The sequence below is a fragment of the Ovis aries genome, chromosome 2, assembly GCF_016772045.2.
Source record: "Ovis aries strain OAR_USU_Benz2616 breed Rambouillet chromosome 2, ARS-UI_Ramb_v3.0, whole genome shotgun sequence".
Lineage (NCBI taxonomy): Eukaryota > Metazoa > Chordata > Mammalia > Artiodactyla > Bovidae > Ovis > Ovis aries.
This window is the reverse complement of record NC_056055.1, coordinates 206,184,977-206,329,155: the sequence shown is the minus strand read 5'-3', so window position 1 is coordinate 206,329,155 and position 144,179 is coordinate 206,184,977. Positions and strand designations below refer to the sequence as shown.

The 144,179-nt window shown below is 41.8% G+C and overlaps 1 long non-coding RNA gene and 1 other non-coding gene across 2 annotated transcripts; one reads left to right on the top strand and one right to left on the bottom strand.

The window, feature by feature from the left end:
• Positions 1–30,839: 30,839 nt before the first annotated feature.
• On the top strand, positions 30,840–111,173 carry LOC132659329 (uncharacterized). Its single transcript, XR_009599637.1, has 3 exons — positions 30,840–31,034; positions 42,383–42,472; positions 110,782–111,173. It is a non-coding gene; the product is annotated as an uncharacterized LOC132659329 (long non-coding RNA).
• On the bottom strand, positions 88,435–88,507 carry TRNAS-GGA (transfer RNA serine (anticodon GGA)). Its single transcript has one exon. It is a non-coding gene; the product is annotated as a tRNA-Ser (tRNA).
• Positions 111,174–144,179: the final 33,006 nt, after the last annotated feature.

Sequence of the window (144,179 nt, the reverse complement as noted above, 5' to 3'; positions counted from 1 at the left end):
TTCGTATCATCAGGCCCTTTGTTTTAAATACGTTTGCTCACTTTATCCCCACGACAATCCCATGAACTCCCCCTTATGCTGATGGAAACCAAGCCCCAGAGAGTTCAAGAACTTCATCAAGTTCACAGTCGGCCAGTGGCAGAGATATGGTCCAAACCCAGTTGCAGCTGACACACCCGACATCCTTTGTCAACACCAGTCTCCCTGAGTGCTCAGTGGTGGCCACTGCAACTCCCCAGCAGAGAGCCATTTATTGCTTATATTGCAGGATGTCAGGGCACGGTGAGGCCTTAGAGGCTTGGGGACGTAGTGGGGTGGTGGGGGGAGAGTGACTTACCCAAGGAAATATGTCAAATCCTAAGGTGTCCTGGTGGCTCAGATGGTAAAGAATTGGCCTTCAGTGTGGGAGACCTGGGTTCGATCCCTGGGTTGGGAAGATACCCTGGAGAGGGGAACGGTTATCCACTCCAGTATTCTTGCCTGGAGAATTCCATGGACAGAGGAGCCTGGCGGGGTATGGTCCATGGGGCCACAAAGAGTCAGACACAACTGAGCAACTTTCACTTTCAAGGTGTTCCTAGATTTTCCATCTTTCCCAGTTTCTTACTTTTCTGTCTCTGGACTCCTTTAGATCTTGACTGGCTCATACCTATGGCATTTTAATATCTGCCCTGCATTCTGGGGAGGCTCCAGTTAGCTTGATAGTTCTTGAGGGAAGCTGAGTGTGTAGGCAACCGAGTCCAGCACTAGCACACTCATGCTCATGCTTGCTTACTCGGTCATTTCCAACTCTTTGACCCAGTGGACTACAGCCTGCCGGACTCCTCTGTCCATGGGATTCTCCAGGCAAGACTACTAAAGTGGGTAGTCATTCCCTTCTTCAGGGATCTTCCCAACCCAAGGATCAGACCTGGGTCTCCGGTGCTACAGGCAGATTCCTTACTGTCTGCACCACCAAGGAAGTCCTGCTAGCACACTAGCGACCATCAACAAAAACAGAAAAAGCCAACAGGCAACTAGAACTCAACTGTCTGCAGGTGGGAAAGGGGCACACCCTCTCCCACTCCTAAGATCTTTAACTGGTTATCCTAGGACAGCGAAGTCGCTCACCCACCAGCGTAGTCAGCTGACTCTCAGATGGTTTCCCATGTGAGGACACATATGCTCAGCTTTACCAATGTTCATTCTTATGACTTCACTTTACAGCTGAGAAGACTGAGCATTTGGGAAATTAAATGACTTGCCCCCAAGCTGGGAATGAATAGTTAGCAGGTCACCCTGTCCACACTGACAGCATCATCGGCTAGCATTAGAGCCCAGTCCCAAGTCCTCGCCTGTTTTGTTAGCACGCTGCTGATCAAGTGAATGTCACATCCCTTCTTTTCCTTTTCCACTGTGTCTCTTGGGGGCAGGCCTCCGTGTCTCCTATTCACGATTTCCATACTGCCATGAGGATTTGCCCATAACGGAAAATGAGCCTGAACAAAAGCCCTGTCAGTTACGACCGCTTTCTCCAGGTTTCTGTTGTCATGGAGGATACAGTGATCAGTCTCTGCTGTGATTCCAGACACATTTCGTAAACCTGCTAACTGAAGTGTGTGTGTGGCTGGCCCAGTGACCACCCGTACAAAAAGCTACAAATTATCTCTATAGACCATTCACTGAAGGTCTCTGTGCTATAGAATCCTCCTCTCAATTAGAGAGCTGTCTCAGGAGTAATGTTCTCTCTAAAAATCATGATATACACAGCTCTATAAATCGATGAAAGACTTGTGACCATTAAACTTAATTGATACTGAATTTAGAGAAATGCATTTCAATCATGTTGCCATTTTATTGGAAAATGAGTTTCTGGCACTCCCTCTTTTCTTCTCTCAGCGTGCGGGATCACGTAGCACCCTGAAGTGAGAGGGCTCGGAACTAGGGAGCAGTCGCTCTGAGTGGAAGAACCTCAGAACAGGGCAGACAAGTGGAAGATGGTGCAAGGTGCTGTAAGTAAGCAGACATAAAATGGGAAATAAAAACTGATTTTAAGTAAAATCAGCAACAACTTGGTTTTATATAGTACCCCATATGTTCCACAGGAATAATACCCTATGGCACTTTATAGTGAAACAAGGTAAAAAAAAAAAAAAAAAAAAAGGCTGCTCCAAGAACCACGCGAGGAAAATAATTAACTTCTTGAATATGTTCTCAGGCTTGAGTAGGTGCAATTCTTTCTTTGAGATTATTGTCGGCAGTAGGGCTAGGGAGCTGTTGTTTTCTGTAATTGGCTCTGGATGGAAGCCATAGTGAAGGGAAAGAGCAAAGACAGACGCTTGTAGTTAGAGTGCTGGGGTTGGGCGGGGGGTACGGGGGGAATGAGAGAATTGTAGGAACTGGTCTCACTATACAGAAATCTTCTCCAAATGTGATCAGACTGTCTAATCTAGAACTGTCATCGATGCATTGTGATGAAATAACATTAATGGAAGAAATTCTCTAGAACCCTTTCTGTCTGGAGCGTCCCAATACACTTATCCTTCAACCATTTTCTAAATGCATTCACGTAGGGAAATAGCTAGGAGAAAAATACCTTTCTTTTTTCAAAGAAAACAAAATCCCCACAAGAAGTAAGTTTTTCACCAAACCTTCCAGAAATGCATTATATGCACAGTAATTTTTTCCACATAGGCCTTGTGTATCCATCTTGTTGAAGCCTTTCTGGACTCCTGGTTCTTTTTCTATCTCCTCTTTGCTACTGACTGACTCTATCTTATCCATATTAATTATTAATGGCATACAACTATGCTTTTTTCAAACATCTTTCCTCTGAGAAATAAAATATATAAACATAGTTCATTGACTTTCTCCCCTAAATTTGTCTTAAGTTCCTTTATTCCTATCTCTGAAACTCTGTACAACAAAGAATACATAAATAATACTGGCTAGGAACAAGCTTATAATGGCAAATGTTTGCCATGAGAACCATACTTGTTCATTGATATACAATGTCTGCCTGAAAACCCTCCCTGTTGTTGCTAACTATACATACATAAATGTTGGAAATACCTAAAAATCCAGTTAAGTAAGTCAAAATAAATATAGTTAAGTTACTCATTCACCTCCTAAATGCTTAGTGGTTAAACTTTTTACTTTTTAAAATATTATTTCCATGTTTAGGTGGAAATCATAGAATATAATTTTAAATACAATGTGTTAGCTTTCTTTTAAGTTAGTCAATGGGTAGCGGCCCTACTTCTGCTTTATTGACTATGCCAAAGCCTTTTGCTGTAGAGATCACAACAAACTGAGGAAAAGTCTTTAAGAGATAGGAATATCAGACCACCTGACCTGCCTCTTGAGAAATCTGTATGCAGGTCAGGAAGCAACAGTTAGAACTGAACATGGAACAACAGACTGGCTCCAAATCAGGAAAGGAGTACATCAAGGCTGTGTATTGTTACCCTGCTTATTTAACATATATGCAGGATACATCATGAGAAATGCTGGGCTGGATGAAGCACAAGCTGGGATCAAGATTGCCAGGAGAAATATCAGTAACCTCAGATATGCAGATAACACCACCCTTATGGCAGAAAGTGAAGAAGAACTAAACAGCCTCTTAGTGAAAGTGAGAGAGGAGAGTGAAAAAGTTGGCTTAAAGCTCAACATTCAGAAACTAAGACCATGGCATCTAGTCCCATCCCTTCATGGCAAATAGATGGGGAAACAGGGGAAACAGTGACAGACTTTATCTCTGGGGGCTCCAAAATCACTGCAGATGGTGACTGCAGCCATGAAATTAAAAGACACTTGCTCCTTGGAAGAAAAGTTATCACCAACCTAGGCAGCATATTACAAAACAGAGACATTACTTTGCCAACAAAGGTCTGTCTAGTCAAAGCTATGGTTTTTCTAGTAGTCATGTATGGATGTGAGAGTTGGACTATAAAGAAAGCTGAGCACTGACGAATTGATGCTTTTGAACTGTGGTGTTGGAGAAGACTCTTGAGAGTCCCTTGGACTGCAAGGAGATCCAACCAGTCCATCCTAAAGGAAATCAGTCCTGAATATTCATTGGAAGGATTGATGCTGAAGCTGAAACTCCAATACTTTGGCCACCTGATGTGAAGAACTGACTCATTTGAAAAGACCTTGATGCTGAGAAAGATTGAAGGCAGGAGAACGGGATGACAGAGGATGAGATGGTTAGATGGCATCACTGACTCAATGGGCATGAGTTTGAGTAAACTCTGGGAGTTAGTGATGGACAGGGGGGCCTGGCGTGCTGCAGTCCACGGGGTCACAAAGAGTCACACATGACTGAGTGACTCAACTGAACTGAATTGAATGGGTGGTGGAATTTTAGAGACATCAGAAGTTGCATATTTGAAGAGTTGTAATAATAATCTCCATCTGAGTAAGAAAAATGTGCGCATATCCATTTGGTTTTTCAACCGTCATTTTTGAATCATGAGATTTCTAACAGAAAATGTACAGATAAAAAAACAAATAAGATATATCTTCCAGGACATTAGTAAGAGCTTACGATCTAGGAGATTCTGAATACAAAATAAATGACTATTTTTTCCAAAGCAGAATGTGATATTTGACATAAGATGGATGTAAAATGCTGTAAGAGATCAAGGAAGATGGAGGCCACATCTGTTTTCCATGGGTTGGGAGCAGTCAGAGAAATCTTGATAGGGGAACTAGAATCTGGAAGAATCTGAAACCTCCAGTGTGTGTGCTCAGTTCCTTCAGTCGTGTCCGACTCTTTTGCAATCCCATGGACTGTACCTAGCCAGGCTCTTCTGTCCATGGGATTTCCCAGGCAAGAATGCTGGAGCGGTTGCCATTTCCTCTTCCAGGGGAATCTTTCCCACTCAGGGATCAAACCCACGTCTCCTATATCACCTGTGTTGCAGGCAGATTCTTTACTTGCTGAGCCATCAGGGAAGCCTGAAACCTCCAATACGTATAGCTACAGAAAATATTAAACATTGTCTAATTTCTAGCCAAATTAATATGAATCTGAATGATATGTGAGCTGCTAATAAGCAGGGATATTGATGCAGATGGAGGCACCTGATTGAACAAAGTATGGTCAGCGTATTGACTGGACAGTAGAAAATGTGAAGAATGGAGATGGAAGCTAAATTGAGAAAGCTGTCCAAGCCTCCTAAATCACTAGGATAAAGAGGGCTTTATTTTAGTACATGATCCAAGGCATGACTTTGTGAAAGTTGTCGTTGTTGTTCAGTCACCCAGTCATGTCCGACTCTTTGCAACCCCAAGGACTACAGCATGCCAGGCCTGTCTGTCCCTCATCATCTCCTGAAATTTCCCCAAGTTCATGTCCCCTGTATTGGTGATACCATTCAGCCATCTCTGTGAAGGGGAGTGCATCAAATAATAAGCACTGCAACTTATTGTTTGCAAACAAACCAAGAAATTGGTTAACTTAAGCGTAAAAGAGCTTGACTGGAAGTGTACTTGGTAGCCCAGGGAATCCACAAGAAGGCTGAGAAGGAGACTTGGGATATGGGCAATGGACGATGCTGTGACATAGCTGACTGTGCTGCAGGACTCACTGGGTTAGAACCCCCTACGCCCACTTATAATATTGCTGGTGGGCACTCTTGGACTCCTGACTCCATGCTACCATTGCTCAGGACACAGGTTGTAAACCCACTGCTGCCATCACAGTGGATGGCAAACTGTTCTTGCTTCTTTGCATCCTTTCGTCCAGGCTCAGAGTTCTAGATGGGTCATCTGATTGACTAAGCTTAGGTCATGTGCCCTCACCTGCTAAGGTTCCCAAAGAACAATTGTGTGGTCCTCTCTATGTCTGCAGTGAGTGTCTCCAAACAAGAAAGAGAATTCAGATGTTAGGTGGTCAGAAAGTCCAACAAGTGCCCATCATAGAATCCTAGATGAAGCCACGTTTATGCAAGGCCACTAAAAGTGGACAGAATTTCTAACAGAAGGGCATCAAATGTTGCTGTGACATAAAGGAAGTGGGGAAAGAAGTCATTGGGCATTACAGTTGGGAGGTCATCCATGCCCTGAAAATTTGAAATGAATTTCATTTGCATATACACTCCAAGCATATAAATGCACATTTGAATTATGTGACATATGCAAATATGCAGCTTTAATTATTTTCTAGGCAAATTTACATTTTGAGAATTCAGTATATCACTTGGAAAAGACTATTAACTCTTTCAAGACAACATAGAGCCAAACATTCACTACTTTTATGTGTGGCTAGGTCTGAATTTTGAATGAGAATAATAAGTTGAATAAGACATCCAAATAGGACTGGAAGTGTATATGTGACACCCTGTTCTGTCTTCATGCTACGTGTCACATGAAGCACCTAGGAAGGAAATTTTTTTTGTACTTGTAGTTGATTTACAATGCTGTGATATCTTCTGGTGTACAGCAAAGTGATTCAGTTATACATATGTGTGTATATATATATATATGAATATATGACTATATATATTCATTTCCAGAATATAGTTCCTTGTGCTATACAATAGGACGTTGTTGTTTATCTATTCTATAAGAGACCCTTGTTTTAAAATATCCTTCAGTGCACATGTCACAATCTCTCTTCATAATCAGACAACCATTTTAGTAGAATTAAGCACCCTTGTGACTACAAATGTGAATCTTAAGAGAGACAAGCAAAACTTTGTTAATACCTTGTAATGTGAAGAGAGAGTGAAGCTGATGGTGAGAGAAAACCCACAAATATGCTCAGGAAATCTGCAACTCGAAACATCTGGGCTATTGCTAGCATTTAAAGGTTATGGCCGTCATGTTGGAAAGTGGCATAAAGTTTTCACTCTTTTCAAATAACTGGGTATCATACTGATGGATAAAATGATGCATGTCAGTGATTCCCTCGCTGATGTAGATAAATTGACAGACATTGTTTAAAGGGAAAGTTTTTGTGTATCATCGTGTCATGCTAGGAATAATTACACAACTGTTTTCTTACCCTCAGCATTGTGCCATGTATTATAACACGCACTGAGTCTTGCACAGTTCCTTTGTTTGTTTTGCATAGTAGAGCAGTTCTGGGAAACATATTTGTAAAATGGTTGATGCTAGTACACTTTATAAATGTAGACCAAAATTTAGTAATCCTGATAAGCATTGTCATTACTGTGAAGGGTGCTTTCGGATATGGTCTTCACTCTGTACTCATTAAAGTTAGCATCATCAACATGAAATTATAGGCTTCAAGAGGTCAGCTGGTTTTTGCTGCAACCATCAGATAAGCTTGCACTCAAGTTTTCCATTGCCATGTGAATTGTCATTGATAAATCCTATAGTACCCATTGTGAGTATGAGTATAAGTGTGTGTGTGTGTGTGTGTGTGTGTGTGACTGTTCCAAGTGCTGAGCAAAGTCAGGAAGGGCCAGTTGGCTCAAGATCTCTTCAGTAATATCTCCTCAAGCACCTTGCTACTATTTACATTTCACTTCGTATTTGCAGAGGGATTCCCGGCACTTATGGAGCCTCAGAACATTAGTATAAGAAAGGGCAGTTTCAGTTCTTTCACACAAAGGCATAGCAATTAAGAGGCTTGGAGAAGTCTGTAAACTATTGACTGAGTAAGGATTAGAATTTACAGTCCTTGACCCTGAATTCTTTTCAAATCCACTGCCTTTTTTAAAAAAATTGACCTTTCACTTTGGGTATTATCTTAATCCATTAGGTCCTGACAAATCCAGTAGGACTGGGGGTCTGGGCAGGAGGGAACTAAAATTAGATTTCTCAAGCTCTGGGCATGTGTTCACCAAGTGACTTGAGTTCCAGAAGATTCATATCCGTTGGAGGGGCTTGTACCACTTTGCACCATTGCTGGATTAGTCCGCTCTCGGCCCAGGGGACGGAAAGCCTGGGAACAGGTCTGGGGGGCAGCACTCAAGGTGAAAGGTGTATATATTTGAGGATAATTTGACAGACTGGAGCGAGGAAAACAAAATATGTCCCCTGTTAAAAAGAGAACATATTGCAATAAATAAAGACCTCTCTGACTTTTGTCATCGACGTTAATTAATACTGCAGGTTGGTTGTATTTATTGAGCCTGCCCAGGTGCATTGCAGGGCTGGGAATGTTAGTCCATATTGCAATAATTATGGCCAGGCAAACAGGTTGGAATGAGAACCGGATACTTCTTATTCTTAAAACTTGCTTCAGATGTCCCTTTGGAACTGACAAATTGCTCAGGTGAAAGTCATCCCCTGCCAGGTTTCTGCAATTTTCCCAGCTTCGTGCAACTTTTCATTTTCTTGTTTCTTGTCATGAACATAGAAAAAGAGCCACCTAATACCTTTGGGATGGCATTTATGGTTTGGCTGCAAAGTGGATGTGCTGGACAAGTCAGGAGAGGGTTGTCTTTCACAACAGGATTTTGGGATTTGTCAGCTGTATTGCAACTAGCTGACAAATAACCACATGGGTGATTTCAACCACGAACAGGAAGTACTTTTGTTCTGAGGGGGACAGTGAGGCAGCAGTGATTTAATTCTGTGCCAGCTGTGCATACTTTACCCAGGAGGTAACCACCACATGGGCAAAATCCTGATGATGCCACACCACTGGGGCTAGAGGAAAAACTTACAATCAACAATTACAAGTTTTAGGCTGAAAAGAGAAATAATCTCAATACAGATAAATCAATGATCTCAGGTTATTCATTGCTACTTCGAGGTTGACATTTTCCACCTTTGTAAATGAACTCAATATATTTGTAAATACATGTAACTGTGGGGGAGAAAAGCCATTTGCACAGGCATGTGACACCTTGGTGGGGGTGGAGGGAACCATCAAGCATTTGTGTCTGGACATGGCAGACCCAGGGAAACTGCCGCAGCCAGCCCCCTGTAACATCTAATTATACAATAAAGCAAACTTTAAAGCATCTTACTGATAAGAGTACTAGAGACTCTCGTTGGACATTAGTGAGCCCTTTTGGGAAGGGACCTGTGTTACTGAACAATGTATTTGGTACAAATACTAGAAAGCCTAATCAAGAGTGGTTTCACCAAATAGGATTCTGATTCCCTTGTATAACAAGGGGTGTGGTGGCAGCAGAGGATCGGGCCAGGGACTCCTGGATGTCATTGCAACAGACTCTGCTGCCTCCACTCCTCTTGAGCATATTGAGTCCTGTCCTTGCTTGGTGATGCAGAACAGCTGCTTATCTTCAACCTCCCCTTCTACGTCATCTCTCCTCCATGCTCCATTTCTGCCACTTCTCTGACTCCCTCTTCTCCTTTTAAGGATTCCCATGATTACATTGCCTACCTCCACCCTAATAATTCCAGGAGAGTTGTCTCTCTTAAGGTCAACTGATTAATAACCTTAATTCTATCTGCAAATGAGGCACTCTGTACTTGGGGAAAAACTTGCAGGACAGGTCTTCAGATAGCTAGATATTTTCAGGAGCCGATTTTATGAGCCCAATTCTTGTATCTCTCCATACCTAGAAAAGCATTAAAATCCTTCATGGGGGCTACTGTTCCTGGTGACTAGCAAAAGCTTCACAAGACTAGTAGAAAGTGTCTAGAAAAATATGTGCTTAACTGCATGCATTCCCCCTTCACCAAAATCACATGATTACTGACCTTTCCCCCCTTGCCTCTTTGGAGCAGTTTCTCAGGGCTATCTGAGCTGTTGTCTCCTGGGCTGCAGTCATTGTTTTGCCCCCAAATAAAACTCAACTCTCACACACAAAAATAACCTCAATTTTATCTGCAAAGTCCCTTCGCAGTTTATAATTTAGTGTTTGACTGACTAACCAAGGGACAGGATTTAGGAGATGTATTCAGAATGCTGTCTACCACATCAAGAAGCCTACAGTCCATAATTTCAGCTACCTGGAAAAATCCTTTCCAAGAAACCAAGCTGTAACCAAATGGCTAGTAAATAGTAAATTACCACGTACTCAGATTATACAAAGCCAAACAGAACAAAATGCTTATGAAGTCCATTGTCACTGAGTGTGCCTAAAACACACAGAAGCAAACTGTACCAGGGAACCCTAGGATCTATTGGTTTTTTCAGTGTCACTGGACAATTTTACTCAGTGGTATAACACAGATTTTAACTATAGCCATAGGAAGAGAGAGTAGTGTCTGAACATAAATACCTCAATATCTTTTATTAGAATGTTCCTAAACTATGGGGTACCAGGAGGTATGTGAGTTAGTTTTAGGTACTACACTAATTATTTTTAGTTTTGACACTTATGCATTTATTTTTATATGTAATTTCATACATGAAATGGTTGAGGAAAATCCTAAGTATGGATTTCCCCTGAAAGTTACAGCAAAGCATGTTCACTTGGAAAGGTATACTGCCTTGGAAGCAGATGTGAGTCTAGGGGAGAAAACAGTGATAGAGGAAACCCAAGAGATGGATGCATGATTGATTTGACCACTGCTGTGCTTTACTAGTACTTGATCTCCAGGACTTTCTGAGGCACCCACGGCATGAATCTCAGGGGATGAAAGGAGAAAATATCTACCCATTGGTATCTATCACCCATTGATCAAAGATGGCCCCATGAGCATTCACACCCCACACTTGCAGGTTGTGTGGGTATGAGTGGCCAGCAGTTCAGCCAGGTATTCTGATGCACTAAACAAGCTGTAACTGTGCAAAGATGGTTAAAACCTACTTGAACCTGATTGCTTCAGCAGTATGTCTGGAGTAAGAAGTGGGACCAAGAGTAACAGAATCATGATCTGGAGGTGTCCCCATGACATGGAAAGTCTGTTATAAATACATACATGTTATATACATAATGGTATGTAATTATATATAAGAATATAATTGTACATAATTGTGTATAATCACATACAAAATGCGGGTGATATTACCTCCATGTGTTAATTTTATCCTTCTGAGATGCAGACACAAAATGATGCTGATTATACAGGAAACTTGATAGGAGAAAGATTTATAAGAGCAAGGGGAGAGGGAGCCAGGAAAGCCTGAGAACCATCAGGGTGAGATCAGGGCTCACCCTGAGTGAAGGAGAGAGAGAAGGACGGAAGGACAATCAGGTAGCTGAGTCTCAGACCACAGAGCAGTTCTATGGAGAGTTTGGCAAGACTATCTTTGGAGGCCTCCATCACACATCCTTGTATTGGTGTCCCTTCTTTTCTGTTTCAAATTCTCAGACCCACTTCTGCTTCCTGGGATACTTTTCCAAGTGAACTCCCAACCAAGCCTTTGTCTCATGTGTTCTCACTTCAGAAACATCTCCCAGGACTGGACCCCCCTTAATACCCCTGGTGCATTCCGACATTGGCTGGGAGGAGCCATGGGAAGCCCAGCTCATTGCAAATGTGGCTACAGGTTTCAGAGGCAGCAGCTGGAACCCTCCTCCCTAAAGTTAGAGGCTTGAGCAGTCTGTTCTCATGGCCACCGCTGTGCACATACAATAAAATGATGAAGGCAATAAACACATGGCTGAAGTTTTGGAAATCCAGCCCTGTCACAATTGCTGAGAAACATATTGCGCATGGACATTGTTCCAAGATGCTAGTCCTTAAAATTCAGCCTCCAAACAAGGATGACACTTTTGGCTTTGCAGATGAAGGAACAAATGGGTTTTGAGCTGGTTTCTTTACAAAGCTGCTCCAGACTTAGTGAATGGATATTTCTTTTCCTTGAAAGTGAAAGAGGAGAGTGAAAAAGTTGGCTTAAAACTCAACATCCAGAAAACTAAGATCATGGCTCTGATCCCAACACTTCATGGCAAATAGATGGGGAATCAGTGGAAACAGTGGCAGACTTTATTTTGGGGGGCTCCAAAATCACTGCAGATGGTGACTGCAGCCATGAAATTAAAAGACACTTGCTCCTTGGAAGAAAAGTTATGACCAACCTAGACAGCATATTAAAAAGCAGAGACATTACTTTACCAACAAAGGTCTGTCTAGTCAAAGCTATGGCTTTTCAGTAGTCATGTATGGATGTGAGAGTTGGACTATAAAGAAAGCTGAGCACCGAAGAATTGATGCTTTTGAACTGTGGTATTATTAGAGAAGACTCTTGAGAGTCCCTTGGACTGTAAGGAGATCCAACCAGTCTATCCTAAAGGAAATCAGTCCTGAATATTCATTGGAAGGACTAATGCTAAAGCAGAAACTCCAATACTTTGGCCACCTGCTGCAAAGAACTGACTCATCTGAAAAGACTGGGAAAATGCTGGGAAAGATTGAAGGCAGGAGGAGAAGGGGATGACAGAGGATGGTTAGATGACATCACTGACTCGATGGACATGAGCTTGAGCAAGCTCTGAGAGTTGGTGATGGACAGGGAGGCCTGGCGTGCTGCAGTCCACAGGGTCACAAAGAGTGGGACAGGACTGAGCCACTGAACTGACTGACTCACTTTCCTTGTTCTGTGCGGTTTCCTTTCTCACCTTCCCCACTCAAGTTCATATGTGTCTCTCTCTTTGGCTTTCTAATTTGTTCTTTCTCAGTCAGCAGAGGAGCTCTCCTAATGTAAGCATGGACAAAGGAAAAAAAAAATGCTGTTATCTGAATAATAAGAGCTTCCTCCAAGAGATAAGTGTTCTGAAGACTATTTGACTGTGGGGGTAGTAATAACAGGTTTAATGAATACCTATTTAGTTAATTATTTCTCCTTTGAAGCAGGTATGTTGGTATTCATTTAACAGTGGATAAATCCATTTTACCCAATCTCTCTCTCCTTTTGTAGTTGCTGAAGTGACATCCCAGACCTGTCATTATATCCTTTAATCCCAGTTAAAATAAAAACTACAAACGTGAAATAAATCATAAGAATGGTTCTAAAAGATGTGTGGATGCGTTTGAGTTTTCCATACTGAAGATGTTGAATTAGAAAACATTTTAAAATGATCTAGCAAGTCCCTGAATGCTTCTGGTGATGTGAACATATTGTGAAAAACGTGCCCCGGGAGGCACCGGCCAGACACATATTGAGAAGGACAGAAAATGGGTTTCAGCAGCCTGAAGCCTTGATGAAAGGTAAAGGAGGGTTCGATTCCACCTGTTTTTGGCTACCTTCCCAGAGCTATCACCTTATTGCTGCTTCTAGTGCATTACACGGACAGGCAGAAGATGAGGATATGATTTTCATATTTTTAATCCCTTTCCTGTCACACTAAATAAATAACTCACCATGAAATACTTTCAGGGGAAGACTCTAAACTGCAGTAGGAAATGGAGCAATGGAAAAATTTTCAGATGTGAAAATTAATAAACCAAGTCAAGGAACACAGCTTCATAGGTTGTCTTGGTACCAGAAATACAGGCGCCATTGAATGCAAGTTCTATCTTCATGCTTGCTTGTCTCTTAAACTGCAAACGCATGAATCCCCTGGAAGCAACTGACTAGAAGCAACTGGCACAACAAAATTCATCTTTCCCTGCCCTGAAAGAATTGTCCACTTTCAGCAAAGCCCAGGATGGTAGACGTGGACCTGTTCTAGTTCACATCTCCTCCCGGATAATAGAACAGTTTTCCACTTTGCAGTAGCAAGATGTGAATCCTACAAAGGTAAAGATATTTGTTCAAGATGACCCCGTGGGACTAGTTAAGAATAATAAACCAGAGGTAGGACTCAAGCTTCCTACCTTTTCTTTGAATATTTCAGTATTTAAGTCTCCCCCTTGGACATTACTTATGTCTGGAACTCACATACACACAGAGATTTCTCAAATACCTGTATTTAAGGATACTTAGCTGTAGTCCAGCTATTCAGGTCTCTCCACTAATGCTACTGGAGCAAAGAATAAAAACAAGGGGAGAATTTAATGCCTATTGAAAGCTGACATCAAGTGTGTAAAGGTCAAAAAGTGTGGTTGGAAGACTTAGCTGCCTGTTGAGTTCTTTTATTCAATAACTCAAGTAGCCTGTTGTGAGCTGCTTTCACACTATTAACACATCTGGAGCGAGTGGTCATACATTTGGGACTTTTTGGAATGTAAAAGTAGCTTTGTAGGCAAGCTTGTGTTAGAAAGAAATACTTCTGAAGAATAAAGGCTAACTTTACAGAGTACACCCCTCCCCCTCTCCTTGCCTCAATCCCACTGGGCTTTGGGTTGAAAGTGTGTTAAACCTATATACTTATCCGGAGTAATAAACATTGTCCTTCTGTTCTGGATTGTTTTTGCTTTTAAGATAGCCCTTTGGATCTCGGATCAGATCCCCAAATCAAACAAACAAAATAGCCAGCAGAGTGTGTGCTGTATACTGATACTGTCTATCTGCTCCTCTGGTCCTGTCCCCGCCCAGCTGCATGCCCCAAGGGGCTGGCCTATTTGTGGGCTGCCTCGCCCTTTGGTTACTGGTTGACTTTGGCTAGTGGAAGGCATTGGTGGGAGGTCAGAGGGTAAGAAGATTGGGAGGCCAGGTATTTATCCTATATGTCTGGTTTCATCATCACTAACACCTCCTTTCATCTTTTACCTCTCTAGATTTCTTTGGATTAAATCCCAGAATAAGAGTCTGTCCTCCTGTTCGGGTCAGTCTGGGGACAGCTGCATTCCTATATAGAGTCCTGGCTCCTTTCAGGCAGCTCTTTCTCTAAATACAGTTTCTTCTGGTTCTGGTAATTGACCATAAGGGCCAGGACTAAAAGAGGAAGAAAGCTGAAGCCTGAAGAATCACAATGGTTCAGGAGAAATGAAGTGAAAAAGTAAAGCGACAAGTGTCTCCCACTTTCTTTATTGTTGGTCTGTGCATGGCACCTAGCTGGGCTACTGTGAACAAAAGTGGGGGATATGACATCTTGGAGCTACCACCCACTATTTCTTCCCCTTCCACCAGGCCTCTCCTTCCTCCTCACTCCTCTCTGAAGACTGAGTGACAGTCAAGGGCAAGGATATTTATTGAACCACAATGCCAATGGTTGCTGTTTTCCTTGAAAGGGAAAAAGGGATTAAAAGTCAGTCCATGAGGATGGACTCTTACCTGGAATTTACTTGCAGAAATCGCAGAGATACAGGATTAAAGCAGATGATGAAGCCAGACATATCACAGGCGTTCATTAAGTGAAGCAGCAGTTAACAGATAGCTCCCTTACTATATTTCCTTCTCAAAGACGGCCTTGATTTTCCTGCTTGCTTTCATGCGACCATTCCAGTGTGAAGGCTTGGGGGCAAAGACGCAGGCGTGGTCTGCTTCTAGATCTTCTCTAGCCCTCCATTTACTGAGGTTCTCGCTGAGTTTAAGGGCCAGAGCCACGGCTGTCTGCACTAGAGAGCTCCTTGTCCATCGAGAGAAGATGGCTCTTGCAGGCAGACACAGCAAACTATCATTGTAGCTACCTAGCCATTTAATGGGATTTGCAAGATCCATAGTCAGTCTCAGCAAGCTTCTGTCACATTTAAGTGACTAAAACACACCTAGAACTCCTGGGTTTCAATCGTTTCCTAAGCCAGGATAGAAAGATTTGTTTGCCAGAGACAATCCTCTAAATGCTGAATCTTTTTAAAACTTTATTTTATTGAAGAATAGTTGATTTACAGTGTTGTGTTAATTTCTGCTGTACAACGAAGTGTTTCAGATATATATGAAAGTGAGAGTGAAAGTCACTTAGTTTTGTCCAGCTCTTTGCAATCCCATGGATTGCAGGCCAGAATTCTCCAGGCCAGAATACTGGAGTGGTAGCCGTTCCCTTCTCCAGGGGATCTTCCCAATTCAGGGGATCTTCCCAAGTCAGGGATTAAACCCAGGTCTCCCACACTGCAGGCAGATTCTTTACCAGCTGACCTACATAGACACATATATACACATATGTATTTGTTGTTCAGTCACTAAGTTGTGTCTGACTCTCTGCGACTTCATGGACTGCAGCACGCCAGGCTCCCCTGTCCTTCACCCCCAGAGTCTGCTCAAACTAATGTCACTGAGTCAATGATGCCATCCAACCATCTCATCCTCTGTCATCCCTTTCTCCTCTTGCCTTCAATCTTGCCCAGCATCAGGGTCTTTTCTAATGAGTCGGCTCTTTGCATCAGGTGGCCAAAGTATGTATGCTTTTTCATATTCTTTTCCACATGGGTTATCGCAGGAAATTGAGTATAGTTCCCTGTGCTCTACAGTAAGACCTTGTTGTTTATCCATTCTGTGTATATTAGTTCGCATCTGCTAATCCTAAACTCCCAATCCATCCCTCCCTCATCCAAATACTGAATCCTGATGGTTGTTTCCACTCTCCTAACATCCAAGGAGGCTGGAGTTTCTCTCAGTTGACTGCAAATCCTCTCTGATTTATGAAAGAGGCTTTGCCTTCAGGAATCTCTAGATTGAGGTATCAGAATATTGACAGCGAAACACATCACCTGCATTTATACCATGCCAAAATTTTGGATGTTGCCTTATTCTTTTCTGCGAAGCCCACAAAGCAGCACACACCTGGCCAGGAGCATAAGGCTTCAGCTTACACCTCACAGTAGTACAAGCCATAGAGACAAAGTAATTGCTGACCCCCAGCCCAACCCTGCTTAACTGCTGAGATCTGATGGAATCAAAGCAGAAGGTGAGATGGCTGGGAGCTTAATTAAAGAAACGGTTTTGTTCAATCCATTCTCATCCTTTCCCCCTTCTCCCAGTGATGCTCACACATGCCAAGAACATCACACTGAGGATGAGATTATGACCTGGTGATCTCATTCGGGATGCGACACTATCTCATTTCAGCAGCCTGGGAAGAGCGATGTCATTTTCAGCTCTGGGAGAAATGTGACCAGCGACAGAGCAAAACTTAGTCCAGACTTTTCACTTTCCTGTTGCTCTCCAAGGCAAGGGGTCTCCAGCCAGCTGTGTCAGGGAGTCCAAACTCTTTCCTAACCTCTAATAAACAGTTTCCTGGCCATGGAGCCATCCCCATTCACCTTCTTTCCACAAGTTAGTGGAACCCACATATGTCCTGGAAGTGAGATACATACATTCAGGGAAGAGAAAATTATCTAGTCTTCTCATTCCAAATCTTTGATTCCTCCCCAGCCCCCAAACCAGGAAAAGATTTCTGCCTTCTTCACAAAAAGGTAGAGATTTCAACCTTTTAAACCTATGCCTCAACATTAAGAGGATCTGGCTACTGAATAACCTCCTTAAAAATACCTTCCTTGGCTTTCTCTTCCATTGTGCTTCTGGTCAGTTTCATTCATCTGCTCATGGCTGGCTGCCTGGATTAATTTTCTGGACTGAATACATTTCCTTGCATTACCAACATATGTGACAAATAACTAATCTGACTCATCAAAATGCATTAGAATGCAACGTTCCAGTTACTGAAGGACGTTTGAAATTCAGCAAGTTGTCTCCTCACTCTTACTGCCAGAGACAGTAAAAAATTATGAAGAGGCAGAGATGGCGCGAGAGCCCGCTTTGTGCCCAGAATTTGTATCAGATTCTGTCACTGCTGCTTCAGCAATCCCAGAAAACTTGGACCCACCTCTGTTTGTTTTATACTCCCTAAAACATTTTTCAAATTAAAATTTGAAATATAACCAGAATAACTTCTAAGAAGCATAGCATAGCCCAGGCTATAAATCATCCAAAACGGAATTAAGTGGATGTACTAAATATACCTAACACTGTTTAAAGTATCCTAAATATATTATTCCTATTCTAGGGCCATTTTCATATTCTACATTTGCACGCAGACCTGCTAAATCAGGCAATAGTTGGGCCATATTGGTAATAACTCTAAATGAGATGCAAAAGACACGTCACATAGAACATGGTATAAATACCAGTGCTGCTTAATTGGGTGTAATGGACATCTTTCAAGACTCTCTCGATATTTCCAAGAAGAGACTAGAAAACAAATTACGCAGACTGATTTTTACAACTCTGTCTTAAATTATAATTTAGAAACTGTTTTAGCACAAAGAGCTGATATGGAGTCTGAATCCCAAGAATATTAAACATGATTGCTATACATAGACAAATACATTAAAATATTTTTACCAGTACACTAGTGAATGACTGTAATTTCTCCTCCAGCATAGTTGTATCTTGTCCCTTTTTTTCCCTCATGGTTTTATCTTGTGTCTTTTTTGGAGTCTCCTAACCCTGTGTTTTCACCATTACAGGTCTGCGGGGGCGGGGGGGGGGGGGGGGGGGGGGGGGGAGGCGCGCTTTTTGAGGGAAAAACAAACTTGGATTAAGAGTCGGCAAGAATTCGAGGACTGCAGAGGCAAACCTTGGCTTTCCTTGACTTTCTTCCTAATCTCAGGTGATCCACTCTTCTTTCTCTGCATTTATTTATCAGTAAAGGGAAGATTTTAAGTGAGTTGCCTCCTTGGATGATTCTGAACGAAAAAAACATATCTCATAAAAACAGCATCAAGTGCATCTCCAGTAGAATAAGTGAAGCTGATGTAGCCAGGCGTTCAGCACCGGGAGGCTGCAGATGTTCATTATCTCATCATGGGATCACTGTGGATGCCTCTCAGTGTTCTTAGGAGAAGTGTTCTCCTTATGCAAGCAAACGCCGTGTGCCTGTGGCATTTTGGGGTCAGCCTCCCCAGAGAGCAGTGCAGGACACGGCGGTGTAGTGCGCCAACACGTGGGTTCTGGTCTGACTGCATGGGTTCAAATCCTAGATACTCCACTTTTTGCTTTATGCCCTAGGAAAATATTTGCTCTAATTTTTATTTTAAATTGGAGTTCAGTTGATTCCTGATGGCTCAGCAGGTAAAGAATCCACCTACCAATGCAGGAGACAGAGGAGATGCAGGTTTGATTCCTGGGTTAGAAGACCCCCTGGAGGAGGATATGGCAACCCACTCCAGTTTTCATGCCTGAAAAATCCCATGGACAGAGGGGCCTGGCAGGCTACAGCCCAAAGAGTCACAAAGAGTCGGACACGACTGAGTGACTAAGCACACACAGTTGATTACAATGTTGTGTGAGTTTCAGGTATATAGCAAAGTGATAGACATGTATCTATTCTTTTTCAAATTCTTTTTCCATTTAAGGTATTACAGAATATTAAGCAGAGTTCCCTGTGCTATACAGTATATCCTTGTTGGTTATCTATTTTAAATATACCAGTGTGTACATGTCAATTAATTTAACCTTTCCAAGGACATGGAAAATCTCCAAGGTAATTGTAAGGAACAAAAGCAGTAATGATTGTAAACCATTCAGCACTGTGCCTGGTAAAGAGTAAATATTTATTTGTAATATTATTACTGAAAAATATATGCTAAGATTTTGGGGGTATTTAGAAAGAAGAGAGCATCCAAAGGAATAAAAAGATACACACCCCCACCTCAGGGACCTGCAATCTGATTAGAGAAAAGGCACATACATCCAATATACAGAAATCCCTGTAAGACTGCAATGGGCAGAAAAGCAGTTTTCTGCTCGTGATTAAACTTCTGGAATTGTCTTATTCAGGGATTTAACAGGATGAGAACATTGGCCACATCATGGATAGAACTAAATTGGATTTGGATTAGCCAAGACTAATGGTAGGGTGGGTCAAATTTCTTATTGTGTGGGGTCAGGTTTTAGAAATTCTTGAAAGCGGAAAGTCCCTTTAGGGGAAATTTATTTAAGACTGTATCAATTTGTGTGCTTTTCCATGGACAAACTATCTTTCATGTATACTGTGTTAGACTCTTAAAAAGTTTTTTTCTCCACAATTAAGATTATGTCTTCCAGAAGAAGAGAAGAAAATCTCTCACTGGAAATGGCTTTCAACCCACTTGCAAACTCCCTGAGGGCCAAGCCACTTCTAACTTTCTCTTTGTGTCTAATTATACCTAGGACAGTTTGAGCTGGAATTTAATGCAATTGAATCAAACTAGATTACATAATTGAAGAATTTGGTTCTTGTTGCTATTGTTTTGAGATGGCCTTGATAAAAAGCAAACTAGGCTTGCTGTCTCTGAGCCCTTCTGTCTTACCTTATCGTCTTCATCCTGGGGATATAGTCTCCTGAGCAAAGAAAACAACTGATTAGAGTTTAAAACTCCCTCTGATAACCTAGAGCTACCTAAGCTAAGCTTAGCTTCCCACAGACTTAATTCACAGTCTTTGCATTTTATTCATCTATTCATGCATGCTAAGTTGCTTTAGTTGTGCCGACTCTGTGCGACCCTACAGACTGTCGCCTATGAGTCTCTACTGTCCATAGGATTCTCCAGGCGAGGATACTGGAGTGGGTTGCCATGTCCTCTTCCAGGGGATTTTCCCAATCTAGAGATCCAACCCATGTCTCTTTTTTCTCCTGCATTGCCAGGTGGGTTCTTTACCACTAGTGCCACCTGGGAAGCCCTTATTCATCTATAAAGGGCTTTCAATTTAGAGAGGAATGTACCTGAATTGAGGTGCATAAGAGCCTTTGGTAGCCATAGAGAGTTGTAAAAGTCCCGCAGGTGATTCCCCACTATCTCTTCCACCTACAGCCCCCGAAACACAGACCAATTGGAAATAACTGCCCCAAAATAACATCCTTATCTCAAGTCTGAAAGTTGACTTCTTTCTCAAAACCCCTGCCACTGTGTGACTGGAAACAGTGAGATCATCTTTACTTTTATTGAGGAAACATCACTATCCAAAGTCCTTGTGGTTGTTAGTAGCTAAACCATGTCCGATTCTTTTGCAACCTCATGGACTGTAGCCCACCAGGCTCCTCTGTCCATGGGATTTCTTGGGCAAGAATACTGGAGAGGTTGCCATTTCCTCCTCTAGGGGAATCTTCCTGATCCAAGGATCAAACCCACATCTCCTGCATTGGCAGGTGGGTTCATTACCACTGAGCCAAGAGGGAAGCCTATCTAAAGTCCTTACTGCCCCTAAAACACTTGGTAGAAAAATCACTTCTGAGGATAGGATGAAAGACAGCCCAATGGAGGATGTAATACATGACGTTACAGATTAGAATTTATATTGCTTTGTTTGTTAAACTGAGACACATTTTAGGAATCTTTGAGATAATAGGATGGAGAAAATGTGCCTGGTGTAGAACATAGGGAAAGCCAAGAGTTGGATTTTAAAAGTATGATCCAGAGAGTGCTCTTGGCTACCCATTTCCTTCCCTCATCATTAAATCACAGTCTCCCTTTCACAGGACTGTAGTTGAATCCCAGAAATGCCTACTGAGGCAGTGTCCTGGGGAAAGCAGCTCTTGACAAACCACCTTCCCTCCTCCTCTAGCAGAGTGTTCACCTCCATGACTAATCTGACATAGTGAAAACTTGGGCTGTTCTCTACACCTGCATCTCTATTCCTGCCCTGCAAATAGGATCATCTGTACCACTTTTCTAGATTCCACAAACATGCATTAATACACATTTGTTTTTCTCTTTCTGACTTACTTCACTCTGTATGACAGTCTCTAGGCCCATCCATGTCTCTACAAATGACCCAATCGCATTCCTTTTGATGACGGTGTAATATTCCATTGTATACACATACCATATCTTAGAAAACAGACTTGTGGACACAGCAGGGGAAGGAGAGGGTGGGACAAATTAAGAGAGTAGCACTGACATATAGACAGTATCAGGTGTAAAACAGACACTAGTGGGAAGCTGCTGTATGGCACTGGGAGCTCAGCTCAGTGCTCTGCGTTGACCTAGGGGGTGGGATGGGGGCTGGGAGGGAGTTCCAAGAGAGAGGGGATATATGTATACACAGCTGATTCATTTTGTTGTACAGCAGAAACTAACATAATACTATAGACCAACTACACCTGAATTTTTAAAAAAAGATATAAGAGAAAGAAAATAATAATAATAACTTAGACTGGGTGTGCTTTCTTCTAGGAAGGCTCTCAGGTTAGGAGGGCAAAGCAGATCAGAGAGGCCACAGGGAAAAGAAAACATTTGTCGGTTGCTCAGTAGGGATACAAACTTAAGAGAGAAAGACAGCAAAGGCCATGGGGGTTTTGTCTCCAAGCAGGAAAGCAGACAGGAAGTCAGAAATCAAAGCAGAACAAACAAGGAGCCCAAGGCTGGTGTTCATATGCCCTAGAGCCCCTAACTATGGCTGCTGCTGCTGCTGCTAAGTCGCTTCAGTCGTGTCTGACTCTGTGCGACCCCGTAGACGGCAGCCCACCAGGCTCCCCCATCTCTGGGATTTCTCCAGGCAAGAACACTGGAGTGGGTTGCCATTAACATGGCTGAGCAATGGCCAATCCATACAACACACACAATGAGCTCCCTGCTCATGTCCTCAAGAAGCACATGCCCAAGCTCTGGGTAATGGAATAGGGACATGACCTCAACAGAGGTGAGGAGACTGAAAGCCTGACTTGATCATGGTGAGCACACTCCATCAAAGCCAGAAAATTCAGGTTGAGAGCATAGTTTTGATCTAGAGAGAAAGGATAGCACTTAAACTTATTACAAGAAGAATGTTCAACACATTCTTATAGGAGTGCGGTGGGAGAAGAAGAGAAAACGCACACACACACACACACACACACACACACACACGTCAACTTGCGGCAAGAAATGAAACTAGGGAACCAAACAGGAAAGGACAAAGGTTCAGGATGGAACAGAAGCCTGACAATGATAATATTAGCTGCTCATATTTATGTAGTATTTACTGTGCATTCAGGTCTCACAAACAGGATTGGCAAACTTTTCCTGGAAAGAACGAGGTAGTCTTATGGACCATATGGTCTCCGTCACAGCTACTCAGCTCTGCCCAAGAAAGCAGCCATACACAATAAATAAAGGAATTGGCAGGGCTGTATTTGCTCCCCAGGCCTTAGTTCTTTACCTGATGCAGAGAGACGGTGGTATGATTATCCCCATGGTAGACGTGAAGACTGAGGCTCAGAAGGATTGAGGGAGAGTGAGTGGTCTGGTTCTCCCTTGGCTGGAACAAGCACAGAGCTTGAGTTCATCTGGAAGAGACCTGTGGAATGCCAGGTATGCTAGGCAACATGGCACTGGGCATAGGTGCCTGGCAGGTACCTGGCATTCTTCAAGTAGCCCTCACATTAGGACTAAAAAAACCCAACCACAAACTCAAACTGTACCATTCCACAGTCACCACAAATGTGATGATTCAAAAGCACGTTGGGGATGAGGACGTGGGATATAAGGAACAAAGCCTGTGTAATCCTTGGTTGCATTCTTTGGGGGCATGCTCAGTCACTTCAGTCATGTCCGACTGTTTGTGGCCCCATGGACTGTAGCCCGCCAGGCTCCTCTGCCCATGGGATTCTCCAGGCAAAGGTACTGGAATGGGTTGCCATTTCCTCCTGCAGGGGATCTTCCCAACCCTGGGATCGAACCCAAGTCTCTTATGTCTCCTGCATTGGCAGGCAGGTTCTTTACCATTAGCCCATCTGGAAAGCCCACAGCCTCTCAATTCTTTGCCCTTCCTCGTGCTGCCGATAATCACCCAGGGGAGATGTGATTGGCTGGTGTTGGGAAAGCGTGATGTCTTCAGAGCCAGACAGCCCTGTCTTCAGGCTCCTGCTCACCTACCAGTGGGTGTACCATCTTGGGCAGTGGACAGATGGGCCCCTGCCTTTTAAGAGCTTGAAATCTAGAACAGAAGGCATATAACAGATTTCACATTATCGCGGCTCTTCCTGAAGGGGTTTCGCTATTGTATCTTTAAGACTAACATATTGGAGTGTACGTTTGCCATTGAAGTCTCGTGTTTGGCACTCCTCGAAGGTTAGGATTTTCTGCTGCACCACTTAGGGTATTTACAACACTGATAAAAATAAATACCACAGTGACAGTAATGGGGGTCTGTATTTTAATTGCCAAAGGACTGCAAAACTTCACTAACAGAAAAAGAAAACATGAAAGAAAGCAGAATCATGACATAATACACATTTCTGTTTCAGTGGAAACCCTAAAATCACAAAGATGTCACCCTCTTTAGCAATTTTTTAAAGCTGTGGGAATTCACAGCCAAGGTCTGAGATCCAGGCAGGCTTCTTCTTACCTTCTTACATTTTCCTCTTCAGGACAAAACAGGAAGAAACTTGCAAATGAAGACCATACCGGAAAGCCTGCTAATTTTCCTGGGAGCTCTGCTCTGTGTGGGGGAAAGGCTAGCACTTAAGACTGGCCCTGGGTGAGCAGAGAGACCCATGCTCCAGGCTGCACCAGACGGAAGGGCTTCACTCAAGAACAAAAGGAGCCTGAAGCTCATTAAGTGTCTTTTAATTAGACTTTTCTGACCTGACCCTTCAGTGCTGCTTCATCCCGAGAGGGCTATGGTTAGTGTGTATTCAACTCTAAGCTGTGGCTTCCACTTGTGTAATTTGTCATGTCAACCTTGTGTGGTCCAATACAGTGACTACTAGCCACCTGTGGCTATTTAGATTTAAATCTGCCATAATTGATTGAAACGAAAACTTCATTTCCTCAGTGACACTAGCTGCATTTCAAATGTCCACCAGCCACATGTGGTGAGGGGCTAGCATGTTGGACAGTGCAGACGCAGAACATTTCTATCACTGCCAAAAATCTTCTCGAATGGTACTGTCCCTGAAGAAAGACAGCCATAGAGCAAGGGTTGTCCAAGGGCCTATCTTGATGAAGCTGATGCAAACACACTCATGTCCTCATTGCATTTTCCATTGTGCAATGGCTGGCTTGGCTTAAAATTTACATGTGAACAATGTAAAAAGGGGGAAAAAAAAGAGAGAGAGACAGGAAGAAACTGTGTTAAAATATCAAGCATGATTGTTTTGAGGGGTTGGAATATGGGCTATTATTTTGTTTCTGGCTGTCTGTAGTGAACCATGAAGCTAGCAGTTTTGTTTTGTTTTGTTTTTATTTTATCTTCATGAAATGTTAATTCATGATTCAGCTCACTTCTTTCTGGTCATTTTCCCCTACTGTATTGGTTTTCTGGCAGCTCATAATTGGCTCCAGTGATCCTGTCATCAGACTGATTCAAATGAGTTCTAAACAACATTTACATCTTATTGCTCATTTTGGAATCTGTTGTAGTTTTGCATTTTGTTAGCAAAGATTTTTGGATTTTCTGAACCTCATTGAATTTTCAATACAATGTCTATTTTAGTTCTATTTTGATATTTTTCTGGAGTTGAGCTGCACTGCCACAGCATATTTCCTGGAACTGCCTGAAGCTATCCACTCCAGTTGAATTTCCTCCAGCTGAGCCAGTTCAGCTGATTTGAGCTGGGTTTTTGTTACTACCAAACAAACAATGACTAATTTTGAGCTTTCATGAATTTTTATTACTTCTAAAATGTGTATATATTTCTCCTAAAAGTGGAGGAAAAAAGACTTTTGAAAAATAAGTATGATAAATGATATTCTATTCTGTTTTTCTTGCTTGTGTTGATATTTTAATCCGTACGAAGCAGTTTATCCAAATAAGCTAGAAATGATTTCCAAAAATCCACAAGGAACACATAAACACACCCAAATAACTTTGCTTATTAAGAGGAAATTTGAGACAACTGTTATTGCTCAACTGTTTGGAGTCTTGGCAGAAAAACTCCCCCAAATATGATTGGAACATCTTCAGTGATTCCTGTCATCAGACTTGGTTGTGAAATACAGAGTAACATCTCACTTGACCAGTGAAACCCAAATTAGCACAATTTATCATTAGAAAGCATTCTCATTTGTTAATCTGGCTAGTTGCAGGGATAGTAAATCACAATTTTCCATTTTAACAAACAAGCCTATTTGCAAGTCCTCTGACACCCAGTTTGGCTGATCAAACGCCTCTACCAGAATTGGCTTGAAACAGACTGGAGGGAATTTGCCCTGGGATGAGATCTGAGTTGGTGATGTTGTTGAAGAGATTTCGAATTATCCCGTTCTCCTTGACTAGGACTCTTGAGGCTGGCATGGCGGCTTCCTTTTGAGCCATTGTCTGTGTTTTCTCGGCTCTTTTTGCTTCCCAGGTGGTGCTAGTGGTAAAGACCCGCTTGCCAACACAGGAGATGTAAGAGACGCGGGTTCTGTCCCTGGGTCGGAAGGATCTCCTGGAGGAGGGCATGGCAACCCACTCCAGTATTCTTGCCTGGAGGATCCCAAGGACAGAGGAGTCTGGTGAGCTATAGTTCATAGCGTCACAAAGAGTCAGACACAATTGAAGCAGTTTAACATAGCATTTAAACACATGAATCCTTTCTTCGAAGACACACATTCCACAGTTTGTTTAGAGGTGGCTCCAGAGGCTGGATAGGAATGTGCTGCCTGCTGACCTTTTGCCCTGCCCACCGCCACCACCACCAAGACTTGTCCCTCATTTGCTCCTGGTCTTGGTCTCTTCCTTCAAGAGGGAAGGCTGAGCTACAGGGCAGAGGCTAACTAAGGGCGGAGTTGTCTGCAGCTGTGCAGGAGGAAGTGTCTGACATCAGCACGGTGGATGTTCTGGTACTGGCTCCCTACACAGAAACCTCTCTTCCTGCAATTGTTATCCTGTGGATTTTCCCTTTTGGCCTCCCCCAAAGCAAACCTTCTCTTCTTTCCTTCCCCAAACTGGCTCCCTTTTCTCAACAGCCTCTCGTTTTGTGTCTGAGCTTCCCAGCATGGCCCTTATGCCCAACAGCATCTGTGACTTGTATAAATCTGGGATTTCTCCAGGCCATCATCTCACATGAATGATATCGCTGTGGTCAGGGGGCATACTTTTCAAAGGTTTTTCATATTTGCTATCTCATTTGAGCTTCATGCCCTCTCTGAGAACTAGATAAGGTGGCCTTATCATCTGTATTTTGGAGATGAAGAGGCTATTACATTTTTTCCTACTTAAAATCTAATAGGACATCATTTCTTTTCACTTGACTTTTTGGCTTTGAGGCTTGTCAGTAATGAACATTCTAAAGGGTAACGGAGATGGTTGCAATGGTTCCCATTCATAGGAAGAGCAGAAAACACTATAGTTTATCGATATTTCTACTTATCAAAAATATGTTTTATTTATTAGCTTTCGCTGGGCACTCTTGTACAACTGCATTAAGGAAGATAAAAATGTATTCTTCTCTTTCTGTTTCCCACTGGGAAAAATTTCTACAGCCTGAATATTATTACAGCTAATAATAATAGTAACTTAAATTTATGGTGGTGTTTTCCTGGGTGTCAGGTACTATGCTATATTCACATAGAGTATACTATGTAATCCTAATAAATATGAAGCATTTATTTTAAAAATAATTAAAAATAACAATATATACAGACTATATAAGAGGCAATATAGCATCTTAATTGTTGTTCAGTCCCTAAGTCATGTCCAACTCTTTGTGACCGCATGGACTGCAGCACGCCAGGCTTTCCTGTCCTTCACTGTCTCCCAGAGTTTGCTCAAACTCATGTCCATTGAGTCAGTGATGCCATCCAACCATCTCATCCTCAGTCAACCCCACATTCTCCTGCCTTCAACCTTTCCCAGCATCAGGGTCTTTTCCAAGAGTCAGCTGTTCGCATCAGGTGGCTAAAGTATTGGAGTGTCAGCTTTAGCATCAGTCCTTCCAATGAATATTCAGGGTTGATTTCCTTTAGGATTGACTAGTTTGATCTCCTTGTTGTCCAAAGGACTCTCAAGAGTCTTCTCCAGCACCACAACTTGAAAGCATCAGTTCTTCAGCACTCAGCTTTCTTATACTGATTAAGAGAATAGAATTTGGAACCAGACAGTCTAGGTTCAAATCCCTGTCCTCACACTAGCTGTGCTAGCATGGGCATGTGACAACTTCTCTGTACCTCAATTTTCAGATATATAAAGTGTGATAAGAAGAGAAGCTACTTCCAGGATTGTTCTGAGAGTGAATGAGCCAACATGTTTGTACATGGTAATTGCTTTGTAGCACTTAGGACAGGGCTCAGCCCAGAGTAAATTCTCTATGAATATTGCTATGATTACTATACAGCTATATAACTAACTAGTAACTTAGTTAATCTCTCTGTGCCCTTATTTCTTATTTTTCATTTGTAAAATAGGGATAACAACTTTGTCTGCCTAATAAGGTTGTTATGAGTATGACGGAGCTCTTGGTATCTGGCGTGTTGTCAATGCTCAAATGAGGTTAGTTATCATGGTCTTAGATCCTAACTGGATGGATCTGGGGGCTGGTAACTATATTAAAATTGCTGGGTCCATCTAATTTTAGATATTGTTGCGCCCATACTAAATTTTAGGGCTTCCCATGTAGTGTGGTGGTAAAGAATCCACCTGCCAGTACGGGAGACACAAGAGATGTAGGTTTGACCCACTTGAGATGTGGGAAGAGCCATTTGAGTAGCAGATGGCAACCCACTCCAGTATTCTTGCCTGAAAAATTCCACAGAGGAGCCTGGTGGGCTATGGTCCACGAGGTCGCAAAGAGTTGGACATACACGACTGAGTGTCCACACACACAGCACACACATTCTCAATTTTAGAAAAAGTGAGCAAAACCGTTTATAAAACTTACTTGTGAGTGAAAAGAAGTGAAAATAACCCAGAATAGGATCACTGTCAATTAAGTCAGTCCCACCGTTCTTTCCCATGGGCAACTCAGCCAGCCTAGTTTATCTTCTAAGTCAGAAACTTTTCCTCATAAGGAAGGTGGTCCTGAAAGCCACTGCTTCCTGGTGGAGGCATCTGGCTCTTTGCAAGGTCGCAGCTTCTGCAGAGGGGCAGGACAGCACAAGGAGCAAGCATCTCAAGGATTTTGAGGACTTAAGTACCAAATGAAAGCCCAGGTGGCGCATTCCTCCTGGCCCATTCCTCTTCTGGACGAGACCGCAGCATGGGTAAGGAGGATGGGAGTTAAGAACTGAGAGGAGAACCTGAACATACCCAGAACTCTGAACTACTGCTGGAGTCAGAGGCTCAGAGAGTGTTGAGAAAGGGTTGTGTACGAGCTACCGATCATACCAGCAGAAGCCTGTGTTGGAGCCGAGGGAGCAGGTGTCTGGCGCCTCTCAGATCTGGAGCCGGTTCCTACCTCAGCTGACATTTAGAAGGCATAATGGCAGTACGTATCTCTGCCAAGGATTGCAAGTATGGGTTTCTGCAGCCTGTGCCACCTACTCGCTCCATGTGAAACTGTGCTCTCCCGCCCACCCAATTAAGAAAATAGGATATAGAAACCAGAGGAGGAATTGTTACTGAATTGTGGTTGGTTTGGGTCACAAAGTTTATCCCTGAGCAGAATTCCAAATTGGCACCTTCCTGGAAAACTGAAAACCAGACCAAAACCAAAATCCACCTCCATACAAATCTTTACCCCCTCGTCTCCTCCAAAACTTCACGATTAGAAATCTTCCCTGACCACCATCTGCAAAATCACCCCAGTGACCTCTGGCTGGCCAGAAATTCAATACTGTGACAGCTCTGACAAAGGAGATGAGTCTGTCCCCTTTCTTGAGATATGCTGTGAGTGAATAAAAGTCAGAGCTAGAGACTTGCTCTTCTTTGTTTAAAGCCATGTCAAAGCATGCCTTGAAAGTGCCCAACTTCACGCCTGACAAAGTCCGTTCTGAACCCAGACTCCAGAATGGATTGGTACTCACAGGCCTTTCAAGACTCCTGCATGGAATTTCATTACTGGAATTCTTCAGGTCATTTCCCACGGAAGTCATCACCCTAATGACCGTGCACCATTCACACTCTGTAGGGTGGACTCAGTGCACCATCTTCCCACCCAGGGCTGTGCACAGCATCTTCCAAACTCTGCAGTAGTGACAGATCTGTTGTTGCAAGAGAGGAGGAGCTATTTTCCCTGAAATAGAATTTGTCCCCCTGGAGATACGAGTGCAAGTAGCCTGCAAGGGTCCCAAGAGTGGAACAAAATTTCCATTCACAAAGATGCCATGGGACATAGTGGGGAGAACCAAATGTATCCCTTAAGCCAAGGTTTAGATGAGCCCCTGGTTCCCCCTTCCCCTGCTTATCAAGTTCTGTGGAGCTTTTATTACTGCTATGCTGCTGCTGCTGCTAAGTCGCTTCAGTCATGTCCAACTCTGTGCGACCCCAGGCTGCTCTGTGCAGCCCACCAGTCTCCCCCGTTCCTGGGATTCTCCAGGCAAGAACACTGGAGTGGGTTGCCATTTCCTTCTCCAATGCATGACAGTGAAAAGTGAAAGTGAGGTCGCTCAGTCGTGTTCGACCCTTAACGACCCCATGGACTGCAGCCTACCAGGCTCCTCCGCCCATGGGATTCTGCAGACAAGAGTACTGGAGTGGGTTCCCATATTACTGCTATAGGAAACAGTGAAACACCAGCCGAAGCGCTTCCTTAAAAGATCACCAAATCACAGTGCACCAAAATCTTTAAGTACACGCCAAGACTCTTCTGTGCTTCAGAAACACAGACACAGAAGTCACTTTTGTCCAGAAGCTCTGCATGTCTAAGTGCCAGGACACCACAAAGCTTCCCAATGAATATGGCCCAGACTGCAGTATATGGCGTTCAACTGCCAGACACAGAATTTGCTTAACATCAGTTTTTCTTGATACAGTGAAATCTGTAGCTTTTACATTCATCAAACTAGTTATAAGTTGGGCTTTGAAGGCCTGAACATCTGATGCAAAGGCTTCTGTCTGAGACAATGTCACTGAGTAAGCTGGGCTCCCCTCACTTCCTCCTCCCTCATCCCCTCTCCCCACCTCAGGAACTCCCCATTTGTTTTTCCACCCACTTTGAAAAGACTGACTTGGGATTTGGTGCTGGTGGCTGAATTTTTCAAACCCATTTAGCTTTCAGGAGTAACTGTGACTTTTTAGAAACAGAAATGCATCCTGCCAGAGCTGGTATTTGGGCTTGAGCTGTAACTTCAAAGTTTCTTTGATCCAAGCCTTCACCAGCATCTGCCATCTCTGATTGGTGTGCTGAGTGATCAGTGGTGCTGTTTGTCCACAGAAGACACGGTGTAATGGAAGCACCCAGACAGTCCCCATTGTGATAGAAAACATCCCAGGTTTTAAAAGTCTGCCTCAGTTAATGTGGTTGCAATTAAGGAATTGTGTGATGGATTTTGCAAGTCTTAATGGTGAAAAATTAAAAGCAGCAAAGCTTCAAATGGATCCACAATGAAAGCATGTTTTAAAGCCTCTGGTAAGTAATTTTTGTGTCAGTTCTTATAAAATTATTCAGGAGACTCAGCTCCTTGAGAAAAGGAGAGGTGGCAACTTCCTTTACCGTATGATCATGCAGACACCTGATCTGTGTCCATGATCTGTTTGCTGGATGAAGAATTTGTGCTTTAAAAATACAATGCTGGGGGTGGGGCAGTCCTAAGATGGTGGAGGAATAGGACGGGAGACCACTTTCTCCCCCACAAATTCATTGAAAGATCATTTGAACACTGAGCAAATTCCACAAAAATACAATGCTGTAAAATCCTAAGCCCTAGGATCTTTTGTATACAATATTTAAGACGTCTGGATGTCTTGCTGGCAATCTGTTCTAGTTACTGAATAAATCTCAACATAGTAAAGCAACATCTTGCTAATATAGATCTCTGATTCCTTTTCTGAAACCCTTGAGGGCATATGTGTTGATATTCAAGATTTTTTAGATTTTAGAAAGGGCATAGATACCGTGAGCATACCACCTATTACCCAACACTCCAGGGACATCTGGAACTCCCTATAATCAAACATTAACATTTCTGCAGAAGTGTGTGAATAGCCCCTCTTGGTAGGATAAATGCAAACAAAAGCTCCAAATAGCTATGTATCAGTCCAAGCCAGGTTCCTCCTAGATATCTTATGAAAAGCTTCTGTTTATTAAAACTCTCTGGATTCTGGAATTACGGATAAGGAATTGGGGCCTGTATTCTGTAAGGGATCTGTCTTCTCCAAAAGCAGGATTATCAAAATTAGGAATGCTTCGCTGTGCTATTTGTGCTTATTTTCTCCATCTCAAAATATGAGTTAAATCAAAGTGTCCTTTATGTATTAGCTCCTTGAAAAAGTTAGCTGGCACTTTAGGAAGTTATGTTTTAGGCTGCTTTCTTCCATCTGCAGTTAGGTTAAAACAAACTGCTGTCTTCCAATGCAGAACAACCTTTTGATTCCTCTATCTATCCAACCATTCATTCACAGCAAAACACTTAAGGTTTGATATGTGCAAAACACCATGCTAGGCTCTGACAGTCTCTGAGTGGTGTGGAAGTGGTAGTGAGTAAAAACAGCAGAATGCATGAATTTAAATTATCAAGACTGATACGAAAAAACAGTACTTATAAGGTAGACATTTTCAACCAAGGCAGCTAATGTAATTGACACAAGAACCAGGGGTCTGACCCCTGGAATTCTTTAGCCATAATAAGCTAGAGGGTGCTTTTTGTGCTAGACTCTGTCAGGAAGCAGTGGTAATACTTGGCAGTAAACTTTGCTGTTCTAAAGAAGAAAGCAGGAGAGAAACAGACACTTAAGACAGATGTCACCTTGACATGGAGACTTGGTGCTGGAAGAGGTCATGCCAGAATATACCAGAAGCTGTTATTTGGGGATAGAAAGGGATAAACACACACACACACAAACAGCAGGAAAAGAATTGCTCATCTCTAATACCTGGTAAGCTTTAAGAGAGTCACTCAGATTAGCCAGAGACCTCAGGTCACTGTCTTTGAGAAGATAAAATCCTCTCAGCCCTTTATTCTTATCTAATTTTGCCTAGAGTATGTTATAATGAATATCTGTCTTCTTAAAAATTCATTGAGAGGGAGAGAGAGATTGCATGATTCTTTTCCCTGAGGTTAAAAAAATGCAATGAAACAAAGATTTCCAGAGATATTATGTGAAACAAAGAAGGCTCTAGAAAGCTCAGGGGGAAGATGTAAGAAAAGATTGCTGGAGTGAGAAGAAATGGCAGAGACCTTAAGTAGACACACCCTTCTCTGTGATGTTGCAGAATCTTCCCTAGTTCTTTCAGGAATGCTCAGATCCCCAAAACTGTTGCCACAGGATGGGTGATCACCAAGTGGCTTGTTCCCAGCCCCCGGATGTCCCGTGGACGCAAGCAGATGAAGCTGGCAGTGTGTCCCTTGCTGCCACGTGGTGGCCTGGCTCCATGAAGAGCTCTTTGTGTTTTCTCAGTGGCCACCACAGTGCCTCTGTGTTTTATTTTCAATTAAATTTCCCTTAATCCTAAACTGCAGGAAAACATAGCTGCTGGCGCTCCCATTTCCCTTCCCAAAGCAATACAGTCTGCAGAGAAACCTTTTATGGCAGGAGCCCCGCCTCATACATGCTGTAAAAGCCCCATATGCCACTGGTTTGCCCACAAGTGCTTTCAAAAAGGTGCTTCATGGGCGCCGGACCCCAGGCAGCAAGGCAGCCTGTGAATAGTGCCCCTTGTTAGAGTGGTTGCTATAGCGAGTCCTTGTTTTTAATTCAGTTGCACAGTAAATAATACTTTATCCACAGTCGGGGGTGGTGGACAGTCCCTTTAGATTGCCTCCTCCTCATCCATCATAAAGGAGCACATGAGGCTTTGAGTAGCAGAGCAGGGCACCTGCTTCTCCAGCTTCCTTGGACTTTGATGCTTTCCTTCCTTGCAGTGGTGTAGAGGTTTGTAACGCCAATATCAACATGAACATCAAGACTGTATTAACATTTAACAAGAATAACTTTTTTTCTGGTTGGGTTTATTGGCATAAAGTGGTTCATAGTATTATTATCTTAATAGTATTCTAATGTCTCTCAATCTATAAGTGTTAGCTTCCTTTTCATGTATAGTAGTGGTAATTTATATTACTTTTTCCAAATCTAAAAATATTGTATAAATGAACTGACTTACAAAACAGAAACAGACTCACAAACATAGATATAAACTTATGGTTACCAAAGGGGGAGGGGAGCGGAGGGGAGGGATAAATTAGGAGTTTGGGATTAACAGATGTGTGTGCCTTAGTTGCTCAGTCCTGTCCAACTCTTTGCAACTCCATGGACTGTAGCCCACCAGGCTCCTTGGTCCATGGAATTCTCCAGGCAAGGATACTGAAGTGTGTTGCCATTCTCTTCTTCAAGGGGAATCAAACCCAGGTTTCCTGCATTGCAGGCAGATTCTTTTACCATCTGTGCCACCAGGGAAGCCTGGGGTTAACAGGTACCCACTTCTATATATAAGATAAACAAGGACCTACTGTATAGCACAGGGGATTATACTCAATATCTTATAATAATTTATAAGGGAAAAGCATCTGAAAAAGAATAAATTATACATGTTTATGTAACTGAATCACTTTGCTGTACACCTGAAACCCACACAACACTGTAAACCAACTGGACGTCAACAAAAAAGAAAAATACATTTAATTTTTAAAAAGTTTAAAGAAACACTTCCCCTATTTGTTTGGGATGAAATCTAAGTGGGAAGTCGCACAGCTACTCCCCAGCAGACCCTCTAAACTCTACCTGCCGGGTCATTGAAGAGATGTTTGGTCACATTTATGGGACCTTGGGGAGAAAAACGCAGCACCGAGAAACAGAAAGTGTGGTCTAGCCGAGCCTCTACATCACACGATAAATAGCTGACAGCTCTGGGAATATCTGACTGTCCTGGAAACACAGGAAAATGGGAATGAACAGAAAGAACTCAAGGGGGGGGAGAAAAGGGACCCTGGTAACACACAGCTGGGGTCAGGAGCCGTACACTTGGGAAACAAAAATAAAAGGAGCACCGAGTTTAATAAAATGGGGACATAGCCCTCTCTCCAGACACAGTCGGGCGAAAATTACTCATCACCTGCTGGAGTGGATGTCAGAAGCGGCCCGTGAGCAAGTGTGTGGCAGGGAGTATTTTGTGACGAAGAGGCAATCTCCGCACAGCGCCCTGCAACAGGCTTCCTCAGGCCCCCTCGCGGAGCAGACTCCGAGGCTCTGTCTCCTCATTAGAGGACAACAGCTGTTTCTCCCTATAATTAGCTCACAGCTCAATAGTTAGCCCCCAGTCCCTTACACCTGTACCACACGCAACATGGAAATTACAGAAGCACATGTTGTTTTTTTCTTAAATTACCTCCACTTACACACGTTGTTAAGCATCTAATAGAAAACAACCGTACCTTCCCTGCTCCCTTCCTCCTCAGAAGGCTTTTTAAAAGGCAAGCAGGGGAAAGTCTTTGTTTTTATGGGCTCCAGTTTCTATTCCCCACCTCACCTCCATGCTCCACGCACCCCCTCCCCCCGAATTAGAGAAGTTCTCCAGGGCTGTCAACCACCCCACCAGGCGTCAGGCCATAAAATCTTATTTTCAGCCACCTGCGGGATGATGGAGAGATAGGAAACTAGACTGAGGGAAGGGTGGGGGTGGGGTGGGTAGCGCTCCAGCTGGCGGCTGAAGATGGTTTCAACAGAATTCACTGGGGGGGTGGAAGGGTGCAGACTCTCGGGTCATTTCCTGCCAGGTCTGTGCTGCGTGGGGGGAAGGATCCATAATCACACTGTCTCACAGTTCCATTAGTGTCAAAGCTCATTAGGAGCCCCATCCACTCGGCAGCAGTGGGCACACAAAAGAGAGACCCAGCCAAAGTCTGCAGAGCGGCAGGGTCGTGGTTACAATGTGGGGGCGGGCGGGAAGGAGGGATTGTAAAATTCCCGGCTGGGTAATTAGAGTCAGCAGGGAAGCAACCGGGCCCTAGCGGGCCTCTCATTTCTCTCCTGGTTGTTGTGGAGGATTGGCAGGGCCTCTTCCTTCCAGGGGCGAGGCATGTGCCTGGGTCGTAACTCAAAAAGGAAAATGATCGTCAATTTGCTCCCTGCTCCCGGGATAAACTGGGGAGGTGGACCGAGGTTACTAGAGTCATCAGGGTACACGGAGAGCGGGGAGAGGATGGTGCGGGCCCCGTTGCCTTGGGTGCAGTTAATGGAACAAACTTAGATTGTTGCCTAATCGACTTCTACTAAGTTAATTTGAATAGATTCACATTCCTTACGCACCGGGTAAGGAAACTTGCAAACGCTGCGGAGCCATGACAAAATACGGTGGCATTATTACGGATCCCAACTTGCTTTCTCATTACAGTATATCATTCTGATTTTCTTCAACTCCAGCTGCAACGTGAAAGCTCATGTGCTGTAGGCAAAGCCCATAAGATGGCTCACTCTAGCTATTGTGCTTGCCTTTTATGACAGTTTTATAAATTATGAAAATGTATCCATCCAAAATCGATTTTAAAAACTGTGTTGTGATTGAAATGTAGTCTATACACGATACAATTTGGCGAGTTTTGACAAGTGTAGACCTTCGTGTAATTATCACTACAGTAATGTTCAGAATGTTTCAGTCTACCCAGAAGTTTCCTCTTGCCCCTTTGGAGTCAGTCTCCTTCCTGACTTCTCACCCCCACCTCCGAATGGATGACCAATGGCCTGATTTCAGTTATTTTGACTTTGCCAGTTTCTAGTTTCTAGTATTTTATCTGAGCGGAACGGTAGAGTGCAGCCTTTTGAGTCTGGCCTCTTTCAGTTCTACACTGCTGCATGTTCCAGCAATCTGTTCCTTTGAACTGTTGGGTAGTATCTTGTAGGAATGTCATCACAATCTATTTACCCGTTTGCAGGTTGATGGATATTTGGGCTACTTCCGATTCAGGGTTGTGATGAATAAGGCCTGAATATTGAAGTATAAGTCTTTGTGGAGACATGTTTTCATTTCTTTTGGTGGTCTTCCCCTCTGTTGTCAAATAGGGAAATAAATAAAATCAGATCCCTTTGACTGATCATCCAGCCAAAGAGGGAGGAGGTGGCTCTTGGCCTAATTAAGATGCAGGAACAAGCAGAATTCTGTATGTTTCAAAATGTGACAATAGAGGAAAGAGCAGGCAACCACACAGGTTCTGTCTCTTGCACAGGCACTGGACAGGCACCCTGAGGTCCAGGTAGTAGTTCAGTATTTGTGTGACTGTGTGACGTGGTCACGTTTGAGGTCAGTGAAAGCAAGCTCACATCAGTTATAAAATATGCATGCTAAGTCACTTCAGTCATGTCCGACTCTGTGCGACCCTATGGACTGTAGCCCTCCAGGTTCCTCTATCCATGGGATTCTCCAGGCAAGAATACTTGAGTGCATTCCCATTTTCTCCTCCAGGGGATCTTCCCAACCTGGGAATCGAACCCGTGTCTCTTATGTCTCCTGCATTGGCAGGCGGGTTCTTTACCACTCACACCACCTGGGAATATGATGACTCTATTAAGCACAAAACTCTAAAACCAGACTTCCTTTTGGTAGCTTATCACCTAAAAATGCTAGCAGTTATAAAACTGAACACACAGTGTTTGATGGAAATGACAAATATATGAAAAATGATGAAATCTGATAGGAAACAGAAGACGACTCTGAGAACTTGTCTTTTATACACTGATGACAAAGCACTGAGCTGAGGACTAATATCAAAGTATGGAATGGCCCATGTTTGGATTCTGAAAGTACCATTCCTATATCAGATCCATTGGATTTATGAATCAAAACACAACAGCAAACAGCCATGCTTTGCTGAACTTGACTCAGAAAGTTTAACTGCATTCTTTGGGCTTCATCCAGCAGCAAGATGGGAGACTCCATGGTAGCGATGCCACATGGGTTGCTGTGCTTTGGAAGAGAGTGCAGGACAGCTCACCCTCCTCCTGCTCTGTGCTGGCCCACTCGGCCATCATAATAACTGCCCTGTGACCAACAGGAAATAATTTCTTTCATTCTCAGAAACGTTGCACAAGTACAGAAATAAGAAACCATTTAAGCATCCATTTATAAGCTAAGGCTTCATTTTTCAAGAACACCTGAAACATCAGTGATTCTCATTGCATTCTGTTTGCCTAGCTCCTTTGTTCGGGGTCTGACCTTAACTTTGCTATTATGCATTTTGGAATTTCTGGAGCCCAGCTTTACCCTGAGGGAAAATAAGGAAAGAAATAAGCTTAAAAAAATTTTTTTTTGACCTAACCCTGCACCCTAAGGTCACCATTGAAATACATCAGATTTAAAATCTGCAAGGTCTTCAGGCCAAACTCACAGGAAAGTCAGGAAAACTAGAAGCTGTGAAGGACACGGATCTGCTGAATATATTAACCTCGCATATGTGTGTGGATGTGTGTTTTCTAATCCTCTAAGGTAAATTTATACCAATCCATACAGATGTACTCCTTTCTGTTTATTATTCCCAATTGTGTAATGGCAGTTAATGTCGTGCAAAGGAAAAAAAAAAAAAACTCTAGAGTTTGACAGCACTCCACCTATGTTCATTTAAGGCAAAACAAAGAAAAGGAAAGCTTGTTCTTTCAGCCAGTATTGCTCACTCCCTAATTCTACCCAGACTGGATCGTCTTAAATCTGATTTGGGATTTGAGTATTATTTGGATTAGCTCATTAGTGGGGCACCAGTTCTGACAAGCCACTAATCTGGGGCACTGGTGCACAGCGCCATGACAGTATTATGCTGAAAATGAGAAATCTAATGAGATTAGACAGATCCTGGTGCACATGGTCTGAAGGCACTTTGTATGGAGACCCACGAGCTAGGGAATGCAGGAGGTGGCAGATTGAGGCATCAGCTCAGCTGAGCTAGAACACAGCCGCTTGAATGCCCAGAAGTGGTCTCATTCAGATAGGCAGGGGTGCACCGTTCCTAAGCAGGTTCTGTGGAATCTCAAGCAATTGCCTAGATTGAAAAGCAAGAGTAATAAAAGGTGATTATTTTAGGGTCCAGGTGTCAGCAGGAGGGGCTGTGAGCAGAGATGAGGTTTTAAGGTAAAACACTCTGATGTGGTTTTGCATCTTAGAAGCAGAACAGTTACAGGTGAGCATTCATTGGCATCTGGAACCAGCAACCTGTTAGGGTCTCGTTTCTTGCTCAGGACTGCTGTCTAAGTCAACTCCACGGATTTTTTCCCCTCTCTGTGAAAATGACTTTCTTCCTTCTCTTTACTTGTGATTTTAGTTGGTTTTAAGCTGAACAGAACATACTGGTTCTTTTCTGCTCAGAACGGTGCTGTTGCTAAAATCAGAAAATGCTAGGCTTCCACAATGCTGCTGCTGCTAAGTCACTTCAGTCGTGTCCGACTCTGTGCGACCCCATAGACGGCAGCCCACCAGGCTCCCCCGTCCCTGGGATTCTCCAGGCAAGAACACTGGAGTGGGTTGCCATTTCCTTCTCCAATGCATGAAAGTGAAAAGTGAAAGTACAATGGGTGACTTATATGTCCAGATGTAGCTTAGGGGCAACGTACAACACACAGTGGAAGGGGGCTTGGTGCCTCCCCCATCCCTCGCTCTCCTCCTTCACTCCAAGAGGAAAACAAAAGTTTCCATGGCATTTTCTTGCTTGTAAGTGGAAAATCAAGCCATTAGCAGAGACTAGGGGTTGGCCCCCTGGGACTTAATTCCTTTCTTTCTATTGTGTTGGTCTGCCACCTTGTGGTGACTTTTAGAAGTCCATGAAAGACCTGCTGCTTGCTCCTAGAGCTGCCCCTAATTTTAGTATCCTTTCTAAACCCTAGAAAGAATTTCATTGTCAATCTGTTCTGTGAATCATCTTTAGAATGAGTATGTGTGCAAGACAAAAGTAAATGTACTTTCAGCACATGTGAGCAATACGAAATCAAGCATGTGACTTCTTTCGTGTTCTTCCTTGCCAGGCAAAATGAGTGACCCTTTTGACATAAAAGTCAAGAATTATCCTGTGAGTATTTAGAAATGAATACACGGCAGAACTGACTCCACTTTCTTATTTTAACATTTTCAAATTTTTAGGGATTTAGAGGAAAAAGTCAGAAACTAAGGGATGACACATTTTAATGGAGTCCCTCCGTTTGTTTTAAACACCTTAGTCAAATGTAGACAAGGACCTTAGGTATATATTAGAACAGGTCAAGAATTCTAGCCCCAACACAAAACGGAGAAGAGGAGGAACAGACAAATTCCTGGTGTCACGAAATTCTAGGAACTTTCAGAGGCTGAGGAAAGGAGTCCAAAGGAAGAGAGAGAAAAAATCTCTACCTGTGAAAACACATTTTAACCTTTCCTGCCAGAAAACAAAAAGCACAGTCCAAAGTATTTGTCAGAATCTCAAAAAGAATCGGAAGAATCACTGGGAGGTGACTGGACACTGTGCTGTGCTGCTCTTGTGAGCCAAGCATGGATTGTATTTGCAGAGCTTTAAGTGTTTGAAGCAGAAGAAAAAGCTGAAAAGAGTCAACCATTCTAAAGCTTTGGTGAGGTAGGGGGAATGGTTCATGATTCAAAAGATCATTGTTCTAAACATAATTGTTTACAAGAATCCAGGCAACAGGAGAAAGAGAGGTTTTTAAGTTTTTCCCTTTCAAAAAAAGAAATCCGTTGTAGACTATTTTGTATTGCCTTTTCTTCATGAGAGTCATCAAAACCTCTGCCATTCAACTGGTTGAGCAGCAATCTATTATTTCACTTAAACACGCACTAAAAGAGCTAATGTTGATTAATCAAAAGTGGGAGAAGCAGACATGCTTTGGAAACAAAAACTCTGTTAGTGCTTCTAAAGAACCTCCACTGGCCACCGGGACCTCTGTTGCTAGGGAGATGGTTACCAGGCACAGGTGCTATAGTGCCTGCCCCTACCCCCACCCCTTCGCTTGTTTGATACCCTTTGGACTGATGTCATGAATGAAAGGTTTTCAAATATTTAATTTTTCCTGTGTGTCCTCGAAAGAAGGGACACAGTGCTTGTGTGACTGATTTTCAAAGGCAAAATTAGGAAGAGAGGAAAGGAAGAGTGGGCACCTGGGAGAGCATGTGCAGAGAGCCCTGCTGAGAACCGGCAGCTTGGGGGAGGCTTGGGCAATGAAATAAAGCCAGAGACAACACCCCACCTAGTAATACTTGAACAAAGTCCTGAGTCAGTGGCGAGTGTGACCCATGAGGACCAAAACACCAAGGCAATGTGACTTCTACTAGCCATATTTTATTAAGGGCTGACCATGTGCCAGCCACCCTGCCTGCTTCTTACGCACCCCATCCTATTCATGCTTACACTCACCCAACACAAGGCCTTATTATCACTGTTTAACATAAGAATACCAAGCATCAGGGTGGTTACAGAACTTGCCAAATGCTAATGCCCTTGTTTGGGGTTTTTTTTTTTTTTTTTTTTTTGGTCTGATTTCAAACTCTTGTCTGCCTCTAAATAGCTTCTTCCAGGGCCTCTCAGAGGACTTGAAATTGCTAAGATGTATTAGCAAAAATTTACAAAACACCAACTCTGTGCAATGACATATTTTTGGATGAGAGTGTGTGTTCGTATAATTGCAGACATGTGTCTTGCCTCTAGTGGAACTCAGAAACCTGTAAAAAATAAGCTGATGAGGAAATAGTAAAACACTTATATGTCTGAAAAATTGAAGAGTGAAGAAATGTTGCAGGTAGGTGCTGAGGGAGTAACTTACCCAAACTAGAACACTGGAGGTAGGTGCTGGGTGTATTTCAGGAAGTTGGAGAGAGAGTCTTTCCTGATCTAAGGTTAGAAGGCAGATACAACCAAACTGATGATTGAGTTGACTCTGGATGGGTGGAAGGAATTTTGAATGGTCTGGCTTTCTGAGGTGTCCTAGGAAAGTGGGCAGACTTTAAGTGAGGCAATAACATCGACCAATTTATGAAAGGGTACCTGTATACTCAGTCACTCAGTCATGTTTGACTCTTACAACCCCCTGGACTATAGCCCCCCAGGCTCCTCTGTCCATGGGATTTCCCAGGGAAGAATACTGGATTGGGTTGCCATTTCCTCCTCCAGGGGATCTTCCTGACCCAGAGATCAAACCTTCATTTCCTGTCTCCTGTATTGGCAGGCGGATTCTTACCCTTATGAAAGGGTAGTGGGTGATTTGAATGGGGGGCAGGGGTGTATGTGAACTGAGATTTTGGCCATGTGAGCGTGTGGGTCTATGTCTGTGCTCAATGCTGAGCCTGGTATGGGGGCAGGGAGGTGGCCAAATGGAAGGTGAGAAAGAGAGGAGAAAGCAACTGATAATCAAGGTGGTACAGTGGTAAAGAATCTGCCTGCCAATGCAGGAGACTCAAGAGATACAGGTTCAATCCCTGGAAGATCCCCAGGAGTAGGAAATGGCAACTCCAGTATTCTTGTCTGGAGAATAATTCCATGGACAGAGGAGCCTGGCAGGCTACAGTCTATGGGGTCTCAAAGAGTTGGACACAACTAAAGCGACTGAGCAATAGCTTTTCTCAAAATTTTGCCAAGAACCAGTTCAGGTTAGCAATATACACATTCATTCATGGAAGTTTCTGTCCTTTAACTAAGAAAGGGAAAAAAACAAAACAAAACAAAACTATAGTATATTTGCATTTTGTTATTAATTCATGAGTAAAAAAAAAAAGTCCCTATAGAAAGAAATATATTTCTTTTTTCAATACCCGGGAGGAGACAAGTGCTATTCAGAGCATCTTAAGCCCTTCATCTTTCACCACAGACACCAGCAGACCTGAAGGGACTCTGCAGAGGCAGCAGCTGCAGTGGGCAGACATGAAAGCACCAGGCCATGAAGCCCCATTAGGAAAAGGTGAGGCCGTGAATTATTTTTATAGCCTGGAAATGACATATCTCATTCATTCAGTGAGTTATTTACCCTCTGGATTGAGTTCACAGACCTATGAGTCATATAAACACATCTATTGCTTTATCTTGGGGGACAGGAAGAGGGGAGAAGGTTATGCTGTGGGAGCTGGGGGGAAGAGGGAGGATGAGCTGATAAATGTTTCAAGACCTCATCGAGCAGGTCTGGGTCATGGCAGAACCTACCCTGTCTTGGTAGATTCTAGGCCCTGCAAGGATTTAGAAGCCAGGCCTGCTTCCTCTCTGGTATGAAAGCTTGCAAGCCAGTCCCTACAACCCTGGCTGAGATGCATTTCAAAAGGGAAAGGCTTCCCTCTTCTGCAGTTTGACCATTTTTTCAACTGAGGAGGGTGTGTATGTGTGTGTATGAAGGAGAGAAAGAGGAAGAGAGGAAGAGACCATCTGCTGGCCATGAAATTACTTTTGTACTTTTATCCAAATCACACCAAATTGGACAGGTAATTTATGGGCCACCTTGCAGTGCCTGCCTTACTAATAACTATCCACTGGCCCTTCTTGCTGTATAATACTACCATCTGGGCCAGGTTGGTGGGTAACAACCTCAATGCAAATACTTCTCTGCTCTGTTTTGGTATCTTAGTGCAAAATCAAACCTCCCTGTCTTTGGTCCCATTTAAATAAAAACATCACTTGCCTCCAACCAGTAAAATACATTTTCCCAGCTGATGGATGCTTTTCCATTTATTTTATAATGTATTTTTTTCCTCAGCAAGGGATTGTTCTTCAGAATGTCAAGGAGGAAATATTTTCCAAATCATCCGCTGTGATTGGCTGGCTTGGGCCTAATCAGATGGTGAACGGGGGAGGGGGAGAGGCAGTCATTTGTCACGCTGGAGCTCCAGCCCTGGATAAAGAGGTGCTTTGTAATGCCAGCCTGCCTAATCTCTAGGCCACAATCAAATTACCCTCCCCTCCCCCCAACCCTTCTTCCCCATCCCTCCCTCACCCCCATCTCTCTCTCTCACACACACACACATGCACACTCACACCCTACCTCTTCAGATCTATCACTGACAATACAGTTATTAAACAAGATCTTAGCTGAGGGAATTAATAACATCAAGGATTCATTTCTTTATCAAATGTTGTGGCCTGAAGGAAGAGGACTTCTTGCTTGCAGAAAGATTCAAGTACATTCATCCCCTGAGGGCAAGGGGTGGGTTTGTGATTTTTAATACTCATCAAATGAGAAGCAGAGGAGAGAGTGGGAGGGAGATCCCCATAATTGTTTGCAAATACTAACAGGTTGCAAACCTGCTTTTTGAAGGATTCCTGGTCCCATGGGGGCTAACGAGATTTGGGGGGAGGTGGGGCCGTGAGATGGGCAGTGAGCAAGCTGACCAACAGTGGCCAGAGCCTGGGAGTGTCATTGGGTGATCTTTAAATCCAGGAATGTGATGGTTCTGCTGTCTTTGCAATCAGACAGCTATGGGGGCAGGGGAGGGCAGGGAGGTTACAGGAGACAGGAAAGAACAGAGCTACAGATGTGAGTGAGAGGATGCTCGGCCATGTTACAGGTTGAGTCTGTCTGAGAGCTCAGCCCCTGCTCGCCCTCAGTTTGGCAGTAGCTGTCAGCCACCAGCGTGCGATCGCGCATGAAGGATATGAAGTTTGGGCAGGAAATAGCTTCTCTTTATTCCTCTTGACCTTATTCACCGGGACGCTTGTGACTTGTCACTGCCATTGATACAGGAGGAGAAGGAAGTCAAGAGGCTCGTGGGAGAACTAAAATCAATGCATGGTGGCGAGACATGCTGGGCAGCCTGCTCTGTAGCCATCAGCGCTGCCAACTTAAATTGTCGATTTGAGCACAGCCGCAATCATCGTCACAGGGAGAGTGTCTTAATCTAGCATCTTCATTTCCTATTCTGCGTGTCTGTTGTATGAAGGGTGCTGCGCTAGAAGGTTTCTTCCTGGTGGCTGGGTTGCAATCACAAATCAGAGCCACTTGTTCACTGCTACCCCCAGGACCATCATGGAACGCCCATGGGCGGCACTCGGGTTGCCATCTGACAAGCTGTGTAGACTGGAATTGCAGAGGAGCTGATGTCCATGGGATTGCTCTTAATCACAGGAGGATGGGAGCCTACAGATGAATTCCCTAATGGATTGCCATTTCCTTCTCCAGGGGATCTTCCCAACCCAGGGCTTGAACCCGGGTCTCCCACATTGTAGACAGACGCTTTACCGTCTGAGCCACCAGGGAAATCCAGATATTTCTAGAAAGCATTTTTTTATACTTCTCAGAAATCCCAGCCAAATGGAGTCCCGTTGCCAACAGCAGCAACCTTGATAACGCGTCTTTATATAGGCTTTTTCTTCCTTCCCATCCACTTTCTCTGCCCCCTTGCTCCTACTTCTGTGTTTATTTCCCAAATAAACTACATTCACCTTCAGTCCTTATCTTGGGCTCTGCTTCCTGGGCAAAACAAATGCAGACAGCACCAACTGAGCAAGTCTATTTTTTCCGAAGCACTCAGACATCAATGAGTCCTGTTCCAATGCCTCCTTTCTCAAATCTAAGACCCACACTGCTACAGCTGGTCATTGTCTGGTCACCTCCACCATGGCCTGAGGAGTGAGAGGAAGCTGGCAAGAGAGGTGGTACAGTATCCAGCCAACATCCAGGGGTGTGGGAGCATCTGCAGATGCCTTCTCCAGTTATCAAGGGAGGGGAGCAAGTGTAGAAATGGGTTGTTAAGATGATGAGTCAGAATTCAACCACGGTGGTAGTCTAGCTGCGGCTGTGGTACCTTGATCAGACTGTTTCTGCTACTGAGGTTCCAAAGTTTTCTCCACCCTTCCAACTATTCTAGAAGTCTCTGTATCACAGACTGTGTGTGTGTGTGTGTGTGTGTGTGTGTGTGTGTGTGTGTGTGTGTGTGTGTGTGTGCTCTGCTCAGTCATGTCCAGCTCTGTGTGACCCCATGGACTGTAGCCCTCCAGGCTCCTCTGTCCATGGAATTTTCCAGGCAGGAATACTGAAGTGGGTTGCCATTTCCTAGTCCAGTATCAGAGATTATTAAACTACAAATCTGGCCCATTATCTTGTTTTCCAAATAATGTTTTATTGGCACACACACAAAAGAAATGTGTTGTTAACCCTGCTACAGCCAGGCTGGCATCACAAAAAGAGAACAAATTCATTCAACCCTGAATTCATTAAGTATTTACTGAAACTCTACCAAATGTTCCAGTATGGTGCTAGTGTCTGAAGACACAGTAGTAAACAAAACAGAGGGCTCTTGCCTGGTGGAACCTAGTGTCTGATAAGAAAGATATTCATCAAATAAAGACCCATGTCCATATCAAAGTATAATTATAATCTCTGCTAAGTGAAAGGAGCCATCACAGAGATTGGATCTCTGCTGCTGTGACTAGGAAGGCTTTCCTGGAAAAGTGATGTCGGAGGGATAAAGAAGAGTTGGGGTTAAGTATGGATATGGGGGAGAAAAATACCCAGAAGGAAGAGAGCATGTAAAAATCCTTAATCAGGGAGTGGGTGGAAAAATCACCTGTTGAAGGAACAGGAAACCAGTGTGTTTGAAAAGCAGAGTAAGAAAACTTGGAGGTTTCAGGGAAACAAGAAAGGCAATCAGGGGCCAGATCAAGAATGTTTGTCTTTATCCTAAGAGCAACAGGAATCAACTGAAGGTTGGGTTTTTTTTTGTGTGTTTTTTTTTTTTGGAGTTTTCTTTAATTCTATGAGTAATAATGAATATACCCTTATTTTTAAAAGATCTAAATAATATATGTAACTCCACAGTTTGCCTGTATCAGCTTCCCCAGTCCAGTTATTCTCACAGATGCTACTCCTGTGTCAAAAGAAACTGAATTTGGTGGTAGAACAAATGGATGGTCTGATACTGTCAAATCTACACATTAAAAAAAATCAGAAGACATATATTCAGTTACATTGCTTGCATATATTCAGTACTAGTTTTGGGAGTGCTAAAAGAATATTTTGGCCGCTAAAAAAATAAAATTTTATTTTCAAATAGAATTTATTTAAAAGTATTGTTTATCTTTTCCTTTAAACATTTCTGTCTTTTATTATTTAAAAATTATTTGAACATTATATATACATATATATAGGGTGTTTCCATATATATATATATCCTACATATATATTTATAGGGTGTTTCCATATATATATATATATATATACATATATATATATATGGGATGACTGCTCAAACTTTTTTACTCAACCTATGAATATAAAGCTTGCAGACCACCATCACAGTAGTTAAGAGCATAATGTATTATATTATATATTGATGTTTTAATATTATGTTATATATTGATTTCCTTGAGTTCAAATCTCAAACTCATCATGTACAAGCCAGATGCTCTTGGAAATGTACTCAGTCTTGCAGTATCTTACCTCTTAACTAGGGAAAACAACAGTACTTTCTCCAAAGGGTTGTTGTGAGTACTGGATTAAATAAAACCTGCAAAGCTCTCAGAATGGTGCCCAGCACATTAAAAACCTTCAATAAAGGTTAACAAATACACCTAATGTTGTTACTACTGTGTTGAGCTTGCATTCAATAACCTTACTGAACTTTCTTTTTGGTTATAACAGTATATAAATGGATTCTTTCGGATTTTCCTAATCAACAGTCATTTCCTGTCAAACATGACAATTCCAATATGAATTTCTTATTTTTTGTCTCATCATACTGCCCTGCTTTCACACTTAAATAGTGAGGGCAGGTGATTTTATTTCCATCTTTAAAAAAGATGCCACCACTGTATCACCACGAAGTATGATATTTGCTAAAGATCTAGCACGTTTCTTTCATCAAGCTAAGAAAGATTACTTTTGATCTTAGGTTACTAAGAGCTGTTATTTTGTATTGTGGATGGAAGGTATCAGTATTCAATAACTGAAATGAAAAGCTGAATTCATTACTTAAGTAAGAAAGAGTTAACTGGTTAGATATAATCTCTCTTTGCAGAGAAGTCTGCTGATCTTAGATGGAGTTTGGGGCCAAGGATTATTTTGATCTTAGATGGGGTTTGGAGTCAAGGCTTGTTTTGATGCGGTAGTTGTTATTATTCAATCACTCAGTGGGATCTGACTCTTCGCAGTTCCCTGGACTGCAGCATGCCAGGCTTCTCGGTCCTTCACAATCTCCCAGAGCTTGCTCAAACTCATTTCCATTGAGTCAGTGATGCCACCCAACCAACTCAACCTCTGTCGTCCCCTTCTCCTCCTGCCTTCAATCTTTCCCAGCATCAGAGTCTGTTCCAGTGAGCAGGCTCTTCGCATCAGGTGGCCAAAGTAGTGTAGCTTTAGCCTCAGCATCAGTCCCTCCAATGAATATTCAGAATTGATTTCCTTTAGGATTGACTGGTTTGATCTCCTTGCAGTCCAAGGGACTCTCCAACACCACAGTTCAAAACCATCAATTCTTCGGCACTCAGCCTTCTTTAGGGTCCAACTCTCACATCCATACATGACTACTGGAAAAAACTATAGCTTTGACTAGATGGACCTTTATCAGTAAAGTAATGTTTCTGCTTTTTAATATGCTTTCTAGGTTTGTCATAGCTTTTCTTCCAAGGAACAAGCGTCTTTTAATTTCATGGCTGCAATCACCATCTGCAGTGATTTTGGAGTCCAGGAAAATAATGTCAGTCATTGTTTCCATTGTTTCCCCATCTATTTGCTATGATTTGCAACTTCGCCTTCAAGAACACCAAAATCACAACTACTTACTTAACAACCATTGACAGAAGAATGTTGGATCCCACCAAAAAAGATAGCCCGTGTCCAGGGGCCCCAACAACACAGTGGGAGGGGAGCATCGACATTTAAAATCAAACCTCAGACCTGCCAGAGATGCTCAGAGGTTGAAAAACCAAACCTTGTGCACACCAGGATCGAGGGAAAGGAGCAGTGACCACAAGAGTCTGAACCAGTCCTGCCTTTGAGTGCTGAGCATCTCCTGTGGGGGCTCGGGTCAGCAGTGATCTGCTGCAGAAACGGGCTCTGGCTGCAGCAGACCTGGGAGGTGCAGCATGTGGCATAAGACCTCTCAGAGGAGGTCATCATTCAGTTCAGTCACTCAGGCGTGTCTGACTCTTTGCGACCTCGTGGACTGCAGCCTGCCAGGCCTCCCTGTCCATAACCAACTCCTGGAGCTTACTCAAACTCATGCCCATGCATCGGTGATGCCATCTAACCATCTCATCCATCCTTTGTCGTCCCCTTCTCCTCGTGCCTTCAATCTTTCCCAGCATCAGGGTCCTTTCAAATGAATCAGTTCTTTGCATCAGGTGACCAAAGTATCGGAGTTTCAGCTTCAGCATCAGTCCTTCCAATGAATAAGCAGGACTGATCTCCTTTAGGATGGACTGGTTGGATCTCCTTGCAGTCCAAGGGACTCTCAAGAGTCTTCTCCAACACCACAGTTCAAAAGCATCAATTTTTCAGCTCTCAGTTTTCTTTATAGTCCAACTCTCACATCCGCACATGATTACTGGGAAAACATAGCAGTAGTTAGTTGACATCAAATTTGAAAGTGTGTTTGGGAAAGAAAAGCTTATTAATTGGTTTGGTTTCAAAACTGTCATTGCAATGACAGTTCCAATGACAGTTCCTCTACTAATTGATTGACCCTCAGAAGTGTGAGAGGGTCGCTCACTTGGCACTCAGATGTGGGTTCAGCGAAGCGGGTGGCCATTGATCATTTAGATCGTGGTGAGTTGTCACTGACTGATCAAGCATCAGGTAGAATACGGTGTGTGAGTGCCAAATTGCTTCAGTTGTGTCCGACTCGTTGGGACCCAGTGGACCATGGGGTCCCAAAGATGGCTACATATGAGTCCCAAAAATGTGACAGTGTTGTGCATTCTAAGGATTCACCAATTGATTCCTTTAAGATATATATCTTCTCTAAATAGTATGTGTGTGTGAATTCACTTTAGTCGTGTCTGACTCTGTGCAACCCTATGGACTGTGACCTGCCAGTTTCCTCTGTCCATGGGATTCTCCAGGCAAGAATACTGGAGTAGTTTGCCCTTTCCTCCTCCAGGGGATCTTCCTGACCCAGGGATCAAACCCATGTCTCTTACATATATTGCATTGGCAGGCAGGTTCTTTACCACTAGCACCACCTGGGAAGTCCCATAATATGGTACCTGGGGGGAAAAGTGGGTGGTTTTCCTGGCAAGCAGCTGCCTTTAGAGATGTACAGAAGAATGTGAGCCAAATGGCACATGCAGGGAGATCCCTGGTCTTAGGAGGTAGATCTAGGGCTGGAAGTCCAGGGAAGCAGACAGAACGTACCACCTGGAGAGCGTAGTAAACCAACCAGATGGTTGTCCTGGTTGAACTGGCCATTGTCTTTACAGATATAAAATCACTGGTCATAAAACACAGCAGCAAGGAAACAAAAAGCAGGTACTATTTAGATATCTAAATACTGAGAAGGGGAGCATACTGAAAAGAAAAGTTTTTTAGTAGGAATTCAGGTGCCAGGATTTGGGGCAGAAGAGTTATCAAGATGAAAGTACAGCTCAAGATCTAGAAATTCTGGGGTAACAGACAGGGTGTCCAGGCCAGGAACCAGGATGAAGACCAAACGACACACATCTAGTTAGTGGAATGAGGCCACAGCATGATCAGAGGAATGTGGAAAGGCTGTATTAGGGCAAAAATCCAAGGACTGACCAGACCCATACCAAGACTGTCTTGATACAGAGTTCTGAGTATTGCAGCCAGAGTTCTGAATAGGAATGGACCTTTCAACCCAGATAGGTGGTTCTTTCTGCATCTGGGGGAAGCAACTCATACAGAGCTTCAAACAAAGAGCCCTTAATGGAGGGACTATTTGCATAGCTGTGGACAGAATTAAGGGACAATTAAAGGATAATGAGGCAGCCACAGATTAGAGAGGAGGCACACCCAGGGCTGAAGGGGCGAGGAGGGAAAATACTGGTAAATATGAGATAGAGCCTAGGAGGAAGGAATTTCCTAGTGTGTATTTTTTGTTGTTGTTGTTGAAATATTGTTGATTTACAATGTGTTAGTTTTTACTATTCAGTAAAGGGACTCCGTTATACATATATATACAATTCTTTTTCATATCCTTTTCCATTATGGTTTATCACAGGGTACTGAATACATTTCCCTGTGCTATACAGTAGAACCTTGTTGTTTATCCATTCTCTATATAATAGTTTGCATTTGCTAATCCCAAACTCCTAGTCCATCCCTCCCCTTCCCTTGGCAACTAGAAACCTGTTCTATAAGTCTGTTAGTCTGCTTTTGTTTTGTAGATAAGTTCATTTGGGTCATAGTTTAGATTCCACATATAAGTGGTATCTTATGGTATTTGTCTTCCTCTTTCTGACTTACCTCACTCAGTCTGATGATCTCTAGACCCATCTGTGTTGCTGCAGATAGCATTATTTCATTCTTTCTTATGGCTGAGTAATATTCCATTGTGTATATATGTACATCATGTCTTCTTTATCCATTCATCTGTCAGTGAGCATTTAGGTTGTTTCCAATTATTGGCTATTATAAACAATGCTGCAATGAACATTGGGGTCTATGTATCTTTTTGAATGACAGTTTTGTCTGTATGTATGTCCAGGAGTAGAATTGCTGAATCCTATCAGAACACTATTTTTAGTTTTGAGGGACTTCCATACTGTTTTCCATAGTGGTTGCACTAACTTGCATTCCCGCCGACAAGCCTTCAGTTCAGTTCAGTTCAGTTGCTCAGTCGTGTCCGACTCTTTGCAACCCCATGAATCGCCGCACGCCAGGCCTCCCTGTCCAGCACCACCTCCCAGAGTTCACTCAGACTCACGTCCCCCTCTGTTAAGTAGTTAGAATAGAAAACAGGAGTGCAAAATGGCGGTGGCTAAAAGACAAAGGAAAAGCCTGCAAAAACGGAACAAAAGGAAATCCATAAACCAGAGTGAGAGCTTGCAGTGAAACAGCCACGCCCCCTTCCTGGCTAGCCCAGTCTTCCTAGGGCAGGCTCAAGGTGGGGGAGGAGACAAACGGGTAAAAGGCGGAAGCCAAGACAGACTGAGGCCTCTCCTCTGAGATCAGCCCGCCCTCACGCCTCGAGGGTGTACTTTCCCTTGCTTGCCGAGTAAAACTTTGAGCTCTAATCGAGCTGTAACACTGGTCCACTGTTTCAAATCTCTGCTGCGGCGAGACAGAACTGAGGAAATTACACACTCCCCCGACACCTCTATGTAGGAGGGTTCCCTTTTCTCCACATCTTGGTGTGTATTTTCAATCCTGGAGATCACAGATACTCCAAGAGACCCAACACTGAAGCTGGGAGCAAAGAAAGAACTACCCTGATCTCACTCTCTCCCAACCTCTGACCTCCTACCAGGATTTCCCTAAAGCAGAAGCCAATGTGTGAGGAGCCTAGCTGATACCATCCACAAGGGAGGATAGACAACAGTGGAGGATGAATGGAGGGAGGTAATTAACAGACAACAACCACCAGACTCCCCCAAGTAGCTAGAAGAGGATCCAGTCGTGTCCAGTCAATGGTGTTTCTGAAATGCACTTTGGGGACAGAGGCACATGACAGACTCCCAAAGAAGAGAGCACTGGCTCCTGGTTGAGCAGGGGCATTTATGCTGGTCTGTGAGCAGAGCTTTCCTGAAGCTTCTGTAACATGGAGACGTGGTGCAGAGCCAAAATCACAGTGGAGATGCCATGCTTCTGTCACTGTGTCAAATTACAGTACTCCGGGGAGATAAGAAAGCCAGCCAGTTAAGGATGCTTTGTGATATGGTGTCTGAGGCCCAGAACCCCACCGTGCGTGAGTCAGGAGGAGCCCTCATGAAGAGACACAGGGTGCGAGTGCCGACATTTTCCCCTTTATGCAGAATCGGCTCGAGTCTCTGCAGCCAACGATAGCCAGCATTTTGTGAGTTAATGGTGTGTGACGCAGAAAAGGAGCTGTGAAAGGAGCAAATCTCTCTTTAAAGTGAACATTTTATAGAAATCCCATTTTCTCTGGGGCTCAAAGCCAGACCGACTTAGTGGATTAAGCTCTGAGGTTTCACTCCGGGGATGGATTTCAGGTCAAGGCCAGCCTACAAATCTACATGGGGGATGGGGAGAGACCTCAAATGAGACTAACTGGTGGTATCCAAAAGGCACTACCTCGGACGTCCAGTAGCTATGGCGCAGAGCCCTGGGTAATGAACTGGGGAGGAACAGAGAAGGGGAGGTGCTGTGGAGATGATGCTAATGTTCACTGCCATAGCTGTGGAATTTTTCACCTGGGGCGATTGCCCTGTGCCAGCTCGGATGAGGGCAGCCTTAATTGCTTTGTGCCATCAAATGCATTTTTTGTCAGTTTTAGACAAACTGACATAATTATTTCTGTCACCTCAGGATGATTTTTCCCTCCAAGTCCCTTCAGATGAGGCAAGAAGCAGGTGCTTCCTCCCCTAGCCGCACCAGCTTCAAGCACCCAAAGCCTCCACACAGCCAGCTGCCACGGTCCAGATGTACATGTATTTGCACTTTCTCTGTGAGAGTACATTAAAGATAGTGCCTGGGGGTTCTTGAAATTGGTAAGATTCAAGTTAAATCTGTACAATATGCCTGATGTGATGGAAACAACCTCACACACTTCTCTTCCCCAATCCCTCACCTCTTAGCTAAGATGTTTCTGGGTCTGACAATGGGGAGATGTTATCAGGAATACACACACACACACACACATGGGCTTCCTCAGTGGCGCAGCGGTAAAGAATCCACCTGCAATGCAGGAGACTCAGTTTTGACCCGTGGGTCAGGAAGATCCCCTGGAGGAAGGAAAGGCTACCCACTCCAGTATTCTTGCCTGGAGAATCCCATGGACAGAGGAGCCTGGTGGGCTACAGTCCATGGGGTCGCAAACAGTCAAACACGAATGAGCAGTTGAACATGCTCTCACACATACATGATTTTTAAAATTTGCTTTTTTTGGTCATGCTGCACAGCATGTGGAATAGTAGTTCCCTGAACAAGGATTCAACCCATGTCCCCCTATGGTGGGAGCGCAGAGTCCTAACCACTGGACGGTTAGCGAAGTCCTACAATCCACTTGCCACTAGTTCAAAGAGGGCAGCAGAAGCTTTTGAACTGCCTTTTTAATTGACAGTGCTCCTATTTTTCTGTCTGGGATCTTTAATACCCCCAACCTATGGGTACACACATTAGAGAAAAGTTTCCAGATTCATTTCTCTCTGATGTGCTCAGGGTCAGGATTGGGTTGTGGAGGACTTCTTAAGTTATTACTTTTGTGTTTATGGTTGAAATACTAGGCATTTGGGTTGTTTTCTTACACATCCTTTGGAGCCTAGAAGCTCCATGTACTTGACTAGAGTAGTAGCTCACAGGTTTAGTTTAGTTCAGCTCAGTGGCTCAGTTGTGTCCGACTCTTTGCGACCCCATGAATTGCAGCACACCAGGCCTCACTGTCCATCACCATCTCCCGGAGTTCACTGAGACTCACGTCCATTGAGTCATGATGACATCCAGCCATCGGTCGTCCCCTTCTTCTCCTGCCCCCAATCCCTCCCCAAATCAAAGTCTTTTCCAATGAGTCAACTCTTTACATGAGGTGGCCAAAGTAGTGGAGTTTCAGCTTTAGCATCATTCCTTCCAAAGTAATCCCAGGGTTGATCTCCTTCAGAATGGACTGATTGGATCTCCTTGCAGTCCAAGGGACTCTCAAGAGTCTTCTCCAGCATCACAGTTCAAAAGCATCAATTCTTTGGCGCTCAGCCTTCTTCACAGTCCAACTGTCACATCCATACATGACTACTGGAAAAACCACAGCCTTGACTAGATGGATCTTAGTTGGCAAAGTAATGTCTCTGCTTTTGAATATGCTGTCTAGGTTGGTCATAACTTTTCTTCCAAGGAGTAAGCATCTTTTAATTTCGTGGCTGCAGTCACCATCTCCAGTGATTTTGGAGCCCCCTGAAATAAAGTCTGACACTGTTTCCACTGTTTCTCCATCTATTTCCCATGGAGTGATGGGACCAGATGCCATGATCTTCATTTTTTGAATGTTGAGCTTTAAGCCAACTTTTTCACTCTCCTTTTTCACTTTCATCAAGAGGCTTTTTAGTTCCTCTTCACTTTCTGCCATAAGGGTGGTGTCATCTGCATATCTGAGGTTATTGATATTTCTCCCACCAATCTTGATTCCAGCTTGTGTTTCTTCCAGTCCAGCATTTCTCATGATGTACCCTGCATAGAAGTTAAGTAAGCAGGGTAACAATATACAGCCTTGACGTACTCCTTTTCCTATTTGGAACCAGTCTGTTGTTCCATGTCCAGTTCTAACTGTTGCTTCCGGCCTGCATACAGATTTCTCAAGAGGCAGGTCAGGTGGTCTGGTATTCCCATCTCTTGAAGAATTTTCCACAGTTTCTTGTGATCCACACAGTCAAAGGCTTTGGCATAGTCAATAAAGCAGAAATAGATGTTTTTCTGGAACTCTCTTGCTTTTACCATGATCCAGCGGATGTTGGCAATTTGATCTCTGGTTCCTTTGCCTTTTCTAAAACCAGCTTGAACATCAGGGAGTTCACGGTTCACGTATTGCTGAAGCCTAGCTTGGAGAATTTTGAGCATTACTTTACTAGCATGTGAGATGAGTGCAATTGTGCAGTAGTTTGAGCATTCTTTGGCATTGCCTTTCTTTGGGATTGGAATGAAAACTGACCTTTTCCAGTCCTGTGGCCACTGCTGAGTTTTCCAAATTTGCTGGCATATTGAGTGCAGCACTTTCACAGCATCATCTTTCAGGATTTGAAATAGCTCTCCTGGATTTCCATCACTTCCACTAGCTTTGTTCGTAGTGATGCTTTCTAAGGCCCACTTGACTTCACATTCCAAGATGTCTGGCTCTAGATGAGTGATCACACCATCGTGATTATCTAGGTCGTGAAGATCCTTTTTGTACAGTTCTTCTGTGTATTCTTGCCACCTCTTCTTAATATCTTCTGCTTCTGTTAGGTCCATACCATTTCTGTCCTTTATGGAGCCCATCTTTGCATGAAATGTTCCCTTAATATCTCTAATTTTCTTGGAGATCTCTAGTCTTTCCCATTCTGTTGTTCTCCTCTATTTCTTTGCACTGATTGCTGAAGAAGGCTTTCTTATCTCTTCTTGCTATTCTTTGGAACCCTGGATAGGTGGCGGCGGCGGCGGGCGCACTAAGCGCAGGCGGCGGAGGCGGTGGCCTGACACACTAAGCGTGGCCGAGAGCTACCCCAGGTCCGAAGTCAGGGACAGTGGCGTAGAGTGCCAGGCTGTGATAGCGCAGGAACCGCCGAGAGGAGCTATCCCGCGTCCGAGGTCAGGGTAACGGCCTGGAGGAGATACCCCGCGCCCGCGGCCAGGGGAGGTGCCCGAGGCCAGGAGAGGAGGCCAGAAGGAGCAACCCCATGCCCGAGGCCAGGGCGGTGACCGGGAGGAGCAACCCCACATCCAGGGAGTGGTGGCTGCCTGGGCGCAGGAGGGCCTAGAGGAGCCATCCCAAGCTGAAGGTCAGGAAGGGCGGCGGGAGGAGATAACCCTCATCCAAGGTAAGGAGCAGCGGCTGTGCTTTACTGGAGCAGCTGTGAAGAGATACCCCACACCCAAAGTAAGAGAAACCCAAGTAAGATGGTAGGTGTTGCAAGAGGGCAACAGAGGGCAGACACACTGAAACCATAATCACAGAAAACTAGTCAATCTCATCACACTAGGACCACAGCCTTGTTTAACTCAATGAAACTAAGCCATGCCCGTGGGGCAACCCAAGACAGGTGGGTCATGGTGGAGAGGTCTGACAGAATGTGGTCCAGTGGAGAAGGGAATGGCAAACCACTTCAGTATTCTTGCTTTGAGAATCCCACGAACAGTATGAAAAGGCAAACTGATAGAATACTGAAAGAGGTACTTCCCAGGTCAGTAGGTGCCCAATATGCTACTGGAGGTCAGTGGAGAAATAACTCCAGAAAGAATGAAGGGATGGAGCCAAAGCAAAAACAATACCTAGCTGTGGATGTGACTGGTGATAGAAGCAAGGTCCGATGCTGTAAAGATCAATATTTCATAGGAACCTGGAATGTCAGGTCCATGAATCAAGGCAAATTGGAAGTGGTCAAACAGGAGATGGCAAGAGTGAATGTTGACATTCTAGGAATCAGAGAACTAAAATGGACTGGAATGGGTGAATTTAACTCAGATGACCATTATATCTACTACTGCGGGCAGGAATCCCTCAGAAGAAATGGAGTAGCCATCATGGTCAACAGAAGAGTCCAAAATGCATTACTTGGATGCAATCTCAAAAATGATCTCTGTTCATTTCCAAGGCAAACCATTCAATATCACAGTTATCCAAGACTATACCCCAACCAGTGACGCTGAAGAAGCTGAAGCTGAACTGTTCTATGAAGACCTACAAGACCTTTTAGAACTAACTCCCAAAAAAGATGTCCTTTTCATTATAGGGGACTGGAATGCAAAAGTAGGAAGTCAAGAAACACCTGGAGTAACAGGCAAATTTGGCCTTGGAATACGGAATGGAGCAGGGCAAAGACTAATAGAGTTTTGCCAAGATAATGCACTGGTCATATCAAACACCCTCTTCCAACAACACAAGAGAAGACTCTACACATGGACATCACCAGATGGTCAATACCTAAATCAGATTGATTATATTCTTTGCAGCCAAAGATGGAGAAGCTCTATACAGTCAACAAAAACAAGACCAGGAGCTGACTGTGGCTCAGATCATGAACTCCTTATTACCAAATTCAGACTTAAATTGAAGAAAGCTGGGAAAACAGCTAGACCATTCAAGTATGACCTAAATCAAATCCCTTATGATTATACAGTGGAAGTGAGAAATAGATTTAAGGGACTAGATCTGGTAGATAGAGTGCCTGATGAACTATGGAATAAGGTTTGTGACACTGTACAGGAGACAGGGATCAAGACCATCGCCGTGGAAAAGAAATGCAAAAAAGCAAAATGGCTGTCTGGGGAAGCCTTACAAATAGCTCACAGGTAGACAAATGAAATACTTTCTAGTCCCCATGCTGTGCTGTGCCTGGGCTTGAATAAAATGTGTCATATTCTATCACTCAAGCAGCAAAAGCTGGTGACATTGTTGGATGTTCTTTCATGGTTTGGAAAAAAAAAAAAACCTAAGTAATCTTCCTGCAGGGTCTGGATTTCCATCTCTTTTAGATATTAGTATTATTCCCACAATGATATGCTTATTTATTTTATAACAAATATTTATTGTGTTCTGGGCTAGAGTTGAGGCAGGAAGACCATTTGGGAGGTTATTGCATTAGTTCTTCCTCCAAGGAAAGAGAATGGTGACTTGGACTAGGATGGTAACAGTGGAGGCAGGGAAGAAATTTAAGATATATTTTGGAGGTAGAATTGTCAGCTAAAGCTGCATGCTAGGCATTGGGCTTTGCCCTGAGGCTACAGTGGCAAATAAAACAAATGAGATTACCTAGCTCACAGAGGTTATACTGCAATAGGGACTAAAGACAGTAAATAGCTATATACATTTACGATATGCATAGAGATTGTGATAATCTCTAGGGAAGAAATATACAGTGATGTAGCAGAGAATAATCAGGGGGATGTAGGTGGCTACTTAAATTGGGTTGTCATGGAGCAGCTTCCCATGAGAATGAAACAAGGAGTCAGACAGGCAAGGAGCTGGGGATGCATAATCCAGGCATATGGAAGGCCGTGTGCTGGTCTTGAGGTAGGAGACGCTTGGCACATTCTAAGAATTGTCAGAAGACTGATGTGCCTGGGGTTGTCAATGATGGGGAGAGAGAATGATCTTGGTAGACTTGCCAAGATCACGCAAGGCCTGAGCTCAAAGTTTCAATTTTACTCTGAATGAAACTAGAAACCAGTGAAGAAAAGGTGGTGGTCCGGGGAACAAGATATAATTTTTGCATAAAAAGATTACTCTGGTCAGTCTGTGAAGTATGGACTTTAGGTGGGCTAGTGTTGAAGCAAGGGCACCAATTTTAAAGCTTTTGCAATAGTCCTGTTGTTATTCAGTCTCTCAGTCGTGTCCAACCCTTTGTGACCCCATGGACTGCAGCACACCAGGCTTCCCTGTCCTTCACCATCGCCCAGAGCTTGCTCAAACTCATGTCCATTGACTCGGTGATGCCATCCAACCATTTCATCCTCTGTCATCCCCTTCTCCTCCTGCCTTCAATCTTTCCCAGCATCAGGGTTTTTTCCAGTGAGTTGACTCTTCACATCAGGTGGCCAAAGTATTGGAGCTTCAGCCTCAGTATCAGTCCCTCCAATGAATATTCAGGATTAATTTCCTATAGGATTGATCTCCTTGCAGTTCAAAGGAATACAGGGAAGAAAGAATGTATTCAAGGTATATTTTGGACATAGAGACAGGACTTAGTGATTTATTAGATATTGTTACTAGGCAGATGGAAGCAAAGGGAAATGCTTCTGGCTTAAATAATTGAGTGGAGAGTGGTCCATTTAATAGAACAAAGACTGTAGTGGGTCAGAAGTTAAAATATTTCTTTCCTTCCACTCTTCTTGTTCCATCTTCTGATGCCACATTACTTATTCAATAGTGAAATACTGGGAAGAGTACTTACTCTGCTGAGAGTTAGGAGATATGGATTTTTGTCCAGCGGATGTGCGTAAGCAGTGGAATGACTTCAACTCATTCAACTAACTCACAGTGCCTCAGTTTTTCTCATGGCTACTTCAGATTTCAGAAGACCCACTATGCTTTGAATTGGATTGATTCGTTCTGCCAGGACCTGAGATTTCTTCCCACTTCCAACACCACCTCTAGGGTATCACATTCAGAGGAAGGGACATGGGTCTTTACAGCCTAATTTCAATTTCTATGGTAACAATGGCTCTTGGAGAGGCAAATTCCTTGGCTTCCAAATTAATGATAGCTATTGCTCAACTGCAGAAGAGTCCTTAACAGTAAAGAACCAAGGAGGTTGACAGATTTTATCATTTTAAGTACCACAACAGACAGTGTGTTATAGAGCATTGTTTAGACATTGTCATCACATAATTTTTTATTAATTCATTTGCATGAAATAAGGCTATAAAGTATCTGCATTTGTAGAATACATTTATACATGCCCTTCTGTCTCTGGAACTCCTTTAGAATAATATTTTACAGAAGCATTTGAAAAGTTTAAAGTGCTATGCAAATACAAGGTGTGATTAATATTGACCTATGTACTAATTAGATATTGGCATAAAGAGAACTTATCTTCCCTTGCAGGTACTATTTAAAATTCCAGGAGTCAGCTAGAGTTTGAATCCTTACATTTTGAACCAGCATGTTACTGTGGACATAGTCCACTAGACATGGCACTTTTGGTGCTGGCCTCATGCCACTTCCTGCTGGAAGGGCAGCCATACACTAATGCTGGGCACCAGTGCCATCTATTAAAGGCAGTTGGATCAGAAGAGGTGACTGACTCAGGGGTACTCCTCCATGGTTTGGCCAGCTACTCGTGGCCACATTCTGAGGAAATAAGGAAGCAGGTCTCTGACGGAGTTGGAAAATTGCATAGAGAGAAACCAGGAGATTGAATCAAAGCCATTACAAACTCCAGTTTTGACATATCAGAGATAATGAATAAACATGGACAGTGAGGTAAGGAAAACACCCCATCCTCTTGCAGCTCTCATAAAAGCCCCCTGCTGCTGCTGCTGCTGCTGCTAAGTTGCTTCAGACGTGTCCGACTCTGTGCGACCCCATAGACGGCAGCCCAGCAGGCTCCCCCGTCCCTGGGATTCTCCAGGCAAGAACACTGGAGTGGGTTGGTGGTTACTAATTACCAATTCCAGTAACATCTCTGTCCTCATCCTCTTCGTCTTCCTTTGAGCTTTGCGTATGTTGTGTTTCCTTTGAAAGCTCTCCTCCTCTAGTGCTTTAATCCTTCCTCCTTTCTGCTTCTATCCTCATTTATTTATTTATTTATTTTGGTTTTGTAGGATCTCATCCACTGTCTTGTCAGTTCATTGTATGGAGATGATCTGAGCTAAATTCCCTCTGAGGGTGAGCTCAAGACACCATTCTTCCAATTTCATGAGTATCAGTATCTGTACCTGAATTGATTTCCTAGCACCTCAAACTTTCCCCTTCCAAAGCAAAACTTACTATTTTACAGCTACCTTTGCCTCACTTTCCTGGTGGCATTCCATTTTCTCACAAATACAGACTTTAAACCATGACATCACCTGTGATTTATCTTTCTCCCTCATTCTCTGTGGATATTCTAATATATGTCTTTTGCCTCTCCAATCAGTCCTGAATATCTTCGCCTCTTTCCATTCTAACTGATGGCCAGCATTCTCCACATCCAGATGACCCACTTCTCACTTAAATAACTTAAATAGCTATCAAAGAACTTCTATCTTTATCTGAATTCTTTATTTTTAAATTATGTTTTCACTTTTATACATTTTACTTTTAGTATATTTTACTTGTAAAATTTCCATGACATTGTGTTTTGTGTTTAATTTTTCCTAATTTTTTAATTGGAGTGTAACTGTTTTACAATGTTGTATTAGTTTCTGCTGTACAATGAAGTGAGACACAAACAGATGGAGAAATATACCATGTTGTTGGATTGTAAGAATCAATACTGTGAAAAGAACCTCTATCTTAAATAACTTGGTACTGTGTTACAGTTCACTGACTAATCCTTCTGGTGACATGGTCATTTTCTTGGAAAAGGAAATTGTCTTACTTATCCTTATATTTGCATCCCCACCTTCCCCCATAACTGAGTTCAGCGTAATTTTCTTTCACATAGGAGGTTGTGGATAAGTATTAGATGACTTGTCTTAAGGAACTTTATTCAATGCCTTTCTAAAATAATGGCATCTGAATCTAACTCCATTGTTAGTTTTGAGTTAGTGAACTCTTATTCCTCTGCCAAATACCTTTGTACTTGGCTCATTTTGGAGGCCTGCCCTATTAACACCTATTTGCAATCCTCACTCCTCTAGTAAAACTTTTAATGCGTGCAAGTTTATTCAAGCAGGGAGAATCGCCAAATGCAGTGCAGTAAAAACAGATCTTGTGAGAACTATGCTATCTTGGGCATGTCAGATGGCTAAGAAATAAATAGGTTTAAGGGGAAAAAAACTTACCCTCAAATTAGAAGAAAGACATTTGGTAAACAAAACAAAACAAAAAACTCTTGAAGAGGGATGGAGGGAAGGAGACAAGGATATTCTTCAGGAAGTAGCTTGATGAGATGAGGTTATTAGTATAAAGCAGAGCCTGACCTGACATTTACCCTTCCTTCACAGACCTTAATTGGGCTGTAAGCATTCTCAAAAATGGTAAGATGTCAATACTCACGAAAATAGAACCATTCATCCTGTAAACTTCTATATTAGATATTTTTAAATGGTGTTCTTGCCAAGGTTCACAGAGAGACGAAGTTACATTTTCCTGTTGAAAGGAACAGTTGAACTTCAGTTAAGTTATCACTGAATATTCCCAGAACTGATAAAAAAAGACAGAATTGGACTGGATGTTACCTGAAGTCTCTCACAGTGTAACTATTACTATTTGGCAATTCCACTGTTTAAGTAGTAAAGCTAACTGATGCAAGCCCAGTCTGAGTCAGACTCTCCTTGGACAAGATCTTGAACTTCTCTGGGCCAGAAGGCTGCTTCTGTCCTCTGTACCTTCAACTTTGTTGTTGTTGTTTAGTTGCTAAGTCGTGTCCAACTCTTGTGACCTCATGGACTGTAGCCGAATATTGGAGTATGTTGCCATTTCTTCCTCCAGCGTATCTTCCTGGCCCAGGGATCGAACCTGTGTCTCCTGCATCACAAATGCTCATGCAGCTGCTCAGAAATTGTTGCTTAGAAGTGCTCAGGAGCTACCAGAGGAGGGGACTGCTGGCGAGAGACCCCAGGGGATGGGGAAGCAGACTGGGAGGAGGGGTGCATTTTTTTTGTCCCCATCCCCCACCTTAACTCTGGCAGCTCCACTTGTATCTATTTGATATAAACTTTTGTTTGAGGAAAGAGCTCTGCTGCTTTTTAAAAAAAGAAAGACAAAGATAAAGGGGGAAAATGAACTTTAAAAATCACAGCTCTAGCAGCATGTGAAGTAACTTGTGCTTTTTCACTCCCCCAGCCAGCCTTCCCGGATAGGGTGGAACTGTTGAGCGTTGCCCTGGAAATGTGAACTAGAGGCTTGACTTCTGAGCAATGTCTGATCCCACCAATAAATGAAAATCTTCTAACATGTTTTTTAGAACCTTGGGATACATATAAACACTCTACCACCAAGGTATTGAAGAGCCTGAAGAGGCTCGGCATATTTCTCAGTGACTATTGTATTCAGTCCTGTGGCCATTTCAGGCATCATTCATGAAAAAAAAAATTGGGGTTTACTGGAATTGAGGTTTTGTTTAAAGATTTATTTATGGGGGATTAGGAGAAGAAAATGGCAACCCACTCCAGTACTCTTGCCTGGAAAACCCCATGGGCAGAGGAGCCTGGTAGGCTGCAGTCCATGGGGTCAAGAAGAGTCGGACATGACTGAGCGACTTCACTTTCACTTTTCACTTTCCTGCATTGGAGAAGGAGATGGCAACCCACTCCAGTGTTCTTGCCTGGAGAATCCCAGGGACGGGGGAGCCTGGTGGGCCGCTGTCTATGGGGTTGCACAGTCAGACACGACTGAGGTGACTTAGCAGCAGCAGAGAGAACACAGGAAGGAATGTAGAGTTGGATCATAAGAATATATCTGGATGTTCAACAACAACTAATTACTAGAGAAATGCAAATAAAAACTACAGCAAAGTGCCACCTCACTCCAGTCAGTATGGCAGCATGAAAATGTCTACAAATAATAAATGCTGGAGAGGGTGTGGAGAAAAGGGAAACTTCCTACACAGATGGTGGGAATGTGAAGCCACTGTGGAGGACAGTATGGAAATCCCTAAAAAACTAAGAGTTATCATATGATCCAGCAATCCCACTCCTGTGCCTATGTCTAGTGAAAACTCTAATTAAAAAGGATACATGCACCACAAAAAGATACCAGTTCATAGCAGCACCATTTAAATAGCCAAGACATGAAAACTGCTAAATGCCCATCAAAAGAAAAATGGGTAAAGATGTGATACAGACATAATGGGATATTACTCAACCATAAAAAATGAAATAATGCCATAAGCAGCAACATGGATGGACCAAGAGATGATCAAACTAAGTGAAGTCAGAAAGATAAAGACAAGTACCATATAATACCACTTACATATGGAGTCTAAAATATGACACAAATGAAATTATCTACAAAATAGAAACAGATTCAGACATAGAGAACAAATTTGTGCTTGCCAAGGGAGGGGAAGAGGTGGACTAGAAGTTTGGGGTTAGCAGATGCAAACTATTATATAGAGAATGGATTAAAAAGATCCTGCTGTATAGCACAGGGAATGATATTCAAAACACTGTGATAAACCATAATGGAGAAAAAAAAACGCGAAAAGGAATGCATGTATCTGTATAACCAAATCATTTTGCTATATAGTAGAAAGCAACAAAACGTTGTAAATCAACTATACTAAAACAAAAATAAAAGCAAAAGAATACGTCTGGGAGATAAGAATAAGGTATAGGGAGGAGTGATGAGTAAAAATAAAAATCATCCCTCCTGATTTTATTAAACACTTTCCACTTTACAAGACGATTTGATATATACTTGCTTGCTTGCCAAGTCACTTCAGTCATGTCCGACTCTTTGTGATCACATGGACTCTAGCCGGCCAGGCTCTTCTGTTCATGGGATTTCCCAGGCAAGAATACTGGAGTAGGTTGCCATGCCTTCCTCCTAACATATATTATTTCACTCCAATAAACAGACATCACATATTCTGCAGTTGGAAGGAAGAAAGGGAAGATCTTTCATCTCCTTAACCCTCCTGGACTCTTCCCTGATGGCTCAGATGGTAAAGCATCTGCCTGCAATATGGGAGAAAGTGAAGTTGCTCAGTTGTGTCCAACTCTTTGTGACCCCGTGGACTGTAGCCCACCAGGCTCCTCCGTCCACGAGACTCTCCGGGCAAGAATACTGGAGTGGGTTGCCATTTCCTTCTCCAATGCAATGCGGGAGACCTGGGTTCAATTCCTGGGTCGGGAAGGTCCCCTGGAGAAGGAAATGGCAATCCACTCCAGCACTCTTGCCTGGAAAATCCCGTGGATGGAGGAGCCTGATAGGCTACACCCCATGGGGTCGCAAAGAGTCGGACACAACTGAGTGAATTCACTTCACTTCACTTCACTTCATTTCCTTAACCCTCTGTTAATCCCACCTATAAACACCATATTCCAAGTTACCTCTCTGTCTGCTTGCTCTGCTCCTGCTTCCCAGCTGCCAAAAACTGCTGGAGAATCATGCAGTCTTGACCTATGATAATTCACGTGTCCAAATCCAACTTGGCCACTTCCACACTCATATTCGTTCTTTTCTTCCATGCCCCAAGGCTGCCTTTCTGTATCAGTTAATCCAGACCTCTTCCACTCCCCATATAATGGGTTGAATGGTTGTTGTTGGTATTGTTCAGTCACAAAGTCATGCTCGACTCTTTGCAACATCATGGACTGCAGCACATCAGGCTTCCCTGTTCTTCAGTACCTCCCTGAGTTTGCTCAAACTCATGTCCACTGAGTCAGTGATGCCATCCAACCATCTTATCCTCTGTCATCCCCTTCACCTCTTGCTCTCTGTCTTTCCCAGCATCAGGGTCTTTTCCCACAAGTCATTTTTTCACATCAGGTGGCCAAAGTATTGGAGCTTCAGCTTCAACATCAGTCCTTCCAATGAATATTCAGGACTGATTTCCTTTGGATTGACTTGGTTTGATCTCCTTGTAGTCCAAGGGACTCTCAAGAGTCTTCTCCAACACCACGTTTCAAAAGCATCAATTCTTGCACACTCAGCCTTCTTTATGGTCCAACTCTCACATCTATACATGACTATAGGAATAGTGGTCCTCAAAAAAATATGTACATCTCAGCCCCAGTCTGTGATTGTTACCTTGCTTGGAGAAAGGTGATTAATTTAAGGACCCTGAGATGAGGTCATCCTGGTATATCTGGTGGGCCCTAAATCCAATGCCAGAGGGAGGTCACACACACACACAGCAGAAGGCCTTGTGAACAGGACCAGAGCTTGGACGAATGCAGTCACAAGCAAGGAATGCTAGCAATACCATCAGCTAAAAGAGGTGAGGATAAATTCTCCCCTGGAGGCTTCAGAGGGAATGCAGTCCTGACAACATTTTGATTTTGGTCTTCCAGCCTCTAGAAACATGAGAATAAATTTATGTTGTTTTGAGCTACCTGGCTTGTAGTCATTAGCACAGGCCTAGGGAACTAACAATGGCAACCCACTCCAGTACTCTTGCCTGGAGAATCCCATGGAGGGAGGAGCCTGGTAGGCTACAGTCCATGGAGTAGCAAAGGGTCGGACATGACTGAGCGACTTCACTCACTAGGGAACTACCACAGGCTTCCCTGGTGGCTCAGATGGTAAGGAATCCCCTTGCAGTGCAGGATACCTGGGTTCGCCCTGTGTCAGGAAGATCCCCTGGAGAAGCAAATGGCTACTCACTCCACTCGTATTCTTGCCTGGAAAATCCCATGGATAGAGGAGCCTGGCAGGCTACAATCCTTGGGGTCACAAAGAGTCAAACACAACTGAGAGACTAAACATATACACACACAGGGAACTAACATACTCATAATACCTCTGTTCTTTCCATCCTTCTTAGCAGTTGATGGTTCAGACTTCTGCTTTTCTGAAGAGACTGAAATCATCTTCCCTAATTCTCTCATTAACCCTTTCTTGTACTCTAACCTGTTTCTTTATCTCCCCAAATATGTCTCTGCAGAAGTATATCCACCGTTTTTTCCTTTTAGTTTGTCTGTGAGAAAGATTCCCACTCTGCCTTCTTTGCAAATGCTGAATTCTCTATCTGTGCTCCTGATTCTGTCCCTCCCTGGGACCTGAGAGCCCAGTGTTCTCCTGCCCAGCCTTCTTAGTGCCCAGCTGGGAAGGAGAACACATCCAAGGTGCATGGCACTACCCAGGTCTGCAGATCCATCGTGGAAGAAGTCTGAATCAAGGGCTGGATCAGAAGGGAGGAAGAGAAACTCTGAACTAAAAAGTGGACCCATTGGACTAGCCAATGGGATCATCCAGCTAAAGGAGTAAGAGATGGAGAAATCAAGGAAGGACTGAGACTAAGTAGAAAAGGGGACTCCTCCAGCCCCTCTGCATGTAGACCCCCATTCTGGTTCATTTCTCATCTAGTGGGCATTGGCTCAGTATTCTCACCTTCCTCCATCTCCTTTTTCTTTTTATCTTTTCTCCTTCTCAACGTGATCTTGCCTTATGCCTTTAGACACCTTCTTCTTTTGTTCAGTTTTAAAGGCACATACATTTCCTAACTGCTTGCTGGGGACATAATGGGGTAAATTCACCCCATTGCCTGTGTTTGTCCTATGATCTTCTGTGTTCTGGGAGCTAGTAATCTCCTTTCTTTCAGAGACTGCCTTGTTTTCTTGTACCTTCTCATATGGTCTGTCCCCCTGGCAATAGTGATTGTCCACTCATTCCTGCAAGATTTTTCATATTGTGCCGGGAGCCAGTGTGAGGAATCCCGCCCGTGACAAGGTCATGAGGAAGGAAGCTGACATACGCAAGGCGTGCTCAGACTTCAGGGACCCCTCTGGAAATTCCTAAGCATGTACCCCAACAAAAATCTGCCGGCTTTTGTGCTCTGCTTTTCCACTCTTCTGACATTTTCTGGAAAAAGTCAATTCAGGGCTTTAGTCTTCTGCATTTGAAAGAGTGTTTCAATCCAAAAAACCCTCTGATGGCTTTCTAGCCTGCCTGCAGGACTCCTACAGCTGCGCATGTGATTGTTTGAGGCCTCCTGACCGAAGGAGGCACAGGAAGCTTAAAACATCCTAGGAATGTAGGAGCTTCCGAGGAGTCAAAATCTTTAAAATAGGACTGATTAAAAGTTTCATTTGTTGAATCAATGCTTGCTGCCAAATTTTCATATCCTTTATTTTTAGATATAGTTGGTATACAGAAAAACAAGTAGTAGACCTTGTATTAGCAACATTAGATCTTTGAGTTAAGTACCTTCTTTGTTATATCCCACTGCACCTTTGTTCTATAGAGATGTAACTTTAATGCTTTAAGGAGATGTAGATTAAAGAAAAACACTTCAGGGGAAACAAAATTAACATTAAGGAAGAGAGCCAAAAGTGTTAACAAGCCTCTTGGCCAGAAGATAATGTAAATCACCTGAGACCTTTTGTATACAAAATGATGTATATAGAAAGAGTCTGAGCTGCGAACGCTACATAATTTTGTGTTACCCATTGATCTCCGTGTTTTATCAAAAGTATAAAAGGCCTTCTGAACAATAAAGGATGGGGCCAGTTTCTCGGACCAGCTTCTCGGACCAGTTTCTGGGACTAGTCTCTCGGCCTGGTTTCTTGGGACTCTGGCTCCCCCGGTGTCTCTCTCTCTCTTTTTCTCTCCCTTTCCCTCCCTCTGCTCTTTAACTTCAGGCTGAATCTCCACCTGGGGCGCGGAGGCTCGCCAGGTCTACTTACTTGCCCTGGCTGTTAAGACCCGCGAGAAAGGGAGCTTAAGGCGAGGCACCCTTAGATATTCAAGCGGGAGCCGGTGGCCCAACGTAGATGGTGCAAATTCCTTGTCTGGAATTTTATTGGACTTCCGCGTAAACCAAGCTATTCAGCCCTCTTCCTCCACTTAATCTTCCTACCACACTATAGTTTCTTAATCTAATCTTACATTAATAAATAAACAAGTCTTTCCACGCCAACGACGTCCACCCTTTGAATTCCCTGGATCCACCGGGGCTGGACCCCGGCAATATTGGATATAAGGAAATTTCTTTGGTGGCAAACTAGGGGTGTACGAGCTACCAGCCACAATTCTCTGTGCCAAGTATAGAAAGTTAGTCTACAGTAAGAGAAAATGAAGTCCAAACTAAAAGAGAAACACAGCGGGAGTAAGGAAGGTCCTGGCAGTCCCAGGCCTTTCCGTCCCTAGTTATATCCATTCCTGAAGCTACCACACCCAGGCCCCATCTGGGGTTTGAACAGGTGAGGTGATAAATTCACCCCATTGCCTGTGTTTGCTCAAGTTCAGGTACTGTCACCAAGAAACCAACAAGCTCTGACCAAGAGGTCTCTCCTTCAAGCTCCTAGTATTCTTGTGTCCTCAAAGATCACCTCCTCTTATGATGTCCCAAGATTATTGCTTCTATTTTAAAGTTGGTCATCTAGGCATATTCTAGAACCTTCTTTTTGTTTTTGACATTCTCTCCCAACAGTATCAGATTGTCTGCTTTCGAAGATACTCAGCTCTTCACCCCTCACATTACACCAGCCTTGTCTCTGGTTTACTTGCTCCTGTCTGCTTCTTTTCCAGTGCTTTGTCATCTTTCCATACCCAAATGTTGGTGGTCACTAAAGGTTAGCCCATGATATCCTGTTGCCCAGTATTTCTGTTCCATTCTCAGTAATACACATGTTCTCTTTGTCAGCTCTCTGGAGTTGACTTTAGTCTAAATTTGTCACTCAAATTCTTATTGAATATGTCTAAGACCCAGAGGGACTGAGTGACTTTTCCAAGGCTGGTCAGCTGGTTATTGGCTGCCCTGTTTTCTGAGACTCCCCTGATGATTTATGATGATATTGTTTTATTCTTAGCATATTGCACACTGTGAATTTTGATTCACAATTTAGTGGTATATTATTATATTGGTCTAAAGCTGTGTAAATGGCCAGATTGTAGGGAGATGTTATCCCACCATTTCAACAATAAGAATATATTGATTCCATATTTATGAACACAATCATTTTAATCAGAATTATATCACCATTGCCAAGAAAGACTTTTTTGAATCAAACTACGTTAAGGCAATTTCATTATTTGATCAATTCTTCTATATAAACCATTTAAACAGTTTCCATTTTTTCTATTTTCATTTAACTGAAATTATTTTTCTCAAAATCAATTCCTTCTCATGAATTTTATGATGAGAATTTGATTTATCCATCAGGTTTTTTTTTCCCCAAACATATAAAATGTTACTATTATATCTTCTGCTATTACAGGTTTTCTTTTAAGACCCTTACTTCCACAAGTATAATTCTCCAGGGTCAGATTTTATAGATATAAATTTTCTTTAGAAGATTTGTTTCTTCTGCCACTTTTTAGCCAACAGCGAAATTTCATAAATGCAGTTTTAGCTATTGTCTGTTTTATTTGTGTCAATTATTTCAAGAAAGTGTATTTTCTCTGAGATCAATTTTTGCATTTTCAATGTTACCAACAAGATTGATTCTTTCAGTCAATTTTTCATTTATAGTAAGTTTTTCTGTGTACAAGTTTTAGTCATTGTCAATTTTGGTTTGTGTTTTCTTGTATGAGTAATATTAATTATGAATTAGACAAAGACTGACAGTTTGTATTTCATTAATTCAGTCCCAAGTGTAGGGGGTTGCGGTGGGCGGTGGGAATCCCACAATACCATGGGTGCTATTTTAGGTATTTGAAATGTATCTGTGACAGCAGAGAACATAGTTTTCTTTCTAATATGGGCTAGGAGAGAACACACAGGCAAACACATAAATGGGAAAAATGGATTTTATATTGAAAAAAGGACTGTGAAGAAAATTAAATAGTATAACGTGACCGCGACAGGGTAGAGCACTGGGCTGTCAACAGAGGTCTTTCTGAAGAGGCAACACTTGAGCTGAGACCTGAGTGACAAAGTGACAAGCATGGAAAGATAGGAAAATGAGTTTCTTAACTGCTATACTGTGACAATTCTAAAAATGTGTTCTGAAAACTTCCCAACATATTGTGTACCACTTTCCCATACCACATGAGGAACAAAAAACAAACTGTGGGGTGATACTGGTGAAGCTGAAGCATATTGTTGCTGCATATTGCTTTTGCGCTTATGGCCGCATATGGCAAGGAAGAAATATGCAAATGAAAATGGCTGGGCCAGAGCGGTCGGAGAGTAAGTGTGGTTTTCTTCCCCAGACTATTTGATTTTAGTGTATCTTTCCAATAAAAACATATAGGGACTTCCCTGGCAGCCTAGTAGTTGAGACTTCTCCTTCTGATGCATGGGGTGTGGGTTCAATGCCTGGTCAGGAAGCTAAGATCCCACTTGCCTTTTGGCCAATAAACCAAAACGTAAAATAGAAATGATATTGTAACAAATTCACTATAGGCTTTAAAATGGTCCACGTTAGAAAAAAAATCTACAAAAAAATATATAGTACATGTGCCTTGGACCGTAATTTTTCACTAGTGTGGGCAATTTCCTATCTCCTCAGCGACACTGAAAGTTCAGTCATGGGAACATACTGTATTTTATTCTTTTTTGTCTCACCTTTGAGGACTAGGCATTCAAAAAGTCCTTGTGGGTTGATGGTTCCTAAATTCTCTAGTTACAAATATAAATGAAAATTTAAATATGGATTTTCTGATGAAAAGCAGAATTTAAACTTCTGCAATAAAATAAAATAGTAAGTTCTTCATGGCAGGTTTGAACCATTTGAATGAAGGTACATCACTAGCATGAACCTTTGTAGACTTTTCTCTCCCAGGGAGACTTGCTTGAAAATAGTTAAACTCTTCTTACAAAATGTCGTTAGGCCAACTCCTCTCCTCGTCAAATAGGAATAACTTCTGGGCAAAGAAACTTGCCAAACAACAGAACAAACTCTCCTTGAAGAGTGAGAGGACAACAAGCAGCTGTTCACACAAAGATTGAGACAACACTGGCCATCTGCAGTTTAAATGGCAGTCACGTTTGCTCTTTCTTCCAAGGACTCCTGCTCAGAAATGTTCCCCTCATGGCCTGGATGGAGCCATAATGAGAAGCCGGGGGAGTTTAGCTGTTCTTTTACGCAGAAGGTGATGGGGGTGGCCTTTTCTTTCTCCCCTTCCCCTACCCAATCCCTTTTCCATTCTGTGATGTGTAAATATACACATTCACATTCACTGACACTGGTAACTTTCAGCTAAGTGTAGGTTTTGTTTAGAAAGCCCATTTTAAACAAACAGATGAAGTGCACATAATATTTTTACTACTCAAAATCTGGACTACTTAGCATTAGATCGAATCATTGAAAGAGCTCCAAGGAAAACTGTATACTACAATACACTTTGCCAATGTTTGAGTCTTTTTTATTTTTCCTATAGAATCACAAGAATTATTCCTGAAATAAATAAATAAAAGCCAATCTCTACCCAGGGATCTAGATTTGTGTAATGTGGTTTCATATAAAGTGACAATACTTAAACCTTTCTGGTAGTGTACTCTCAGTGAAAACATTAGTCACAAAAATACCACATCTCAGAGTAAGCACAGCATTTGGGCAGCATTACTGTGAAGCCATGAGCAAGTCACTTATCCTTTAAATTTTGACATTATTTTGTAAAATTTATTAATCTATTCATTCATTTTACAAATATCTTTTGAGTATCAACTATATGCCATGGACTAGTCTAAGAACTGAGACTATAATGATCAAAATAAAATTGGTACTTGCCCTCAAGAAGTTCATTGACCAGCAAGAAGAAAAGCAGTCACATAAATAGTTAAATATGGTATGCTATATCATAGTCTCTGTGCTAGTTTTCAATTTCTGCTCTAACAAATTACCACAAACTTAATGGCTTAAAATAACATTTATTTATTCTCCTACATTTCTGAACCTCAGAAGTCTAAAGCTAAGTGTTAACAACTGAGCAGTTGTGTTCTTTCTGGGAGTAACAAAGAAGAATCTGTTTTCTTTTTTCTGCCATTTTTGTTTTTACCTTTTCCATCTCTTCTAGAAGCCTACAGTCTTTGGCCTGTGGCTCCTTCTACACCTTCAGATTGCATCATTCCAATATTCCATCAGGATTCCCAGGCGGCTCAGTGGTAAAGAATCTGCCTGTCAATGTAGGAGACATAAGAGATGTGGGTTTGATCCTTGGGTCAGGAAGATTCCCTGGAGGGGGAAATGGCAACCCACTCCAGTATTCTTGCCTGGAAGATCCCATGGACAGAAAAGCCTGGTGGTCTATAGTCTATAGGGTCACAAAGAGTCAGACACGACTGAAGCAACCTAGCACATACACAGTGTTATATCTCCTTTTCTGACTTTGACCCTCTTGCCTCCCTCTTATAAAACCTTTGTGATTACATAGGCTCCACCATCATCACCAAAATCATTCAGGATAATACATATTCTTTTCTCAAGATCCTTAACTTAATCATATTACAAAGTCCCTTTGGACATGGAAAATAACATATTCACAGGTTCTAGATTAGAGCATGGATGTTTTTGGAAAGATGTTATTCTGTCTACCATGGTATGTATAGTTCAAGAGTACAAGGGGTGACCTCTTTATAATGTAAAATGTAAGCTTAGGAGAAGGCATCTTAAGTCTAATGGGAACCAAAGAAAGGGCAATGTTTGAGCTGGGATCTGAAGGCTGCATAAGAGTTTGCCTGAAAGAGATGTGGGAAGAAAGCTGTGCAGTGAGAACAATGACACGCTGTTTAAAGAAAGGGAATTATTGTAGAGGAACAGAATGTCACAGAATAGGAGGGTGCGCTAGAGAAACTCTGGCTCCAACCACCATGTTTAACAATGGAGGAGACCAGAAGGCTGAAAGATGTGATACCTTGACCAAAGCCTGACAGCTAGAGAGGGACAGGCCACGAAGAAACTAGACACCTGGTTGCCTTCCTCCCACCCAGTCCCTTATGAAGCCCCAATGTTAAGCTATACACTTAGGTCCAGATGGCAGGGACCTCTGCCTACTCTCAAATTTCAATAAAATTAATGAGAACTTATTGCAAAAATAAACACATTGTTAGTGGGCAAAGTGTACTGTTTTATTTTGACTGAGAAACACTTTTTTCCCCCCAAAAAGCTTCAGAGGTCTTCTGGATAGTTTAGAGCCATCTGAAAGATATAAACAAAGATAATAAGCCATATTCATGTTTAAAATGACAACTCTATATGTTCAGTAATTTCTTCTTAGACAATGAATTGGCAGATGTCAGAGGCAAAAACTGTCTGACTACAAAATGGATGTTTGTTGAATAAAATCTATGAAAGTGAAACTGAAGCTGCTCAGTCGTGTCTGACTCTTTGTGACCCCATGGACTGTAGCCTGCCAGGCTTCTCCGTTCTTGGGATTCTCCAGGCAAGAATACTGGAGTGGTTGCCATTTCCTTCTCCAGGGGATCTTCCCCACCCAGGGATTGAACCCAGGTCTCCTGCACTGCAGGCAGACGCTTTACCTTCTGAGCCACCAGGAATTCACTGTCTCAGAGATGAGTTCATGACAATGTGATATTCACAGAGATGTACTATATGCACTTTGGTGCACTATTTTAGTCAGTGGTGGGAAAAAGGCCAGAACTGGCTGGTTAATCTGTAGCCTGAGGGGTTTCCCAGGCGGCTTCAGTGATGGGCCATAAGGAGCCCTGATGGTGGTGCTGGAGAAGACTCTTGAGAGTCCCTTGGATAGCATGGAGGTCAAACCAGTCAACCCTAAAGGAAATCAACCCTGAATATTCACTGGAAGAACTGATGCTGAAGCTAAAGCTCCAGTACTTTAGTTGCCTGATGCAAAGAGCCAACTCACTGGAAAAGACCCTGATGCTGGGAAAGACAGAAGACAAAAGGAGAACTGTGTGACAGAGGATGAGATAGTTGGATGGCGTCATTGACTTAATGGGACATGAGTTTGAGTAAAGTCCAGGAGATAGTGAAGGATAGGGAAGCCCGGCAAGCTGCAGTCCATGGGGTCGCAAAGAGTCTACTGAGCAACTGAACAGTAACTGTGTCCCAGCACAGAGACAGCCGTTAAGGGTGACTGCGTGGATGCCTTGTGCACACATCATAATCACACATCATAAACTCCTTTCATGGGAGTTCAGATAATTAAACCTGGTCTCCTTTCCAGATGTACCTTTGGGAAAGTTACACATTCATCTACATCTTTGTTTGGTTTTTAACTTATGGCAAGGAAGCAATAGATGGTTTTGTGTGGTTCTGTATTATTGAAGGCCCAAGACTCCCCTTCAAACTGCTGGGTATACTCCTGTGTTTGGTGTCTAGTTGAGGGGAACCTCACAATGACCAATTTCTCTTTAATTTCATAGCTTTCATTTTGCATAGCAATGTCTATTTGGCACATAATGCATGAAGATTTAGAGTAAGATATCCCTATGGCGTCAAAGATAAGTTAGACCTTTAAGAAGTAATATTCTTCTTCACCAAATACCGTTAAATGAAATTTAAGTCCCATTTGTCCAGACACCCAGAAGATGTCACTGATATTTTTTGAGAATGCTAATACTGCAAAGACATAGGAATGATGGGGCAGCGTTTGATAAGCACAGAAAATGATTAGATCTGGATTGGGAAACCTATACATTAGCCTGAAAGACGCACCTTGGCTGACAAATTAGTTAGAAACGGAAACGAACAGTTAGGAGGTTTGTCAGGGCAAAGAGAAATTGGTTAGAGAAGATGAAGAGCTGGGAATGAGGGACCTCAGTTGACTGTGAACCCAATAGCAAAACTGATTAAAGTAAGAAGGGCAATATCCCAGACGGGGTGTTGAAGAAAAAGACTGTCATATTCAACGGTGGACACACAAGGAATATAAGAATCCAGGGACAGGGAAATTAAGTTGTCAGGGAGGGGTGAGTTTTGCAACCTTGACATGGTTGAACCCAAGAACCCAAACCAGACATGACAGAATCTTGCTTTCTCTGTGTTGAAAGATGGACCAGGGAGACTGGTATTTTGAGTGCATCTGGAAAGGATTATCTCTAAGTAACATTTATATTACATTTAGCAGTAATAACAGACTAATTTAGGCTAGATTGTGCAGTTTGGACAGATAGAGTTCAAAGCTTTTCTAGCCAGTAATCTGTGGCTCTACTGAATCTCTCTGGAATTCAGTTTCACTGTCAATACAATGGTATTTATATCATCTCCCAGTTTGTTGGTGACAGTGGAGTAAAATAACATAGGTAAAGTGCTGGATCCCGCAGTTGGACTTGGTGAACGTTGGTTTCCTTTGAGGCTGTGATCTCTGTGACTCTCTGGGCACAACACCAAGGATGGCTCCTTATGCTCATGATCTCCCTATTGTGGGTTCTTTTGTGTTTTCTTAGACATCTCCTACCTCCACTTCTTATGTTACGAAGAAGCCTTACATAAAGCTAATCGATGAACATGGATCTTAGCCACAAATTCAGCAAAACAAAGAAAAAAATAAAGTGCTTAATTTTTCCATAACTAAGTCTAATTTCGGTCACAAGCCCCTATGTGCCTATAAAAAAATATTCCTTAAATTTTGGTGATGTAACACAGCAATGATTGTCAGGGGGCTCTGTTCTGCATGGTGTAAGTGATCCATGCAGATATGGGCTCTGTTATCTTCTAGCCATGTGATCTTATAGATATCGCCTCTAAGTCTCTGCAAAAATGAAAAAAAGCTGGACAAGGTATACTATTTCTTGAATGCTTCCACTTTTGATCACATCTGCTCACAGTCTTTTGGCAGGAACTAGTCATGTGGCCCTAACCTAGGCTACAGAGAAGGCTGGCAAATATAAATGAAATACATTGTCTTCTTATAAACTTTAAGTTTATTAGGGTTTTGGGGGGGTGGTAAATAATAGAAGAGACCCAACTAAAACTCCATTAAGCAAAAGAGGAAGTTTATTAGCTCACAAAACTGGAAAAGGGGGTTGTTACTGGAATCAAGCATGGCTGGATCCAGAGACTCAAATTAGGTAACGAGTTTTGGTTTCTCTCCATCTCTGAACTCAGCTTGGCTTGGCTGTCTTTAGGATATTTTTCTCTATGTGGTACTTAATAAAAATGGCTGCCAACAACCCCTAGCCTATATCCCCTCAGCTTAGTAAGACTATTGGAATAAACCAGTCTTCCCTTAAAGTGTAGGAAAAATTCTGCAGACTCTGATTGGCCCAGCTTTGGTTCATGACATCTCTGTGATAGAGATTGGAGGGAGAACAGATTAATCTCCATTCAAATCACATGACACAAATTTCCAACTGGAATGTTGAGTTCTGTTAGGGCCCCTCTGAAGGGGAGGACAACCAACAACACCAGCTGCCCATCACAGCAAGAAACACTCTTTAAAGCTCCCTATTTCCCACATATCACTTGGGGCCCATGAGTGGCTTTTATCATGCAAGGAGTTATATTGGGCATGATAGGTGCCCATGGGCAAATAACCAGTCAATATTCCAATGTTTTGTGGAAACAATGGTTATATCTTTTGTAAATTTGACACAAGAACACAGCTGGGAGATATTTGAAATAGAAAACTATGGTCAATGGTCTGTGCCAAATCATAAAATCATCTTTTTTTTTCATTCTTCTTATAAAAGTAAAAAAAAAATAAGGATGTATCACAAAGGAAGAAGGAATTTCTCACAGTGGCTTTGTGGCATGCATTCTGGCCAGCCTGGATTACCATGTTGCTGTATCTCAATCTTTTCTGGGAAGCCGTCGCTCCATCTCCCATGCCCATCAGCCCGAATTCAATCCTGTGCCTGCCAGGCTTCCATCTGAGAGGCCATCTAGCAAAATAACCAATGATATTAGTGACTGTGGCCTCCTGACGACTTCCCCAGTTCTGCTTCGAAAGCCCATTTAAAATACATTTCTCATTTTACTACACATTCAAATTTTATTCCTCTGGTTATAGAACTATAAATGTCTGCATTTCACATAGACTCAAAATGAAGGGTATATAAGCATATATAAATCACACTGCAAAAGTTGCATTTTCTTCACAGTGCTCGATATTTGCTGGGTGAAAATTATATTATCTGGCGACTGCTCACATTCTTCCACATCTAAATATTCAAAAGAGGCCCACACACAATGCATTTTTCACAATTAGGCTACTATAGGTCATATTTTAAGGTGAAATAAAATTTTCTTCCTGAAATCTTAACAATGCTCCGGTGGGTATGCATATTTTTATGCCCATATGATCAGAGTTAAGTTTCATTGTATAAAATTTTGGGAAGTTCACTTGTTGGGAATTGGAAATTGATCTACTGTGTAAAATGTGCAAAATGGGAATAATAAGACTGGCCCTTCCTCAGGAGGTAACTTACAGAACATGACACAGCCTCTGAGGACATACCTGAAGGTTCTTCAAACTCGGGGTTTGATAGCTCTAAAGAGGGGAAAGGCCTCTGGAGCTTCATGAAAATAGGAAAGGAATGTCTTTCCCCACTGCCTGGGAGTAGAGAGCCTGTTTCTTTGTTCCTTTAAAAAAATAAACATGTATACTCTCATGTAAGAATTAAATCGCCAGTCTATGTCTGACGCAGGATACAGCATGCTTGGGGCTGGTGCATGGGGATGACCCACAGAGATGTTATGGGGAGGGAGGTGGGAGGGGGTTCATGTTTGGGAACGCATGTAAGAATTAAAGATTTTAAAATTAAAAAATAAAAACTAAAAAAAATAAAAATAAAAATAAACAAATAATGACCAGGTGTGGTGGTTACATCAGAGAATAGAGTGATATGAGCCATTGAGAGCTCCATCCTCTACGGCTGAGGATACTACATAACAGAGCTACCCTAACCCTTCCTATTTATTCTGCAAAGAAAACAAATCTCTTTCTCAGTATTTTAGAAGAAGTGGGCTTAGGGTCCCTAAATTTAACCTTCTGCTCACCCAACCACTACATCTGTTTGAGAGGTCCTTAAATCACTCCCATATCCATAGTTTCCCAAAAGCATGTCAGTGCATCAAGGTTCCTGCACAAAGTAGCAGGGATTATCTCAAATAAAGGTGTATAAACACCCACACACAGTGAGTACCTGAAAAGAAAAGACATCATCTTTAAAATTCTCTCTCTTTTCTGGCAATCTTTTCCATGATCTTTAGCTTCTGGAAATGATAGAACTTTCCAACCCACAGGAGTACAGTTTCTGGCAGAAACCAGAAGGCCAGACCTGGACTCTCTAACTCCCCATTTCCCGAATGAGCTACATCTTTAAGGATCCCACTTTTTATGTTTTATTCAATACCATCATTACAGTTGCGTACTCAAGAAATATGATGAACACACATGAAGAAACAAATTAGGACATGATTGTAATATCTCTTCAGTTGTCCTGCAGCTGGCAAGACTGTATGAGTTTCTAATTCTTGCTTCCTCTCCTCAAACTTTGAAAGCCAAATAAGAGATTTTCAGCAAATTATAGAGTTTTAATTGTTTAAAGAGGGGTTTTATGTTTCCAAGAAAAGAAATAGTCTGAAGTTAAGCACTTCCAAAATCGACATGGCAAAATGTTCCATAAACAATGGATAAACATAGATTATATAGACAGAATATGTACTTGGCAATTCAACACAACTGGTACTTGAGAATGGGCAAGACTTGGTCATATGCCCATACCTTAGTTTGGTGTTAAAGTTCCCCAATGAGAAATCAGAGGAATTGATGCTGGGTATGGGAAACCCAGAGACACAGCATCACATATCCATACTAGTCACCATGGACTGAAAAGGTACCACGGGGTCATAGAAAGAATAAACTCCAGTCTTACAAAGTCTTGGGTTGGAATCCTGGATTTCACATTTTTGTATGCGTGTCTAGGCAAATTACTTACCTTCTCTAAAATCCAGTTTTCTCTCCTGGACAGTAGGCATAAAAATGCCTACCTGCTTTGCTCACACATCGAGAGAGCAAGTAGAAAGGTGCACTCCTGTTAGGGGATCTCTAAATTTAATTGCAAATCTTTAAAAAGAAGCAAGCCAGTGTACAGCATGTGTACCTGCACCGTCATGTCCAACTCTTTGTGACCGCATGGACTGTAGCCCGCCAGGCCTCTCTGTCCATGGAATTTTCCAGGCAAGAATATGAGAGTGGGTTGCCATTTCCTCCACCAGGGGATTTTCCCAACCCAGGGACTGAACTCTGGTCTTCTGAATCTCCTGCATTAACAGGCGGATTCTTTACCACTGAGTCACCTGGGAAGCAGTGTACAGCACCAGTGAAGAAATCACAAACAAGAACTGTATTTGGATTAAAACACATCATCAAGATCCTGAATGAATTACCAATTCCTGGTTGTTTCTCTCTATTTTTGAATAGTTAGGAGTATTGCAGACTTGAACCTCTATCCCTTGTAAACCCTGCACCCCACATTGAAAATGCCCAGTTTTTCCTCCCCTGAGAATTCCCCAATCTCTGTATCATTGGTAGTGCTCTAATCCCATGTAATTGTATTAGTCTCAATAGCAGATTAGCTCTAAATGCCCCACAGAAAGGGAGCTGTCAGCCTCACTATTGTTTTCCACTTAATGTGATTCTGGGCAGCAAAGAAGAAAGGCAGCCAGAGCCCTCCGTCTCACATTACAGACCACAGTTTCTAAACCAATTAAGGAAAAGGGATTTACAGTCCTCAGGATTAGAGACTCTGTTTATATTATCCTATATTTCTTCTCATAATACCCTCCATTTTATGTCTCCTAACAGCCTTCTCTATCTCTGGAAAGCTCCTGTTCACTTACCCATACGTTTCCCCATTTACTTCTCTGGGTTTGCTATTTGAGTGCAGTCACCGAGCTAGCTAATTCTTACTGATTGTTTTAATTATGTTTCAGAAGCCTCGTGTGTTTGCTGTCAGGAGAACAGCAGCATGAAAATGCCGGGGCTCAGCCTGAGCCTGATATTCAAGCAGACCTTGATAAAGCGGTACATTTCTGTGCAAGCCACCATTTCAATTAATGGAATAAAAACATCCTGCAGGATGTTTATCAGAGAAATAAAACTTGGCTCTCGGGAGGCAAATTGGTCAGTATCCTGATATTGCAGCAAAAGGTGCCAATTTTTTTTTTTTTTTTTCAAGAATCACATTGATGTGGAAGGTAAAATGTTTTACTGAAGCAAAGGGGCAAATACAAAGATGCTCTTTAAGAAAGCTCTTCAGACCATTTTAAACAAATCATGGCCTAATTTGAGTGTTGGTCTGAGTTCCCTCTTTTCTCTTACTTTTCTAAGGGAAGCTCATGCCACAGGAAGTCCCACTGATATTCTTCTACCCAAACGTATGTATAATTTTTCCCTTGGCTGGTGCCTGAACAATGAAACCCTCACTCGATGGGTTTCTATTAGAGCCAAATGGGTTTGGAGAAGCATTTTTACTCTTAATGGAGCTTTTCTATTGAATTCCATTTTTCAGAATTTTATTTTAGTTTCAGTTGAATATTTAAACAGGTTTAAATTTTAAATATCTCTGCTGAACAAGCCCCGATATATATCTTTTAAATTGCTGTAATACTTCACTGGGTTTCCTTTTTAACCCGATACAATATGCATAATCCATTATGTTAGCATTACATAAGTTGAGTATGCTCAGACACTGGGCTAAGGCACCCTTTTGGCACAGTGAAGTCACACCATTGCAATGGACTGTCTTATCAATTTATTTTTATAACAGCTTTGTTGCTAACAAAGCATAAAGAGGATTCTAAAATTCAACTCAGGGCTCAATATTGTAGGAATATTCATTTGGATTAATGAAACTTTTATTTAAGGTTGTCCTTAAACTGAATTTTCCTATTCTAGGCATTTTAACATTATCAGGAATAAAAGCAGGGTCTCCTTTGGGGGAATCATATTTCTAGGTCTACTAGTTTTATAGGTTCTGGTTGTTATCCTGGCTTTTCCTAGGCTGTTTGAAATGAACAAATATTTGAATGTTCTAGGCACAAGGAGGAAAACAAAGACATACAACTAACACCTCGCTCTTTGAGAGCTTTGTCCAATGTGAGAAGCAAGATATTAACATCAAAGTTCTGAACAGCTTTAGTCTGTCTGATCAGATCTCAGCTCTGGCCCTTACTAATTCTAAGACTTTGGACAAATTATTTCACTTCAGCTTTAGTTTCCTCATCTATAAAATGGGGATAATAATTGTGCCTATTTCATAGAAGTATAAATATTAAACGAGATGGTCCATGTAAAGCATTTAACACAGTGCTTAGCATGTGAAAGAGATCAATACTTACTATGGTCGATGGAGAATCTCACAGAAACAGAAAATATTTCTAAATACAGGACATGAGACATGGCTAAATGTGCAGCCAAAAATATGTTGCATTGAAGGCTAGGTAGTGCATTTGGAGATGGAAATGGGGTTTCAAGAAGCAGAGAGATAAGGAGAAAGTCCTTGCCCTGGTATTTGGGGACAAGCTCTAGCCATCACACCCATTAGTATGAAGCTGAATCCAGGTGCAAGATTGCAAGGCAGCCTTTGTCCAAGAAGATTGAAACTGACACATGTAAGGAGGGCAGTGAGTGAAACAGCTGTGACTTTTCACTCCTTCATGATATTTAAACTGAAGACTCAGCGTACATTAACAGAGCTTTGTAGAAACAACCCCTGCTGAATCTATCCAGCACAAAACCCACACTCACAATTCATTTGCTAGGCTTATAAAGTTCTCAGGCTATAGCAAATTGGAGAAATTGATGTTTACTCTGAAAGCTTGCAACATTCGTGATCTGTGGTTGCTGTTGCCTCAGTGCACGTCTGCCAGCATGCCTGGACTTAAATCCCTCCGTGATCACCTTTAACTCTTTGCTAGGAGGCAAAATCAATCCAAGGTAGAACTAAGTGGGAGGATGGAGGAGATGGAAGGTGCTGCAGAGACTCAAGGGACACACACACCATCTATCTATAGACTTGAACATATTCTGGGCACAGATGGGAGAAATCAGTTGTGTTAAATAGCTACACTCTTGAAAGTTCTTCCTGTGCTGACACTTCTAAAGAGTTTCTGGTCAGTGTAAGAGAAAAAGCATTTCTGGGAAATAGGACTGATTACCTTGGGAAGGGATGAAAAAGCTGAAGTAAGTGTATTTCTGACAAATGCAGAAAGCGCTATTCCTATGTGAACACTGTAGGATACACAAGTGTGGTTATAAGAGGCCACCATCCCTGTCATGTTCTTTCTCTCTCTCCCCCTTAGAGAGGCTCCACTGATTAATGCCTCTGAGAGCTTGGAAGCTTTCAGCTTCCTCCTGTCTGCTCCAGGTGCTTCAGAGGCTGTAAGGACATTGTGAGACGTTTTGATGTATGTAAATTTTGCTCCTTCTTTGAACCTAATCATTATTATAAAATTTATAGATGATAAAACACAGACAGCCATAAAAATAGAATTTTTACTTTGATCGGGCAAAGTTATAGATTCCCTTCGTGATTCATCTTTTATGGGTCTTAAAGATCATTGCCAATGTGAAGACTTAACAGTTTTCCTAGTTGTATGCAAAGCTCCTGAAACAATAGCAGAGTAAACAAAAATCACCCAGGATAACAGTGATGGGAACAAACATATCTGCTGAGTGGTTTCAGCCCAAGATTAAGGCAGGAATAAAACAAATATACTTTTCATGTATGTATGCTTACTCACTAAATCATGTCCAACTCTTTGTGACACCATGGACTGTATCTTGCCAGGCTCCTTTGTCCATGGGATTTCCCAGGCAAGAATATTTGACTGGGTTGCCATTTCCTTCTCCAGGGGATTTTTCCGACCCAGGAGTTGAACCCACATCTCCTGCACTGGCAGGCAGATTTTACCACTGAGCCACCAGGGAAGCCCAACAGCGATAAAATTAAAAATTGGAGGTGATTTGGAGAGGGGATGGTGGACAATAGATAGTGGAAATTATTTCTTATAAGTCTACTGTAAGCTCTCTGGGGACCTTGGGCATATCATTGGACCTCTTTGTACTTGTTTATTCACTCAGGAAATGACGAGGTTCATTTAAAAAATTGCCAAGGTCCATTCCATTTCCAACATTCTACATGATATTGTTATTTATTTTCCATCGCTTTAGATGTGTATATGAAAAAATGAAATCTACCATGCTGAAAAGTTGAGAATTACACAGAATTACATAGTTGATACTAGCTGCGGAGAACAGAGCCTGAGTTGAGGGAAACCTGAAAATAAATTCTCCAAATGGATGACTGGCCATGTAACTGAGCAATTCACTTCTCTCCTGAGGTTTACATTTTCATCTTGTGTAGATACCTGCTTGTGATACCTGCTGCCTCGACTTAATCAGGAAGCAAGTGAGATACAAGCTATGAATGCACTTTGGGGGGGAAAGGTTTTGTACAGCAAGGCTATGCAGTCACTGTCATTGTTTTTGTTACTTTCCTCTGTAGTGATGTTGTTATAAGAGAGGGGACATTTTCATGGTGTCCAGTATCACATAGTATCTGGCACAAGGCAAAGCACATCCTAGATTTTTATCAAATTATCGTTGAATCAAATGAGTGTTATGTTTTCACCACTGAAACCTAGTTACTAGACTTAAACCTTCAAGGATCAGAAATGATCACATCTTGAAGGTAGAGGGAGGTAGGCAACCTCGGGAGAAGGATGAGCAGGGCTGTGGCTATGTTCCCCAGGAAAGCTCTGGAAAGATAGGGCTCTTTGCTCAAGTGAGCTGGGGAAGCATGCATACTTTCTCATCTTGGACAGTCCCAATTACCATTAGCATATTAAAAGCTGTGAGCATCTCTGCAGCAAAAAGGCAATAATAGCAACAGTCACTTCTATTTAATCCTCTGGTCCCCAAATTTTTTATGCCTCCAATTCTTTCACTAAAACTTATTAACATACGTCAGCACCAGAGTTTTAGAGAACACAGCTAGAGAGGGATAAGCTCAGAGTTTGAGCAGCTCCATTTGCCTCTTACTTTGGACTCCAGACCTGTCATATAAACCTTCTGCTACTCAGGTTCCTCTTCGATAGAGCCATTGTCTTCACAGGGCCATTAGGATTAAGATCATTTAAGTTCCCCTTCTTATGATGTTGCTGTTGAAGATTGTCCCTGGAAAGCTGAGCCAGCACCACCCTAAACAACCACCTCTGTCAACATGAGAGTCATTTACACTTACATTCACTTTTCCACTATCTTTTAAAACTTTGGGGAAATCACCTTAGATGTGGTAGTCGAAGTCTACGACTAAGTAGATAGTCTACGTCTTAGTTTAGACTACTATCTCCCTATTCCTTCCATTTATCCACACAACAAATATGTATTGAGTCCTTGCCATGTGACAATGAAGACAATGCTGGAGATACAGTTGTGATCAAGATAGACAGAAGATGGCAGCCCTCCTTGAACTTTCTGTCCAGATGGGGAGACAGACAATCAAATAAGCCATTATAATTTGGGATGATATATACTATAACATTAACAATTAATATTTATTGTGTGCTTACTAAGTGCTGATGGACATTGTTATCATAGTCAACTTATAATTGTTGAAACTGAGACAAAGGGTGATTACAAGAAGTATATGATACTAGGAAAACATGAAGCAGAGGACTCAAAGATGTGTCTTCTGAGACCTGAAGGTGGGATAAGAGTCAGTCAGGTGAAGAAGTGCAGGATGAGTGTTCCAGTCTGAGAGGAGGGAGAGGGAGTGATGGTGGGAGAGAGAGAAAGAGGGGGATTGTAGGACCCAAGAGTCTTAGAGAAAGCAAGAGGCACCTACAGCAAGAGTAGGGTGTTTGAGGTCTGTGTATGGGTTTGTGGGAGTTGGAGTGGGTGGTGGAGACAGATTATGAGGAAGAGAGGTGAATACAATAGTTCAATCAAGAAGAGCATTTCAACCACTTTAAAAACTTAACTTTACACTTGAAGTAAACAGAAATCAACAAAGGACTCTGAAAAAACAGTGTTTAGATCAGTTGCTCTTGCTGCATTTTAGAGAGACCTTCTGGCTTCAGTGTAGAGAAGGGATTAGGGAGCAACAACCCTGAAGACTTAGCTTGAGGACTGCCATGGTAATCAAGGTAAGAGAAGGTGGCCCCCAGAAACAAAATAGAGGTGGTAATGATAAAAGGGACTTAGCTTGACAAAACATTTGAAAGGAGAAAGACAATGAGTCTTGGTGAAATCAAAACATCGAGGACGATGCCTGGCTTTTGGCTTGGATGGCTAGGTAAGTAGTAGTGCCATTCACATACCAGTGAAGAGAGAGCAGGTTTGAGGGGAAGGTGGTAGCTTTATTTCAGGGCATGATGGATTTGAAGAATCTATAGGACATCATCCAACTGGATATACATAGTAGAATACTTGGAAGCATGGATGAGAAGCTCAGGGAGCAATCTAAGCTCAATATAGCCTTGCACTTGGTACGGAAGAACACAGACACCTTTTAGGATGCAGAAGAAGCAAGAGAAAGTACCCATTTGAACACTTCTGGATCCAGATGCAGTTGGCATTCAAAGCGTAGAGACCATGGGTCAAGAAACAAGAAAAGGAACAGAACATTTATAGTCAAGCAGCCGCCAGCTTGACTTTCCCACTGTAGTAGATGCTCTCAATTCCTAGCCCCCATCTTCTTGGCTCATCTGTAACCTTAGCCCACTGATAACTTCCTGCCTGAAACATTTGAGTTCTGCTTCTCCACTCAGGGCTTTCTCCAGCTCCAGAGTTAATGCTCCTCAACCAAGGAAGAAATGAAATTGATAACTCAGCTTCCTTTTCCTCAGTGGACTGTTCTGAGGGAACGAATGTTCTGTTCTACAAGGCAAGCTCCTGTGGAGTCGAGGATGTTGCCCTCAGTGCTAGCTAGGTCACTAACACACATGTCTTTTACTTTTTTCCCGTTTATGTCTCAGTTTCCCAATCCCTTCATTTTGGCTTCCTGGGATCAGTTCCCAAATGATTTACCTATACTGCAGTCATTGACTTGGGATTTGCTTTTGGAAAATGCCAAGCGAAAATCAAGACACCAGCTTATAGTCACATATTTGCTTCTCTATTTCACATTTCTTGGATAATATAAAGATGAAAAAGGGTTGAAGGAAAATTTGATAACCAAACTGATGTTAAATGGGTGAAGCTGGAACATCTTATTGTGGAGCACCAAGGAAACAGGAAAAGAATAATGAGGTCATATCAAAAGAATAATGAGCTTGAAAGGGCTCCCACTGACTATATCTGTGACAATTTGAGAATAAAAAAGAAAGAAAATGGAAATAAAATGTATGTGTCTATGATGATACCAAATATTGGGGAAAATAATGGCATTCACCCCCAATGGAAGTGACTTACATTAACTTCTTGATATAAAAGTGGTTGCCAAAAGACAGAGAATAGAGAATGCATTTGGGCATTTTTTAATAATGGATTAATGAAAGAAAGTTCTATACACAGAATTTTGAGCCAATAAATGCAGAATCCACTAAAATTTTAGAAATTGCATTCTGCATCCCCTAATGAGATAGGCTAATTCAATCAAATCACCACTGGAAACTGAGCACATTAGGTGAAAAGTTCACTAAGCAACTAGTCATCCACATGACACCAACGAATCAGGTCCCAAACTACCTGCTAATTGTAAAAGGACTTCAGCAATACAGCAGTCAAAGACAATGCCTGGTATTTGGTTGGATCAATACAGCAGTCAAAGACAATGCCTGGTATTTGGTTGGATCAATACAGCAGTCAAAGACAATGCCTGGTATTTGGTTGGATCTAGGTTTAAAGAAAACAGCTATAAAGAGTATTTTGGGGAAAATTATAGAAATTTGAATATGATATCAGGGGATTGCAGCTAATTTTGTTAATGTGTGATAATGCTTTAGTAATGTATTTAGGAGAGAATCCTTATTTGGGAAGATGCGTACAGTAGTATCTAGCAATGAAGAAGAAACATTCAAATTATTGAGAGAACATGATGTATATGCATATGGTTAAAGCAAATATGTTAATAACCTATCTATGTTGTGTGTGTATAAAAGTATTCATTGTAGAACCTTTTCTCCTCTGTAGGCTTGAATATGTTCATAGTAAAGATTTTAAATTGTGTTACTTTACCATCAAAAAATTAGTTGACTTTTGTGAAGTATGAATTTTCAGTTTTCGTTTTCTCTTTCAATTTTGGTTTGCTTTTATTTTTTTCTTTAATATTTTATCACCTACAGGTATGGGATATTGGGCTGACTCTTTGTTTACATGCTTATTTTAATTTTTGCCATCTAATTTTCAAATTCCTCTTCTTTTTTGGCCTGCTATGGTCCAGGTGTTTTCTGTGATTCCATTTTCATTTCAGTTGCCAAGGTCTACACCAGTAAATAGGATACGGACTGATATAAATCTTCTCACTGGTGTTGGGTAGGCCAACATGTGTTTTTCCCAACTTGCCCTCTTGTGATATTACTTTTCAATAATATCACATAACAATATTTTTCCCAACTTGCCCTTTTGTGTATATTGGGGGAAGGGAAGTGAAGGCACAGGGATGCTGGAGAGGGACCAGGCTTTAGAAATATCTAAAATGGCTGTATTTCTTTCAACAAATTGAAAATAAAATAAGTCTTATACGGCTAATGGACATGTAAATTGGTATAACCTTTCTGGAGGGCAATTTAGCAATGTCTCAAAAGTCTTAATATTCTACATAAACTTTAATATTTCAATTTATATGAACTTACACTGAGGAAATAGTAATGGACAGTGTTCACTGAGGCATGAATATCTTTGTGGTAAGAACCGGAAAGTGAAAGTGAAGTCACTCAGTCATGTTCGACTCTTTGCGACCCCATGGACTATAGCCTACCAGGCTCCTCCCTCCATGGGATTCTCCAGGCAAGAGTACTGGAGTGGGTTGCCATGTCCTTCTCCAGGGGATCTCCCTGATCCGGGGATCAAACCCGGGTCTCCTGCATTCCAGGCAGACACTTTAACCTCTGAGCCACCAGGGAAGCCCATTACATATACATTCCTTTCAATTCTCCTAGGGTTACCTAATAATTTGTTATTATTTGTATTCAGTGTTTACATAAATATGACTGACTTTATATGATGACTAACATTATTCACAGTTGAGTTAATGCAGTGTAATTTCTGAAAACTTTTATTTTTCCTGAGGCTCATGATTGCCTCAATTTTGCTTCCTTAATTAGAAAAAAATATGCAGACCAGTAATTCGTCTCCAGACTCTCTAAAACCTAAAAACCTCTTGACCCTATATTTATAAACACATGATAATGTATCTGTTTTCCTTTCTGAGACATTCCACCTGAACTATCACCTTTAGGCATTTCTTGTTGACCTCATGCTATTCTCCCTTCTTTCTTTTATATGGTTATGTTTTAGCAACTTTATCATTACTCTTTAAGTAAAATAAAACGACCTCTTCCCCCATCGACATCAGACTCTACCTGTCAAGAACCAGAAATCAGTCTAAATGTCTAACAGTAACTAAATAAGCATACATCTCTGCTGTAGACTAAGTTGTGTCCCCTCAAAACTTGTAAATGGAAGCCCTCACCCTCAATGGGACTATATTTGGAAAGAGGGCCTTTCAGACGATAATGAAGGTTAAGTGAGGTCCTAAGAATGGAGCCCTAATCTGATAGGACTGATGGCATTACAAGAAGTAGTAATACCAGGAGTGTACACACCAGAGAAATGGCCATGTGAAGACACAACAAGAAGGCAGCTGTCTGCAAGCAAAGAAGAAAGTCCTCACTAGAAACCAACCTTGATCTTGGATGTCTGCATTGTGCACTGCAAGGAAATAAATTCTGTTGTTTAAACCATGTAGTCTATGGTATTCTGTTGTTTAAACCATTCTGTCTGTGGTATTCTAGCAGCCTAATGCACCCCCAAAGGGAATAGTAATGATGATGGTGATACAAATAGATGCTTATATAGTACTGACTATGTATCAGACAGAGTTCTATGTTCTACACAAATGTTAATTGACTTAATCTACTCAAGATTATGTGGGGGTTCTTTTATTATTTCAATTTTATAAATGAGAAAATTGAATCACATCGAGGTTATGGAATTAACCCATGGCCATACATCTAATAGGTAGAATTGAGCCTAGGCAGTCTGGCTCTAGAGGCCACGCTCTAAACCACAAATGCTACATCTTTAAGAAAACATTGAGAATTATGGTATAAATGGGTACTTCTCAATGGCTTAGCAGGAAAGAGTTCACCTGAAATGCAGGACCTGCAGGAGAAGAGTTTGATCCCTTGGTTGGGAAGATCTCCTGGAGGAGAGCATGGCAACCCACTCCAGTATTCTTGCCCAGAGAATCCCATGGACAGAAGAGCCTGGAAGGCTATAGTCCATAGGGTTGCAAAGAGTCAGACATGACTGAAGCACGTTAGCACACACAACTGAATATAAAGATGATAGTAGATACTTCTGAAAGTTACAATATATACAGTGATGTGCATAATTTCATATCAGTACAGATGTGTAACTAATGTTCCATATATATGTATATCTTCCAAAAATTATCTGTGGCCATCTCTGAGTGATAGATATAACAACTCTTTTTTTTCCCTTTCTTGGCTATTATATATTTTACCCAGTAAGTCTGTGCTTAATTTCATTTGAAATTTATTATAACATATTTGCTTAGAGTGGGATATTTAAGTAGTTAAGTAAAAAGTAAGGTGAGGAATGAAGTGGAAGAAATTCATCCCTCTAGATGGAAAGGAGTAAAAATCAAAAGCTATGTTTTGAGGAGTAGGGTAGAATCTGAATGATGGCCAAGAAGGTTTAGTCAGAGACATCAAATTTGGGGTTGTTGAGGATCCAGAGTGGAAATTAAAATCAGCAATTTACAGATCTTAAACCTATATGATCAATTTATTAATTTGTCACCATTTCTATTGACTAGTTTAGGATTTATGATTTGGCTAAATGCCTTCAATACAATTACAAATTCTGTGTGAATTGGTAACAAAGGAAACAATAAGAATATCGTAGCTGTTACAATTGTTGCTACGTACTTGTGCTCCCAGATATGGAAAATAGTGACATTTATAGGTGACCTGGATAAGACACCATTTAGAAATGTTTTTTTCATAGCTCAAGAGCTGACAAACAAATGGAGGGCACAGGGAGCCCTGGGACCCAGGGGACACTTGGGGGAGGGCTGGGGGAGTTTGGTAGTGGGAGGGGAGATTGACTTGCCTGGGGGCACTTGAGTATTAGAAAATGAAAGTAATTTCAACTGTCAAGGATCTGATAATCAGAGAAAACTAGTCCTGCTGTGCAAGTCACGTGTCCCCTTGGTGCTCAATTATGGCTATCTATAAAAATATTATAGGTCAAATCCCATCGTGTTGAACTTGAAGGAAAGTACGAGATCTTTTACTGGACTGGAATGTACTGTAATCAACATCATTTGAAATCTCATTGCCAGTACTTCTAGGTCATTCCCCTAAGGTCAAGGGCTGGACATAAAACAAAGCAGGGGCCAAATTCCCTCAAAGATGAGATGGTTCATTAAAGTTGCCCAAGCATGCAGACCAAGGCAGAAATGTGCTCTTGCAGAAGCCAATCCTCTTTCCTCTTTGACATTTCCCTTTTGGTTTTTCTTACTCTCCAAAGAATTGGGCCAATTACAATCCATTGTATTTTTTAATTTTAGAAGAATCATATTTCACTCCTTATTTGTGCTATACTAGCTAGTGTGTTATATTTCTTTTCCAGTTCATGTTACATCACACAGCCAGGTGTTAGATATTTTCATTATCACAAAACTGGTAAAAGAACCTTGATTGTACTAATATTACATATACATATTGCACACACAAATATATATGAGAAAATTTCAGTATAACAAGACCAAAAAGTACTATTTACCATGGGCCATTGGTCAGAGCATAGAGATATTTTCATTGGACTAAATTTTGGGTTTCAGTGTAGTTCATAATAATAGTATTTGTCTTATAATAATAATGTATAAACCCCCTACAGTATAATAAAAAGCAACATTTCCCAGTGAAGGAATTGAATTGAAAATATAAATGTGAGCCTCTAAAGCTTCTATAATACCAAAAGCTGATTGTGTATACGTGACTCAACTATGAAAGTTCTCGATGGTGAATGTTTAATAGGATTCCAAAGAATATCAAGGGAGTTTCATATATTTACTCACTCAACACATTTTTTTAGCACTTATATGCAGGCTATCATTCTAGGGTATCATAAGAATGAACGAAAAATAAACAAATTTCTGCCTTTATGAAGATAACATTCTAGTAACTAGTAAATAAATCTAGAAAATAAATAAGATAAATAAGAAAGTGATTCTATGTTAAAGAGAGACATATAATAAGGGAAGTAGTACTAAACGGGTTTTTTTAGAGGGGGGAGGGTGTTGTAATTTTAGAGAGTGTAAGGCAGGAAAGAGTCTTTACATGAGGCCCCTTTGTCATGTGACTATCCTTTAAGCAGCCCCTGCCCCATGCTCTGCTCATCTCTAACCTACACATACCCTACAAATCTATTTTCTTTTCTTTTTTTAAATTTTGGTGTACTGCATGACATGTGGGATCTTAGCTCCCTGACTAAGGATCGAACCCTCACCCCTGGCATTGGAAATGCATAGTCTTAACCACTGGACCACCAGGGAAGTCCTTCAAATCTTTTGATCACATAATCCCTTGCCTAATCTGTTGCTTCTTTCCAAAGATCAAAGAAGTAAACATGAAGAATAAGTAATTAACAAATGACCAGATCTCTTCCCTAGCTTCCCCTTTAGTAATCTCAAGAACAAGCTGTGTGAATAAGATAGTATTTAAAAAAAAAAAAATCTCGCAGTCAACAAACCTGCACTCAGTGAGGAATGACAACACTGATCCCCCTCTCAATGACTGACTGAGATTACTTTCCCTTTTCCCCTTTAAATCTTTCATGGCTGAGACGAATCTTCAGGGGTGGTTTTGGGGGGACACTGAGTCACCATCTCCCTAGATTGCCATCATTCTAATTAAAAGCAATTTTCTTGTCTACCAACATTTGCTCTCATGAGTGTTGGTCTTTGAGTGGCAAGCAGCAGGACCAGAGTTTGGTAAAAAGAAGTAAAGTTGGAAGCTTGCTCTAAGAATGTCACTTCTGAACAAATACCTGGGGGAAAAAAGGAACTAATGATGAGATTATCTGGGAAGAAGAATTCCATGCAGAGGGAAAAGCGCTGAGGTCTGACTGTACCTGGCATGTTTCAAGAAAAGTCAGGAGACCAATATGGCTGGAGTAGAGTAACCAAAGGAGAGAACTTTGGAAGGGAAGAGACATAAATGGGGGCCACATTAGGTGGGGTCTTGTAGGTCATGGTTAGAGCTTGAAGCCTCTGAAGGGCTTTGAGCAAAAGAAGCATGAGGAGTAAGAAGATCTCCCAAGTACTGTGATGGGCAATGTTACATATGAATAGTGCAACACTAGCCAAGTGTTCAACTTTTCTGATAATAGTGTGATGAGGTATATAAAACTTACTTTTAAGTAATAAAATATCAAGTATTTATTCCTTGTGGCTCAGCTGGTAAAGAATCCACCTGCAATGTAGGAGAACTGGGTTCGATCCCTGGTTGGGAAGATCCCCTGGAGAGGGGAAAGGCTGCCCACTCCAGTATTCAGGCCTAGAGAATTCCATGGGCAGTAGAGTCTGTGGGGTCACAAAGAGTTGGACACGACTGAACAACTTTCACTTTCACTATTATGTAAATGACGAGAATGTTAGGTCCTCTTTCTATCTGAGGCTAAGAAAATAATCTATTTATAAGCTACAAGTTTCTTTAAATTGTTTTTAAGCCCAGATTGGTCAAATGATCAGAATTCAAACTAGTTAATCCCAGATATTAAATGGAAGCCATAGACTGCATACTAAGCATTTATAGTGCATTTATGTTTCTGTTTGTTTCCTTTCAAGAATATATCTTATTTTCAAATTACAAGCAAGTGACAGGTGATGGTGGACTTATTTAGTCAAACTAACTCTCCCACAGAAACAGTCTTAAAATCTGAGAAACAATAAACACAAACACACTCACAACTATTTGAAGGTTCAGAAAACTGCACGGCCAACAGCAAACAGAAACTAGAGGGAGTCTTCCCTTAAAAGAGGAACTGTGAAGCAACAGTGAGAACTGGACATGGAACAAGAGACTGGTTCCAAATAGGGAAAGGAGGACGTCAAGGCTGTATATTGTCACCCTGCTTATTTAACTTATATGCAGAGTACATCATGAGAAACGCTGGGCTGGATGAAGCACAAGCTGGAATCAAGATTGCCGGGAGATAGATCAATAACCTCAGCTATGCAGATGACACCACCCTTATGGCAAGAAGTGAAGAAGAACTAAAGAGCCTCTTGGTAAAAGTGAAAGAGGAGAGTGAAACAGTTGGCTGAAAGCTCAACATTCAGAAAACTAAGATCATGGCATCTGGTCCCATCACTTCATGGCAAATAGATGAGGAAACAATGGAAACAATGAGAGACTTAATTTTGGGGGCTCCAAAATCGCTGCAGATGGTGACTGCAGCCATGAAAATAAAAGATACTTGCTCCTTGGAAGAAAAGCTATGAGCAACCCAGACAGCGTATTAAAAAGCCGAGACATTACTTTGCCAAGAAAGGTCCATCTAGTCAAAGCTATGGTTTTTCCAATAGTCACGTATGGATGTGAGAGTTGGACTATAAAGAGAGCTGATCACTAAAGAATTGATGCTTTTAAACTGTGGTGTTGGAGAAGACTCTTGAGCATCATTTGGACTGCAAGGAGATCCAACCAGTCCATCCTAAAGGAAATTAGCTCTGAATATTCACTGGAAGGACTGATGCTGAAGCTGAAACTCCAATACTTTGGCCACATGATATGAAGAACCGACTCAATTGGAAAAGACCCTGATGCTGGGAAAGATTGAAGGCCAAAGAAGGCAGGAGGAGAAGGCAACAACAAAGGATGAGATGGTTGGGTGGCATCACCGACTCTGTGGACATGAGTTTGAGTAAGCTCTAGGGGCTGGTGATGGACAGGGAAGCCTGGCATGCTGCAGTCCATGAGGTCGCAAAGAGTCAGACACGACTGAGCAACTGAACTGATTGACTGTGAAGCATAAGATTTGAAGTTTAGTGAGGGTCAGGCGACAGAAAGCTGAAGCCTTACAGGTGTGGGCAGCAGAATAAACCAATGGAGGAAGTTATGGAAGGGAGGGAACCATACACAGACTTACACCTCAAGTCTACATGAAAAATCTAAACCACCCCTAGGCTGTAGACCAAAGCTCTTATTTTTAGGGGAACCCTCAGAGAGACCAGAAACCCTCAGGGAAACCCTCAGGGAGTCCAGATGCTAATGCAATCAGCATTTAGAGGATGAGAAAGTCAGCAGAGATTTCACCTGCTGTTCCACACAGAGAAGATAGAACTGGAGTTTGAGTCTGGACAAAATAACTGCCTTATAGGACAAAGTTTGCCCTTAAGAGGAGCAAAATAGAAGTCAGGGTTTCTACAAACATACCACTTGCAGTGTGTGGTGTCACTAAACATGTGAAGAAACAGGAAAATGTGACTCTTTCAGACACAGCTTCTAAACCGAATGAGACTTTTTTCCCTCCCAACACCATGTGTGTGGTGTCTTCTCCAACACCAACTCTCCAATTCTTAGATACTAACTCCTCATAATTAGAGGAGATGCCATAAGTTAAGGGGCTTAGTTTCTCAAACCTGCCCCGATTTCTGATGGTAGTCACAAGTCCCAGGGGGCACTCATAATTTTTACTGACCAGCTATAAATGAATTTGATCATTCACCAGAATGACTCACAGAACTCAGGGAAGTGCTTTTCTTACCAATACCAGTTTATTATAAAGGATACAATCAGGGCTTCAAAGGTGGCACTAGTGGTAAAGAATCTGCCTGCCAATGAAGGAGACACAAGAGATGAGGGTTCGATCCCTGGGTCAGAAAGATCCCCTAGAGGAGGAAATGGCACCCCACTCCAGTGTTCTGACTGGGAGAATCCCATGGACAGAGGAGCCTAGCAGACTACAGTCCATGGGGTCGCAAAGAGTTGGATACAACTGAGTGTCTGAGCACATGCAATAACAGCCAAATGGAAGAGATACAAAGGACAAGTTATTGAGTGGGGAGACACAGTTTCCATGGTCTCTTTGGGTATGTCACCGTCTCAGCACTTTGTGGGCTCACCAACCTGGGAATTTTCCACATTAGGAGTTTTTATGAGGTTATAATTAGAAGTCCAGTTCAGGCCAGTTACTCAGTCATGGCTGACTCTTTGTGACTGCAGCACGCCAGGCTTCCCTGTCCATCACCAACTCCGGGAGTTTGCTCAAACTCACGTCCTTCGAGTCAGTGATGTCATCCAACCATCTCATCCTTTGTCGACCCCCTCTCCTCCTGCCTTCAATCTTCCCCAGCATTAGGGTCTTTTCCAATGAGTCAGTTCTTTGAATCAGGTGGCCAATGTATTGGAGCTTGAGCTTTAGCATCAGCCTTTCCAATAATATTCAGAGTTGATTTCCTTTAGGATTGCCTCCAAGGGACTCTCAAGAGTCTTTGCCAGCACCACAATTCGAAAGCATCAGTTCTTCAGCCCTCAGCCTTCTTCTATCTTCTCTATTTCATTAGCATATCAGACACTTATTACTCAGGGGATTTTGAGGGCTTTAGGAGCCCTATGCCAGGACCTGGGGCCAAAGATCAAATATTTTTTATTATATTACGGTGATCTAACATATACCGCAGTGTTCACTGCAGCATTATTTACAATAACCAGACAAGGAAGCAAGTTAAATGTCCATTGACAAATGAGTGGATAAAGAAGATGTGGTACATAGACACAAAGGAATATTACTCAGTGATAACAAGGAACTCAGTTGGGTCATTTGTAGTGATGTAGATGAACCTAGAGTCTATCATGCAGAGTGAAGCAAGTTAGAAAGAGAAAAACAAACACATATGAACACATATGTACGAAATCTAGGAAGTGGAACTGATGAACCTATTTCAAGGGAAGGAACAGAGATGCAGCCGCACTAGAGGTGGACTTGTGGACGCAGTGAGGGAAGGAGACGATGGGATGAGTTGAGAGAGTGGCAGGGACATGTACATACTACCATATGTAAAACAGACAGTGGGAATCCGCTGTGCGGGTCAGGGAGATCAGCTCAGTGCTCTGTGATGACCTAAAGGAATGAAATGGGGAAGGGTAGGAGAGAGGATTAAGAGGGAGGGGATATATGTACACACACAGCTCGTTCACCATACTGTATAGCAGAAAGTAACACGACACTGGAAAGCAATTACACTTCAGTGAAAAATAAATTTTAAAAGGGATCCACATCAAGGAAAGATGATCTTTAGAAACCAACCTTAAAATGATGCAAGTTTTGTAATTAAACAGATAAAACCTTGATGTAGGCATAATAAATATGTTCTAGGACTTAAAGGGAGATATACGCAAATTAAATGAACATATGGGAGTGTCAGCAGAGAAGTAGAAACTATTATAAAGAGCCAAAGGGAAAATTCAGTGCGAGAAAGAACAATAACTGAAAATTTTAAAATATGGGATGGGTCTAATTGAACATAGACCTATCTATCTCCAATGAGATTGGAGATAATAGTAGAAAAAAATTAGTAAGCTTGAATGTGTATCAAAAAACTATGCACTGAAGAGAGTACAGAAAAAGTAAGATTGAAGAAAAATGAAAAGAGCCTCAATGACCTATTGAACAGCATTAAGCAATTTATCACATATGTAATGGAATTCCGAGAAGAGAGAATGAGACAGAAGAAGTACTTGAATTATTAATGGCCTAAATTATTTCCAAATTTGGTGAAAGAAACCGGTTTATAGACCTAAGACTCTCACCAAACCCCTAGAAGGATAAATGCAAAAGAAATTAGATACAGTTACATAAAAGTCAAACTTCCGGAAAATCAGTGATAGTAACACAATCTTGAAAGTAGGCAAAAAGAAATGACATGTTGTGTAATAATGACGAGAATAATTGTTGACTTCAAAAGAAAGAATGAAGGCCAGAAGACATGGTACAACATTTAGATACTGCTGAAAGGCAAAACTGGTTGACTCAGTTTTCTATATACAATGAAAATATATTCAAAATTGAAAGCTAAGAATAAGACATTTTAAGGTGAATAAAAACCAGGTATATTTGTTACCAGTAGACTTGCACAGCAAGATATGGTGAATGAAATTTTTCTGGCTGAAGAGAAACGACACCTGAATCTAAATGAGAAAATGGAGGTTTCTAGAATTAGAAAATACGTGGGCATATATAAAATATAGAGAGATGATAGGAAGATATGGAGCTATAGCTATATCAACACATACAGTACTTTCAGATAAAATATATGTACCATATAATGGATTCTTGTTATTCACAGTAATTATGTTGTATAACGTAGTCAAGAACATTGAATTAGCAAATACTGAATCATTGTTTCTAGGGGAAAAAACAAGAGTAGGTTCCTGTGAACCTCTGATCACATTTTTATTCAATCCATATATAATTTTATTTTATCTATGTTTCTGCTTCCAGACAAGTTATTTAATATATATCATTGATTCATTAGCATTGAACTCAGCCAGCAGAATGTAACGTATGCCTGAATGAAGCTTATCTCACACATATGTTTTCCCACAGCCTTCTTATGTTTAAGAAATGGATAGAACTTGAGACCAACACTTGAGGGTTATTCTAGACAGCAAAATCACCAAAATATGCATAAAAATGCCACAGATACAGCACTAAATAGACCGTGGAAAGGACACTTGTTCACAGTATGAGAGCTGAAGTAACACAGCAGAGCACAGCGTCATTTGAGCTCAAATAAGAAAGTGTGCACCACGTGATTCCCATCACTCACCTCTGTTATGTCTGCAAATGACCCTGAAAGAGCTGTGAGTACTGATTTTGGGTTACAGAGACATTTTAGTGGGTAGGTGAATTTGCAAATAAAGAAACAATGAAAAATCAAGATGGACCATACATATATTCTTTTCTCTTAAAAATACAGATGACAATTTGCCATTTATAAGATTATAATACTGTATGTAAGATTTTAACACAGGTACTTGGACTGCAAGGAGATCCAACCAGTCCATTCTGAAGGAGATCAGCCCTGGGATTTCTTTGGAAGGAATCATGCTAAAGCTGAAACTTTGGCCACCTCATGCAAAGAGTTGACTCATTGGAAAAGACTTTGATGCTGGGAGGGATTAGGGGCAGGAGAAGAAGGGACGACCGAGGATGAGATGGCTGGATGGCATCACTGACTCGATGAAGGTGAGTCCGAGTGAACTCCGGGAGTTGGTGATGGACAGGGAGGCTTGACGTGCTGTGATTCATGGGGTGGCAAAGAGTCGGACATGACTGAGCGATTGAACTGAACTGAACTGAACTGACAGTTAGTATAACTAAAATACTAAAGAATGAGGGGGTAGATAAATCTGTACTGATTAAAGATAATTGTGCTTTATATTAAGAAATATATTATTAACGCTAAATAGATATGAAAGTTAACAATGCATATTGTAATCCCTAGAGCAATCACCAAAATATACTGCCAAAAATTTAACTACCAAATTTATATATTTTATATAAATGTAAAGTATTGCTAAAACATCAGTGGAGGAAACAAAATAGAATGCTAAAATATTCTGTTACTCCCTCAAAAATGCAGGAATTGAGTAATAAATATACATGAAATACAAAAGAAACCCAGCAAAATAGCAGACTTAAGACTAACCATATCAATAATTACATTAAAGTGAAAAGACTGCATACATCAATAAAAACCATAAATTGATAAGATCAATTTTAAAATTCTCAAAAAGGAAGTTTTACCTCTCTATACTGGCTATAAAAGATGCACTTTAATACAAAACAGAAATAAGTTGCATGTAAAATGATGAAAAATGCTTTATCATGCAAATATTACTCATATGACAGCTGGAGTGCCTATATTAATATCAGAGAAAATAAACTTTGAGACATGGAGTTTTATTAGAGATAAAGCATAACATTTCATGATAATATGAGTCAATTCACCAGAAAGGTATAACAATTTAAAAATGTGTATTGGCTTAATTTTACCTCAAAATACATGAAGTTAAAACTTAGAGAACTAAAGGGAGAAATAGATAAATGCACAGTGCTAGCTGAAATTTATAGCATTCTTTTCTTAGTAATTGATAGAACAACAGGACAAAATAATTAGCAAGAATTTTAGAAATTGGATCACTGTTAACCATCTTGACTACATTACATTTGTCCAGTGCTGCCCCTAATGCAGAATGTACATTCATTCTCAGGAAACATGAGATATTCACTAGATATTCACTAGAAAAGACCATAGGTTGGGCTTATAAAAGGCCTCAGCATAATTCAAATTGATTTACATCTTATAGAGTATGTTCTCTGATCACAAATAATTTAAATAATAAATGAAGAACAATAAGCTATCTAGAAAAGTCATAAATATTTAGAAATAAAACATTAAATTTCTATAAACCCATGGATCAAAGAAGAAATCACAAGAAGTATAAATAATTCTTATCTGAATGATAATGAAAATTCAACACACCAAAAAGGTGTATGATGTAACTAAAGAACTGATTTAACTGATATGATGATTTTAAATGTTTATGTTTGAAGAGAAGAAAGATATAATAATCTTTATGATGCTAGAAAAAGATGGATAGAACAAAGTCTTAGTAGTAGAACAAAGAAAATAATAAAGAGCAGAAATCAATACAACAGAAAGAAGCAAAATAGAGAAGAATTAAAAGCTAAAGGCAATTCTTTAAAAATGTTAATAAAATCAATACTCCCATAATAAAACTGATTAAGGGGAAAAAGAAAAAAACACAAAACAAATGTCAGGAATAAGTAAGGTCTCAAGATACAAGGTCCATATACTAAGATCAATTATATTTCTGTGTACTAGAAACAAAAAAACTGGACAATTAAAGTCAACTCCATTTATAATAGCATCAGAAAACACAAAATACTTTGGAATAAACATAACATAAGGTAAGCAAAATCTCCATACTGAAAACCATTAAATCACTGAGACAAATTAAAGATGACCTAAATAAATGGATAGCTATACCAATTCATAGATTGGAAAACTCAATATTATTGATACTGCTTATCCTCAAATTAACCTCCAGATTCAATTCAACCAAAATCATAATATTGCCAGGATTTCTTAAAATATAAGTTGAAAAGCTGATCCCAAAATTTATATGTGAATGCAACTGATGTAGAGTAACTATATGATACAGAAAAACAGAACCAAGTTCAAGGACTTTAACATATACTATTGCCTTCAAAAGTTACTACAAAGCTACAATAATCAATTCAATGAGGTGTTGGAATAAAGATAGTCAAATAGATCAATAGGTCAGAATGGAGAATCCAGAAATAGATCTACACATATGTGGTGAATCGATATTTGACAAAAATGTCAAATCAATTCAGTGTGGGAATGGAAAGTGCTTTTTAACCAACAATGCTAGAATAAGTGGATATCCACACAGAAAGGGAAAAGGATATTAATCCTTTCCTAATACCATATAAAAAAGTTAATTTTAAATGATAAAAAGTTGAGCATGAAAAATTGCGGCTTTTAGAACAGCTTTTTGGGGAAAAAACCCCAACAAACAGAGCTTCATAATGGGATAAATAAATATTTCTTAGAGAAAGCAATAACCAAAAAAAGAAAACTGATGTCATACATTATCAAAATTTAAAAGGTCTGCTCATGAAAAGATACTGCTAAAGACAAAAAATTGACGATCCACAGACTACGGAGAAAATATTCACATATATCTCACAAAGGGCTTGTATGCAAAATAAAGAATCCAATTTGTAAATGGGCAAAGGAGAGACATTTCACAAAAGAAGATATGCAAATAATCAAAAATCTCATGAAAAAGTATTCATCATTATTAATCATAGTTGTAGAGGAAGAGTTAATGAATGTCATAATGAGATACTTCTAAATGCCTACCACAATGGCTGAAATTAAAAAGATAGTTCAGTTCAGTTGCTCAGTCGTATCCAACTCTTTGTGACCCCATGGACTGCAGCACGCCAGGCCTCCCTGTCCATCACCAACTCCCGGAGTTTATGCAAACTCATGTGCATTGAGTCGGTGATGCCATCCAACCATTTCAGCCTCTGTCGTCCCCTTCTCCTCCTGCCCTCAATCTTTCCCAGCATCAGAGTCTTTTCAGATGAGTCAGCTCTTTTTATAAGGTGTCCAAAGTGCTGGAGTTTCAGCTTCAATATTAGTCTTTCTGATTAACACTCAGGACTGGTCTCCTTTAGGATGTACTGGTTGGAATTCCTTGCAGTCCAAGGGACTCTCAAGAGTCTTCTCCAACACCACAGTTCAAAAGCATCAGTTCTTCAGTGCTCAGCTTTCTTTATACTCCAACTCTCACATCCATACACGACTACTGGAAAAAATATAGCCTTGATTAAAAAGACCTTTGATGGCACAGTATGTCTCTGCTTTTCAATATGCTGTCTAGGTTGTTCATAACTTTTCTTCCAAGGAGTAAGCATCTTCTTATTTTGTGGCTGCAGTCACCATCTGCAGTGATTTCAGTTCAGTAGAGTTCAGTTCAGAAGCTCAGTCACGTTGGACTCTTTGTGACCCCATGAATTATAGCATGCTAGACCTCCCTGTCCATCACCAACTCCCAGAGTTTACTCAAACACATGTCCATCGAGTCGGTGATGCCATCCAGCCATCTCATCCTCTATCATCCCCTTCTCCTGCCCCCAATCCCTCCCAGCATCAGAGTCTTTTCCAATGAGTCAACTCTTCACATGAGGTGGCCAAAGGATTGGAGTTTCATCTTTAGCATCAGTCCTACCAATGAATGCCCAGGATTGATCTCCTTTAGGATGGACTGGTTGGATCTCCTTGCAGTCCAAGGGACTCTCAAGAGTCTTCTCCAACACCACAGTTCAAAAGCATCAATTCTTCATTGCTCAGCCTTCTTCACAGTCCAACTGTCACATCCATACATGACCACTGGAAAAACCGTAGACTTGACTAGACAGACCATGTTGGCAAAGTCTCTGCTTTTCAATATGCTCTCTAGTTGGTCATAACTTTCCTTCCAAGGAGTAAGCATCTTTTAATTTCATGGTTGAAATCACCATCTGCGGTGATTTTGGAGCCCAAAGAAATAAAGTCTCTCACTGTTTCTACTGTGTCCCCATCTATCTGCCATGAAGTGATGAGACCAGATGCCATGATCTTTGTTTTCTGAATGTTGAGCTTTAAGCCAACTTTTTCACTCTCCTCTTTCACTTTCATAAAGAGGCTCTTTAGCACCTCTTTGCTTTCTGCCATAAGGGTGGTGTCATCTGCATAGCTGAGGTTACTGATAGTTCTCCTGGCAATCTTGATTCCAGCTTGTGCTTCATTCAGCCTAGCATTTCTCATGATGTACCCTGCATATAAGTTAAAGAAGCACGGTGACAGTATACAGCCTTGACATACTCCTTTCCATATTTGGAACTAGTCTGTTGTTCCATGTCTAGTTCTAACTGCTGCTTCCTGACCTGAATACAGGTTTCTCAAGAGGCAGGTCAGGTGGTCTGGTATTCTCACCTCTTTCAGAATTTTCCACAGTTTGTTGTGATCCACATAGTCAAAGGCTTTGGCATAGTCGATAATGCAGAAATAGATGTTTTCCTGGAACTCTCTTGCTATTTTGATGATCCAACGGATGTTGACAATTTGATCTCTTGTTCCTCTGCCTTTTCTAAATCCAGCTTGAACATCTGAAAGTTCACAGTTCACGTACGGTTGAAGCCTGGCTTGGAGAATTTTGAGCATTACTTTACTAGCGTGTGAGATGAGTGCAATTGTGTGGGAGTTTGAGCATTCTTTGGCATTGCCTTTCTTTGGGATTGGAATGAAAACTGACCTTTTCCAGTCCTGTGGCCACTGCTGAGTTTTCCAAATTTGCTTGCATATTGAGTGCAGTTCACTTTCATAGCATCATCTTTCAGGATTTGAAATAGCTCAACTGGGATTCCATCACATCCACTAGCTTTGTTCGTAGTGATGCTTGCTAAGGCCCATTTGACTTTGCATTCCAGGATGTCTAGCTCGGTGAGTGATCTCACCATCATGATTATCTGAATTGTGAAGATCTTTTTGTATAGTTCATCTGTGTATTCTTGCCACCACTTCTTAATATCTTCTGCTTCTGTTAGGTCCCTACCACTTCTGTCCTTTATTGAGCCCATCATTGCATGAAATGTTCCCTTGGTATCTCTAATTTTCTTGAAGAGATCGCCAGTCTTTCCCATTCTATTGTTTTCCTCTATTTCTTTGCACTGATTAATGAAGAAGGGTTTCTTATCTCTCCTTGCTAATCTTTGGAACTCTGCATTCAAATGGGTGTATCTTTCCTTTTCTCCTTTGCTTTTTGCTTCTCTTCTTTTCACAGCTATTTGTAAGGCCTCTCCAGACAGCCATTTTTGCCTCTTTATGTTTATTTTTCTTAGAGATGGTCTTGATCCCTGTCTTCTGTACAATGTCACAAATCTCTGTCCATAGTTCATCAGGCATTCTGTCTATCAGATCTAATCCCTTGACTCTATTTCTCATTTCCAATGTATAACCATAAGGGAATTGATTTAGATCATACCTGAATGGTCTAGTGGTTTTCCCTGCTTTCTTCAATTTGAGTCTGATATGGCAATAAGGAGTTCATGATCTGAGCCACAGTCAGCTCCTGGTCTTGTTTTTGCTCATGTATAGAGCTTCTCCATCTTTGGCTACAAATAATATAATCAATCTGATTTTGGTATTGACCATCTGGTGATGTTCATGTGTAGAATCTTCTCTTGTGTTGTTGGAAGAGGGTGTTTGCTATGACCAGTGTGTTCTCTTGGCAAAACTCTATTACCCTTTTCCCTGCTTCATTCTATACTCCAAGGCCAAATTTGCCTGTTACTCCAGGTGTTTCTTGACTTCCTACTTTTGCATTCCAGTCCCCTGTAATGAAAAGGACATCTTTTTGGGGTATGAGTTCTAAAAGGTCTTGTAGGTCTTCATAGAATCATTCAACTTCAGCTTCTTCAGCATCACTGGTGGGAGCATAGACTTGGATTACCATGTTATTGAATGGTTTGCCTTGGAAACAAACAGAGATCATTCTGTTGTTTTTGAGATTGCATCCAAGTACTGCACTTGGAATCTTTTGTTGACTATGATGGCTACTCCATTTCTTCTAAGGGATTCTTGACCACAGTAGTATATATAATCGTCATCTGAGTTAAATTTCATGCAAAGATGGGCACAATAAAGGATGGAAATGGTATGGACCTAACATGTATGAATGTGAGAGTTGGACTATAAAGAAAGCTGAGTGCTGAAGAATTGATGCTTTTGAACTGTGGTTTTGGAGAAGACTCTTGAGAGTCCTTTGGACTGCAAGGAATTCCAACCAGTCCATCCTAAAGGAGATCAGTCCTGGGTGTTCATTGGTAGGAGTGATTTTGAAGCTGAAACTCCAGTACTTTGGCCACCTGATGCAAAGAGCTGACTCATTTGAAAAGACCCTGATGCTGGGAAAGATTGAGGGCAGGAGGAGAAGGGGATGACAGAGGATGAGATGGCTGGATGGCATCACCGACTCAATGGACATGGGTTTGGGTGGACTCTGGGAGTTGGTGATGGACAGGGAGGCATGGAGAGCTGCGGTTCATGGGGTCGCAAAGCATCAGACAGGACTGAGCTGAACTGAACAGAAGCAGAAAATATTAAAAAGAGATGGCAAGGATACACAGATGAACTATACAAAAAAGATCTTCACAACTCAGATAATCATGATGGTGAGATCACTCACCTAGAGCTAGACATCCTGAATGCAAAGTCAAGTGGGCCTTAGCAAGCATCACTACAAACAAAGCTAGTGGATGTGATGGAATTCCAGTTGAGCTATTTCAAATCCTGAAAGATGATGCTATGAAAGTGAACTGCACTCAATATGCAAGCAAATTTGGAAAACTCAGCAGTGGCCACAGGACTGGAAAAGGTCAGTTTTCATTCCAATCCCAAAGAAAGGCAATGCCAAAGAATGCTCAAACTCCCACACAATTGCACTCATCTCACACGCTAGTAAAGTAATGCTCAAAATTCTCCAAGCCAGGCTTCAACCGTACGTGAACTGTGAACTTTCAGATGTTCAAGCTGGATTTAGAAAAGGCAGAGGAACAAGAGATCAAATTGTCAACATCCGTTGGATCATCAAAATAGCAAGAGAGTTCCGGGAAAACATCTATTTCTGCGTTATTGACTATGCCAAAGCCTTTGACTATGTGGATCACAACAAACTGTGGAAAATTCTGAAAGAGGTGAGAATACCAGACCACCTGACCTGCCTCTTGAGAAACCTGTATTCAGGTCAGGAAGCAGCAGTTAGAACTGGACATGGAACAACAGACTAGTTCCAAATATGGAAAGGAGTATGTCAAGGCTGTATATTGTCACCGTGCTTCTTTAACTTATATGCAGGGTACATCATGAGAAATGCTAGGCTGAATGAAGCACAAGCTGGAATCAAGATTGCCAGGAGAACTATCAATAACCTCAGCTATGCAGATGACACCACCCTTATGGCAGAAAGCAAAGAGGTGCTAAAGAGCCTCTTTATGAAAGTGAAAGAGGAGAGTGAAAAAGTTGGCTTAAAGCTCAACATTCAGAAAACAAAGATCATGGCATCTGGTCCCATCACTTCATGGCAAATAGATGGAGACAGTGAAAATAGTGAGAGACTTTATTTTGGGGGGCTCCTAAATCACTACTGTGGAGAAGGCAATGGCAACCCACTCCAGTACTCTTGCCTGGAAAATCCCATGGGCGGAGGAGCCTGGTAGGCTCCAGGTCATGGCATCGCGAAAAGTTGGACATGACTGAGCGACTTCACTTTTACTTTTCACTTTCATGCATTGGAGAAGGAAATGGTAACCCACTCCAGTGTTCTTGCCTGGAGACTCCCAGGGACCGGGCAGCCTGCTGGGGTGCCGTCTATGGGGTTACACAGAGTCAGACATGACTGAAGCGACCTAACAGCAGCAGCAGCAGCAGCAAATCACTACTGATGGTGACTGCAGCCATGAAATTAACAGACATTTATTCCTTGGAAGAAAAGTTATGACCAGCCCAGGTAGCATATTAAAAAGCACAGACATTACTTTGCCCACAAAGGACCATCTAGTCAAAGCTATGTTTTTTCCAGTAATCATATATGGATGTGAGAGTTGGACTATAAAGAAAGCTGAGTGCTGAAGAATTGATGCTTTTGAACTGTAGTGTTGGAGAAGACTCTTGAGCATCCCTTGGACTGCAGGGAGATCCAACCAGTCATTCAAAAAGCAATCAGTCCTGAATATTCACTGGAAGGACTGATGTTGAAACTGAAACTCCAATACTTTGGCCACCTGATGCGAAGAACTGACTCATTTGAAAAGACCCTGATGCTGGTAAAGATCGAAGGAGGGAAGCAAAGGGGATGACAGAGGTGAAATGGTTGGATGGCATCACTGACTCAATGGATATGACTTTGAGTAAACACTGGGAACTGGTGATGGATAGCGAGGCCTGGAATCCTGCAATCCATGGGACTGCAAAGAGGTGGACATGACTGAGTGACTGAAAGTGAACTGAACTGAACTGAAATTCAGTATTAGGACAGAGACACCAAACTCCAGGCATTGGACTGCATTTGAAACACTAAGTACTTAAAAAAAAACAGTCTCCAAGCTGAAACATGCTTTGTGGTCTTAGGGTTAGCATTCCAACAACAAATATCTGAGTGCCTACCATGCCCAGGTTCTCTCCTGCATATCTCTTAGGAAAACCTTCAAGAATGAGGGTGTGCCTGGGAATGGGTAGCTGGGTGAGTTTTCTTGGAGAGATATTAAAGTTGTTGACTTATTAAAAAAATACAGTGTGAGAGTTTTACCTGAGACAAAATGAAGATGATAGCATAGGAAATAGCATTTCAGATAGCTCTGAGAAACTGCTCCAAAGAGGTGGGGGGAAGGTTAGCATATATGTGATTTGGTGAAGGGGGAATAGATGCCATCAAACACATAGGTTTTGCAGAGGGGTTCTGCTAGTCACGAGGAGCAGTTGGCAAGTGCCAGTCTGTAGTTGACAAAGTGTTGGGAGTAGGTCACATAGGGGATGGGTCACCCCGAGACCTGACTGGCCCCAGCTGTGGCCTTCCTTGGGGCTGTGGCTGTACCACAACCTAGGCAGGCTCTCTGGTTGTTTGTTGCTGTTCTTCTTGTTGGACCCGTACAGATTCCTGTGCTCTTTACCAAAATCCTGTGAGGATAGAAAAGGATTTTTGTCCTATCAAAGCAACTTTTTAATATTCTTAGGGCTTTCCCTAAGAGAGTTTTCTGCGAAAATAAGGGATGGGGCCTCTTCTGTGGACAGGACATAAATGTATGGTTACCAGATGGTTCTGAGCTCATGGTTCTTTCCTGTCTCTCATCCCCAGACATGGTCCTCCCAGCAATGGGATGCAATTGGCAAGACCCACCCTTCCAGCTTTGTGCAGAGTGATCATGTGAATGGAAGTAGATAAGGGGACATAGATGACTAATTGTGTGATGCATAGTTTGAGGACCCAATCAGCTGTTGCCAAAGCTCCTTCCTCTAAGGTCACTGGAGATAGTGAGGGAGAGTGGGAGGATCTCTCTCTCTTGAGAGACTTGATCCAGCAGTCTGGGAGATGAACCTTAGTCACATTCCTTCACAGTACAAAGGACTTGTCCACACACTCAGATGTGAGAGAGCAGGAAAATTCGCCCTCACTCTCCAGTAGGAAGAACAGTTAGCTTTCCAGGGGCCTCTGCCTCTCCCTGAAACAATATAGTGAGAGCAGTCTGAGATGGAGGAGAGGGGAGGTGAAAAGCATTTCTTCCACTGACACATTCCTAGCAACGTCCAGGAATCCCAGCCTCCTCCCCTAAGAGAAAAAGAACAAGGAAGCCTCTTCAGTTACGAGGCCAGAGATTTGCCTTTCTCTTAACATGCATCACCGACTCCACGGACATGAGTTTGAGCAAGCTCCAGGAGCTGGTGATGGACAGGGAAGCCTGACATGCTGCAGTCTATGGGGTCGCAAAGAGTCAGACATGACTGAGCAACTGAACTGAACTGAACTAACATGTTTCATCTTTTTCACATTGTATCAGCAATTATGTCTTGTGTAGTTTCATTTGTTTTGAAACAATCATCAGCTTTTTAAAGTACGATGTCTTTGATTTTGTCCTTTTTCTATCTCTGCTCCTCTCCTTCCCTCCATGACAGCCCCAAATACTTTAGTTAAAATTAACTCACCTTTTCTAAGAAGGTTGAGGGAATAAGAAGGGAAGAATCTGGCAGGAGGGTTTAGACAGCAGAGAGTAAAGAAAATTGTTTTAAAACCAGATCGAAAACTGTCTCTCTGGCTTCCCCTTTCTCTGTTCTTCACTTGGCCAAGTAAACCCTCGCCTGATTACAGTAAACATCTTCTTAACAGATCAAAAGGAGCGATTTTTAAAGGGAGTTGCTTACTCACAAAATTCATTATGGTAATGCCTGGTCTTATTCAGCGGAGCCTGTTCCCTCCCAGCCTCACTTTGATCTGCCACTGTGGCCTCCTGTCTGTTCCCGCAGCTCATCTACATTTTGTTGGCGTCAGACTTTTTCAGTAAATAGGCCTCAGGTTGTGAACAGCCCAGCAGTATTAGAAGAGCTAGCCTAGAGACAGATTTTCCTTCCCATACCCTAAATATATGTGTTTTTTGAAACAACAACGCATGGTAGACGTTTAACTCCTCCTGGTGTGAATGTAGAATTGTTTAACCACTTTGGAAAACTCTCTGGTAGTTTTTTATGAAGCTTAATGTGTACCTATTCTTTAATTCTCCAATTTCATTCTCCCTTATTTGCACAACTGAAAGTAAATCAAATGTCCCCCAAAAGACATGTATAAGAACGATTATTGCAGCTTTTTTTTTTTTTTCACAATAGCTGATAGCTGGAAATAGTCCAAGGGTCCATCAAGAGAAAAATCGATAAACCAACTGTGATATATTTATACAATGAAATAATACTCAGTGGAAAAAAAGTAGTGAACTACATATGCACACAAGAATACAGATATATCCCATAAACATGCAAAGTGAAAAAAAAGATACACAAAATGCATATTGTAGTATTCCATTTATATGATGTTTTAAAACACACAAAAATCATTGAAGATGTCTTAGAAGTGTCACAAGGGAACTTTCAGGAGAGATCAAAATATTAGACTTATAATAGGGGTAAGGGTTGCATGAATATATCCAGTCACTAAAAATGTACAGCTAAGATTTGTGCATTTCAACATACACAGATCCCAGCAAAATGACAATAATAATAATCAAGTGAGAGATAGGGAGTAGGTAGATATATAGACGGTACAAAAATAGCAGAATGCTGATTGCTTAAGTAGGGTAATGGGTATAGAGAGGTTCAATATTGGATTTTATTTATTTTTAATACATTTGAAATTTTCTGTGAAATTGTTTCTGAAACAATTAAGAGCCAGCAAATTTAGTATTAGGGCAGAGATACCAAAGTCCAGGCACTGGACTCCATTTGAATTTTTCTAATTTTTTTAAATTTAACTATTAAAAAAAAAATTTCAAGTGCTTTTAAGGAAAACAGTCTTCAAACTAAAACATGCTTTGTGGTCTTCTTATTAGCACTCCAGCAACAAATACCTGAGTGCCTACCATGCCCAGGTTCTCTGCTGGATACTTCTTAGGAAAACCCTCAAGAATGTGGATGTCCTGGCAATGGGAAGCTAGGTGAGTTTTTTGAGGAGAAACATTTAAGTTGTTGACTTGAAAATAAAATGCATAACAGTTTTATTTGGGACAAAATGAAGACTATAGCATAGGAAACAGCATTTCAGATAACTGCCTCCCTGAATTCGTCTCTTCACTAACTTCTAGGAAATTCACCCTGTGGTTGATAGCTTTTTCACTGGACCTCTCATGTCTGCAATACAGGTTTCTTGCAGAGCATGTTTTGTTATTAATGATAAAACAAATTATAGTGTGCCAGCCTCCTAAACCTCAAAGTACCTTACAGATGCATAATGAACAATCAGGCCACCTGGACTCTGCACCCAGCAAAGCCACCTGAACCTATAAGAAGCCACCTGCAAAAGAGTCATTTTGCCTGCACAGTCTCCCAGGACAGCTCAGGCTGGCATCGGTCCTTGAAGAGAGCAGACAAATAACTGGGACTCTAATTTATGATGAAAGAACTTGACCCTTGGGAAGGCGGAGTGTTCTGATCTGATTTCTGCCAATGACTTACCTGGAGGGATCTCTCTATTGCTCAGTGTCCTGCTCAATAAAACTGATAGAAAATCATCTGTTTTGTTTTGCCATCTGCCTGCAGCCACCAAGAGACCAATGGCCCAACTCAGCCTCCTAAATGCCTTTTCTCAATCCTCACTCTCCCTGGTCTCTCTGCAGCATCTAGGACATATGACCAACCTCTCCTGAAATTTTTAGAAACTCTTTCCTCTCCCAGCTTTTATCACGCGAGACTCTCTGTCTCCTCACCTCTTATATGTTCATTTTTTTGTCAACACTTTCAAATTAGGCTGTCCATTTCTTGTTCCCTCTTTCTTTTTTTCCTCCTTGATCATTAATGGAATTGTCTTCCCTGCTAATAACAAGGATGACAGTGAACAAGTAAACTCCTCTATGCTGGCTGTGCTTTACATTTGCTATCTCCTCAAACCTCACAGATTCCCGTGAACAAGGCAGGGCACCTCACCACATTCACTGAGATCACTTCTTTCACATTCTGCTTGCCTAGATTATTGCTCTGTGAGGGTAGGGACCATATCCATCTTAGCACACTTTGGTAACCACCTAGCCATGGGAGGATCTACAGGTAGAGATGGGTATTATTAGCCTTCTTTTACAGATAGCACTGTGTTTTATAGCTGTCCCTGATGTTTGGAGTGATTTCCCCACAGTCACAGAGCTAAGAATGTCAAATATCATCTAGTTTTCTGATGCCAAGCCCATTTATCTTCTTACTACCGTAAGCTGCAAAATATGCAGAAACCAGCACTTCTCTCTGTCATACTGCATAACTGGCAGCCATGCTTCGTAAGATCATGGGAGGGAAACTAGAGTTTATCTACTACTGTGTCTCGGATGTACCTGATCATAAGCATCTCTTGAAGTACTTGAGACTAATGCTGGTTTCTGGACTCCACTCTAGTTCTACTGCATACAAATATCCAGAGGAAGGGCCTAGGAAATTGGATGTTTAATCAGCTTCTTCCTCTCTGTCATTCTAAACACACTGCTTCTCTGGGGCTGTTGGACCTGGCTTCAATTCCAAAGGAGGAGATGAAAGCTATAAACCAAGAGGGACTCCACTTTGCCTACAGAGATAAAGGAAGAGAGCCCCAACTCCACATTTGTAAGTGATTTTTGGGTGTGTGTGTGTTTGTGTGTGTGCTCAATCATTTTTTTGTATCCAACTCCTTGCAACCCCATAGACTGTAGCCTGCCAGGCTCCTCTTTCCATGGAATTTTATAGGCAAGAATACTGGAGCCGGTTGCCATTTCCTATACCAAGGGGATCCTTCTGACCCAGAGATCGAACCTGTGTCTCTTGAGCCTCCTGCATTGGCAGGTGGATTCTTTATCACTGTGCCACTTGAGAAGCCCTCAATAGGGAAATCAAGCAAACAAATTCAAACCAGTGGCTCTTCAAACGTGACCTCAAGTCCATCAGCATCACCTGGGAACTTGTTAGAAATGTGAATTCTCAGGCCCAGACCCAGTCCTATAGAATCCAAAACTGAATCAACATTGACACTGTGAATCGCCAGTCTATGTCTGATGCAGGATGCAGCATGCTTGGGGCTGGTGCATGGGGATGACCCAGAAAGTTGTTATGGGGAGGGAGGTGGGAGGGGGGTTCATGTTTGGGAATGCATGCAAGAATTAAAGATTTTAAAATTTAAAAAATAAAAAACTAAAATTAAAAAAAATAAATTAAAAAATAAAAAAAATAAAAAATGAGCATGATACAATAGCATACAGTAAGAGGTGAAGGTCTCCTGCCTCCAGCGGCCCTCCACAGTCCCATTCTTCAGGGGTAAACCACTGCCAACAGCGTGGTGTATAACCTTCCAGGTTTCTCTTCTATACCCATATAAATATAGAATATTCTACAAAAATGAGGCAACTCTATACACAGTTCTAGAACGTGCCTTTTCATTCTTAAGTTGGAAATGAGAAATGAACAGTCTAAGATAAAGAGCGATGATTCAGAGGAAAACATCATATGTTAAAAGAATTTTCAGATTCCAGATGTAAAGAGATGACCGAATGAGTCAAAAATCAGTAAAAAAAAAAAAAAAAAAAAACAAAAACCATTGACACTGACTTCTCTTCTGCAACTCTTTCCAGTGTTAATCAGCCATTGTTATAAAGAACTTAAATCTCCCCTGTTCTCGAAGCTCATTTTTTTCTTATTTTGAAACCAGCACTTCATAGATTTGGGTTTTATGTCTCTTGGTGAACCAGATAGTTGATGTTAACATTTCTTTAAAGGTAAATTTAATAGTTGGTTATTTTAGTGCTTTAGTGAGAACCTTTTCCACAGTGTAACATCCAGTCAAGCAAATATGCAAATGTTTTAGTCACCATTTTATACAAATATTGCTCTGCACTGAGCTTGGTACAAAGAACTCAATAAATAATTGCTATTTTAAAAATAATTCTTTTGTCCTGGTCACAGTATGCTGATCAGAGGTCCTCAGTAGGGAATGGAAATCTCAGAGTCTCTCCTTTCTCTGCTTCAGTCAGTGTTACTGCCTAGTTCCCCTCAAAGTCCTGTGAGCCTTCTTCATACCTTTTGTCTGCCTTACTCACCTGCTGCCCAGATTTTGAGATACTGCCCTTCCTGTCTTTCATTTCGTTTGGTTCCAATCCCTTCAACTGATTTTCGGTTTCACAAAGTGCTGGTGACCCCATTTTCTCCAGTTCACTGTCGCTGACAGGTGCAAAGAGTTGGGTGTCTCATCCTTCAACTCCATTCCAAAGTAGAGTTCTTTGGGTCATCATTCTCCATCTCCCAGATAAAAGCTGAAGTCAGGTTCAGCAGACCCAAAGAACTCATGTGGATAAAACAGCAGAGGAGGAGAAAGGGCGTAGAAGCCAAATTGAATCACATGTGTGGGGGGTAGTCTGTTATTAACATGCATTAAGCACTTGGGCATGCTAAGTACTTAATACATGTCAATAACTGTAATAATAAGACACATCTTGAGGAAATGGCATTGTGTTTATACCCTCCCTGACTAGGTAGCTATTTAACATGGTCAGTGGGACATTTGGACTCAGGCCAGTTGGTACCCAGTCTGATCTTTGCTAAGAGATGACTGCAGCTGCTACAGCTTAGGAAGCTCTTGTAATGCTGCCCAGTGCCCAGCAGGGAGATGCAATTGTCCAGCAAATAGATTGAAGGAAACGACTAGGAATAGAGTTTCCCAGGCAGCATTTGAAAAGCTAATCCTTCCATTTCTAACAACAACTACAAAAGAAAATGAAGAAAAATGCAGTGCACTGTGAGAATCAATTGAGATGGGAAATATTCAATAATTTATAACACTTCTACAATGTGTTTCCTATAAAATTTAACCAAATTGAAATTTCATTTTTCTATCAGAGAATCTTCCTACCTCATAACTGCATGGCTATTAGGTATGTGCTTAGTTAGCTGGAAGACTGAAAGAGAAAACGATTATTGATGGGTTAGAGGTTTTCCATAGAGAGGGACTTTATTGAGGCAGCATATGAGATGGAAAAAGAAACTTCTCATGGCATCAGGTCATCTGGGTTTAACCATAGCCTCTCAAAATGATTAGTTTCATAATATTTGATGAGTCTCAAAATCTTCTGAAGCTTCAGTTGCATCCTATGTAAAGTAGGAATAATGATCCCTTTCCTATGCAATTTTAGAGCTAGTTTGAGACAAATGAGATAATACAGACATATAGAAATGGATGTTCGGGTTTTGCAATAATAATGCTACATAACAAACCCACAATTTCAGTGGTTTATACCAATACTATGTCTCCCTTGGGGATTTTTAGGGCAGCTGTGGCTCAGCTGATCTTGGCTGGGGTTGGGTTTCAGTCTCCTTCGGTGCCTTTCTTTCTATGACCCAGGCTGCAGGTGTCACAGTCGTTTAGGTTATACTCTTCTCATGGCCATTGGCTGTGATGCAAGAGAGCCAGTGGAACCTACCTTTGGCTGTTAAAGCTGAACTTGGCAATGACACTCACTTTAGCTCACATTCCACTGATCAAAGCAAGTCACAGTCAGGCCCAGTGTTGACGGAATAATGAAGTAGTCTCAGGTCATAGAAAAGCCATCACCTGGATGGGAGGGAAGGAAGAATTTTGAACAGTCTACCACAGTGCATAGAATTATTCTGAAAACCATAAGGTAACATTTAGATGTTGGGGTGGCAATGATGATTACATTAGCCTTGCTGGGTCCATAGTCAGAAACTGTCTACAAAAGATATATTTGGAGATTTGTAGGAAAAAAAAAGCATTTGAGCACACACTTCCTCCTATAAACTTTACAGTTCTTGACCATAATCTCAAAGGATGCATCTCCAGCTAACGAAGCATGCATTTAATAGCCAAACAGATACAGGTTGAAAGATACTAAGACGGGGTCTGATCAGGGAGCACAGCTTCTTAATTCTTCTCAGTCACTCACAGGAGGGGTGTTGGAATTCTGCCGGGTCAGAAGGAGGAATTGTCAGGACATAGGCGGTTCAGAGGGAGGGCTCACCAATCCTCTTCTGCTACAAGCAATATCACTTGGAAAGCCTGCATGGGTTCCTCATATAGTTTCACAAGCCATGTTACCTGGCTGTTCTAGTTCCACAGCAGGTAACATAACAACTAGTCATCCCACCTCATACATCCCACCATGTGCTCCTGGGTATTTACTGTATCACCATGTACTCCTGTATGTTTATGATATCACCATCAAAATGGCTCCTTTTTATTTCCAGCCACTTCCCTTATTTGCCAAGTAGATGTCTAATGTACCAGTCACTGCTGATACATAACACTGACCAGATGAAGGGTATATGTGATCAGCCACCTCTTATGTTACCAAGCGCAGGAAGGACAGAGAACAAAGGGCCAGGCCAGAGCTCACACCCTCTCCATAAATGCTCCTTAAATTTGCAAGGGCTTACAAATGGGAAGAAATGATGATATTGAGGATCAAAATTATACATCAACTTGGCAAACAAGGGAAGTGGCTGGAAATAAAAGGAGCCATTTTGATGGTGATATAGTAAACATACAGGAGTGCAAAACACAAATGAACATTTCATACACAAGGGTGGGCCAGCTATGTACAAATGTGATTGGAAAAGATGGGGAATCCCCACAGTGAGGCAAATGCTTATTGTGACTTTTCCAAATGACCATGATCCCAGCCTTTCTATAACAGAATACACATCCCAACCCAGACCAACAACAATAAGCATAGAGAGAATGCACTTTTACTTAGGAAGACAGAGCACAGAAGAAAAAAGAGATTAAAAATGAGCATTTGGCAGTATAGACATCAGTTATCAAAATACATTTTGTCTAGCATCTATATGTTTTTACACTGTGCTTGGTCAAGGTCAAGGTCCTGAAGGTCAAGGTCCCTACAAGAATGAATAGTACAGTCTGTGTGTATAACCTCTGCGTGCATGAAATCTCAGAGATGGGTGTGAAAACAGTAGTTGCAAACACAGTGGTAAGTGCTTGAATCAAGTTTATGAAAGTCACATCTGTTTTCTCTTTCGGTCATCATTAGCCCAAAGAAACCAGGAAAATGTGGGGGGAAGGACCAGCTAAAACTGATTCAGATAATTCTCAGATTAGATTGAGTCTTAGACCAAACTGGACTACTCTGAGAGTGGACCTAGTCCAAAGGAGATCAAAGTGAGCTAAATGGCTGGAAGAGCTGAGGGGAGAATAATTGTCAACACAAAAGTCTTTCTGAATTTTGGGTAGGAGAGATGGTCTGTCCAAGCATCAGTTCAGTTCAGTTCAGTTCAGTTCAGTCACTCAGTTGTGTCCGACCCTTTGCGACCCCATGAACTGCAGCATGCCAGGCCTCCTTATCCATCACCATCAGGATGTGAAGATGAGGATGACATGCTCCTGTTCTCAGGTATATGTGGTCCATGAGAGTTCTTGTGTGCATCTCATCTCCCTAACAATCTGTATCAAGCTCTGAGAGCCTGTGCTGTGTTTCCATACTTTTTGTACTATTCCCAGCTTCTCACAGAGTATGCACCCTGGAAAGAAACAACTAACATGAGAGATATATGAATAAAAAGAATTGGGAATGAAAAGAATATAGATGGATCCCAAAAGTCAGAAATTAAGCTCCAATCCTGGACCATGATTCGTTTCCAGAAACATAAGCCCCTTGGCTTTTGTTTCTTGTCCTTACCTTCAGTATCTCTGTTACCTGCTGAAAGCATGGCTTGGCCACTCTACTCTCGAAAGGGCCAGAAATGGAAAGGCATTGAAACGGTATCATGTTGTTGTTGTTCAGTCACCCAGTTGTGTCCAACTCTTTGCAACCTCATGGACTGCAGCATGTTCAGTTCAGTTCAGTTCAGTCGCTCAGTCATGTCTGACTCTTTGCGACCCCATGAACCCCTGCAGCATGTTACTGTTGAGTTAATCCTCTGTTTATCATTATCATTTCTGTTAATCACTCTGGTGTGGGATCAAGGAAGAGATGATGGTGGTTTAGTGGTTTAGTTGCTAAGTCGTGTCCGACTCTTGCGACCCGCCAGGCTCCTCAGTCCATGGGATTTTCCAGGCAAGAATACTGGAGTGGATTGCCATTTCCTTCTCCAGGGGATCTTCGCGACCCAGGAATCGAACCCAGGTCTCCTGCATTGCAGGGATATTCTTCACCAACTGAGCTATGAGGGAAGCCCCAAGGAAGAAGAGAGGAAATGAAAGAAGAAAAGTATGTCAGGGCAAAGGAGAAATGGTCTGGCAGGATTTGACTCTGCTCAAGAGAAGAAAGTAACAATGGTATCAAAGAAAAAAGCATGAAGCTTAGATTTAAACAGAGCTGGACCTGACCCCTGACTCAGGATCTTACCACTGAGCCATCTTTGCCGAGATAATTAATCTCCCTGAACCTCCACTAGCTTAGCTATAAAATGAATGGGAGGATATCTGTTTTGTAGAATTTTTGAGAGAATTTAATGAGATGTGTATGGAAGTATTTAGTGCTGTATCTGGGTAGTAAAGAACTGACTAATCGACCCTTTCTTTCACCATAATAGGGTTGTTCTTCAAGTTGTTTTTTTTTAAGATGGAGAAATAAAGTTGATCAAATATAATGTGTTCCATAAGAAACCTTCCTCTCAGAAAAATTCAACATTAGTTACCATGGTCTATTTCTGCACAAACCTACAAAGGCACATGCCAAAAATCTCAGCCAGAGAGGGATGTCTTTGTACCTATAAACCATTAAGAGGATTGCATGAGTTAATGCGTGGAAGTGGTTTGAATGCTGCCTGGTACAGAGTAAGAGCTCAATTAACATTGTTGCTGTTATTATTATTATTATTATCATTTGTAATAGTATCCTTATTATTGGGTAAATTGGCCACACACATTTCTTCCAAATAGCTAACCAGTCTCATTATAGATGATGGATCCCAAGCTTTATAATTCAAAGGCTCAGGTGGAGTGAGGGTACCCAGGAGGGAGGAACAGAAAAATGCATGGTTTGGCTCTAACGCCGTTGTTTCTGATACTGGGACACTGATCCTCTTTATGGCTACCAGGAAATGGCAGCTAATGTGACAGTCATTTGTGGACTGTTTCCAGAGGGCCTGCTTTTGCCTTAGAAGGAGGCACTCTGGCCAGTTTCCAGGAGGACTGACAGAAAATCCCAGTGAGTGACTCAGGTTTGGGATTTAATCCACCAACCTTTCTGGGAAGGAGACCTCACCATCCCAACTTTTAAAATATAGAGGCAGGAGATACGAAGAGCCAACTCATTGGAAAGGACCCTAAAGATGGGAAAGATTGAAGGCAGGAGAAGGGGGTGACAGAGGATGAGATGGTTGGATGGCATCACTGACTCAATGGACATGAGTTTGAGCAAGCTCCGGGAGATGGTGAAGAACAGGGAAGCCTGGTGTGTTGCAGTCCATGGGGTCACAAAGAGTCAGACACGAATGACTGAGAGAACAATGACAGGAAAGTTGTAAGAAATAAGGCGCAGAAGGAAATTACAAAGCATTATAATTACCAGTGCTTCAAAACACAATTGTTACTACACAATTGTTTTGACTACCACTCTTTCACTATCCAGTGTGGAACCCCTGTTTCTTCACATGCATAACATGTGGGAGAAAGTCACTACAAGACTCATTTCTTTACAACTGGAGGTAGAAGGGGGTGGGTTTCCCATGTCTTTATGGATGCTAGACTCTGCCTTAGAGGCACACCTTTGGGTAACACACAAGCCCAGCAGCTTTTCTCTTGACATCTTTGATAATAATGGCTCATGAACTCAGACATGATTCCAATGGAATTTTAGCTGGAAGGAAAAACGAAAGGAAATAGGCTGAGAGAATAAATGTTGGTGACCGGTTCTCCGCAGCCACAGCAAAAATAAAGAGGATTCTCATCGCCTGGGAAAGCAGTGAGGAATGCGGGTCATGGATCTTGCCCGTCCATCCTTCCATCCCACCCAGTCCGTTCCTTCTCCAGCAGAGAGTCTGTAGCTAGAATGCTGTACCTTGAGGGAAGAACTTGAAATCAGAGCTGCCTTTGCAGGCTTCATGTGAGAACAAAAGGCTCAGACAGACACCCAAACCCAAAAGCCTTCTCAAAATATATTATGGTGTGAGGCCTCATGGCCGCTTAAGTTTAGAGAAAACTCTGGTTGGATATCAAAAGAGGTTTATGGTTGGAGTCGATAAAAAGGAGTTCTCAAAGCTCTAAGGAAGTCACCCATCTTTGGAGAGCATAGTTCTGAGGCCCTATATAGTCCATGAATGGCAGCTGTCTCATCCCTTAGTAGAAACGTGATTTTTGCTGTCGGATTAACAGTGCCTCTGCCAAGGCCATATGGAACCCCAGGCAGGAATTATTGGATATGACTCCATTTCCACTGAAACAAATTTTCCTCTCTGCTTCTTTAGCTATTCATTCTCTGTCAGCAATTTCACAGGTGGCCTTGGCTCCTGAAAGTCAGTCATCAAAATATCGTGATCAAAGAGAACCCATAGCATGGAGCAGAGACCACCTACCTAGGAAATGCCTCCGTCAGCATCCTCCCACTTCTATTTTTCTGGTCTAGAGTTTCACATGATTTTCTGTTCTTTTCCCTGATTCCAGCTCCAGGTATCAGTCGGTGTTCCTAGATTTAAGTATCCGGGTCAAGAGAGTAAGTACGTGCCCCGCCCATCTCACGGCTGGGAGGGCTGTTGCGACACTCTTCTACACTTAATGTTTTCATTTCCACTCATCTTCCTCCCTCCAATGGCAGGTGCAATAAGCATCATTACAGTAAGGCAGCCTTAGACATGAAGAAGGGTTTATCCTGAAACCAAAGGGTAAATCTTCATGCTCACCAGACCTGGCACGGACTTGGCTACCCCTGGGTCTCTATGTGCCTGCAAAATATGACTCCTGCTTTAAAGCAGTTGTTCCCCAGTGGCAAAGGCTAGGGGGTTGCCAAGATCAGATGTGCCCTGGTGTTAATGTTTTGAATTTATAAAATGTTGTTTGTAAAATGCACTGTGGTGTTATTTCTCTCTCTTGGACCTATGAAATCCTGGATGGTCTAAGGATGGGGCTGGTATTGATAGAGAGAAACCTCAGTTAATTTCTGAGCATGCCTTACAATATCCTCTCTGATACAGAAACCATGTGAGCAGAAGTAGAAGTCACAGAGAGACACATGGAGGCATTTAGGATGTCAGAAAGAGGGAGCTTTAACAATAAATTAGCTAAGCTAGCAACAAATGAGCTGGAAATGTAAAACATACATCTGAATCTCTTGGGTCAAAGGTAGGGAAGGGAAGAGGATTGATTCAAGTTGGGAGAGGGGAGTGCTCAGCATGGTAAGAAAAGGATAGGGGAAATGACTGGAGGGCTTGGAAAGCAGAGACCTCACCAAAGGGGAGGAAACGCTTGAGAGCAGAAAGGCCAGAGCTAGATTGTGCCAGCGGGCATCAAACAGACATGTGTGCAAGCCCGACAGCTGGAAAGAGGCTTCCAGCAGCTACAACTCACCCAAACACCGACCCATCCTACCCAGGGAGGCAGGAAGAGCAGGTGAAATGCATTCTGAGCTCTGCGCAAAGGATAGAATTAGCTTGACCCTCAGGGTCAGCTTTGCTGACTGACAAGGGCTCTCTCTTCCTCTGCTGCTCCCATCCCTATTTTCCAAGGTTTAAATGACAGACACTCATGTGCACGCACACAGACAATACCCAATTCCCCCTTCAAAAAAGTAATTTGGGGGAGGGGTAAGACAGTTTACTGGGATGTATGACAGTAGTAGGTCTTTGTTAAGAAGAGAGGCTCCCCTGGGTAGTCTTTCCATCTTGAAAAAAAAGAAACATGTGATTTAATTTTTTAATGTTGAAATATTTTTGACTGTACTAAAACAATTGTACTTTTCGGGTATTATTTCTGTAGTTGAATTGATTTACTTTTTGTGGTATATCAGTAGTGATGGATCCCATTGTTTAGAAGTTTTCTACCACAGTGGAAAATTCACAGGGGAGGGTCTGATTTACCCCAACACTCTCCCTAAGCTTTTGCCTCCCTCCCCCTCCTGCTTGCTGAGATCTGAGCTTACTTTCTGGAGCCTTTGTGCCACAATTGTAGAGGAAGACAGGCCTGGCTAAGTGACACAGTGACTGAATGTCCTTCACCCTGATTAGTCTCTCTGTCAGCAAGGTTAAGTGATGGAGAGAAAATTCTCTTCAGTTTGGGGGAAACTTGTTTGGAACATAAGGGTTTTGAGTAGAATCCCTAGAGAAAGGAATGGGAGATGATGTCAGGTAAGGGGAAAAAAGGTCAAGAAATATAAGTGGAAGAAACTAAGATTTTTATCATTTTTGCTCCTTTTCTAAGAAGCAGACAAATACAAACTGTGGCGAGGAGCATCTAATTCACCTACTCCAATATTGCATTACTCATAAAGCTCAGTGTTTCATTCTCAATTGTTTGATATTACAAGTCAAGTTCATTCATTCAGCAAATACTAGTTGATCAGCTATGTAGGAGTCACGGGGACAAGGTAGGTCTTAGATTCTGGACTTCTTGACAAATAAATAGGTCTATTATTCAGTGATTTTGTTGGTAAGAGCAATACTGTGATTGAAAGTAGATGTTTAGATAATACAGACAGAGGATAATGCTCCAGGCCCATGTATGTAAACTCAGAAAATCCCTGATTTATCAAGGATATCAACAGTCATCATCCCATTTTCCTGATACACAATCTCATACTTATCACCCCCTTTAGGCATGCTCTGTGAAGGCTTGCAGTGCAAAGAGACCACTATATCTGAAGACCACCAAACACTACTTTACTCTGGCTCTGCTTGTTGCAGAATTCTTTCTTATGTTGAGCTAGAAGTTCTCTGTGACTCCCTTCATTGGCCCCATTTTGCCCACCAGAGTTACCTTGAATGTTTGTTTCCACTTGGCAGTTGCTCCTTTACTGGAAGATAATCCCTATGTATATACTTCCCACTATTGACCCTATTCTCTGGACTCAACATGTCATATCCATTCACACATTCCTTGCATATCACGGCTTTCAACTCCCTTCACCAACCTTGATGATCTATTGTTTACCAGCAATCTTCTGCAAGTGTGGCAAAAAATACACCAAATATAATTTCTGACCAGCCTAGACTGGTCAGAGGCTCAGTACCCCTTTGTTGAAATATTCCTCCTTTATTAATGCAGACTAAGTGTGCACTAGAGTTTGTGGATTGCCTTCTTACATGGTTGGTTTGTACTAAGCTTATAAGAAATGATGGTTCCCAGGTTGGTCATGTCCATACCTGCTGTCCTTCCAGCCACATTTCTGCCATTTGTACACATTCACTTAATCTTTGGACTCAAATATAGGCTCTTTTTGCTATTACATTTCATTCTTTTATAACAAACCCCTTTTATAGATGGTTTAGCTTGTGTGGGAGCCTTTTTTCTGCCATTGAGCACAATAAATATCTTTTCTAGATTTATCTGCTGGTCTGCTATGACCAGTATGTCACCTACATCCTTGACTAATTTATGATAACTATTGAGTAGCTTGGGGGAGAATGGATACATGTATATGTACAGCTGAATCATTTGTTGTCCACCTGAAACTATCACCAAATTGTTAATTGGCTATACCCTGATATACAATAAAAAGTTAAAAAAAAATCAAAGATTTCAAGAGAGGCTTTCTATAAGGAATCCAAACCATCAATGAAATTAACCTAACGACCTCTCTCCAGTCTGGGGCTTGACTAGTGCTAGGGTGAACATTAAGCATATAAATCAGTGTTGACCTGATGACCAAGTAATCTGACAGTTTAAGACCAATGCAACTATTTTATTTTGACGATGCAGTTTCTGGGCAGTTGTACCTTAACCTAATCCTCATAGTTTGCATTATATTAAAAAAAATAGATTAGAGTTCTTTGTTCCTTGAAAAAATTGATGAATGTATCCAAGATTTCCAATAAAATGGTTGGCTCAATGATTCCAAAGTTATTTTCAGGTATGAATGACCCTTTCCAAATTTTAACTTAACATTTCTAACTGACTCTCAGACATCATAGAATTTTCTGTTGTGTATTATATTTATAATACCTCCCTTATAGTGGTATAAGCTACTTGAAGGCAGGTACTGTATATAGTTCATCTTTGCATTGCATGTAGAATCTAATACATACTTTAAACTGAATCCCTGAGCTGGGATAAGTAGAGAATAAAACTACTGTCTTCCAAGAAGAAATTTACGACCATAGAGTACTTTGAGGTTGTGAGACACAATCTCACGAGTATAATTTTTCTTCCACATTTAAAGCAAGTCTGTGTCCCTCAGCTTCGTGATCTCTGAATATGAAGTATGTGCCTTTAAAAGAGCCTGAGGCTTCTCATTCAACGCTGCAAACTTTTTTCTTAGTCTATTCTCCCCAGAATCAGTAAGTTTTCCATCTAACCTGCCAGAGAATTGGTGTCTCCCACTCTGCAGTGATTGTCCTGACAAGGTCAATTAGTGTGTTAAAAAATGATGCAGTCACTTGGCTGCTGCTTTTTCTTTTACTCCTGTTTCTCAGCAGAATGCTCCCGGCATCAATTCATGTGGAAGCTGCATTGCACCAGAGGGAAAAAAAAATGTCTATGTTGATGCCAAAGGGAAGTGTCCCTCAAGCAGAGAGAGAGAGAGAGAGAAGAGCTTACAGGTGCTCCAGGAGGCAGGGCTGCTCCAGGCATATCAGGGTGACTACACAACGTGCTCGCTGCCTGGGACTTTCCCCTTTGCAGTTTAAATGCCTGAGGAGATTGCTCAGGTCCCGAGCTGCAAGTCTAGAGTCAAGAGAAATCAGTGCAAATGGGGGGAAAAAATCCTCTCAGCGAAAGATTTTTAGAAAACGAGCACCAAGAAAACACACCTCTCCTGCTGACTGGTGGAGAGGATGGAAATTAGATCAAGCTTCAGTCAAACTCTAAATCCTTGTTGAGTTTACTTTTCTCTCAAGCACAAGATTCCTAAGGGTTCACCAAGTCTGTCTATGAGATGCTCTGTGTCTTCCAATGTCTTTTACTGGGGGCAAAAGCTACTTAAACAATGTTTAAGTACTATTTTACCTTTTGTGCTTTTTTTTTTTTTTCTCATCTAGAATAGAAGTTGTGATTTTTGGACCCAGGTTTCAATTACGGTTAGTGGCGCATTTTTCATTCCTGTGAAATGGTCAAGGTTGCCCTTCAAGTCTGCATTTAAGGATATGAATCAAAGAGAAGGATTATTCAGGACGATCAAATCGGTCATTGTAGATGGGAGTGGGTGCTTATAAGAGAGAATTAGAGAGATGGAAAATAAAATCAGATTGAGACTCTCTTTCCTAGAGCACTTCTGTTCCAAGTGGTCTATTCTCATCACGTAGATCTCCTCTTTAAGACACAGCTGGTCCAGAGGGAGTGTGGGGAAAGGGGATTATCAGGGAATCTTGTCTCTGATATGGGAGTCCCACTATGGATGGCCTGTAAGCCAGCTCTGCTCTGAGCACTGCGGGCAAGCCTGCTTACTCCTTCCTGTGGGTGGAGATCCAGATGGTCAATGGACAGGACAGAAGGACAGTCAGCATCACCTGTCTCTAGGTCAGGCTTCAAGTTTAAGGGCCAATGGGGCTTTCATTCCATAGGACTTAGCCGAGGTGGAAGCAGCCATATGAAGCAGATTTCACAGGATACAGGCCTGGGACACCAGCCACATAACAACAACCCATATCAGAGACCTATGAGGAGAAAGATTAAACTTCTCTTAACTCTGGGAAACAGCACAAGGAAAAAATTATGTCTTCCAAATAGCTTTCAGTATTGATCGAAAGGCTGACCTGACAAAGAACCGCTTAAAATCTTGTTTGCTGTTGCTTCTCTCCAGGGTCCTAGGGTAATTTGTAATTCAAACTTGGAAAGAATCCTGAGCTATTTCCTTTAGATTTATTCTTTCCACATGTGAAACAAATAATTAAAACACCTCATCAACTTTTAGAGCTTGCATGTAAAAAAAAAAAAAAAAAGACAAGGAATTGCTGATTGAATCCATATTCCTCCCAATCTTCTACTAATTTAATTTAATGTCAAAAAATTATTTACTATAATGAACAACAATTTTGCATACAAATGGATATTTGTGAGTGGATTTTAAAGTTATATTTGTTAGTAAGTCGTAATAAACCTATCACCCCCTTTCTTATTACTCAAGATCAATTTCACAATACTTGAGGGTAAGAGGTCTCACGCATAGTTTAGTTCACTTAAGGGGTAATATTTCTGTTAGGCTGTAGGATGCTGGAAATAGCTGTGTACAGTATTCAAATGCTTTCATGTGGACACTTGCAATGGTCATTAGGCTAAATTAACAAATTCCTCCTAATTATGGCAATTGGGACAATTCCAGTTAACTTGTTTCTTATACGGCATATGCCACATTTACAAAGTAAAATGGTTGAATCATATGAAATTTCATGCTAGAATGTACCTAGCAGTCTATTTAAAGAATCCTGTCTCTGATATGGGCAATAGGCAATGTCTTCTGGGAGATCATGGTTGACCTGCACGATACCAATTATAAAAAGGTTTTTTTTTTTTTTTTTAAGTGTACCAAATGTCTTTAACTTCTCTTTAAAAGTCCAAGAATAGCCTCACATTCAGTTCAGTTCATTTCAGTTCAGTTGCTCAGTCGTGTCCGACTCTTTGCGACCCCATGAATCACAGCACGCCAGGCCTCCCTGTCCAGCACCATCTCCCGGAGTTCACCCAAACTCATGTGCATCGAGTCAGTGATGCCATCCAGCCATCTCATCCTCTGTCGTCCCCTTCTCCTCCTGCCCCCAATCCCTCCCAGCATCAGGGTATTTTCGAATGAGTTAACTCTTTGCAAGAGGTGACCAAAGTACTGGAGTTTCAGCCTCAGCATCAGTTCTTCCAATGAACACCCAGGACTGGTCTCCTTTAGGATGGACTGGTTGGATCTCCTTGCAGTCCAAGGGACTCACAAGAGTCTTCTCCAACACCACACTTCAAGAGCATCAATTCTTTGGCACTCAGCTTTCTTCACAGTCCAAATCTCACATCCATACATGACCACTGGAAAACCATAGCCTTGACTAGACGGACCTTTGTTGGCAAAGTAATGTCTCTGCTTTTGAATATTGCTTTTGAATATGCTGTCTAGGTTGGTCATAACTTTCCTTCCAAGGAGTAAGCGTCTTTTAATTTAATGGCTGCAATCACCATCTGCAATGATTTTTGGAGCCCAAAGAAATAGTCTGACAGTTTCCATTGTTTCCCCATCTATTTCCCATGAAGTGATGGAACTAGATGCCATGATCTTTGTTTCCTGAATGTTGAGCTTTAAGCCAACTTTTTCACTCTCCTCTTTCACTTTCATCAAGAGACTTTTTAGTTCCTCTTCACTTTCTGCCATAAGGGTGGTGTCATCTGCATAGCTGAGGTTATTGATATTTCTCCCGACACTCTTGATTCCAGCTTGTGTTTCTTCCAGCCCAGCATTTCTCATGATGTACTCTGCATATAAGTTAAATAAGCAGGGTGACAATATACACTTATCCAGATCCTCTTGAGATTGTGTATATTTTCAACCTGCTTCACTTGATAAAATTTTTCCTTCAAGAATGTCTTTAGAAAACCCACCACCTATAATCTTAACTCTAGCCAGTTAAAAAACAAGATAGCAGTCTGTCTTATTCACCTCTGTCTCTCCAGTGCCTCACTCAATATCTATGTGTTCTAAAAACACACACACGTACACACACAAAAACACAAATGCTTGTTTTAATAAATTGCAATTTCTGGCCAGTAATCCAAGGAAACAAACAAAAGATTATGTATTATTAGGTTGGGCAAAATATTGGTTTGGGTTTTTCTGTACAATGTTATGGAAAAACCCGAATACAAACCTTTTGGCCAACTAACTGAAATATTTTGTTTTTATCTTCGTCTTATGTAAAATCTCACCAAAAGGATGGTAAAAATCCACTGTCAGGTTTCTTTCTGTGGATCACCAGGCTCACTCACTTCAGGGACCTTCTCTGCTAACCCCCCACCCCCACCCCCACCCACCCCACACTGCAACTGGAATTTGTGTGAAACTATTGATGGACACTTATCACCTCTAGAGTAGAGTTTTATCTCCTCATCATGGCATGCAGTCCTTTTCTCCTGATCCCTCCTTGCACCATCCCCTCCATCTGCCCACTTCAGCATTTTAACCTTATCTTTCACCAAGAGCTCTGACCCACTCGGTGTTCCAGCCACGTCCCAAGTCACCTTCCCCGTTGTGTGCTGAAGTCTGATCTGTGCTCTTCCATTTTCCCACCACACACTTCCACAACTCTGTCCTGGAATGCCTCATACCTTTCATCCATACTTCTAAATCTGCCTGGATGTTAACTCCTGAGAAGCTTCGCGATCACCTCCCCAGGATGTCCTTTTACATACCTCAATTCCAGGAATTGTGAATCCTAGCTGTACCTTAGAATCATTTGGAAAGCTTGTAAAAATGACTGGGTCCCCCCAAGATCAATTAAACATTCATGGTATTTTTAGAAATTTCTCCATATGATTCTAATAGGCAGTCAGAGCCTCTACTTTCTCATAATCTTTGTGTTTCTCCTCACTTCTCACAAGCAAGGACAATGCCTTATCCATCTTAGCCAGTCTTCCCAGCAACTGCAGCAATTCCTGGCATATAGTGGATGTTCAAGCGTTCTTTGTAGATTTAAAATGAAATGCTCATGAAGGTAGAGCTACCTTGACAGAGCTTAGCGAGTCCATAAATCCAATTTATAGTGAGTCCTATAGGCAAAAACTTTTCATAGACATATTCTTCAAGGTTCCAGTCTAGAGCTCAGGAAGTGTTTGATTTTATTTCCAACCTGGGTCATAATTCTAACTGAAAGCTGAAGCAGTGGTGAAGGGAGGAATCGTTTCCTTTACATACGTTCTCTAAAGATAATTATTAATTTTAAATACAAATTGGAAACCTGGTATGTCAACATAACAATGTTAAGGTTATGACTAAAGAAAAAAAAAAACTTAGGGAAAACAGTGGGGATCAGCCCTCACAGATGTATAGAGAAGGAATCTAAGGGTAGAGCCTTTTTAATGATTCCTCCCTATTCAAGTCACAATGCAGGCCCCACTATCTCCTTATTTCTGTCCCCACCCCACGTTTGAATCCAGCTAATGCTCTCCCTACCTTGTCCCCAGTTGGTGAGGGTTATAGATGGATGGTGTGGGCGTTGAGTCACTGCCTCCGTACTATGATTCTGTAGACCCATTAGGTGACCTCACTAAACCTCAGCTTGCTCCTTGGTTAAACATCAACAGCTTTCTTGAAGGGTTGTTAAAAGGATGAAACTGCTTTATACATACGAAGGCTTTAACTCGTGCCTGAGCTGTAATAATTGCTTAGACAGTAGCAACTGCTACTATTGTTTGCTTGTTCACAGCAAACACTATTTCATCACATGGCAAAATGAGCTAATGCCTCAGACTGAAACAGAAAGAGACTACTGGCATGTCTTTTGACCAAAAAACATTTCCTTATATAAAAACACAATTTTGCTTAAGTCCAGACATTATGACCTTTTGAAACGCATTATTGACAATCTGCTTAACACACAAATTTAATTTCTGATCTCCAGACGTAAGAAAGGAAGCCGTGCTCATTTCCATCGTAAAGATTTTAGGCGTAGTATCCGAATAATTTAATCAGTTAGAAAAGTAGAAATGCTTTCTGGGAAAAAAAAGTTTTTAAAATTGTTTTTTCAGAGCAACAAATATACTTAATATTTAAACACTATTTCCTTTGTAAAATACCTGTCAAGGCCAAGGTAGCCAATGACTGATTTAACCATTTTCACCTGAAGATTGTCTTTCCATGTGTACCTTACCAACCTTTCTAATCAGGTTCTTCTGTTCTTGGAAAAGACTAATTTTTCTTCTTTTCCTAGGCATGAAGCAAAGGTTGGTGCTCCCACCCTTCTTGAGCCTCTGCCTCTTTACTCACTGAGGGAAAGCCTTCCTGTGGGATGCCATCATAGTGCCTGTGCATGGGTAGGCAGGTTCTTCACCACTGGTGATGGCAGGTTATTCAGACTCCTCCTGTCTAGTTTTCTAGGCAGGTTCTAATATCTCTACAAGTCCCTCTTCCTGGATTGCCTTTGTCTTGACTACAACAGGGAGTGATGCTTTTACCTTCTGCTGTTGTTCATTTGGATCCAATGTGAAGCTTCCCTGGACTGGTTTTGTGTTTCTTTATGCTCATCAGTTCCTATCGAAGAACTCGCCCCCAAATGAGCACCCCAACACTGACACCATCATTTAGCCTGTGGGGTTTGCCGTCCACTGGAGTTTCTGAAGTCAGTAGGTCTGGAAAGTATGTACATGTTTTTATTTACTCTGAGCTTCCTTGGTTTAGGTATCACTTGTCCATTACACAGCTTCTTCCCCACCTTAGTATCACCAGTATTAATATACAGCAAAAGCCTTATAGTCAGCATACTGTCCATGTGCCAATTATATGTCTAGGGATTTATTGTAAGAAAATAATTAAGGGCATTGTCCAAGATTTCCTTTAGATGAAAGTTAGACTATCACGAAGAGTTTTATGGCAACACTGGAAATGACATAAAAATCTGCCTTTTGTTAAATACTAATTACACTAAATTAACATAATTTAACTAATTTAGCATAGTAACAATTAGCTAAATATTGGCCCCAATACATAATGGCCTACTTTGTAGTGTACACAGTAGTATAGAATTTTATGGCCCAAAAGTTGTTTGTTAAGTGATAAGCTAGGCAATAAAACAGTGTGAGTTAAAACAGCAAAACATGGATGATTGGCTACATTCAGCCTGATGTGACATAGGTAGATAGAGAGATAGACAGAGAGATGCTAAACCAAGGCAATAATAAACCAAAACTCAACACAGCAGTTTCCTCTTCTGGGGAAAAAAAGCCAGAATTGAGAGAGTGAAGACCATAGTGGGAAAGTCAATGGACTTGGTAATGATTCTACTCTTCAGCTGGTTACTAGGTCCATTTTTCAAGTGTTTACAACCTGCATTTTTATAAGATGCATGAATTGTTTTGCAGGTACCAAATATCACATAATAAAACACTTGAAACTGTATGTGCCATATACCTTCATTTTCAGGGCTGCCGCATGCGGGTGTACCAGTTGTCCCCAGATAGGGCGGTTACATCCCGGTAAGAGAATGCCTTAGGCCAGAAGGAAGGACGTCCTTTTTCTAATTTGTATAAGAGTACTCCCTACTTGCCAAAACAGGCATCTAAAGGGGCTGCACCTGCCCAGTTGGGGCCATGTTTTTAAAATTCGATTCCCAAAGAGGAATGTCTTTTTCTGTTTCACAGGCAGGCACTACATATGCTGATGGGGACGTGCATGTATGTACGTGTGTGTGTGTGTTCTATGTTTTTAAAAACTTGCTATCTACCACTTTCAACATGGAAAGAAAATTTTAATACATATTTCCTGGTAAGTCATTTCCTTTCTCAAAGAGCCCCTACCTTAAAAATGGACATTCGAGTATGACACATACATCAGAAAATTTCAGATCTGACCTAGACCTTTGGGTTTTGACCTTGCTGTCTCTCTCCCTCCGCCAAATCCTACTTCTGACAGAACTCCTGCATCACTGCGTTGAGACAGCAAATCTTTGCACACAAGCAGCTCATCTTTCGAAGGATGCCATGCATCACGCTTCGCACTGTGGACATTTAAGAAATGCTGCTTTTCTTAAGTGTTTGTCAGCATATTGTGGCTCTGGCACTGAAAAATGTCAGGGAAGCCAACACAAATTCTGCACATGGAAAAATGTGGAGGGAGGACGGAGAGCAACTAAGAGAAATTTTTTTTTATGGAGTTGTGTGGATAATTTAATCTACAGTGTCTGGCTTATTCATATATGAGTTTAAGTATCAAGGGGATGCAAAATCTAATAAGCTTTGTTGTTCTTTCCCCAAATAGAAATGACTTTGTTTCTTTTCCCGATTTAAAAGTAATATTTATGTGGTTAGAATTTTTATAAAATATACAAATAAATTTAAAAGCAAGTAAAATCTACCTTTGATAATTAATCCCCATAAGAAATTACTACTGTTAATATTCTGGGATGTATCCTTTCTGAACTCCAATTTATTTACATCATAATTACTGCTCATGAAGAACTTTCTATGAGTCAGCTTAAGCACTTTTATACTATGTCTTAAAATTTTGTTATACAAAATCTCTTACAGTAACCTACAGTATAAATAAGAATTGTATCTCATAGAAACTGAAGCCCCAAGGGTTACAGTAATGTGCTTGTGGCCATATAGTAAGACAGAGAAGAAACCAGGATCAAAAGCCCATTTGTCTGACTCCAAAATCTGATATACCTTTAATAAACTGAGTATATGCGTGCATGCTTGCTAAGGTGCTTCAGTTGTGTCCAACTCTTTGTGACCCTACGGACTATAGCAGGTTCCTCTGTCCATGGGATTCTCCAGGCAGGAATATTGGAGTGGGTTGCCATGCCCTCCTCCAGGGGATCTTCTTCATGTTTTCCTCAACCTTCTTTCCTTTGGATAAGTTTGCCAAAGTGAATTCCAGGGCCAAGTGTGTATCCCTTGTTAAGACTTTTGAAACATTATTACCAAGCCATCTTCCAGACAATTTATAATCCTACTAGCTGTGTGTACATAATGCAGCAATGATTGAATAGCTGCTCTTCAGAAACCAAGGTTTTCATAAAATACTTCTTGAGAATATTGGTTAGAGTGGGCCTGGTTGGTGTCTCCCTTTCCCTCTTGGGGCTGCCATTAACCAGCACCAAAGGTAGGATTCTGAGACATTACAAACAATAATACCACATCTTATAAGTTCAAAAACTCTAAGCTGGATGAGTAGAGTCTTATATTGAAAATCTGGAGGCTCCCACTATCTGGCTAATTTATTACTATGGCACAGCTTCTCTGTCTCTGTTGCCCTGTGAAAATCTTATGGAGAATCTTATAGGAATGGTTTTAACTCTAGAATCATATTGCCTGGGCTTGACTCTTATTTTCACTGCTCCTTAGCTTTAGGCCCTTAGGAAATTTATATAAACTCTTTAAGCTTCTATCCCCTCACATGTAAAATGGAAATGAGGACAAGCATCCGTACTGCACAAGGAATTGAGAGACACCTAGGAGATAATCCCAGTAAGGACATTTAGTAAGAGTCTACACATAGTAAGTACTCTACAGATGCAAGCATGTATCTTTATTATTACTAACAGTCTTGCCATAATTTTGGCCAGTTAGTACAACTGATTTAGAGTTGATTCCCAGGAGGTCGAGGTCATAGTTTCAACCCTGGTTTACTTGGCTTGGTTCCATAGTCACAGATTGCATCCTAGCCCTAGCCAGCTGTCTCCCAGGCAGCCTGAAAAACACATGATTAAATCATCAAGCTCTATTGTCATAGCCATCCAGGAGGAGGGCTTGGAGACTCTGCTCCCATTGAGGATATTGTCTGTAAAGATGGAAGCTGGGAGTAAAAGGAGTATGAATGGAGACCAGAGTCCTCTGAACCAAGCAGAGTTAGGGCAGAGCTGAGCCTATGGCTTTGTGGAAATAAGGTTGTCGTTGTTCAGTCACTAAGTCATGTCTGGCTCTTTGCAACCCCTGAACTGCAGCCCACCAGTCTTCCCTGTCCTTCACTATCTTCCTGAGTTTGCATAAATTCATGTCCATTAAGTCAGTGTTGCCATTCAACCATCTCATCCTCTGTCACCCCCTTCTCCTCCTTCCCTCAATCTTTCCCAGCATCAGGGTTTTCCCAGTGAGTTATCTCTTTGCATCAGGTGGCCATAGTACTGGAGCTTCAGCATCAGCATCAGTCTTTCCAGTGAGTATTCAGGGTTGATTTCCTCAGGACTGACTGGTTTGATCTCCTTACTGTCCAAGGGACTCTCAAGAGACTTCTCTGGTACCACAATTTGAAAGCATCAATTCTTCACCACTCAGCTTCTTTATGGTCCAACTCTCACATCCATACATGACTACCGGAAAAACCATAGCTTTGTTTATATGGACTTTGTCAGCAAAGTGATGTCTCTGCTTTTTAATAGGTTGTCTAGGTTTATCATAGCTTTTCTTCCAAGGAGCAAGCATCTTTTAATTTGATGGCTGCAATCATCATCCACAGTGATTTTGGAGCCCAAGAAAATAAAATCTGTCACTGTTTCTAATTTTTCCTTGTCTGTTTGCTATGAAGTGACAGGACCAGATGCCATTATCTTAGTTTTTTAAATGTTGAATTTTAAGCCAGGTTTCTCCACTCTCTTCAAGAGGTTCTTTAGTTCCTCTTTGCTTTCTGCCATTAGAGTGGTATCATCTACATATCTAAGGTTGTTGATATTTCTCCCGGCAATCTTGATTCTAGCTTATAACTCATCTAGCCTGACAATTCACATGATGTACTCTGCATATAAGTTAAATAAGCTGGTAGAAGGGGTCTTTGTTCTGAGAGGGAAAAGCAACAGTAATAACATAGTGAATCTTCTTTTCTCTGTTATCTTCTCTGGTAGCTTTCTGAACAAGTGTAGGCTCCCTTTCTGGACAGGCCAAGACCCATCAAACTGACTTATTCCACATAAAGCTTGAGAAAAATAAATTATGTATCAAATGTTGCAACTGTAGCCAAGAGATAGTTTTGTGAAGGAAAGTTGTCTGCACTCTTTCTGACAGAACTTGCAATGGAAACTTGTCTTAATAAAATGTGTTGTCTTCATCTTTCCAGGTAAAGTGGTTAATGGCAGAGCATAGATTTCTTTGGTATTGAGTTTTGCCTTATGTCCACACCCCAAAAGGGAGTTAGTGAAGGCCAGCTTTGAAAGATTGAAGCCAAGTTTCCACAGATTTTTTTCCAAGGAGAGAAACTTCTCTGACCTCCTATATACAGACTGCAGTAGGAAGAAATTTTCCTTTTTCCAAAACAATCTTATGAGATCATTTTCTTACATATTCATCTTTGAAAAACAACATCAGCACACCTATTGCTGTAAAAAATGTCACAAATGAGCAAGATTATTAAAAACAGGGTTAGCTTTTGTTTTTCATGTTCATTGAGAGCATCTATAAGAAATAAGCATACAGCCCTATTTCTGCCCTCTTGGGGGGAATGTTTTTGAAAAATTTATAAATCATATCACTCAATATCTTCAACATGAAGGACCTAGAAGATAAAGTTCTCTCTTATCTGAGTGCCAAAAGAGTTTTCCTTTCTTCAAGATATAGCATGTCTTTTCCTTACAGGCAACATAAATCTTATTTTCCTTTTTGCTTAGGTGGCCTAGAAGCTCAGAGCTCAATTTGTAGACTAGTTTCAGTTACTATGTAGAAATCTACAGCTATTTAGCATTTTAACTTTTCTTATATCTATTTTCTATTTATTCCCTTGTCTTGTGTAGTTTTTTGTTCTATTGAAAACAATTTTAAAGAAAGCCTTAAGTCCAAAGCAGAATGAGTTAGAATATAAATAAACAGTTTTATAGACAGCATTCTCTAATGTTGTGATGGCTAATTTAATGCCTCAACTTGTCTGGTCTATGGGATTCCCAGATAGCTGGCAAAACATTATTTCTGGGTACATCTGCAAAGGTGTTTCCAGAAGAGATTAGCGTTTGATTTAGTAGACTGAGTGAAGAAGATCTGCTCTCACCAGTGAGGGTGAGCCTTAGCCATTTTGTGGATTGGAGGACTGGAACAGAACAAATAAGCTAGGGAAGGACTAATTTTCTCTCCTTGAGTTGAAATGTGCACCTTCTCCTGCCCTTGGACATCAGAACTCCTGGTTTGGGGGCATTCACACTCAGACTGAAATATATCCCCAGCTTTCCTGGTTCTTCTGCTTGCAGATGGCAGATGATGGCTTCCATAACCGTATGCACCAATTCCTATAATAACTGTCCTCTTAAATATGTCTTTATGTGTCCTATTGTTTCTGTTTCCCTGAAAGACCCTGGGTAACTCATATGGCAAAACGTTTAGAATGAAAAGACCTGTCTTCAAGTTTCTGTTTGAAACTAGTTCTTTTACTAATCTCTAACCTTGGGACATTACTTTCTAACCTTGGGACATTACTTTGCCAACAAAGCTCCGTCTAGTCAAAGCTGTGGTTTTTCCGGTAGTCAGGTATGATGTGAGAGTTAGACTATAAAGAAAGCTGAGTGCTGACAAATGGATGTTTTTGAACTGTGGTGTTGGAGAAGATTCTTGAGAGTCCCAAGGAGATCCAACCAGTCCATACTAAAGGAAATCAACCTTGAATATTTATTGAAAGGACTGATGCTGAAGCTGAAACTCCAATATTTTGGCCACCTGATGCGAAGAACTGACTCATTTGAAAAGACTTTGAGGCTGGGAAAGATTGAAGGCAGGAGGAGAAGGCAACAACAGAGGATGAGATGGTGGAATGGTATCACTGACTCAATGGACACGAGTTTGAGTAAACTCCGGGAGCTGGTGATGGACAGGGAGGCATGGCGTGCTGCAGTCACTGGTGTTGCAAAGAGTCAGACACGACTGAGTGACTGAGCTAAACTGAACCTTGGGACAGAATATTTAACCTATTTTTCTTGGTTTCTTTATCTGTCAAATGGGAGTATATAATATTAACTACTCCTAGAGTGGTATCTTTTGAACTGTGGTGTTGGAGAAGACTCTTGAGAGTCTCTTGGACTGCAAGGAGATCCAACTAGTCAATCCTAAAGGAAATCAGTCCGGAATATTCACTGGAAGGACTGATGCTGAAGTGGAAACTCCAATACTTTGGCCACCTGATGCGAAGAACCGACTCATTGGAAAAGACTCTTATGCTGGGGAAGATTGAAGGCAGGAGGAGAAGAGGACAACAGAGGATGAGATGGTTGGATGGCATCACCGACTCGGTGGACATGAGTTTGAGCAAGCTCTGGGGGTTGGTGATGGACAGGGAAGCCTGGCATGCTGCAGTCCATGGGGTCCCAGAGAGTTGGACATGACCTAGCGACTGAACTCAGGGTGGCAACACAGTGGTACAGTAGTTACTAATATAATATTAGCTAATATTATCACAATGTAATTATAGGGATTATATTCTATTCAGATATAATAAAAATCTATGCAAATTAAAGTCATCTTGGTCTGACATCATAGAGATGGACAAGGCCTTTTTGAAACTGAGAGATTCAATGGGCGTCATTTAAAGGCAATGAGAGTAAAAGGTGACTTTTAGCAATGGCTCCAACATTACTTGCACTCAGGTTATAAACAACCTACAGATCTGCTCTATCAAAAGTTGAGGTATTCAGGGACAGGTAATCTTTCTTCAGGTTTGAGACTGTTAGGCTTCTACCCTTGTTCCACCCTGATAAACTTTTCTCCCTAGGCGTGCTAGGGAGACCAGGTGGTCCAAGCAGCAAAGAATTCAGCCAAAGACGACGAAGCAGAGCTGTCTTTCTTGCACAGTTTTGACATACTCTTTCCCTGCTTAGAGCCCTTCAATGACCACCCAGCACCCCTAGAACAAGGTCCAAATTCCTTATCAAATCCCTGCAGGGTCTTGCTCTTTTCTCTCCACATCTCCAGCTTTATCTTCCATTTCCCTTGCTTCCTGAGTTTCTACCCACACAGCTTTGTGTATCTCTGAGCCTTTGCACATGCTGTTCTCCCAAGAATGATCTTTCTCATTTCCTCACCTAGTTTTCCATATTCATCTTTCGCTGGGACCTCCCATGACTCCCTTGGGCACAATGACATCATCCCTTCTCTATACCACCTGTGCAAGCAGACCTCTGAGGCAGCAGATCTCTCACTAGACTGAATTGTTGAGAGCAAGGTCGGAATTTTCTTCACCTCTATACTTCCAGCACCTCGTTATTGCTCAATTAAAACCTGTTAAATGAAGATATTGCAAATGTGCTCATGGACGAGCAGAAGAGGCCAGTCATTAGCCAGCCAGGAAGCAGAGACGGGACTGAAGAGTTGAGGGTTGGGAGAGGGGAGCCCAGATGGCTGCAAAGCACGAAGGAAACAGGCTTCACCTGCTGGGAGAACCAGAGGTGGGATGCTCAGGCACATGGAGCAGCTTACCATGGGCACTCTGACCCTGAAAGCTCCCAGGATTCATTTCCATGTTAAGAGTTCAGGGGTTTCTATTTTCCTCCAAGCCTGATAGATCACAGAGCGCTAAGCAGGGTTACTATGTATAGTTATGCCCTACATACCTTGGTGCAGGGGATACATAGAAGTTGAAACTCAGCCTGCCCTCTGCTTACACAAGCCATTCACCTTGGAGCTTCTGTATCTGCACATCTCTCCCCCACCCCAGGGTTGGGGGGGCGGTGCCTTTATCCATTTCACATGGCACAGGCTGGATTATGCCCACCTGCTTCATTTGAGTTAAAGAACTAATCTGCATTTCTGCTGAAGCTTTTCACTATCTAGTGTTTAAAGACCAAGGAATTCATTTTAGGAAAGATTCAGGGTGCAATGGAAGCCTAGAGAGGACATGAGATTGAGCCAAAAGCCTTGTGACTATGGGTTTGTCTCCAAAATCTTCTTGTGTAAAGCACAAACTTCTCTGTGAAGCATTCCCACCCTCACTTGCCATTTCATGGGCCTTGGTTTCTCCATCAGTAGACAGCCCGAGTCCTCTGGTCATTTTGAAACAACATCTGCAAACTAATCACTATGTGCTCCCCATATGCTCAGAAGGCAGTAAGTGCATGACTAGTTTAAAGACAGGCTCTGCACTCAGTTTCATCTAAGCCATATATCAGCTATCACATCTGGTTGCATATCTTAACCTTGCTGTGCTTTAAAAAAGCAGTGGGGGTGGGGGCAGGGGGAAGAAAAAAAACAGTATGTCTCATGGCAGACGCAGACAGTAAAGCATCTGTCTAGAATGTGGGAGACCCAGGTTCGATCCCTGGGTCAGGAAGATCTCCTGGAGATGGAAAAGGCAACCCACTCCAGTACTCTTGCCTGGAAAATCCCAAGGACCAAGGAGCCTGGTAGGCTACAGTCCATGGGGTCACAAAGAGTCAGACACGACTGAGCAACTTCACTTCACTTCACTTCATGGCAGACACGAAAAATGTGCCTTTCAGATCTCAGGGACTAAAACTGACCTATGGCCCCAGCTCCTCCTCTCTGAAGTCACCACCTTCAATCAAAGCCACACTTCACATGGGCTTCTCCCAACCAGTGACTGAGCAGAGCAAGACATGGTTATATTCTGTGCTTAGTCGCTCAGTCATGTCCGACTCTTTGTGACCCCATGGACTGTAGCCCTCCAGGCTCCACTGTCCATTGGATTCTCCAGGCAAGAACACTGGAGTTGATTGCTCTGCCCCCCTCCAGGGGTTCTTCCCAACCCAGGGATCGAACCAGGGTCTTCTGCATTAAAGGTGGATGCTTTACCATTTGAGCCATCAGGGAAGCCCAAGACGTGGTTGCTGCTGCTGCTGCTGCTGCTGCTGCTGCTGCTGCTGCTGCTGCTGGTGCTGGTGCTAAGTCACTTCAGTCGTGTCCAACTCTGTGTGACCCCATAGATGGCAGCCCGCCAGGCTCCCCCGTCCCTGGGATTCTCCAGGCAAGAACACTGGAGTGGGTTGCCATTTCCTTCTCCAATGCATGAAAGTGAAAAGTGAAAGTGAAAAGTCACTTAGTTGTGTCCGACTCTTCGTGACCCCTTGGAATGCAGCCTACCAGGCTCCTCCGTCCATGGGATTTGCCATGTAAGAGTACTGGAGTGGGTCGCCAGTGCCTTCTCCGAGACGTGGTTGACATAGGTCTAAAACAAGACATGGAAGACATGAATCTCCTTTGATGACCAAATTTGACACAAGAACTCAACCAACTTTCCAAACTTTCCTTATAACTGTACTGCAGTTTAAAGGTGTCACCCCAACCATCTTTGCTCCCTTCTCTCATTCGCTCAGTGTCAGATATGCTCTCTTACCCTCCCCTCTTTTCTCATTTTCTCTCAAGCCCATTTCCCCTAATAAATGTCTTCCATGTTTAATTTTGTCTTGGTATCTTCTTCTTGGAGGCTCTAGGCCAACACACTATTTCATAGAGTTGCTGTGACACTTAAATGATCTGATGTACACAAACCTGCAATTGTTAGAACATAGTGTAACTTCTTGTCCTCCTCGTATTCACTGGCCAGACACCACCCTTTCTTAGCTGTGGGCTTCCCCATAGTTCTTTACTCCTTATAATGGTAGTTGTCCAACACTTATCACTGGATTTTGTATCTTCTAGAACAAAGCCATCTTTAGAAGAGTCTACAGCTTCAGTACCCATTCTTCTATTTTTCATTTTTGAAGTAAAACTTTCTACCCCACTGAGCTTTTGCAGAACCCAGGGCCATCCAGTTGAGGACTACATTTTCCAGTCTTCCTTACAATGGGTGGTGATGAGATAGCTAAGTTCATACCAGTGGAATTATAAACAAAAATGATATATGCATTTTCATTAATTTCTTCAGACAAAATTGTTTGCTCCCTCTTTTTCTCTTTTCCCCACGTAGCTGCACTGAAATGTAGTTGCATTGGTGAGATAGGTTCAACCATGTAGGTAAGGAAAATGCCATAATAGATGTCAGAAAAATGAGCTAGAAGAAATATGGGTCTCTAGATGATCTTAAGAGATAAGCTGCATGTCTTAGACCACCCACCTACCTCTAACTTTTGCTTCAAAAGAGACAGATTATCTTTTTTGAGTCATTGTATTTTTAGGGATTCTTTGTTACAGCAGCTAAGCTAGTACCCTACCTAATACACCATCTTTTTGATCTATTGCTACATTCTCTCTGCTTTGGTTGACCCAGGACTGGTTGACAGTGCTTTTTCCTTAATCCATTAAAGTCTATGCCTCAATATGGCGTTTAATTACATTTGATGACTTTGAGGGACAGCAAAACTAGTTCCCTTTGGGCAAAGGATTATCTCAAGTCAGAGTTAATAGCCTTAATGGTTTAAAATGGCACTAAATGGTTCTCTACATTTGGCCAAGGCCATCTGGTCATTTGCAGATAAGCATAATAATAAGCACCCGGGCAGATCTCCACATATGGGCTGAACACAGACGTGTTCCAAATTATATATGCTATAAAATTTACTATCTTTCACTAAAACCCAAGCCACAAACGATCCCTTACTTGAATTGCAATAATGAGTCACCACTTAGACAATATGACTGAAATGAATCTGACTACAAACAAAGCTCTAAAACCACAGTGCCCAGATTCCAGTCAAGGTCAAAATGCAATTTTAATTCTGGGGAGATCTTTTGAGCATGCACATCAGAAATAGCCGTGGGACTCTGCCCACACATGTCCATGGCCAATGGGTTTGTTTAAATTTGAGCCCTGACAACTGGATGAAATCATATGCTTTTGCTCCCAGAACATTTACATCCTCTCAGTGTGATCAATAAGTCATGAAAGTAAATTAAGGAAATAATGAAATAATTTTCTTTACAATTATAGTGTTTACTTCCATTTCCTGCCTTTCTTTCTGTCAGGGTTTCTAGCCAAACTGGATATTGACCTTAAGAAATCTTTAGCACTGAAATTATTATGATAATTCCCTATCTATATTTCTTTTCATAATTCAAAGTAGATTAATAATAAAGCTTAGACTAAGGAGAATCCAAAGTTCTCAATTTTAGCATGAAGATGATTTGAAAGTTATGCATCAATTAACTTTAAAAATTTAGTGCCTTAAGCCATGTAATTTACTTTCTCCTTGAAATATCCAATAATGCCCCTTTGAGTTGGTGGTGGTATTGATGACAACTTTCCCTTTCCATTTCAAGACTCTCAAACCCTAAATTGTTTAAAAAGATCATGTCCCTGTAATGGACAAAGCACCAGACTAAGAAACCAATAACTGGCATTCTTGAATACCCTTGGCAACCATGCCTCAGCTACTGAATATGGAAAGCAGGGATGGAGCGTATGAGTGACTAGCCACTTACCTGTTACAAAGAGACAGTAATGGAGAATAATGAAAGAACACTAGCAGCGCATCTTGAGTTACTATGAATGAAGTTGCTGTATGCAAATTACCATGGCTTCTTTGGGGCTTCCCTGGTGGCTCAGAGGTTAAAGCATCTGCCTCCAATGTGGCAGACCCACATTCGACCCCTGGGTCAGGAAGATCCCCTGGAGAAGGAAATGGTAACCCACTCCAGTATTCTTGCCTGGAGAATCCCGTGGACGCCCATTCCAGTATTCTTGCCTGGAGAATCCTGTGGACGGAGAATCCCCGTAGGCTCCAGTCCGTGGGGTCGCAAAGAGTCAGACACGACTGAGCAACTTCACTTTCACTTAATGTCTTTAACTGAAAAGCACTGGCCATGAACTTGAGATAATGGTAGAGGCTTTATAGTTCTAGTAGATGATTTTTGCTTTATCTTAGTAAAAACCAAAGCAGTGAATGGACAGAATTTTCTTCGTGAATGGCCTACAAGCATAGACGGCTAAGGCAGAGGAATTGTTGCTGTTGTTGTTTTTTTTTAAAATTAGTTGTCTTGATCAGATGAGACAGGCCAGGACCAAATGGGTTTTGGGCTGCCATTGCATATTTTAAACCCCCTCCTCATCTGCCATCCGGAACAGCACCTGGGTCTCCTTTGGCACCAGTGTGGTCCAGATTTCCTTGGCCCAGTGAATATCTGCTTTTTGAATTATCTTTCCCCAGATGTAGTTTCCATGTAGCCAAATTTAACCTTGTTTTATTATTTCCTGTCCCTCATTTCTAACCTCTTTGGGGACATTGTGATCTGCTGGGTGTTGACAAAGCTGCCTAATTCAGAAGCATCTGTGATTTGCATCAATAAGAGAATCCCTCTTTTCAATTTATTAAGGATACTAAGAAATAATATTTCTATCAGAGACTATGCTTTGTATTTGGAAACACTGGTGTTTCTCACGGACTGTTGCATTTATTAAATCTTAGCCTATTTCCAAACCACATTCTTCTCTAGTCCAGTGTGATGTTGGTGCCAAGAAATATACTGAGACACTGATTTTGTGGGAAATGGTTTGCTCATCTCCAACACATGCAACTTTGTCTTCACCAGCTGGTGGTAGACAGCACAATTGCCCAGAGTGACTCTGAGTCAGTGTGGCATGGCTAGGTCTTTACATGTGGCCTGTGACTCCATTTTCCCTTCGAATTCTGCATAGATTTCCCTTATACTCTGAAACTGTTCTACCAGTAGAATATAAACCTCACAAGTGTATCGTCTCCTGGAGTTGGTCCCACTCAACCCACTGCAAAAGACGCTTGCTCCTTGAAAGAAAAGCTGACAAACCTAGAGAGCATATTGAAAAGCAGAGACATTACTTTGCCAACAAAGGTCCATCTAGTCAAAGCTATGGTTTTTCCAGTAATCACATATGGATATGAGAGGTGGACCATAAAGAAAGCTGAGCACTGAAGAATTGATGCTTTTGAACTGTGGTGTTGGAGAAGACTCTTGAGAGTCCCTTGGACTGCAAGGAGATCCACCCTATCAATCCTAAAGGAAATCAGTCATGAATATTCATTGGAAAGACTAATGCTGACGCTTAAGCTCCAATACTTTGGCCACCTAATGCGAAGAACTGACTCATTGGAAAGGACCCTGATGCTGGGAAAGATTGAAGGTGGGAGAAGGGGATGACAGAAGATGAGATGGTTGGATGGCATCACCAACTTGATGGACTTGAGTTTGAGCAAGCTCCGGGAGATGGTGATGGACAGGGAAGCCTGGCGTGCTGCAGCCCATGGGGTTGCAGAGTCGGACACAACTGGGTGACTGAACTGAACTGAGCCCACTGCAAAGAGCAAATGTTCATTTTCATTTTTGTTAACGTTTATTGGTCATCTAAGCCATGTTAAGGTCTTCCTAGAGCCCATTTATAATAAGAAAGATATTTTTTCAGGTACATTCTCAATGGATACAGTTTCTTCCTAAAACTCACCTTGTTTCCTCCCTCTTTTCCACCCAATCCCCTTGTCCATACCTGGGATCAGGCCACCTGCTAGGGGGAGAGCAGTTCTCTCCTAACTGGTACCTACTTGCTAGTGTTGTCCTTTTCCAACCCATTCCCTACACTGTCAGCCCTGCTCAGATCACTATTCTATTTAAATCCATCTGTGGCTCTGTGATTGCCCTCAGAATTAAGTTTAAACCCTTTACAACTTCCCACAGGGCCCTGATTTGACTCTCCAACCTAACACACTAAGCTCTGGTCGTGTGTAGTAGCTTAGTGCCCTGATCTCTCACCTCCAGGCCTGTGTGATGATGGTCCTTCAGTCTAGAATGATCTTATTTTTCTCCACCCACTGTCCTGCCTCTCTTCCATCTGCCTCTTCTATAATAAGGCAAACTCCTATCCACTTTTTTGGGTTTCAGTTCATACATCATTTCCTCCAGGAACCCTAAGAAAAAATCGCCAAGACTCAGATCAGTGACTGGGTTAGATCCCCATCTCACCCTGTGCTGAAAACCTTCCTATACAATTTTGGCCCTGTAGTCTAAGGGTCCGTTCTCCCACAAGGTACGAATTCTTTCAGTG